We start from the raw sequence: 144179 nt of genomic DNA on the forward strand, positions 1-144179 counted from the left end.
GAATCAGTGGATGAAATCCACTAGTCAAAAGCCTCTCTAGGGGAAGCCATGAGTGTAGGAGGATGCTCGGGAAGATGAAAGAGGAGGCTATGGAATGCAAGGTTACTCAAGAGTGGGAAACTGAAAATGTGAAAACGACCTTAGAAGTGTACTTTATAAATGGACATTGCCCTTAAAAATGCTCTTAATTACAATATTTTTATATTTATTGTTTTTTCTTTGGAAACTCTCTCTCTCTCTCTCTCTCTCTCTCTCTCTCTCTCTCTCTCTCTCTCTCTCTCTCTCTCTCTCTCTCTCTTCTCTCTCTCTCCTTAGCTATCTCCCTCTCCTCTCTCTCACTCTCTCCCTCTCTCTCTCTCTCTCATTGACCCACAAGGTCTTCCGAGGATGTTAATATATCTTTCTTTCTTTCCCTTCCTTTGTGTCCCTCATTGCTCTCTCTCTCTCTCTCTCTCTCTCTCTCTCTCTCTCTCTCTCTCTCTTGCTCCCCTCCTCTCCCTTGCTCTCTCTCTATCTCTCTATCTCTTTCCCTCCCTTTGTGTCCCTATTTGCTCTCTCTCTCTCTCTCTGTCTCTCTCTCTGAGACACCCGATGATCATCTTGTTGCCATGTTGCCCTTAGCTATCTATGTCATGGACATTGATTTTACATATACACTTTTTGTCTTTTGTTAGCGGCTCCACCCTTTGGATTAGTTGTATATAGGTTTTGTTTCAATCTCATAGTCTCTCAAAGACCTTAATTAACTTTCTTATTTTTCTCTTTCTCAACTTAGAGGTGCAAATGAATAAATGCAATCTTAACTCTCTCTCTCTCTCTTTCCATTCTCTACCTCTCTCTCTCGCTATCCCACTCTCCATCTCTCTCTTTCTGTCCGCGTCTCCATTGTCATGGACATTGATTTCATGTATACACTTTTTGTATTTTGTTAGTGGATCCACCCTTTGGATCAGTTGTATCTGGGTTTTTTTTTCCAATCTCTTAGTCTCTCAAAGACCTTAATTAACTTTCGTATTTTTCCCTTTCTTAACTTAGAGATACAAATGAATAAATGCAATCTTAACTCTCTCTGTCTCTCTTTGTATCCCTCCCCCTCCCTCTGTCTCTTTCCCTCCCTTTGTGTCCCTGACGGCTCGCTCTCTCTCTCTCTCTCTCTCTCTCTCTCTCTCTATTCATACATCTAACTCTATCTCATGGCCAGGTGCATTATTTGTGTCACTTATTGTACTCTCAACTTCTCTCTCTCTCTCTCTCTCTCTCTCTCTCTCTCTCTCTCTCTCTCTCTCTCTCTCTCTTGCACGCTCTGATTGCCATCTATCTCGAGATCACACACTCTCTGTCTTGCACCATACAGATATACAAATATCCACACAAATTTAAAATTACAAATATTTATCGCTTTATCATTCATAGACCATAGAGAGCCATCAATCTAAAGGTGCATACTTAATTTAAAAAATCTTAACAATAAATGAAACAACACTTTGTATTATATATGATTTTTGTTCATACATGTAACAATGCCTCATTTTGCCAAGTGCATTGTTGAAGCACTAATGATCCAAGAAACTGGATATCATATGAAATACCTGCCATCATGTCTCTACTATCTCTAGAGTATGGGGGGTGCAACAATTCTTACAAAGGATACTTGTCTCATCCCTATATCTAACTTTGCGATTATCAAGTCTAAAATAATAGTCTCGGGGAGGGCTTGCTATTGCCAACTGCAATTCTTCCCTGATAAATCGCATGGTCCACTCCTCTTCCAATTCCAACATTAGATTAGGATGTCCTTGCCAATAAATTGATACCTCGACAATAGGACTGTGAGTCCCATCACACAAATCATCATCCATTGCTTCCCATTGAAGGTTCTTCCATCTAAACCTTCTATATGTGAAAGTCATGCAAATATTTTGCCTTCCAATGAAATACCTACAAAATTTGGGATCTATTAATACATAGTATCCTGATCATTTTGTATACAAACAAGAATTGTAAGATTTGCTCACCGAAATGTCACATCTGAAGTGTTCAATCAACATTGTACTAAATCTTCAGCATGACATGTTCTTGTTGTCCATCCATTGTCAAATAGCTCAAATAGCCAGTCCATTTCTAAGCTCTTGCAAGTGTAAGTAATCTTTGTTTTCCTTAATTGCCTACAACTTGCAAAGAAATCAACAAAGCATGGATAAGGAAGAAACCAACTCAACCTAGCATTTCTTCCACTAGTAGTTGGCTTCATAGCATTTCTCTCATCATTAAACATTCTATTTCTATATGATTCACTTATCTCCATGCTTGGAAGCAGCCATTCTGGACTATCAAAAGAGAGCAAGGGAAGGGATTCTAATCTACCATATTGTCCTTCTTCATCTGGCACAATGAAAATTGAGTCATAGAAGAAGATCCCATCCTTTTTTAATTCTGATGGTGTGCGACCTTCATACTGAAGACTCTCGATCTCAACATGGAGGACATGCAACACCCCAATTATGCATGTTACAGGCTCCCACTCTTTGTAAGTAGATGGATATAAGTCTGTAAAACAAATACAAGGCATAAGACAGTAGTGTCAACATCCCCAAATAAATGTAAATACTCTAAAAAGCAAATGAAGCACTAGTACACTTTGAAAAACTTACAATTGGGCCTACGATATGGAAGTCCTGCATTCGGATGCACATATATGTTTGCATGGGTAAAGACATGCTGAATATATACTTATGTCACTGTGTTACTACCAGGAGAAATTTCAAAATCTAAGATCCTTCCCTTCCAATGTTTGGAGATGTCCATTGCATCCTTCCGACCCACTTTGTAGCACCGACAATTAGTGGGTTGCATTATGATCCAAGAATATTTTCTGTAGAGCTGAGGAATCCATTCCCCATGCTCATCCTTAATATTCTTCAATACAACAGACTATAAACTTCTTCTGTATCTATCATTTTCTACTTCCATAGTTTCTGCCCCTGTACCATATGATTAAAATTAGCTCTTTCTACTTCCAAAGACCCTCCAAATTTATGTCTTCTATTTTCTCTTTCTCTATCCCTCTCTTTCTCTTTCTTTGCAAGTCTCTCTCTCTCTCTCTCTCTCTCTCTCTCTCTCTCTCTCTCTCTCTCTCTCTCTCTCTCTCTCTCTCTCTCTCTCTTTCTCTCTCTCCCTCCCCCTCCTTCCCTCTTTCCTTTACCTAAACCTCTCACAAAAACAAGCAAAATATTATTACAAAAAACATAGAATACTTCTCTCTCTCAGTCTGTCTTCCAAGGTACCCCTCACACAAACAAACATCAAATTTTTTTGAAATACTTAGTTACGATATGCTCTCTTCCGGCTCTGTTTCTCCACAAACAAAGAAAACATTATCGATATCATATCACTCTCTCTCTCCCTCCCAAAACTCTTTGATTAGGATCTCTTTTTCTTCCTTCTTTCTCAAATACTTCTAAAACCTAGCAGTTTGAAATAGAATCTCTGTCTCTCTCCCTCAATCATCCCCTCAACAAAAGAAAACATAGCACTTCAAAATATAATCTCTGTCTCTCTTTTCCCTTCCTTTATCTACCCCTCCTATACTAGCAAATAAGAAAACGACTATTTTCTATCTCTCTCCCTCACTCATCCCCTCAAACAGATATTTCCTATTTTTGAGATTGATGTTATTAAGATTATTGATCATTATACGGGTCCAAATCAGCAGATATAACATTCTAACACAGATCCGATTGCTATAGAATAGAACAAAGTCGAAAACCAGTCAGTTCAGGTTTTCACAAAAAAATATACAATAGAGCTACTAGTGCAAGAAAAGATGATGCACCAGAAGATGAGGCAATCATGGAAGAACAAATGCAATTTGAAGAACATATGCAAAAAAGTGCCAGGGTCAACAGGCAAGATGACTTGGAGGAGATGAACTTGGGAAACAGTGACAACCCACAACCAATTATGGTAAGCACAAATCTCTCTCCACCTTTTAAAATGGCACTCAAAGAATTATTGATGCAGTACAAATATATTTTTGCATAGCACTACACTGATATGAAGGGGGTAGATCCTAAATTTTGCCAACATAGAATCAATCTAAAAATTGATGCAATACCGATCATACAGAGCAGATATAGAATGAATCCAAATTATGCCAAGCTGGTCAAAGAGGAGATTGACAAGTTATTAAGAGTTGGTTTCATATATCCCTTGACACATGTCACATAGTTATCTCCTATTGTGATTGTTCCAAAGAAAAATGGGAAACTGAGAATCTGTGTAGACTATAGAAAATTAAATGTAGCCACTATCACTGATCCATTCCCTCTACCATTTTATGATTCATTGCTTGATGTTGTAACTGGACATGAAACTTACAGTTTTTTGGATGGCTTCAGTGGGTACAACCAAATCAGAATGGCTCCAGAAGACAAGGATAAAATTGCTTTTGTCATAGAATGGGGTGTGTTTGCATCCAATGTGATGACTTTTGGACTGAAGAATGCCCCACCTACTTTTCAAAAATATATACAAGAGGTATTTGCAGAGTACCTAACATCCTTCATGAAGGTATTTTTGGACAATTTCTCAGTTTTTGGAAAGATGGTGGAACACTTGAATCACTTAGCATTATGGTTTGCTAGATCAGATTTGCTGGTCTCAGTTTAAATCCAGCAAAGTGTGCTTTTGCATGGCACTACACTGATATGAAGGGGGTAGATCCTAAATTTTGCCAACATAGAATCAATCTAAAAACTAATGCAATACCGATCATACAAAGCAGATATAGAATGAATCCAAATTATGCCAAGCTGGTCAAAGAGGAGATTGACAAGTTATTAAGAGTTGGTTTCATATATCCCTTGACACATGTCACATAGTTATCTCCTATTATCATTGTTCCAAAGAAAAATGGGAAACTGAGAATCTGTGTAGACTATAGAAAATTAAATGTAGCCACTATCACTGATCCATTCCCACTACCATTTTATGATTCATTGCTTGATGCTGTAATTGGACATGAAATTTACAGTTTTTTGGATGGCTTCAGTGGTGGGTACAACCAAATCAGAATGGCTCAAGAAGACAGGGATAAAATTGCTTTTGTCATAGAATGGGGTGGTTTGCATCCAATGTGATGACTTTTGGACTGAAGAATGCCCCACCTACTTTTCAAAAATATATACAAGAGGTATTTGCAGAGTACCTAACATCCTTCATGCAAGTATTTTTGGATGATTTCTCAATTTTTGGAAAGATAGTGGAACACTTGAATCACTTAGCATTATGCTTTGCTACATGCAGATTTGCTGGTCTCAATTTAAATCCAGCAAAGTGTGCTTTTGCTACTGTTTTAGTAGGGGAATACTACTAGGACATATTATCTCCCAACAAGGTATGGAGATTGATCCTAACAAGGTTTAAGCAATTCAAAATGCAAAAGCCCCAAAAACCATCAAACAACTTCAAAGATTTATAAGCCAAATCAAATGGCATTGCAGATTTCTAAGATACCTTGCAGATATTTGTTATCCTCTCACAAAGCTGACTAGAGATACTGAACCATTCATCTGGGGAAATCCTCAAGAATATGCATTCAACATTTTAAAAAAGATGCTTATGGTGGCACCTATGCTACAATCCCCTCATTGGTCTCTTCCTTTTGAAGTATTTGTGGATGCTTCAGATTCAGTAATTGGTTCAATCCTAATGCAATAGAAAACACCAAAATGGTTTAGACCTATCACTATGCAAGCAGGATCTTAACCAAACATGAGAGAAACTATGTAGTCACAGAAAGAGAGGCACTTGGTATGATTTATGCATTGCATAAGTTTAGGCATTATTTACTGGCTAATAAGGTAAATTTTCATGTTGACTACCAAGCTTTGATTTGTTTAGTCAATAAACAGCAACTAACAGGAAGGCTTGCAAGATGGATGCTTTTGTTATAGGAGTTTGATTACACTGTGGTACATAGACCAGGAAAATAGCATGCCATAGCTGATTATTTGAGTAGACTACAGTCAGGAGAAGCTCCGACTAGCATCCCAGATGAACTCTCTGATGCAGGTATATTTATGGTAAGGATAGAAGAACAAACAAATTGGTATAACAAGATGTTATTTTTCCTTATTGATGGATTAATCCCAAAAACATTGAATAGGGATCAAAGAAAGAAGTTAGTATTGCAAAGTAGACCTTTCCTTATTATTGCTGGAGTGTTGTATAGAAGAGGCATTGACCAAGTCATCAGAAGGTGTGTCCAAGACCATGAGCAAAAAGCTGTGTTAGCAGAGGCACATGGAGGGCTAGCAGGAGGCTAATTCTCAGGTGATATCATGGGCAAGAAAATCTTGCAGGCTCGATTATGGTGGCCCACAGTATTAAAAGATACACAAAATTATGCCAAATCATGCTTGTCATGTCAAAGGGATGACAGACCAATGGATGGTGATAGAATGCCACATCAGCCTATTCTTCCATTGGGACCTTTTCAAAAGTGGGGATTGGATTTTATTGGACCAATCAAACCTGCAGCCAAATTCTCAGGTAATCAATATATTCTTGGTGCTACTGATTATTGCACTAAATGGGTTGAAGCTGTAGCATTGAAGACATGCAAAGCTAGAACAGTTGCACATCTTTTGTATCACAATATTGTAACCAAATTTGGTGTTCCCATTGTGTTAACATCCACAGAGTATAGCCGTTGAATGTAGGGTAATCTGTGAGTAAAGGTGACCAGGCCGAATGATCTACCTCAATGGACAAGCTCAAGGGAGTTTGACACCCAAATACACCAAGGTCAATGATTACAATCAATGTGCACATGGAAGGAGTGCCACACGGTTATCGATGTGACCGTCGTGCTCGGGGACCCACACCCACTTGTTTGAAGACCTAAATGCATAAAAAGGTCACTATGCATGCATCGATTTATCACAAATTAAAGCATAAATAACAAACTTTCTTCAAAGGTTCTATACTAAAGAGAGTGGCATTAGGATTGATGATTATAGATGGACATAATAAAATCGTTTGCCACTATTGCAAAAAATTGGCATCTTGTGTTGACACTTGTCAATGTATGGTTTACTATGTAATGCGACCTGATGAAACATTTACATGCATAATGGTGCATATTAGTGAGCTCATCATCGAGTCTAGCCTAGAACTTCAAAATCGATGATTGAGAAAACTAGGGAGTTGGTGTCCATGAAAAATGCACGGCCATGAAAAATACAAATCAGTGTGGCCAAGGAAATGCTAATGAATTCCATGATGTGTGGTAGCAAAAGGCCTCACAATGAAGGCCTTGTTGGGGATGCAAAACTGCACCTCCCCTTGGAAGAGCTAATTCCTCTTGTGGAGAATCAAAGATAATATGCTTGCCACCTTTGCAATTTTGTATTTTTCCTATTGGCTTTTCATTGCCATTGTTGTAGGTTTTGACACATTGTTTCTCAAGAGAAGAAGATGAGAATGCTGCTAGGAGAGTCTATGATAGTATCCTATTGTTGAAAAAAGATCAATGTACTTATTTCATAATAATAGATTTCTAGGGCAAGGACTACTAGATGATATGTGCTTCTTGTTCAAGATATCAACTAGTGGGCCATGTTCTTTGGTGGATCTTGTGAATCACATGAGGTTTAGTGGGAATGCTGACTTTGTCTATCATGGGTGCAATTTTATCACACCCATACAATCATTAGGTGGAGCACAATGTCATGCCATGTATATGATCCGAGGTGATGAGAGGTTTTGATATTATCCAATCATTTTAAATTTCTATGGTGGTGCTATTTCATTCATTCATATCGGTGTCCGGGAACTAATGACCATAGCCACTTGTGAGATGAAAGAGGAAGATTCAAAAATACAATTTCTTTTTTAGGAGTTGCTTAATGTAACAAAATGAAGTAGTTAGGGTTTCATGGGTAGATGAGGCTGATGCTAATTGGAATACAGAAAGGACAGTGTTCAATGGTGGCCTCAAACGTGTGATGTTGGGACAAGAATGCACTTGCCTTTTCCATTGGGAACAAAGTTTGCAAAAGCATATGTGAAAGTTTGTGAAGGAGGCTTTACGTACAGAGCGTGCATTGATGTGTCAAAGATAGAGGTCAATTCGAACAAAGCAAGAGGCACCTATACAAAGCATGACTATACAAAGATGATGGTGCAATGGAGCTGTCCAAGAGGAAGAGGTATTCCATCCATGGGCATTTGACTTAGTTGGTCGAAAGTGCGCATTGCACACTAGGGAAAATTTAATGGCTATGGTGAGATTGTTGTCCTCCATAAATAACAGAAACTTAACTGTTTTTAAGTGTTTTGTAAAACACATCTCACATCTTGTAGTTGTTTTCTTAGGTAATGAAGAGTCCTTCAGAGGAAGCACAAACTCCAAGAACAAACCTTGTAGAGAATGTGCATGGAAGCTAGTTATCTGTGGAAGGATACAAGTCAAAGATAACGTTATACGATGCTTGTGTATCTGACATGGCAAATGCATTACTTCAAAGTGCAAAGCAACATGTGTACATGCTTGGCAGGCACATAAGTGATGGGCCAAAGCCTGCTATAAAATTTGGTGGAGAGGTTGCCCAATAGACAAACTTCTTCACTGCCATAGGTTGCATGGATGGTACATGCAGTAGTAGCAGGTGCACCAATGTTTGAAGATACAGGGGTATTGCGTGGAGACAAGGAGATCGTCGAAAGGAAGAGAAGTAAGTCTTCAACCCATGTACCCAGATCTCATAAACTAGGGTACGTGATGGAGACTAGGGACCCTAAGAAAAGAGGGAGAGCACGCAAAATCCAATGTGGAGAAGAGGCTACAATAAATGAAGTGCATCTAGCATCAAATAATGCAAGGCCAAAGGTCTCAGAGACACCATTACAAAGAAAGAATAGAGAGGAGATTCATATAGCATTTGCCACACAATAGAGAGGAGGTGCTTAACATCATAGAGGAGGTGATGAATCGTTCTATGTGGACAATACGGAGAACTCCAATACATTCAAAGGTAAAGTGCTTTGGCCTCATTGGGATAAGGAGAATTGTGATCAATATATTGAACAAAGCACAAAGGGAGTAGTGGCTCCTTGTTTCTTCTTAGAAAGCACATAAAGACAAAGCCCTTGCGTACTTGCCCTGATTTCTAAAAAACAGAGGTGGCTAAAAAACCATACTTAGCTTGCAAATACTTGTATTACATGTTCCTTCATGTTCTAGGGTTACCTAATACTGATGATATGCTCATTCACCAGCCAACCATTTTGACCACACAAATAACATCATTGCTTAATGGACCTAGACCCAACACGGTATGAGGCAACAATATTTTTTCATAGAGGTTTTTTGGCATTTCGAGATAGCTAAACTAAGATGGAATCACCTTTAATCTCTACTAAGGTATTATCTTTTGGACTCTATGGATGAAAGGATTTATGGATCATGTGAAGACAAAATTTTATAACATCTTTTTGTGAAGCTCAGTTTTTCAATACAATATGTAACTTGGCACTCTGTAGTTGTGTCCACATTGCTTATGCTTGAAGTTCAGTTCCATAAGCATGCTGTAATTCACGAACAGTCTTTTTTTCCCCAAGAAAAGGGTCAAAATTATATTAACAAAGTAAAAAAAGATTACAAAAGAGAAATGACTAGCCCATGGCTAAGGCCAACACTCAATATTTTCCATGACTTCTGCCAAAAGCTGGACAGTCATGCTAATGTCAGTTAATAACTCTTGGATGGCTAAAACATCCAGCTGAAGCCTATGAAAAACTATCTTGTTCATAGAATCCCATATATGGCATATGGCCCAGAGCATAGATAAGCTACCAAAGTGCATATGATGCATCGTTGACCCTTTCTTTATACCCTTAAACTTCCATCTTCTATGACGGCTTAAAGGATACCTGGACACTGTCTAGCCAATATAAGACACTTCTCCATACCCTACACACTCCCAGTTTAAGACACTTCTCCTTTTATGGTTAAAAACATGTGATTTGACATACAATCAAGAAAAAGATGACAAACAATAACATAATACATAGTGCACATAGAATATAGACAAGTGTATATCGATAAACGCAGAGATCATCTCAAAAAGATAACAATGGACACCATAGGAGGAAATCCCATCTCCACTATATAGGGACCTAACAATTTAGTCTTTACATCAAATATCAAGGCATAAAGTCGGGTTGAGAACCCATCAAATGACTCGAGTGATGTTGTTAAGAGTTGAAAATGACTTGAACGATGCTGCTCCCGCATTGGATTCTACGGGGAGTAGCAGGTAGTTTGTAAGGGCTGATCGCATGTTAGACATCCAGTCCTACTATTGGAAGTGCAAGCAGAGGTGGAGCTATCGAGATAGGTCAACAAGGAGGTCCTACCGATATGGTCGTGCTCGATGTGGATATCCATGTGAGAGTTCCTTGGTCCTAGCTATAGTGACTCAGACCATCATCTCTGGATCGATCCTACTACTAATTGAGCAGGATCTTGCGAAGCCGAAGAATGTCGACGGGAAACTTAGGAGGCAACGAGCTAATCCTCAATGCTTACGTGATGCAGAGTCCTATCAACTAGGTTGGATGTTGAGGGTGCCTCCCTTTATGGTCCGTCGAAAATCATCATCCATCAACTACTTCTTCGCCCTCATCTTGGTTGGTGGCGTCAACACGGGAAATAGCAATAGACAAGATTTCTTTTGAATCCTCACTGCCCCAACAAGCAAGCGTCAGTAACCGCGTGTCACGAATGACTCTAACTCACATCTCCAAGATTGCTGGGAGTTGCACAGTCTAGTTACCATTTCCTGTGAGCTTCAACATCGCCTTCTTCTAAACGGCAATCGCCTTTCTTGCTCCATTTCCATCAACCACTATTAAGGGTGTGGCTGCATCCAATCCACCCCTCTAGGTAAAGCTATTGCTTCCTTGGTAGGACCTTTGCAACCATCGCACCCAGTTCTAAACCTCTTTGGACTCTCTCTCTCTCTCTCTCTCTCTCTCTCTCTCTCGTAGCCAGACGTTGAATCTCCATCAAGACAAGGGATGGAGAGTCCGGTAGCCAAAACATAGTGCTGGGACAAAAATAGATCGGCCAGTTGCCACCAAGGAGGGCAAGATGGTAATAAACAGAGCGAAAAAGGAGTGGGCACAAAGTCCAGCCAAAAACAAAGTTTTAGAATATGGCCATGCATCTAACTTACCGTAAAAGAATGAGTACTAGCAGCTATTGCAAAATCTCAGAGAAAGAGATTCGTATTTTTTATGCCAATCCTCCTCCTAATCACTTACCTCCTCCAAGAGATTCGTATTTCTACTGCTAATCCTCCTCATCATCATCACTGACCTCCTCTGTCAGCACCCCCTTGCCTTTGTCATCGTTGCTTGCACCTCTTCGTGCTAGACCAGTAGTGATCTCTCGCCTAAGGATAGATGTAGGGGGCTCTAATTTGTCTTATGTCCACATGGACAACCGGACCGCATGATCGGCATAAGCTTTGACCAAGACACATTGTGATGCAAATCCACCCTACTCTCCTGACAAGGCTTGATGGCCTCCCTGTGGATTTCAGTAGACGTCATGCATGGTGTGTTGACGTATCACCCATGTGCCAATAATAGCATGTTTGAGGGTGGGCTGCAACCTTCCTTCCATAAGGTTTGTAAACCCTAGACCCAATCTTTCATCTCACATATCCACCCCCCTCTCTTGTTTTTATTCGTCAGATCAATGGAACAACCAAATCCCAGACTATCATCATTCAACCCGTCCCTACTTCCCACATTCTAGCCATATGGCGCATGGACACTCTCATGCTCCATGTGGTGGAGAAACTTTTACATGATTCTGAGTGGATCACGAGTGCCTAGTTGGGATCCAACCAAAGAGGACTTAAAGTCGGCACAGTCCAACCTTAAGGACCTCAAGAAGCTTTGGAGAAACCAGGACATGCCGATTGTATCCAAGGAACTTCATGTGAAAGATATAATGGCTTGCATAGAAATATTCATGGATCATGGTTACATCATCCACAAAGAGTACGATTGGATACAAGAGGAGGTAGAAGATGAAGTTGCGAGTAATCTGGGTTGTGGCGATGATGACAATGGGAGTACGAGTGACAATAACGCAAAGCAGTAGTTTGGTTACTTCCACACATCATAATGACATCTTGGTCTTATGGATGCTGGTATCATTGTGGGAAGGCATGACTCATTGGTGGGAGACTGTTTAACTGAAATAGCCAAGTTGCTTTAAGCATTGTTACCCTTGGTTGTGATTTGTTGCATGTAGTGTGGGCCACAAGCTCTTCCCTTCTTTAGTTGGCCTCTTTTGTAACTAGTTTCTTTTTTTGTCTAACCCCCCATCTAATGCAAGCCAGCATATAGATTAATATTTTTGATACGTATTATTATCATGTCTGCAACTTTAATGCATATATCATTTCCTTTATTGCTCTTCCATTATTACTCTTGCAAATGGATACAATGTATTCAAGGTTGTAATGTTTACACTCATGTTGGATAAAATTATGTGAGATTAGGTTTAAGCTCCTATGTCGATGTTATTGATGCTTGTATGAACACCAAGGTAATTTATTTATCCTTAAGGTTAAACGGTGGCCACATCATTTGCATGTCATTAGGTTACAATTTATGTACTTATCAATTGCCGGTGATTCTTTGGTTGATTTTTACACTTAAGGTTTAGAGTTGTTATAAAGTCCACACATCGTAAGGTTAATGTTTAAACACATATCAAACACAAAGTTAATTCTATTACGCTTAAGGTTTAGAGTAATGGTAGCCGCCGCCTCAAAATATCAAAGAAAGAGATCCATGTTTCAGCTGGCAGTCCTCCTCCTCATCATTTACCTCCTCCAAGAGTATAGCAAGTATATCCCCTTGCAGTGGAGCGTAGCAAGTAACTCTCATTTTGATCCGCACATCCCCCAGGACTACGGCATTGTTTCGAGCACATGGCCTCAATATACCACTCCTTCTGTACATCTCCTTCCAGTGCAGCAAGTAACTCCTCCAACTATTGCATATTGATCTGCACATCCCTCGGGACTGCGGATCTATGGAGCATCATGCGGAGTCGCTTTGGAGCATTGTTCCCTACTGTCAAGAACTAGATGCAGGTGCGGATGGTGGGGACTATAGGAGCTTTCGAAGCAGTTGTAAATAGTTCTGCGGGGGTACACATAGCAGAGATTGGTTGAAAAAGCTCACCAAAATTGTTAGAATCCCCTAAAAGCTCACCAAAATATTTTCCCTATTCCTAAACTGATATCATCTTGCCCACTACTAGAAGTCTGCATCGGTGATTGAAAGTAAGCTGCATTAAGAGTAGCTTGTTAGAATTTGGACTTTCAACAATTTCCTTGGTGTTTATTTGAACCCTCTCTTGAAAGGCATCTACTGCAAACATAGCCATCCCTCGAGCTAAAGAATAATTGTATATCCTATGATGCAAACATGTAAGATGTAACTGTTCTTTCAAATTTTGATTTTCTTGACCTTTAAGCTCATACCAAAGTTCAAAACTTATGTTAGATGCAAATGAAATGATACCTTCTCAAAAATTGAAACAATAGTTATAAAAAGTAGATGAATAAAACCTTCTTAGATTACCAATTAATGTGATAAAGACCTATCTTCCTAAACACAACTCACATTGGCTATTGATGCATATGTACTGAAATTCGATGCATAGATGTTGTGTGCTTATAGGTTCCATATAGTTGGCACATAAGGCTAGTTTTATTCTCTCTATCTCTCTCTCTCTCTCTTAATGTTTACATAGAAGCCCATGCAATAAGGTGATTTCAACATACTATCATGTTAGCTAGATGCAATATATGATAACATCCATGCATTTGTACTTTAATCCATGCACACGTGTGCATTCATGTAAGTGCACACAAGTGTATGCATGTGTGTGTGAATGTGTGAAGGGGCATGTGTGTGTGTGTGTGTGTGTGAGAGAGAGAGAGAGAAAGAGAGAGAGAGAGAGAGAGAGAGAGAGAGAGAGAGAGAGAGAGAGAGAGATGTATTAACCTCTTCAAGAGTCCTCGTGGACCTATGAGACAAGGAACAAATAAGAAATGTAACTCATACAAGTTGTTATGGGTTGAGGCAAAGGGCGCATGAAGGCTCTAAGAAACTCAAAACTAGTACTCAAAACAAAAAAAACTCAATAATCCTGAGATGACAAAAGATGGGATCAGGTGTTGTCTATGATCTTGGTGCCATAGTAGCTCTCCTGTGGGATGCTAAAACATTGCATATCTCCCTTTGTAAGGTCATTTCATGCTGCATTGGGGGGCATGGTCGTCATGATCTTGGCATCTGGTAGTGTCATCTCGACATTGGCGGTCCACTCTCACATACTATAATGCACAAAAAGCTTAGCACATGATGGATGAATGACTATTCAACCAAAACAAGAAGGCATGAATGGTATGGTGTGCTTCCTTGCTTCTAGCTTATAATGTGTATAGAAGTATTTGTTTGACCAATAAGTTGAGATTTTAAAATACATAGTGCATACTTGATCATGTGTGGGTACTTTGAAAGTGAGAATCCTAATGTAGCTTGCACCAGAGCTAAAAAGTGGGTTTTCTCTATTCCTATGGCATAATAATCTTAAGGTAAAAGGACAAAGTTGACTATTCTCAAAGATTTATGACAAAACGGGTGCCAAGGTAGACTAATAATGTGATTTTATAGCAAAATCTAGAACTTTAAAAAATTTAGCATGTTTGGAGATTGCCCACATAGCGTATATTGTTATCCTATTCTCTTGAAATGTGTGTTTTTAAGTGTTTAGCTCCATAAAAACAAAACACATGTAGAAAAGAAGTAACTTTGCTAGGAGTTCATCTCAATAGTTTGAGCATTGTAGCTTTACCAATGGCTGTCTTAGGTTTCAATTCCTAAAGACAACCACCGTGATATGCATAACATTTGTACACATTTTTAAAAAAAAAACATTTGTACAAGTAGTCTAGCCCTTGCTGCTCCCTTCCTAAACAAAGGGGAATGTGTGGCTAAGGGGCAAGTCAACTGTGTGAATGGCAAGGAAAGAACTACAAATAATAAGTCTTGGAACTTTGTGTTGATAACTCATATCCTTTTTGGGCCCTACAAGGGTCCTAAGGGATGTCTTGGTTTTTAGGTCCATAGTTTTGAAGTTAGTTCATTTGGTCAATTTGACCATGCAAATTGTGGTTAGTATGAGCTTGAAGTATGTGTCAGTGGTAGTTTAAGATCTTCTAATGTGTTTAGGGTTTAAGGTTTTTGTTTGCTTGTGGAGGTCTTGCCTTTTGTTGTGGAGATCCTAAAGGGTTTTGTCTTTTGTTAGGTATTTCTCTCTAAATATAGAAGCTCTATTTGTCCCTTGTATGACACTACCTTTATATTACTCTTGCCAAAATAGGCACGTCCCCACTTTTATTTAATGGTCCATCCACCATACACCTCTTTCACCTCTTTTCTCTCCTCTCTTTCACTCATCAACCATTCCCCATCTTCCTTCACCTTCACTTGCTTTTTCTCTTTTCCTTTCCTTCCAATTTAGACCCATCGTTTCCCTTTACAAGTTATTGGAAATATTTATGGAGCTTTACACTTGGACTTATAATGTCACTCCAAAAGGCAGGGCCCTAGTGGGATTCCCACCTTGTTTAGGGGTTCAAAAATTTTGGGTATCAATTACAATTTAAAAAAAAACAATCAAACGACTAGATCAGGTAATTAACTAGTTCATTCTCTCTCTCTCTCTCTCTCACACACACACACACACACACACGACCAATTGAGCCCTACATATGCTAAGTAGGAAGAACTCCTAATGGTGAGTCCTGCTCAAAAGAGGATCTCTTTCCATGCAACATCTCTATGCTAAGTAAGAAGAGCTGTTATGGACATCTTAGGGAAGAGCTCCTCATCATAGTTAGTCATTCTCAAAACCCCATCGCCCGCGTCCCGCCCTGCCCCACCCCGCCCCGCCCCGCTTGTCCTCCCCTCGAGGGACAAATCCTATGCTCTCTGAGTAGGATTCGAATGAGGGCAAGCGCTTGGGGGCGTGAGTTGCCGCCGCGACTCCATGTGGAAACCCCATACAAGAGGACACAAAGAGCTTGACCATCCCACCCTCTCTTGTGACCACCACCCTTGATATAGATATCATCGAATGCGTGGTTTGACAACACGTTCCGATTACCCATCGTCCTGCTTGAGCTCAACGGTACTAAATTCCATCCTTCTCATTTCATCATCACTCCTTTTGCCTTTGCTTTCGTTTTTGCTGCTTGACAAGGTGATGCGGTCCTTTGGATTGCCTCGGATTAGTAGATGCTTCCTTTCTTGGAAATTCGAAGAACTTGCGTTTGACAATTACCTAAATACGAAACAGGTTTGCTCCAACTTTCGTCAGAGCTCCATCTAAAGCTGCCGTCTCAGTACTTGAGTGTCGACGGGAAATTGTCGCTATTTCGTCGACTGACAAAATTTGAAGAGCGGCCAAGACAAGGTCGGGCTTTATCCATGGTTGCTAACAGAATTTGGAAACACCAATAGAAATTGGTGATAGCCAGCCTTCTTCAATGTCGTTTGTTGTCCTCAATAAATAATGCTACATTGGTTTGTTCATTAACCATCTTGACTCGTGTTCCAAATGAAATTTCACGGCATTGGGTGCACAATTGACACCTGACTACTGGGAATACATTAGATCTGTTTCGAACCTTTTTCTTGAGGGTTGTTGCGGAAGCATCTCATCATCCGGGCTGAAGCGTTGCGAAAGTGTCCCAATCGCAATTGCAATTTCAATCGTTAGAATTTGTTAGAGCAGAAGCCAACTCCGTCCTGATTCCTAACAACAATAGTAGATATTGAATGATTTCCATACTTTGGGCTTTTCATCATCACGTCAAGTGTCAAACATGAGTTGGCTGCGTTACCCGACTTTTCTGATTCTGGCTTGGCTCCATTGCAGCCAACTTGAAAGCTCTGTTTACTTTTCTCTTTGACATTAAGCCCGCCATACTCGTCCAATCTCTTCTGCTGTGTAGTTTGACTTTGTTTATGTCTGAGGTTTGTTAAATTCTACATGCGCTTTTAACTCCTTAACCAAACTCTTGGACATGGTTAATTTCCAATTTCAGTGGTACGAAGTACACCTTATGAGAAAACAATTGATGTACATTACGTTTACATGAATAAACCTACCATGAGATCATTTCTATTCGCCTTTTCCAACACTTCATGAAGATGCGAAATAGCTCTGGATCCTTTGTGCACAAGTGGATGGGGTGTATGTCTACAGTAATGTACTTTGCTGATTCAAGAAGCCGTGAGGGTAAAGATGTTTTATTGGGGAAAGATGGGAAGGCGTTTCTAGCTTAAGGCAAAGGGAAAGGCAAGGTAATAATATAAAAATATACCTTTTTTGCTAAAAGAAAGGCAAGGGTGAGTCCGCCAAGAGCAAGCCCAAGCAGCATGAGGAATATGCAAAGGGGGAGAAGTCTTGAGACGGTGCTTACAAGAAGAGTGTTTCCATTGTGGCAAGCCATGATGATTTTGCAAAGGACAATTGAAAGAAGAAGGTGGATTAGAAGAAGAATGAAAACATCCGCAAGGACGAGACAGTCAGAATTGACCAGGCTTTTTGTAAATGAAGGACAATGGTTTATCAAAACACGTGTCCAACAAGGAGTGGTTCAGCTTAAAGAAATCGGTGAGCTCATGTTCCAAGGTGACCATGGATGAAAGGGGACTGTGATGTCAAAGGAATCTGCATCCAATTGGTCGTGGCCAGCCAAGGAGAAAAAAAGATGTTCTGTATTGTCCTCAATTTTAGAAGAACGTCCTATTAGTTACTGCCATTGCAATGCATAACATGAAGGTGGAGTTCCAAGTAGTTGTAAGGTGAAAGTTCACGGCAAGGCGGTGGCTAAGGGAGGCTTATACAAAATTATGTCTTTTGTCGTCCAGGGTATTTTTTGGAGGGCAAGCAACGATGAGATGAATTCTTAAGGAGGCTATTTTCAAGGTGTTGGCATTATTTTTCCCCACCACTGAGAATCCAGGAGGGTCCAATGGTCACTCACTACTCCGATGCTTGCTGCCTCCATTCAAGAGGGGTTGGCAAGACCAGAAAATTGAGGTCCCATTGGTACTTCATTGTACACCTTGCGAACGACACTGTTACTCAGGCATTTTTTACTGCGATCAAGAAAAGAGAAGAACAATCATTGATGTAGAGTCCACTTTGTGCACTAGCTTCGATTGATGTAGAGTCCACGCCGCGCTTGGTGGGACCTGCTTGGCTTGGAGAAGTTCAGAGGTGGTCGGGCCTTGCCTTGGAGTTCCTTCATGATCCGCTGTGACCTCGTTCTTTTGCTCTTGCCATTGGTTCTTGGTATCATGTCGAGGTTGGCTCAGCTGTTCATCTATGATGGGACCTTGGGAATGGGTTGCTACATTGGCATTTATTGGTGTGGGCTTGGATATCTAAGTTAGCATGAGTCAAAAGCCCACATCGAGGTCTACATCACGGTGCTCACTGTTATCATGTAGGAGCTTCATGTGCTGAATCCATGTAACTTAGCTGCCAAGGTATGCTTGGCTCACAGCAAGGTGTCAGTGCCCACTTCCTTGTGGCTGCGCTTCTCTTTCTTGGTTGATTTGGTCTTGAAGCTGAAGCTGCCCTTCTTGAGCTCAATAGCACAATTCCTATTCTCATAAGTTCTTGTGGAATTCACAATTTTCATTGATCAGAGGTTCAAATTCCATCCACTTAACAAGTAGGTGCACATGATTGGTGTTGTCCGGTTCCTTGTGAGTGGATTTTTGAGTGCCCTCATTTGGAGCACAAATTGTTGAACATATTTGTTCGTTTTCTGCTTTAGGTTGTTCAATAGTGGTCTGACACCTCCGGTTGGTCCCAACTTTTAAAATAGCTTTGGAGTAGTGATTAAACCATCGTTGGGCTTCCTTATGCAGGGTGCACGGGAAATAATTCATATAGTCTTCCTCGATGCTGCATCTACTTCGGTAAATATTCCGAAGGTGGCTGAAAGAATCTTAGTTTTCAAGTCTCTTGAAGTCTTGAAGTTCCACTTTGATCCTAGGGCATGAAGTTTTCTTGTGTCGTATTTCAACTGAGGGTTGGTTGTACTTGGGTGCAGAATTTTCCTCATTCTTGTTGAGCTCATCCTTATTGTCATCCTTTTTGTTTTGGTGCTCTTTTCTCCCTCGTGGATGAGTTTACTCACCTTCAGGTCTTTCTTACTTTCTTGGCATCCTTGTATGTAGACAATCTTGGGTGTTTTTATCTTGCTTCTTTTCTTCTTATAGGTCTGTCTTCTTGGCAGACGGTATTTTCTTACTTAATTTTACTTTTGAAATTTTGAACAAGTCTTCTTCAGCCTTGACTCATAGTGATGCCTTCCTTGTGGGTGGCTATTGCTGGACGTCTTCTCTCGTCTTTAAATGTGTTTTGTTGCCTTGTGAACGCTTGGGTTTTTTTGGAGTCTTCTATGCTTGTCCATGGGGCTTCTACGTCCCAAGCAAGCTCAAGTCAGCATGCTATGTCTTCATCTAGATCCTTCTCCCTAGGCCTTCTCTTGCCTTCTTTTAGAGAGGTCTATGCAATGTGTGAGTGTTTGGGTACTTCTTATCAAGTATGTAGCTCAATGTTGAAGCACATGAGGCGGCCATCCTTATAAAATAGAATGTGCTTGCTGATGCCATTTTCTGTGAGAATCTTTGGATGGGCATCTCGCTCACAAACTACTCCAGTAAAGGGCTTTAACCCAGGGTTTACCAAGGTTTTAACCCAAGGTTTACCAAGGCTAAGATCCTTCTAGAGTTAATTCATTCTATGCACGAGACAAATACAGGTCATCGTGAGAGTCATTGTATTCGCTCATTCTTAAAGACCACGAACTTGAGCATACTTGACGAAGATCACAAACCTTCAAAAATTTGAAGGAATAGAAACCCACCCGCTAGTGTTTGTACTCCACGATGACATAGGTGGACACTCCGAGTTGTGACATGAGAGATTTGGGCACATAAGCTTGAACACATTATTGGAGTTGCAAAAGACATCTTTTTTTGGCACTTCTCGAGTGTGCCAAGCTTGTGTAAGGACAAGCAACTCAAGAACGTATTTTTCAAAGCCAAGATCTTGCCATGGAGTTAAGTTTATCTGTCATTGTGCATCGCTCTTTTAAAAGGAATATAGTTATTGGATTTCAATATATTTATTGGCAACGCATTCACAAGCCTTTGAAAATTCAAAGGAATGTGTCTCGAGTCGAGAATGAGATATGAAAGGATTGGAAATCTTCAGTGCCATAGAAAGAATTTGGAATGGAGAGCAGACATGGAGGCAAATGTTGAGTCCATTCTAAAGAATCACACTTGGGATTTGGTTGATAGGCTGCCAAGATGGAAGGTTTGCTTGGCCAATTATAAGTTTGACGAGACCTCGGACAAGCACAAGGCACTGTTGGTTGCCAAGGGCTATATGCTCAAGCAGCAAGTCTTTTCTCTTATGTCTCATTTGCCCTTTTAGCTACTCGAAAGATTTTAAGTCATAGCATTGAACAAAAAGATGCAAAGTTTTAAGAATTGAAAGGTCAGCCATGCATTTTGATATTTGTTGGATGAAAGCTAAAAAGCAAGGCTTTTCACCTAGTTACTCTGCCCGACTCTAGATGCTGCTCACATATATTGATTTCATACCTCTTCTAGAGGACCACACAGCTTTGATCACTCACTCACTCCACGAGGCTGCGCTTCACGCCTTTCCCTACACTACTTGCTCCACTCGTCCACCACCTCTTGGGACTGTCCCCTGCAATAGTTGGTACGATGATTAGTATAAGGCTCTGCGTCGTCAACTCAGATTCGAGACCAAACATAACCTTCCGAATGAATCAGAGACAATGCGCGAGTACCACCGATTGGTCCTCTGGAAGAAGAAGGCTTTTGTGTGTTTGAATGAGGAGTTATTGAACGTCCTATTTAGTAACAACTCCAAAGATTTCTGGCAGAAATTGCTTGAGCAACAGTCCCCTTCACCTCTCACAAGTACTCAGGTTTGGCACGCTTATGCACGCACATTATACGACATCGCACATCAGCCCGCTCTTGACCTCTTACACTCACCTTGTCCCACCTCCTGCACTCTTTTCACTAAGGGTGCTATTAAGGACGCCGTATGAAGCTTTATATTGCATATGGGACTAACATCCTAGCTTCGATCCTAGTGAAGCTCTTTAATGAAGTTGTTTGCCTTGGCTTTCACGCATGTGGACCCTTCACCTATCGACAAGGTAGGGGATCCCATGAACCTGGAGAACTACAGGACCATCATGATTAGATATGTGTCTAAGATCTATGCATCAATACTTGATACCGAGGTCTGCCGTTTTGTAGAGATGCATGGGCTCACAACGGAGGAGCAGGTCGGGTTGTGACGTGGATTACATACTCACACTCAGGTGTATCATCAAGGAGACCAAGGCACGGAAGCAAAGGGTTTGTTGTTGCTTCGTGGATTTTTCCAAAGTCTTTGATACGGTACTGAGGGCCCGCCTCATTAGATGATTGCAGGAGTTGGGTTATGACCAGGAGATCAATTGGGCTGTCATGGCACTTTAAAAGAGAGTCTTAGGCAAAGTTTGGACAGGGGCTGGATGGACAGAGGAGATCATGAGTACAATTGGGGTCAAACAAGTGTGTCCTCTTTCGCCCACCCTGTTTGGCCTCTACATAGATGAGTTGGAGACTTTTATGCAGATGTTGGGAGGGGCCGGATGCTCTCTTGTTGGTACTTTGATTCAAATCTTGGAGTATTTATGCTCCTCTCTAGAGGGCCTTTAAAGACATTTAGATGCATTACAATCCTTTTGTAAGTCACATGATTTGAAGGTCAACCTTGGCAAAACTAAGGTTATGATCTTCAATACTTCTTGAGCAGCCATGCATAGAGAGCAGTTCACCTTTGATGGATCACCGGTTGAGATTGTTTCGTCTTACACATACCTAGGGGTTCTCTTTTTTGGCCCTATTTTTACAATGAGACCAGTGATGGACGTCTCAGTAGAGGGTATGCCTCATCAGCCAGGCTGGAGAGGGAGTGCTTTCACTCACACTTTTAGGACCCCCAGACCAAGGCCCTCTTATTTGACTCCTTGGTCCGACCAGTTGGGATATATGGCGGCCCTTGTTAGGGGCTGGACTCTCGGATGCAGAGGGACTCGGGTGGAGCGTCTCTAGGTTCTCATGTTATCACGTATGATTCATAGTAAGCCTCGTTTCCCCACCAGATCATTCAGGCCGAGTTTGGATCATCCCCACTATAGCTTGCTGTAGCATCCCAGTTTATCACCACATATCTATATCGTGTCAAAGGGAATGGGGACTGCACTTCAGGACGTTGCAGCTACCATGGCTAGCATTGTCCTCCTTTATAGCCCTAGCAATTGAGGGTGACCAGAGATGCTGGTACGCAGACACAGGCAGGTGGTTTGAGAGATTGGGGCTCCACATGGATAGACTTCTCCCCTTCCAGTATAGCATTGATGCGCCGTTTCTCCCACTTAGGTATCACGAGGTCAACCAGTTCATACGTGAGGACCTTTTGCAGTTACACACATTTGGACCTGGTTAGAACCAAGTGAGCTCCCAGTGAAGCTTGGCTTCTACAAAGATCACTATCTACATATTTCTGACGAGGGTTTTATTGATCCTCCTGAATATGCTCGGATTCACCTCCCCCATTCACTGAGGATCTCTATCAGGCAGTTTCGGGTTTCTTCACATCGACTCCGCATTGAGAGTGGAGGAGTTGAGGGAGTACCCAGGGAGAGACGCATTGTGTGAGCTACAGGAGATTGAGTCAAAGGAGCATTTCGTCTCAGTGTACTACGAGATTTGAGGCCACTTTTACTGTCTCTTCAAAGATAGCTTTGGGCTGCTCTCTCGCTTTCTCGCCTTCCTAGACCAAAGATGTTTGGCCACCTTATCCATGAGGTAGCTAGATATTGAGAGCGCTTACTTAGATCACAGAGACAGGGATGGGGCACATTGGCAGAATCTTCTCAGCGTATGATCACAGAATTTTTCCAACCGGAGTGCACACGTTATCACCTTGCGGGCCTTCGACACGGATGGCACTCGGAGCCAGCAGCACAACATATCCGACAGAGGACGGACAACACAGATTACACTTAGAGACATCCCTTCCATGTTCAGGGTTGGAGTGTGACTGACAGGGGTCACCGTAGCCCTAGTTTGACGCAGAGCCTCTGCTAGAAGAGCTTAGCGTGCAACGCCCATAGATAGTCGACAACACCTATCTCAGACTTTATACTACCACTGTCCCGTCGGTCACTGGGTCCTCCATGATATTGGGCCGGATTTTGCTTTGTATTTTGTACTTTGATGACAGTGATGGGGAGGGTATATTGATGTTATGTTATGGCTCTGTATTGATGTTCTTGTGGCTATGTAGCATATAGTATGGGTGTTGATGCTCGTTTAGTAGCTCCTCTCATTTTGTAGAATGTTAGAGCTCTTCTAATGCATGCTATGAAAGATTTTTTAGGATTTAAGGTAATTTTTAAGATCACATGAGTATATAGGAAACTACACTGTCACATGCATTTGTTGGAATGCAATTGATTCCCTTAGCATCCCAACAATGACTGTGGGACGAAATGCACTTTTAAAGATTTTGTCTCCCTCACCCTTCCTTGTTTGCGATAGCAGGTTTGGATTTCTCTCCCCAATCTCCTTCTTTCACCTCATCCCACTATCTTTTAGCCCCTTCTCCTCTTGCATGGACATGGAGGCTCAAACTTGAGTTCAAGCCTCTATATGGTTATTTGAGACATTGGCACGAATGGAATTGGCACGAATGGAGAGAGAGAGAGAGAGAGAGAGAGAGAGAGAGAGAGAGGATTACATTCGATCTTCTATTTTATACATGGCTAGAAGGGACCCCACCTATGCATAGGTGGAAGATTACTTCAACGTATTGTGTTGACAATATGCGGTGATTGAGGACCCTATACTAGAAAAATCACTAGACATGGCTGAAAGGGCCCTTATGAAAGCACACATTAGGGGCAGGTCAACGTTTGCTTTGGGTGTAGCCAGTCACAGAACTATTTTCGGGGCCATTTTTGATAGCGGAAGCGAGAGAGGGGGAGAGAGAGGAGTGCACATGATATAGCTACCTGTACACTAAGTGTATTGACAAGGAACATGAAGATATACATGTGAGCCCCTTAGGGTTTAGGGTTTGCCCCTATGCCCTATGTGGATAGTGCAATTCACACTATCTTTAACACCCCCTCTTAAATTGCATTGCATAAGTAGAGGGTGCATGTACAAGACCCGTTTGTGAGCTTGTTTGTATTAGGTTTCTCACAGTCTCATAGACCCATCGGTCTTCCAAAGACTTTAATAAACTCTCTCTCTCTCTCTCTCTCTCTCTGTCTCTCTTTGGGAAGACATTTCAACATTTAAAAGGCATCTAATCTGCAAGCCCAAAATGTACGAAACGTTTCTAAAACGTTTCGGTTTTGAAACTCATGTTTCAGGGGCCCCAGAAAAATCCCAAATGTTGGAAAGCCCCAAATTTGTTGTTTTTGGGGTTTCGTACCTTCACATATCGATTTTGGGGTCCGAACTTGCTCCATGTGTCAATTTGCCTTTTGCACGTACACCCGGCGTCTGTACACGTCGTACATGCTGTAGCAACCTGTTGGCTGTATATCCTGTATGGTAGATCCCGTACAGGCTCTTCAGCCCGTTTAGACTAAGGACTTTTTTTGTTACTTTCATGTTTTGAGTCTTGACTACGTTAGTACTTTCATATTTTGCTACGTACTCTTTTTTGATTAGCTTTGAAAATTGAACCTCTTGTGACTTGTCACGACTCGCGTGATACAATGACGTGAATCACGATCCATGATTCATCATTTTTGTATCTTTCTCAATTCTAAAGTATGAGCATGTCACCAGTGACTCTTGAATGTACAATGATGTGTTGTTAATTTTTAGAATTAGTAACATGTTTCAAGAATCAAATTTCAAGTTCTCACTTCTTAGTGACATATCAAATGTATGTGCACTATGTTTCATGAGTTTTTTTCAAGTATTGGAGCTCTAGTGGCAATAATCTAGAATGTTTTGAGTTTTTTGTAAAAAAAATATATTTAAATACCCTTTCATGCATGAAACGTTTTTACAGACGTTTCAGGTTTGCCCCGAAAGTTTCCGAAACTCGTTTCGAAACTTGCCTTTCGGAACTCCGCACCTACTATGGTAGATGGACAAGACCTAGGATCCCGAGAGGGAAGAACCAACAATATCTGCCCCACAAGGGAGGTAGGAAATGAACAGCATGTACTACTGAGATGTAGAGCCTACACGCACATGAGGGAAGGCTATGGGGATAGCAGAGATCTAAAAAATCTGTTAGAGCAGCCAGCCAAAAAGCTAGGAAGCTAGTTGAAAGAGATTTTGCAACATCGCAGCAAGTTATTGGGCACACAAGCTAACCCAACGAATACTCAATACATGACAAGTTTGTAATACTTGTAGGCTAGGGCAAGCAATGGAATCTCAAAAATGACGGAGAGAAGACAAAAAACGAGCTGTTGTAATTGCTGCAAAATTGAGTGGAGGCTCAAGAGAGTGCCCTAATTGGACTAAGTGTCCTAACTGTCCTAGTGGTACATGTACTAATTGTACCAACTGACCTAATGGATTGTAACTAGGCCTACAAGGCACATACCAAGGAATAAGTGGCATTTATGGATAGCCCATAGAATGGCCTAAAAACCCCCCTCCATGGTATGGGCTGAAGTATTGTAACCGGCCTTTGGAACCCTAAAGGGCGGTAAACAACAACTATCTCTGAACACACCGTCAATTACAACCACTTAGCTCCCAATTAATCACACCACATCAAATAGCATAAAAGAAAGTACAGGTGAGGCTAGAATGCCCCTGCTCAATGATCACACAGCGACACCGATTGGCCCCAAACACTTAGCTCCCCTTGCGGTATTTCTTTATTCTTCTTTAGTGAAAAGTAATAGCAAACTTACAACCAGGGCGCACCCTGAACTGTTCCCACTGGCTACCACTGTTCACCGGCCCACACTAGGCACACACTGCATCAAACTGGCAAACTGTGCATCCCAACTGCTAGAGCAAGGCATAGGCATAGGCATCCTCTGACCTCTCAATAACCTGGCCTCAACCTGGGTTCACCCTCTGTAATTGGGTGATTGCAACAGACCCAGGGAATCCCGTATAGAATCTCAAAATAGAGAATTAGAAATCAATCCCACCGTGAAAACAAAGAGAAACTAGGTTGGAAATCCGGGATTGTGCGCCCATAGCATGGGCTGCAACCAAAAACACCTGCTTCTCGCAAGAACAGGCCCCCGAGGTATCCAGAACCCCGCCAAAGACTTCAAAACAGAGTTTCACAGCCAGAAACCCTCATTCGCAGCAAGAGAAACCAGCCTCGGGCTGCATGCAAGCACCGGACGCCTGCAACAGGGTCAGTACAGGCTGTACGGCCTGTCCGTACAGTCAGTACACAGCCCTTGCAGCCTAGAGAAGGTTCGTACAATCTGTACGGACTGTTTGTCAGTCCATACAGCCTATTAAATGCGTCGTACAGCAGCAAAACAGCACCAGGAGGGGCTCTAGCATGTCGCAGAAGGTGCTCCTTGACTCAGGCTGCATGCAACAGGGCTGGATGCAAGGAATCAGAGAAAAACAGCAGCAAAACAGCGACCAGCAACCTTTGGAAGGTCTGGCGCAGCAGCAAGGAGCAGGAGAAGATGCAGAAGTGGGCGAATTCTAGAGCAGGCCCTTAATTTGGACGCAATCTGCCCTAAAAGAGGGGAAAAGATGCTAAAAGTGGGGAAAGATGCTAAAAGTGGAGCTGGTAGGTTGCATGCCTGACACGTGGCACATTAGTGCCCCTAAGCCCCTGTACCAAGGAAACATTGGTTTCCTAGGGGCAACTTTTAAAGGCTTTAACCCCACCAACCAATGACAAACATTGCTACTGTCTAGGGGCAACCTTTTAATCCTATTTAACCCCTCTTTCCAAGTGAAACTTGGGAATCTATCTGGGGGCAAACTTCCTAGCTCCGCCACACCCCTCCGCGAGGTCAAAGTGATGCCATGCCTTGATTCTAACACTTAGGTCTAGCCAATGTGTCCAGTTAGATGTTAACACTAGGGGCTTTCAGGAACTCACCGCTCCTCTAGGCCAGTCCCCCATGGCCAAATTGGTTACAAACTTAGTCATAGTTTATTTGCTTACAAAATTCACGTCCCCGTGACATACCCCTGTCACGGGGGCGTGAAATTTGTAAGCAAATAAGCTATGACTAAGTTTGTAACCAATTTGGCCATGGGGGACTGGCCTAGAGGACGTGAAATTCTAAGTACTTTCATGTACTACAAGACCGTGACAACTTTGGTTTTAAAAGTCCAAGCGTGGGCTAAAGTCCACGCGTGGGCTTAATAATGTGTAATGAAACGTGGCATGGTGCCTAGCACATAAACGTAATTAATCCCTAGGCCCAAAGGCATTCCAAGGAATTAAAAGAGTGGTTGTTGGGAAATGATGATGTGGCATTTTTAATGGGCCCCCTAGAGGGCCATGTACCTTCATTGGCCCCCCTAGAGTTCCAGGTGGCTCTAGTGCCTTCTACATGCTCCTTTGCCATTCCTGGACCTTCTTGGGCCTTCTAAACTTCACATGTGTGGTTTTCTCTCTCATCTTCTCCCTTTGTTGAGATTTTGGATTGGTTTTTCAGCCTCCTTCAGCTGAATTCCGTTTTTCTTCATAACTCCTCACCCGTTTGGATTCCTCGACTTCCGTTTGGCCCGATGGCTTCCCCTCTGCCTCCCCTTCGTAGTTATATGCTTTTCCCTCCGTGCGTTTGGTAGAATGGGCAGAGCTGAGCACTTCTTTTGCTGGTCGAATTTACAAAAGCGGCTTTTTCTGAACCTTTTTGCTTCTACCGCCTCCTGGGCCTCTCCTCTTGCAAAGCTACAGCTTTCTGTTGAATTTCGAGTGGTCCCACGCGCTGATTGACTGGTTTTTCTCAGTTTTGGAGGACTTTCCAGCGATGAAACTTCTCCAAAACCTTCTTAATGCATTCCTCTCTGAAGCTCGCTTCTTTTGAGCCCAAGAACTCCCATTTCTTCGCGACAGAAGTGCTTCTTTTCGCATTCTTCAGTGGAATTCTTGCTGGTCTGCTCTTGTAAATGCTCTTTCTTCACGCCTTTGCACTCCTCTTTGGCTGAGAATGCAATTGGGCATTGGCTACTATGTCCTCTTGGCGATTGAGGACTTGGTTCGAGTTTTCAGGGCTTGGTGAGTTGTGATTTTGCTGCTGCAATTTCTTTTTGCCATAAGCTATTGGTTGGCCTCGTGTGCCGCCTCTTTCTTGGCTCACAGGTGCCCAGGCAGTGCTACATGAGTCATTCTTTGGTTGGATACTTTGCTGCAATTTCTTTTTGCCATAAGCTATTGGTTGGCCTCGTGTGCCGCCTCTTTCTTGGCTCACAGGTGCCCAGGCAGTGCTACATGAGTCATTCTTTGGTTGGATACTTTGCTGATTTTATTTTGGAGCTTTGAAAAGCTTTGTGAATGCCATCTGGAAACCACTCAAAGAGAGTGCAGCTGGGGTGCAGTGTGATTGCATCTGGACAGCCAATGGCATTGCACTCGGAAAAGAGAATGCCTTTGGGTTGAGCCTATGGGTTGAGTGCACTTATGTGATGGTGTTCTATGCTTGAAAGCCTTGCGAAGGCTTAGTGAATTGGGGCTGCGTGCTCAGTTGCAGGGAAGGTCTCCCAGATGCAACTTGTAATCATTTCACTGTGAAATATAAAGAAATACTGAAAGGGGCGCCACGGTGTTTGGGGCTAATCGGGTGCACTTGTCTATATTTGTTGAGCAGGGGCATTCTAGCCTCCATCCCTTTTTCAATGGTTTTGTTTGTGAAAAAAAGGGTAAATGCCAAATGGTGATCATGCAATGGTTAATGGTTGTGATATATGCTTTGTGAGCTGTAAATAAGTGCTGAAGTGATTAAAGGTTTAGTTCCACTGCCCTCTGAGTGATTAGAGGCCGGTTTCATTGGTTCCATTGCCGGGATACCACACTCTTTCTCAAGAGGTGGGCCTTGGTAGTTTGGTGGAAGGATATCTTTGCTGCACTTTTTGACAGCTGAATATTACAACCATAAACATGGTGAGTACCCATGAGCAAGAGAGCTTCACAACTCCTCAAAGGAGAAGGTAGGAAAGCCTTAATGATCCAGCTAGTGTAGAGCTGCAGGGAGCACAACAAATGCCTTTTGAGCGGGCCACACATGAAGCTACAACTGAGCTCAACGGTGATACTAGTTCTAGCAGTGAGTCAGATGATGCTACTATGTTGAATGCACAGCTTGCAAGTGCAGTGACTGCTTTGACTCAGCTGGCTCAAAATTTGGCTCAGATTGTGCAAACAAATGCCAAGAAGAAGAAGAAATCAACAAAGCACAAGCACGGAAAGAGTGAGTACACACATGCATCAGCTTCTCATGGCAGACCGCACACTCATGCATCAGTTTCCCATGAGGGACAGCCATCAAAAATGACTCAGAAAGTGACTTCCAAGAGAGAGGGATCACCCAAAAGAGCACTTGAGAAAGAGGTACAAAAAGTACAGCCAGTGCAACAGTATGAGCAGCCAACACAAGGCCTTGGTTTGGGTACTTCTACTCCTCAAAATAATAATGTGTTGTCCATAAATGTGGCTCAACCACCTCAGCCATATTTGAGGCAGCAACCTGAATATTTTGGTACAGAGTCTATCTTTGATGCTATGTTGATTCCACCGCCAATTGGGCATAGAAAGCAAGCCATGTATGACAATGTGGGAATGCAGCCAGGAATGCAAGCCACAGCATATGCTCCCATGCCTAATGTTCAGCCAAGCATGGCTCTCCCTAGTGAAGGGAATGCTGCAAATATACAGCCATCTTTGGGACAGCCAATATCAAATGTATATAAAGAATTTAAGGATGGTGGTTGTCATGTCAAGTTTGATACATATAATGGAGTACAATACAGGTACAAAGCCCTCACATTCCTTCAACAGTTTGATGCTGCATTTCTTGGGGGTTTGTTTACAGAAGCATCCAAGATGAGGAAGGTCGCCACATTTTGGAAAGGCAATGCACTTAAGTGGTACACCAACCTTATGCTTCATGGAGATGCACCTGCTACTTGGCTGGAATTTAAGCAAGTGTTCTCTTCTACTTGGCTTACTCCAACTTTTGAAGTTGAAGTACTTTCACACTAGCATGACTTGTCATACAAACTTTGCAAGAATCTTGATGATTACACCCAGAGGTTTTGGGATGTTTTGCTGCCGTTGAGCTCTTACAGGCATGTTTCTTTGAAAGAGCAAATAGAGAGGTACTGTTGTGGATTGCCTAGTGAGCTACATGATTATTGCATCAAAACCAAGGTGGGTTCTATGACTCAATTAATTGAGAATGCAAGGACAGCATATGCATGGATGCAGGAGAAGAATTTGGGCTTTATGGACAGCAAGAAAGAAGACAACAAACGGGCTGCCAAAACACCAGGATAAGGACATCAAATCTGAAAATAAAAATTATGGCAAACGATCGTTTCAAAAGGGAGGAAAAGCCCAATTCAAAGTTGGTCAAAGGCGTGGACAGCCTAATAAACAGCCATGTACCAAGTTATCTGATGAAGAGAAAAAGTCACTCATAGAGCAAAACAAATGTTTTATATGCAAAGGAGAGGGACACCGCTCTTATGATTGCCCATTCAAGAAAAGAGACAGGTCAGATGATGATAAGAATGGTGATAAACAGGCTGATAAGGGCAAGAGGCCTAAACCTTCCGCAGGACTTCTTTCAGATGTGATTGGGAGTTTGCCACATGCACGTGATGAAGAAGAAACGAAAAAGACTGAGATGTGCAGAGCATGGGGAAAATTCAGAAATCAGAATTGTTTGTTTTTCTTTGATTCTGGGGACTCCTGATATGGCAGGAAGGCTTGGCATCAAGCCTGAGGAAATGGGGCCATCCAGCATGTGTGATATGGCGAACCCTGAACTCAACACACCTGTCACTCCTATCATTGGCAAGTTGAGGATGCATATATCAGGATGCAGAGGACTTCTACATTATGCCTTTGCCAAAGTGTGATGGTTTGCTTGGGATGCCTTGGATGTATAGGGTGGGGGCTGATGTGCAGATGAGAAACAAGACGATTTCTTTAACTCATAGAGGCAAAAATCATGTACTTGATGTAAAGTTGAAAGGGGAGTCCATCCCTGTAGTTTCAGCTTCTTGTATTTCCAATGTAATAAAGCGTCATATTTCAGCGTACTTGATTTTTGTCAAAGAGGACAGCCAACCAGCTCAGGAAGGCTCTACTCTTTCTGCTTTAGATAGAGAAAGGGCTGCTTTTATTTCAGATTTTCAGGATTGTTTCTCAGATGCACTTCCTCAAGAATTACCTCCCAAGAGGCCCGAGGATCATCAAATTGATATAATTCCAGGAAGCTCACCACCTAATATACCTCCCTATCATGTCAGTAAGGCACAACAGAAAGAGATAATGTCACAAGTGAAGGAACTCTTGGAAAAGGAATTAATACAGCCAAGTAATTCTCCTTACTGTTCCCCTATGTTGCTTGTGCAAAAGAAGGATGGCAGTTGGAGAATGTGTATTGATTATAGGGCTTTGAATAAAGTCACAATTAAGAACCGTTTTCCAATTCCACGCATTGATGATATATTGGATCGGTTGGAAGGTTTCTTAATTTTCAGTCGTATTGACCTTAAAAGTGGATACCATCAGATAAGGATACGGCCTGAAGATGTCTACAAGACTGCCTTCCGCACTTCATTTGGCTTATATGAGTTCCTTGTGATGCCTTTTGGTTTGACTAATGCACCTGCCACTTTCAATAGAATGATGGACAAAATTTTTAGAGCACACAGAAAGTTTGTGGGCACTTTCTTCGATGACATCATTGTGTTCTCTAAAAATGAGCATGAGCACATGAAACATCTCACTATTGTGTTTCAAGAGTTGAAAAGACACAAGCTATTAATAAACACCAAGAAAAGTGAGTTCTTTATGCATGAGATTCATTTTCTCGGTCATATAGTGTCGAAGGATGGAGTCAAGATGGATCTTGCAAAAGTTGAGGCCATAAGGAGTTGGCCAATTTTGAAAAATCTGCATGAAGTCAGAAGCTTTCTTGGGTTGTGTTCATACTATCGGAGGTTTATAAAGTACTTTGCAGAAATTGCTTCTCCCTTGCATGCTTTACAAAAGAAAGCTGTACCGTTTCGGTGGGGACCAAAGGAAAATGCAGCTTTTGAAGAGCTGAAACAAAAGTTGTGTTCTGAACCCGTTATTATCTTGCTAGATCTTGCAAAACCCTTTGCTGTAACTTGTGATGCATGTGGGAACAGCATAGGAGGCACTTTGATGCAGGATGGCAGAGTGGTTGCATATGAGAGTAGAGTTCTCAAAGATGCTGAATTGTACTTGCAGACATACGAAAAGGAAATGTTAGCAGTGATACATGCTTTGACCACATGGAAACATAACCTTCTTGGAGCTGATTTTTATGTGCAGACAGATCATCAGTCACTTAGATATTTTCTCATGCAGAGAAAATTATCTGAAAAGCACATGAGATGGGCTAACTTCCTCTCAATGTTTCATTTTCAAATTGTACATGTGCCGGGTAACAAAAATGTCGTGGCTGATGCACTTTCCAGGAAACCACAGCCTGAAGCAGTCTCCAAGAAACCCAATGTTTCAGCAGTGAGCATTGCTTACAACAATGTGTTAGATGTGATGAAAGATCAATATGTTAATGATGCTGATTTTTCAACTATTTATGTTCAGCTTTCTGATGGTCAAAGGCATGATCACTATATGTTGAAAGAGGGTTTCGTTTTGATGCATGGACGACTCTGTGTCATTGATCAGATGCGACAGAAAGTTATAATGGAAAGTCGTTCTCCTCCATATGCAGGACATAGGGGAATTACAGCAACAATTACAGCAGAGTGGGTATTTTTTAGGACAGGGAGTCGATTGGAGGAGCTCCCGCTTGCTACTGCCCACCATCGCCCGTCGCCATCACACAGCCCTTGGCCGCGCCCTGCACCTTGGCCGCGCCCTGCTGCCTTGGCCGCGCAGGGTCCCTGTCCCCCGCGCCCTGCTCCCTTGTGGCATCGCCCCTGCTGCCTTGGCCGCGCAGGGTCCCTTGGCAGCGCCCTCAGGTCGCCCACCCCTTCAGCTCGCGTTGCGTTCCCCTTCAGCCTGCTGCCGCACCTGGTTGCTGCTGGTCGTTCCTGGTGGTCGTGCCCCCCCTTCAGCCCGCTCGCGTTGTGACCCCCCCCCTACAGCCTGACTGGCTGTTGCTGGTCGCACCCTGCTGGTCCTGCTGGCTGCTGCTGGTCGCGCCCCTTCAGGCTACCATCTAGGTCGCCCTTTAGGCCGATAGTAGCTGTTGTCTGCCCCTCCCTTGCGCTTCAGGCTGGGCTGCTTCAGGGCCCTCTCCGGGGCTGTTCTGCTCATGTTCCAGGGAGCTGAGTTCCTGGGCTGCTCCCAGACATTGGCGGAGCTTTCTGCTTCAGCATTGAGCGGCCTGTTTTCATTCCAGGCAGGCTGAAGTTTGGGGCTTTCCTTAACCAGGGGTTTTTTGGGATTCTAGAGGTTGGTTGCGAGCTCTTGGTGCACTTGATGCGAAATGGATGAAGGAAGGTGAACTGGCAGATTCACCTGGGATATTGCAGCTTTACCTTGATGCTTTCCAATTAGAGCCGACTGCGGTCCGGGCTCCTACAGGTAGTTCAACAGAGCGAGCGTCTGGAGCATTACCTGGTGTTCGAGAGGGGGGTAGCACCTCCACTCCCTCAGTACAGATGGGCTCACCGTGATTTTATGAGGTCACTTGATGACATTGTATTTTTCATCCGAGATACTGAGCTGTCAGTATTTCTGCTGTGAGACTTAATGATATGGATGCATCTTGACTATTGATCGCCGAGGATCACATAGATTTTGAGCAGTGTATATGGATGGATGCATGCCTCTCCTAGATATTTTCAATGTCTCTGTATACTATAGCTGCGGCTTTCTTGTATACTCTTTTATGCTATATTTCATGCTCACTCCTATGTTTTGGGGCAGCAAATTGTGGTTTGCTATTTCAAGAGGGGTATGTCACGGGGGCGTGAAATTCTAAGTACTTTAATGTACTACAAGACCATGACAACTTTGGTTTTAAAAGTCCAAGCGTGGGCTTAATAATGTGTAATTAAGCGCGGCATGGTACCCAGCACATAAGCGTAATTAATCCCTAGGCCCAAAGGCATTCCAAGGAATTAAAAGAGTGGTTGTTGGGAAATGATGATGTGGCACTTTTAATGGGCCCCCTAGAGGGCCATGTACCTTCAGTGGCCCCCCTAGAGTTCGAGGTGGCTCTAGTGCCTTCTACATGCTCCTGTGCCCTTCCTGGGCCTTCTAAACTTCACATGTGTGGTTTTCTCTCTCATCTTCTCCCTTTGTCGAGATTTTGGACTGGTTTTTCAGCCTCCTTCAATTGAATTCCGTTTTTCTTCATAACTCCTCACCTGTTTGGATTCCTCGACTTCCATTTGGCCCGATGGCTTCCCCTCTGCTTCCCCTTCGTAGTGATATGCTTTTCCCTCCGTGCGTTTGGTAGAACGGGCAGAGCTGAGCACTTCTTTTGCTGGTCGAATTTACAAAAGTGGCTTTTTCTGGACCTTTTTGCTTCTACCGCCTCCTAGGCCTCTCCTCTTGCAAAGCTACAGCTTTCTGTTGAATTTCGAGTGGTCCCACGCGCTGGTTGACTGGTTTTTCTCAGTTTTGGAGGACTTTCCGGCGATGAAACTTCTCCAAAACCTTCTTAATGCATTCCTATCTGAAGCACGCTTCTTTTGAGCCCAAGAACTCCCATTTCTTCGCGACAGAAGTGCTTCTTTTCGCATTCTTCAGTGGAATTCTTGCTGGTCGGCTCTTGTAAATGCTCTTTCTTCACGCCTTTGCACTCCTCTTTGGCTGAGAATGCAATTGGGCATTGGCTACTAGGTCCTCTTGGCGATTGAGGACTTGGTTCGAGTTTTTAGGGCTTGGTGAGTTGTGATTTTGCTACTGCAATTTCTTTTTGCCATAAGCTATTGGTTGGCCTTGTGTGCCGCCTCCTCCTTGGCTCACAGGTGCCCAGGCAGTGCTACATGAGTCATTCTTTGGTTAGGTACTTTGCTGATTTTATTTTGGAGCTTTGAAAAGCTTTGTGAATGCCATCTGGAAACCACTCAAAGAGAGTGCAGCTGGGGTGCAGTGTGATTGCATCTAGACAGCCAATGGAATTGCACTCGGAAAAGAGAATGCCTTTGGGTTGAGCCTATGGGTTAAGTGCACTTATGTGATGGCGTTCCATGCTTGAAAGCGTTGCGAAGGCTTAGTGAATTGGGGCTGCATTTTTAGTTGCAGGGAAGGTCTCCCAGATGCAACTTGTAATCATTTCACTGTGAAATATAAAGAAATACCGAAAGGGGCGCCACGGTGTTTGGGGCCAATCGGGTGCACTTGTCTATGTTTGTTGAGCAGGGGCATTCTAGCCGCAATCCCTTTTTCAGTGGTTTTGTTTGTGAAAAAAATGGGTAAATGCCAAATGGTGATCATGCAATGGTTAATGGTTGTGATATATGTGAGCTGTGAATAAGTGGTGAAGTGATTAAAGGTTTAGTTCCACTGCCCTTTGAGTGATTAGAGGCCGGTTTAATACCCCCCTCTTGAAACAGCAAACATAATGGTTTGCTGCTCCAAATTACAGCAAATAACAATGAAAGAGAGAGGGCACGAATAACCCTTCCAATGATATACAACTGGCCATGAACATATAGTCTAGGAGAGCACGTGAATCCATCCATAAGTCTAGGCATAACCAACTGGAGTGACTAGTATAGTCATCATAAGGGTCTCATGGCAGAATTACTGTTAGCCAACAGCACCTCGAGTGAACATGAAGTATCACCAAGCGACCGGATGATATCTTGTGAGCTGTCCATCCTGAGGAGGTGGAGGCGTGACCCCCCTCTTGAGCACCACGTACTGCTCCAGACTAATGCTCGGCTGAACCTGTATGTCCCTTGACCGCAGTCGGCATAAGCTAGAATGCATCTAAATAGAGCTGCACTAGCTCAGGTGAATCTGCCAGGTCACCTTCCTCCAACCACTTTGCATCCAGCACTGAATAATTCTTAAACTTTACCAAGTAGCAACGCTGAGTGCGACTCCCTACTTTCCTGTCAGAGTGTGCCAAAATCTGCTCAGGAACAAGTACCTCATTAAGCTCTTCAACCTCGGGCTGATCCTCATGGAGCATATCATCTTGCACTTCACCTTGCAAAGGTTTCAACAAACTAACATGAAAGGTATTATGAATGGTCCAGTTATCCGGTAGCTTCAACTTGTAAGCTACATCATTTATCGGTGCCAAACTTGGAAAGGACCATAGTACCGCATCTTCAACTTAGTGTACACTTTATCCTTGCCTTTCATCTTCTTTAGTCGTGCTTTCTGAAAGCGCAGCAGCACCCAATCTCCTTCTTTTAGGATCATTTCACGGCGGTGCTTATCTGCTGCCCTTTTGTGCTTGTCCTTGCTTTTCTGGAGGGCTGATTTAACCTTCTGATAGGCAACATCCAGACTTTCCACAAACCTGTCCGCTTCAAAAATCTTCTCCTTCGTATGCAAGATGGGTGGAACCTTGTGTTCCCCTGCCACAATTTCGAAGGGTGCTTTTCCTGTGGAAGAATGCACCGTATTGTTGTATGCAAACTTAACAAGTGGCAAAAACTGCTCCCATTTTGATTGCTGATCTGAAACATAGCACTCGAGGAGATCCAGGGCTGTGGAATTCACCTCTTCAGACTGCCCATACTCTCGATGAAAAGAGGACGAAAAATTCAGAGACGTACGTACCAGTGTTTTCGAAAATACTTCTCTAGAAAAGACTAGTCATCTTGGGATCTCTGTCACTAACAATTGATTGAGGCATCCCATGATGTTTGAACACATGTGACATAAAAAGTCTTGCCATTTGATCTGCTGTAATATTTTTCTTCACTGGAATGAAATGGGCTTGTTTGCTGAATCTGCAAATTATAGTCCATATCCCATCATGTCCACTGGATGTACGAGGCAAATCAAATATGAAATCCATGGCAATACTCTGCCAGGGCCTATCTGGAATAGGCAAAGGATGCAACAGCCCTGTTGGCTTTTGCCTATCATATTTCACCTTCTGGGAAGTGATACATGTCTTGACAAGGCATCCACATCCTTTCTCAACGTAGGCCAATAAAAATAGTGTTCCACAGCCTTAATTGTAGCCTCAACACCTCTATGACCAGCGTATGGCGGAGCATGACTTTTTGTGAGAACCTTGTGCCTAAGCTGCTTGGTGACACAGAGTCTTCCATGCATCATCATAAAACCATTCTTGAGGGCATAATGGTCATGCTTCTGCCCAGCCACAAGCTGTTCATGTACCTGTGAAAAATCAGCATCATTTGCATATTGATCTACATGTCATCCAATTCATTGTGATATGAAATGGTCACTGCTGAAACTAGAGGCTTTTTAGACACTGCATTTGGATGTGGCTTCCTTGAAAGAGCATCTGCTACCTCATTTTTATTGTCTGGCACATGCACAATCTGAAAATGGAACATAGAAAGAAAATTGGCCCACCGCATGTGCTTCTCGGACAGCTTCCTCTGAGTGAGAAAGTACCTCAGGGACTGATGGTCTGTCTGCACATAAAAATCAGCACCCAAAAGTTAATGCTTCCAGGTGGTAAGTGCATGAATAACAGCCAACATCTCCTGTTCATAAACCTGCATGTGGTACTTTGTATCACTGAGAACCCTGCTCTCATATGTTTTGAGTGCCACTCTCATTATACTTTGACTATGCATAATCATAATTCCCTTGTCCTCTCCACTCCACTAAGGGCCTCTACAGAAATTATGCATACTCCTCAAGTTTGCAGCCACAACTCTTCCATCCTGCATAAGCACACCTCCAATTCTATGTCCACAAGCATCACAATGGACATCAAATGGTTTTGTAGGACTGGTAGAATAATCACGGGGTCTGAGCATAACTTCTCTTTGAGTTCCTCAAAGGCTGCAATTTCCTGATCCTTCCATCTGAAGGTGACCCCTTTCTTCTGTAAGGACCACAAACATGCTTTGAAGGCATATGCATTTTGGGAAGATCAACAACCATACCATCCTTATGTAGCTTCACCAAAGCCCCAAAGTTGAGGTGTCCAAACCTCTCATGCCACAAATGGGTATATGCCATGATAGAAGAATCAACAGTAAAGGCATCTGCATCTGCATCTGCATATGCAAGTCTAGCATCATTCAAGCATCTGTCATAGGCATCAAGTCTATACAGCCCTCTAGTCAATGTCCCAGTCAAGACCATGGTAAAGGCATGTGTAGTATCATACACTGCCATCAAAGAGAACCTGATAGCCACAAGTAGCTATGGCTGAAATAGAGATGAGGTTCTTGCGAATGCCAGGAGCATAAAGCACATTCTCTAGAGTGACTAGACCTCTAGAAACATAAGTAAGAGCAACTTGCCCAATGCCTTTCACTGTATATGATGCATTATTGGCACATGTGACTGTCCCCCCCTTAGATGCATGCTCAAGTGAGCCAAATAACTTCGTGTAGGAAGTAATGTGCTTGCTAGCACCACTATCAAAGAACAAGGCATTAGATACATCAGAAACTGCCATGCAGGCATCACAAACATCATGAACATCAGGATTATACCGACATGTAACAAGAAAAGCCTAATGCTAGTCTTGTGCAAAGTTAGTGGTTTCATGTCGATCATCTGGACTAGGAGAACTGGATACTGCAAGACCAGGCTCTTTCTTCTTCTTCTCAGATGCAATTTGCTTCCTGCATTCAGAAATGTCATGCCTAGGTTTCATAGTTGCATCTCTCTTTCTTCTTCTTATCTTTTATGCTAGGCAGCAAAGGCTTGATCACTAGCCATAGAAACATTGTGGTTCGCACGGCTTTGTTTCTTCTAAAGGGGCAACCGGCTGGTCAAATGGATAATGTTTGGCATTGCTACCTGCAACCAACCTCAATGTAGTAGCAAAGCCCTGATAAGAGTCAGGAAACCCATCAAGGGCATTAGAAACAAGCTGAGAATCAGGCACCACCTCATCAATGTTATGTTAGCGAATTGCTCTTTCAAATCCTTCACACTGGTAAGATAGGCATCCATATTACCACCCTCTTCAAGCTTCAAGTCTTCAACTGCTTGCGGAAATAGGCAACCCTCACCTCATTCCGCACCTGATATAAGAATTTGCTTTGCTGTCTTGCTAGACCGGATATGAGGGATAATGACCCTTTTAACTGAAAGAGCAATGAAGGCATGTGCTTTGGCATCACGGCCATCCCACTTAATCTGCTCCTAAGTAGGAGGCAAAATACATGCAGTAGAAGATACAACTGCTCCAGAAGTAGCATTAGACTCTCACCAAATGAGCCTGAAGCAATACCTGTAGGACCAGAGGTAGTAGCTGTAGCACTAGAAGCTGCATTACGAGTAGGCCTCACTGTAGCGCCTAAAACAATATTCCACAAATTCTTGGCAACCAAAACATGCCCCATCATGTATGCCCACATGGGGTAATTTGTGCCATCAAGCTTGTCCTCAGCCCCAAGCATCCCAAACAAATCATCCTTGCTGCTAGTCATGGTTCTAAAATTCAAGGCAAATGCACCAACCAATGATGTAGCCCGAAAATATAGCAAGGAAAAGGCTCCAAATGATTCACCCTTGAAGGAGAAGTGATGAGGACAACAAATGGCAATGAGAGATGCCAAGAGAGGGCTGGAAATGAGAGTTATAGCAAAAGAAAGTGCTCCCACGAGGAGGAGAACGCTTCGAGATGAGAGGAGAGGGATCCAATGGAGGGAAACTCGCAGCCCGAAGCAAGGGAAAGCCAAATGAGAAGGAATGGGCTCAAGGAGAGACCTTCGGATCACTACAACAAGCTTCAAAGTCTTCAACAACCGGCACGCAGCACTAGACAGCAAGAAAACACCTTTGAAACGTTGGCACGAACCTTGAGGCAGGCCTCACAGCATTAAATGTTGGTATAGCAGATCCATACATCCTCCGAACAAATCCGTTTTCATAAATGGCCTGTATGGAATCCTTACAACATTAATTGCGCTTGTTGCAGGTCCATACAGCTTTGTAAATACCCTGTACAGCTTTAATGAATGTTCTTTGTAGCTCATGGCATGCCATCCTTTGCACTTGAATCATGAGGCTAGAAAATCATTGCTCATTCGAATCCTGCGTTGAAGAGTGTCAGGGCTAGGTTGACTTTGAAATCTTGTTGAGTTGAGGTCCTTACCTTGTTGGAGGCTCCAATCCTTGGATGTGAGTACGCTTAACACCCACAAAGACGGATAGGACGAATAATTCTTCCAACATCTTTTAGTCCTCATCTCACCCATTGCAACAATGTAAGCATAAGTTTAAGCAATGCATTTATTTGCATGCAAGCTTAGCTCCTTAAGAAATCTTCTATCTTGTGTTCTATTGTAGGACTATGCCTCTTATCCCTCCTCCTCAGATTGAAACATGCTTGATCCCCATTTACTCAAAAGCCAACATCAAGGTGTAGTTGCTCTGCAATGATGTTACAGATGCTATGGTCCATCTAGGGGAGGGGACTAATTCTACTCATGGAGTGGCACACAAATACATATTCACTAGTTGCCTCCTATTTTCTACCATTATGTCAATAACTTTTGCTGCCATTGAACCAAGTTTTGAGTGTATATGGTGAGGTTTCTTTGAACTGCCCCTCTTGATACTTGCACTTGAAGTAGTGCACTATGGCATGCACAGTGCCATGTGCCCTTTATAAAAAACGATCATGGTTGTGGCAAAAGCACATTGTAACCTCCATGTGGCATGATTTTCTGATGAAACCAACAATAGCAAAGTCAAGGCTGATGGTGTTGGTGAAATTTGATTTTAGGCTGAAAATTGGGACCTGCCAATGTAATGCCACTAGTGACCTTTGATGTCATAAAAAACCAATGAGCGCATCATTGGTACAGGTCATCATGATCCCAATCCCAATTAGATAAGTGGTGTGCCTTTAAAATAGTTCACAAATAACTACACCCGATCAAGATTTGACCCACATTGATTTAGAGACTATTCTGATGCTTATACTGATGCTAATATGGATGTTAATGTTGAGAATTATGCAGGTAAGGTGGGTGATTTGTGTGCATGGGTAGAGTACCTTGTTAAGGATGAGAGTCCCTGTGAGGTGATGATTGTGATTGGATGATAGAATAGTGTGGACTAGGGTGGATGAGGATAAGGAATGATGTAGGGGATGAGGTAATGAGAGATGTGCGTAATGAGGTGTGCGTGAAGCCCATGAGGCTATAAGCATGTATTTGTTTCATCTAATGGTAGGAGAAGATTTGTGTATGAGACATTTTGTTGATTCTCTTCATCCTTGAAGCCATGCTTTCGTTTCAACCTCCTTGAGTCTCCTTGTTTTAAAAACACGGTATCAAGTCCAACCACCTCCCACCTCTTTCTTGCCTACACCACCAAGTCTTGCCTACATCGACTCTAAATCCCTACTTCTCCCGAATAGATCCCACATCAAATCATCATGCTTGCCATTTGTTTTACATTAGCCAGGGCCTTTCCTGGCCGCAGCAAGTGGTTTTGTAGTCGTCTAAGCTACTGGCAGTGCAAATAGAGACCGGAGCTTGCTTGCAAGTTGATGGCTGGGTGCTTCTGTATCGTGCTCTTGCAAGTGGCCAGCCTCTTGGATCAAGAAGCTGCAGAAATGAAGTGCTTGTGCTATTTAGTAGGGCTTTTTAGTGCTTATGAGGTTACAGAATCAGCTCCTGCAGCCTTGACGGTGTATTAGGGATCCCACTTGATTGCAAGAAGAAGACATTGTTTTACTTTCCTTCATCGTTAATTACAGTTTTTGTAGTTGATATTCGGTATAAGGATGCTAAGCAGACTCACAGATGGTGTGGATGGATCACTACATAGGGAGTGCCTTCTGTGGTATAATTGGCAATGGTCATTTATAGGACCTCCTACAAGGATTCTGGTTGTACAATAGCACAAGAAAGCATAAGTTGGTCTCCTAGTAAGATGAAGTTAGCCATTGCTTAAAATCTTTCCTTAATGCACGGTTAAAGTCCTCTCACTGGGCTGCATTTTAGGTGATTGTGAGAGGATTGAATGGCCTCAATGCACACAAAAAAGCAGAGTTAACTATCTACTCGGCAGTGTGAGATCTTAGATTATGTGCAAAAACGTCTTAGACAGCTATGACTGAAAAGATCCTTGGAGAGATTCTTCACATGAACTGGGATGAGATCACAGTGGAATTGCCAACGAATGTAATGCTTCAAAGGAGAAACGGATGCAGCATTGCATATGCATCCATGTATATGAGGAGCCCCAACAATTTACACAGGGATACGTGGTCACATACTCATGGATAGTTGGGATGGCATCTACATTAGTAGCACTCTTGGCTTTGTCTCGAACTTGGGTAATTAGGTCTCTATGTTCAATTTTGGATCTACTCAGTTACGGTGACATGTAATGACATAGAGGGATTTTCATTACTTAATGATTGAGGCTGCACATTTTGTCTGTCATACTGATGCCTATTATAATTCCACATACATTGGTGGATCCAGGAATTCAACCTTCTCTCTCTTTTGAATATTTGAAAGTCCCATATTTGCAATTTTGAAGTTTGGGGTTTGCTGGTCTGTTGCAACTTGTGGCTGTTGTGATGTAAATTTATGAAGTATTTACTGTTTCAAAGAATTTAGTGTTTTGAGAGTTCTGTGAGATTTTCTACTTTCCTGAAGTATTGTGGAACTCTTTCAGGTGATCCAATGTATCTTTTAAAATGCTTGTGTAAGTACCATTTATAGCTGAATTGACATAGATGACTGAAAGCATTTACAAAATCTGTGTTTAGAAATAGAGGCACTTTGATTGTGGCCTGTATGGAAGGTTATATGAAATTGGGTCCTACGTGGGTGCTTGTTCCTTTTTGCTAGTATTTACAATTCCAGGTGGTAGTAAATACACTATCGTAACCCTGAAACTTTTCTCTTCTCCTAATGTCTTTGATGCAGTTAGTCGTGTAATGATTTGGTTGTGCCCACTGCCCAAAAATCGAGAGGGATGAACAGTGTTTTCAACGTTCAAATCTTGGCTGACAAGCTTTCAAATCTCAACAACTCACGGCAGAGCATTGAGAGTATCTTTTGTTCTGATTTATTGCTTGCACAGATCGGTCAAAGGTTTCTTTTATTTTCATCTTATATTTTAATTTGGTCATATGCCTGATTTCGTTATCTGTCATATTTGCTATAGTTATTTTAGTTGGAGTGTGCTGTGCGGATATCTAACTTTATCAAAGTTTACTATTGCTTATTCATGTTTAATGTGAAATTTGCCCGCCTTTGGTGCATGGCTTTTAAGTGATTTTGTTGGGCCAATGGTTTTGCTTGACATTTTGAATAAATCTATAGGAGAGGACCTTGCATTTGTGAAACGCTCTTCGTGGATCAAAGCTTTTTATTGAAGTTGTAGTTGGTTCCTGAAAGAGTGTGTTAGTTTTATGGGTTCCGTGCCCCCCCCCCTTCCCAAATCCGCGGCCTCTTAGAGCTTGTTGCTGTAGTTTTTCTGGGGTTATGGTGTGATGTTATTCCTAACAACTTCAATTTATCCTACCTTGAATGATTTAGCTGCAAGGTTGACCTGTGAATGTTTCAGGTCTGTAATTTCATGTTGATGGTTGCAGTTTATATTCCTTTTCTTCTTCGAATATGATTATTAGTGATAATCATGTAAAATGGATTCAGAATATAGTGGGACTTGGAAGGTGTTCTGTCTTGACTAGTTGCAAAGTTGTTCTCACATTGATAGGGATGCACCAAGAAGTATTTTTGTGTTCTGCTCTTGATATCTTCTATTGATAAGTGTTTCCATAACGTTCCTTTGCAATTTTCAGCTTTGTCACACTGGTGCATTTTTCACCGGAATAAAGCATCACAGGTTGTTGAGACATGGAGCAAACAGTTTCATGAACTTCCCATGCAGCAGAGAGTACCGTTTCTGTATCTTGCTAATGATATTTTGCAGAACAGCAGACGCAAAGGCAATGAATTTGTGAATGAGTTTTGGAGAATCCTTCCAGGGGCTTTGCGAGATGCCATTGAGAATGGTGATGATGGTGGACGTAACATAGTGTGGCGCCTGGTAAGTTGCTACTGCATGGATTTTGGGTTTGCAATCAGATTTGGACAGGCGGTTTAAAAATACTTTTGAAAATGGTCTGCATACAAAATTTGGCTTGTTTTTCTGCAATCCTACTGTTAGCATCTGTTCTTTTTCTGAAAGTTTTAAGTTTCAAGTACAGACTATCCATGGCCTCAGATAATTTATGAGGGCTAGGTCTCTTCAGGCTTTGATGATTCAGCAGCATCTTGTAGAGCTTTCTCGTCTTGACACTGTTTCTGTCCTTTCAGTACAGAACTCTACTTGAGATTGTTGCTAGCATTACTGCCTGGCACATTTGGAGATGTAGATGTACAAAGGCTTTAGAGTCTAGACCGCCCCCTGCTCACACCTTGGCTAGCAATTGGACAAATATTATACACACCTTAGTGGCCGTCTCGTCTATGATGCAGGGGTCTTTGAGATCTGCTTCAGCCAAAAGACCACTTTGAGTGTGGAGAGGCATTCCTCACTAACTGGCATGGTGGGGCACTTTCAGCCACAATCTTGATTTCTTTCAGGCTTTGCATATCTTTAGGTATTTCCGCTTTGTACCATTTGTTTCTCATGCTTTGCATGATGTATCTATGCCTTGAGTTCTTGGCTCTTGGTTGTTTATTTCATACTTAATACAAGTCCCTTTCATGACAAGTAAATTTTTAAAGAAACATACTGTCCACTTTGAGAGCAGTTGAAACGATATATTAGATGCTTGTGTAAGTTCTTTTCAAGAAACTGGTTGATAGGTATTGGAGCAAAACCATTCATCGTTTCTTGCATATTTGTGCTTAAACATTATCTGATGGTAAAGTTCTATCCTATTCCTTCCACACTTTGTTCAGCTGCTTCTCTTAGGTGTGACAAACTATGGGACTTGCTCATCCATGTGGTCTTCCAGGACTCTAAGGAGCTGATTGGGCCACAGCTTCGCTGCGCCCAACTAACGTACTTGCGCCATGTGGGCTTCCAACCTATCTTCCTCTGAGTCCTGGACCTTGGTATGCCAAATTGAGGAGTGTCTTTCTATCTCCTCCCTACACAAATAGGATGGACAAGGAAAGACCTGTGCAAAGGTGCCTTTAGATCCTCATCAAGCTCCTAATCTTTGGTGGACTCTTTCCTGGTAAGGGGGCCTAAAAAATGATCAATACATGGGAAGGCTGTGAGGAGTCCATGCTGTGATAGAAGCTTCAGAGGCTTGTAGCTTGCAGTGAGCCAATGATCAAGAGCATGCCCAATAATTCTGTGCTTTTCACGATTGGAATCACAGGTGCCATCTTGCCCAGCTTATAGTAAGCTATGTACCAGCCACTGAAGCTACCCCATGCATCCTCTTTGAAAGCTCCGGCAAGATACAGTGTACCAAGCAGTTTCTTGTAAGGTCAACAAGTTGCTTGTCTAAGGCTTAAGCTCCCGTAGAACAGCTTATATCAAACGCTCTTGAGGGTTGGCACTTGCTTGATAGTCTCACAGATTAGCAGATTTTTCAAAATAGGTTAGTTCTAGCGAAATTTTTGCTAGGATTTTTCCTAACAACATTAGTCTCGTGGTTAAAGTCTTCCATCAACATCATTTTGAATTTATAAAAACTTTAGTTTTTGTTTAGAGAGGTGACAGCAAGACTAAGTATACAGTGCTCTGTTGGAGCAGATTGGGATGTCTCTGGCATGGTGAGCGAAGAAGAAATACTCCCTTCCCATACAAGTCACATCGTGAATGTGCCCACCTCACCTGCAGCTAGTCTCGAACTTGTCTTAGGCTGGAGCAAAGAGGGTCTCAAAAGAAATCCCATCAATGTATAGGTCTCCTAGAAGAGGTATCGGCAGCAGCTGTGGCATCTGATATGGAGAAAGAAAGAAAGGAAGTTTATTAAAGTCTTTGAAAGACTGAAGGGTCTATGAGACTGAAAAAATTAGATATAATTAGTTGAATGGGTGGAGCCACTAAACATGCATCCACACCCAAGACAAATACAAACACGAACTCTAATACTAAGTTCCTGATCCCATGGAGAGGATGGAAACTGCGGTTTGGTATATCACTGTGGCATTTTTCTGTATGCTGTCTGAGGAACCAAGTCCATAGGGTGGTTGAGAATGGATAAGAGGGTCTTTACAGAGAGAGGCTCTGATAGTGATCGGTGCTGCGACGCTGGCATGAAACTAGTGATAGAGTGCTGACGTCATTTATTGTGCAGGGTCTTCTAGCCATGGCTCTTCATCGAACGGGTGACAATGTCACCCCCATTGGCTATGTCCCCGGTGTGGCGAACATGGAGGAAAGATATCCAAGCCTCATTTGTGCACTGACATGCTGACGGCTCAGTCATGTCTCTTGCTCTGAGCCTTGACTATGCGTCTCCTTGGAGACTGCCTTTCCATGCTATTGACTGAAAAACTCGGTGATAATGCTCTTGGTGGAGTTTGGTTGAGCCCACTGATCACATCGATGTGTCCTGAGCAGCTAGTGTCTGTGTCATACGGCCTCATGAATGAAGATCGCCAAAGGTCTCTGATCCATGTGAACCAAGAGGCTGGAGAGGGGTCCAAACCCATCTGTGAAAAGATAGCGGTGACGACCCCGGATCTCATAGTACACAGGGAAAGTGCTCCTTTGACTCAATCTCCTATAGATCACATAGGGTGCATATGTGGAATCACCTGGAATTCAATCTCCAACACAATTCACTAACACAGATTGGCAACGTTTTACAATTCACTGGTGAAAGTGACGACTAGCGTCTTTGACGAATAACTTCTTGCTTGAAAATCAGACGACAAATTTTCCTCATTCTCTCTCTCTCTCTCTCTTAGGCCACCCCTCGGCTCTCACAGGCTAAGCAAAAGAGGGCATAAGCAAATGCTTAGGAGTGATATGATAGGGGAAGAAAGAAAGAAAGAAAGAAATTTTATTAGAGTCTTTAGAAGACTGATGGGTCTATGAGACTGAAAGAAAACTTGATACAAATCACAGTAAGGGTGGAGCTACTGAAATGAGCATCATCACCCGTGCTGAATCCTAAGTCTGATCATACATAATCAAATACATTTGGATGTAACAATGAAAAGAAAAGGACTGGAGCGGAGCGGAATCCTCCGTATGTCATGTCCCCCTGGCTGGTGCATAGCCGGTGATGGGACGCTGGTGCCCGTCAAGGGGTGCCGTGCGTCTGGTCTCCTGGACGAGGCTCGACGCAAGACCAGAGCCACCGTGACTCCCGTGGGATGTATTCCGGGTCTAAACAATGACGGGAGGTCCCCCAGAGTGATCTGTGTGTCCCCTCGATGTCTCGTGTGTCGTGCTGCGATCGTCGGGTCAGGGTCTCTGTCACGTCGGCGGCTAGAGATTGGACGATCAATGTCACTCGATGGGAAGAACTCTGTGAGTGAAATAGGGGAGAGGGAAAGCATATGATTTGCTATGCTTGTATGCATATGCATGAGCATATGAGTATATGCTCATGCATAAGCATAAGCATTTGCATATGCAAATGCATATGCTTATGAGTGTGAGAGGGTAGGGGAATTAGGGAAGAGGGCATAAGCAAATAAAAGGGATCCTACCACCACATCTTGAGCTTTCTCGGCATGTGTCCCATGCGACTGTTGTTGAAGAGCAAGACCAGTTGCCCCTTCTTAAAAAATTTATTCTTCGACGCTAGGTTTACTCGTCTCTTCCTTCAAACTTGAACTATTTGGGTCAAGTAATAGCTCTCCATTCTCTCTTCCTCCAACTACTCTAGAACATCGAGTCTGAATTCCAAGGAATCTTGCGGAAGTAGCCTATCTTCAACCGCAATGTAGAGGCTTGGACATATTCCACCGATGTAATGGCCTCCATCCCAAATGCCAATTTGAACGGTGTTAGGATGGTGGGGACTTTGAATGACGTGCGGGCCAAGGAGAGAAAATGTATGATGTCCACATTGCATGTCCAATCACACAGCAAATGAATGCCCCGTCCTAAGAGACATGATCAATGCCCGAGCCAATCCAATGCCAAGGTTGTGGTGCCACATCTGCGTAGTTGGTAAGCATGACAAAAATAGTTGCATCTTCAACATGCGCAACAACCTGCCTTGACCTCAACAATACCAACCGGCACCCATCCCAGTGTACTAGCAACCAACACTTGCACAAGCACCCGCAGCTCCTTACAGCCCACCAGGCTGTTCACAGCCCCCTTGCTACTGCTGTATGCTCTGTCATGGAGCTGGCGCTGTTGCGCCCCTGCATGGAGCTGCTGCAAGCTAGGTGGTAGCTCAGCAGCCCTCTTGGCTGCTAGGAGTAGCCCCTACAGGGCCCTTGGTAGGTACATTTCCTGCCCCGACAAACCTCTCCACCGAACTATCCCATCTCCCCCGCACGGGGGGCTGCTACAAGCCTCTCCAACTGATCGTACCTGCAAATATAGCTTACTTGACTTCACATATGAGAGAGACCCCCACATGATGCCGGAGTTAGATGCAGCAGAGATTCGGAGACATTCTGTACATACCTCACATGTGACAGCTTACGGTTCACGATCTCATCTTCTACAATGGCCTTCAGAGATGACCATCATCTAGGGGATGCACATGATGTTAGAATTATTGATAAATTCTAGGCAGCGACCAATGTAAAGTCAATAAGGTGGGTTAGGGGCACTTTTCCCTCATTTAGAGGTTTTTTCCTCTAACCACAGTTAGTTCACTAATTACGGTTAGTGAAGGATAAGGTTTGTCACTTAGACAAAACCTTATCCCCTCTTTGTATTGCTTTACTTCATTCTATTGCATATTCGACGTTCTGCACTCTCTCTCTTGCTTCCTGCTCTCTCTCCCATTTCTATCATTTGGTATCAAAGCCTGCCTTTGCTTCCGGACCTAGAGCCCATCGTCAAACTCCTACCTCTGCCCGTGGACTTCTATTCATCGCCTGCTCCACACGGGAATCCGTACAAAGCCTCGACATGCTCATCCGTACAATTGTACGGACAGTCGTACTGTTTGATGCCGTACATAACGTACAGGTCTTGTGCCACTCGTCCGTACTTCAGGCGCTACATTCCTTCCGTACAACAGGAGTTACCCGTTTGTACAATGTACGCTCAGTGCTCGTACATATCTGCAAGCGTTGTACTTCGTCCGTACAGTCGCCATTCCAACTTGCGTCGTACACTGTACAGTGCCCGTACATATCAGTCAGAGCTGTCCGTATAGTGCTGGTAATCTAGTGGTACGTTGCCATACACAGCCCGTACAATAGATTTGCTACTCTCTGTACATTCTCCGTACACCTACGTCGTACATCTCAGACCGTACCAGCGATAGCACTTTACTTATCCATACATCTGTACCTCTCCGTACATTCCGTACGATCTCTTTGTGCAAGTGCATTCAGGATTTCAGCTAAAGAATCAAGCAATTTTGGGGCAGATATTTGCTTTGCAGGACAAGTCAAGAAAAAATTTGGAGATTCTTGTGAATTAGCCCCAATTTCAGCTCAATTTCTCCCGTAAATTTGGGGCTTTTGTTACTACACTGCAATTTCTTGCATAATTGGGGCTTTTAGATACTTTGCCCTCTTTTGGATGCAATTTTCCTGAAGAAATTGGGGCTTTTGGCATTCACATGCAATTTGGCAGTGGAGATGAAGCAAGACCAAATATGACGACTACACTTGTCACTCGTACAGCTGGAGGCAAGGGTAGAGGTGCAAATGCAACACAAGTAGTTGGAGCAGCCGCTCCAGGAGCTCCCACAACGAAGTAGAAAAGATGGTACTCTAGAGATGCACAAGCTCTTTCAGTAATTTCTCTTTCTGTCAAGAGGTTCATTATACCTCATATTCGGTCATGCAAGACATCTATGGCAGATTGGGAGACACTGGAGAGTATGTTTGCAGCAAGAAATGATGCCAAGGTTTCCTTTCTGAAGCGAGAACTTTCCCATACACATATGGAGGAGGGAGATTCCATGAATTCTCACCTCACAAAGCTTCAAGACTTGAGCGAACAATTGCTGAATATTGATGAAGTCATTCCGAATTCAGAGATGATCACCACCACTCTAAACTCTCTTCCTGAGTCCTATCTCGGTTTCGACACCTCGCTGAATTTGTAATTGAGGGGGGGCAGCAATCCTCTCTCTTTTCACAAGTTGGTAGGACTTTTGTTGCAGGAGGAGCAGACTCGCAGAAATATGGCAACTTGGACTGGCGAGCATGCTATGCTCTCCAAGTTCAAGCCCAAGGGTAAAGGGCAGCAAAAGCCACAAGCCAATCAGCCCACAAATCAGCATAAAGCTGATTCAGGACAGCCCTCTTATAAGGCAAAGGGTGAAACAAATAAGCAGAAAAAGAAGGGCATCTGTCATTATTGCAAGAAGCCAGGTCATTATCAGTTAGCTCTTTCACTGCTGCAATGTAGAATGCAGAGTTATGGCATGCCACGTATGGGCACATAAGCTATGGCAGCTTAATGACACTTCAGAGGCATGATATGGTTGATGCATTGCCTCCTTTCTCCTCATGTATGTGAAGGTTGCATCCTTGGCAAGATGCATAGACTTGCCTTCAAGAAGGATGGTGCAATGAAAGCTACACGGAAATTACAGCTTATTCATAGTGATGTCTGTGGTCCCATAAGGACACCTGCTTTTGGGGGTTATCTCTATTTTGTTACATTCATAGATGACTTCACCAACTACACTTGGGTCTATGGTCTCAAGGCAAAATCAAAAGTGTTTATGCATTTCAAACACTTTGTGGCTATGGTTGAGAATGAGACAGGACTCAAGATGCAGACACTTCGCACAGATCGAGGGGGGGAGTATATGTCTCACGAATTTGAGACATTTTTAAAGGAGAAAGGCATCACACATCAGCTTACACTGAGGCTTACACCTCAACAGAATGGCAAAGCTGAGCGGAAGAATCGCACTGCCATGGAGATGGATAGATGCATGCTCACAAGTAAGAAGTTGCCTCACAGGTTTTGGCTTAAAGGCCTCATGTGTGCCAACTATATTTTGAATCGGGCTCCTACAAAGGCTATGAAGACAATCACTCCCTATGAGGCATGGCATGGGAGAAAGCCTTCAGTGGACCATTTCAGAGTTTTTGGTTGTGTTGCATATGCCCACGTGCCTGTGGAGTTTAGACACAAGTTGTCAGATAAGGCACTTAAATGCATTTTTGTGGGATATAGTTCACAAAGCAAAGGCTATCATCTCTACAATCCTTTTACACGCAATATTTTTTATTAGTAGAGATGCATTTCTTGGCTGAGCAAGAAGCAATCTACTGTGGCTACTTCCTCATGTGAAGTTGAGTACAGGGCAGCTTTCACAGCGACAGTTGAATGTGTTTGGCTGCGTCGTTTGCTTGCTGATCCTCATCTTTCATTGGAGGGTCCTTCTCTGATTCTCACTGATAGTTAAAGTTGCTATAGCAGTGGTAAAGAATCCTGTGTTTCATGTTCGTACGAAGCACATTGAGGTTCACTATCACTATGTCAGAGAGAAGTTGCATGCAGGAGAGATCAGTATGATCTATGTGTCAACACATGACAATGTTGTGGACATCTTCACCAAAGCACTTCCACGTGAGAAGTTTAAGGCATTTTGCAGTGCCTTGAACTTATCTCCTTTTGGTGATTGATCATTTCCTTGTTCATGAAATAGGCACTGCAAGGGGGTGTTAGAATTTTTGATAAATTCTAGGCAATGACCAATGTAAAGTCAATAAGTGGGTTAGGGGCACTTTTTCCTCATTTAGAGGTTTTTCCCCCTAACCACAGTTATTTCACTAACTACGGTTAGTGAAGGATAAGGTTTGTCACTTAGACAAAACCTTATCCCCTCTTTGTATTGCTTTACTTCATTCTATTGCATATTCGACGTTCTGCACTCTCTCTCTTGCTTCCTGCTCTCTCTCCCATTTCTATCATATGTTTCCCACATGGAGGTGGAACTAGCATAGTGAACTATCTACTGGGCCCATTGGCTTTTGTCTCACGGATACATGACCTCACTGTTCCCCTCCCCCCAACTCGAAGCCGACCACTCATATATGGCCTTCGGTGTTCTTGCTACTACTCCAGTCATAGGGAGAGTTCCTACCGCAGTCCGTACTCAGATCCACTTTGACCATGCCCTTGATCTAGTGTATGCGTGTCACTTAGCCAGAGAGCTTCCGGCCCTATTGGAGGGTGATTTAGACCTCACCCACCCTTCAGCCATCCTTGCCACAATCATACAGGATGCTGCCACCAAATCCTTTTCTACAACCCGATCTTCATGGGCACAAGATGGGAAGATGCTTCAAAACCCCTAGTTTGAAGAGAGATGCGAGCCCACCTCACACGGGAGTGAGCCTTGGGTTAGTTGACGTCACATGAGGCATTCCGGATCTTTCAACGGCTGACATGCCGCAAAAGACGAGCCTTTCTCACACACAGGATGGATGAGATCATCAGATCATTTGGCGGAGGAGACCTGACCATTGGATGGGGACTTCTTTCGGAGGGGAAGCCACCCATCCCCATCACTGATCCGGGAGTGTGGCACACTTATGCATGCTCCCTATACGATGTCTAGAGGCAAACACCGCCAAACATGTCCTCTATGCTCAGGCCCACTACCTGCCATCTATTCACTATGTAGAATGTGCGGGCTGCACTTCGCCGGCTCCACAACCGGAAAGCACAGGATCATGAGGGCCTCCAGATAGAGCATTTCGCACATGGGCAGGAGGTTCTAGCCCCGATTGTTGCACATATGTTTAACCTTGCAGTTTGTCACGGCTTCCCACCAGCATGGAGCACCAACTATCGTACTGGTACACAAAGCAGGAGACCTCATGGACACTGGGCACTATCGCATCCTTATGATTGGCCACACATTGTCCAAGATATATGGATCGGTACTAGAGAAGGAGATCAGCAATCATACCGAGGCACGGGGGCAGCGAGCACTAGGGCAGGCAAGATTCAGGAGGCAACACTCTACTCTAGACCACATTTTCACTCTGAGGGCTGTTATTGAGGCGGCGAGGTTCAGACATCAGAAAGTCTACACATGTTTCGTAGACTTTCGAAAGGCTTTCGACAGTGTCCCACGATCCCGTATGATTAGGAGACTACAGGAGATGCAGATTCGAGAGACGTTGATCTAGGGTGTGATGAGCTTATATGAGTCAGTCGGAGGTAGGGTCCGTGCTCTAGGCGGTCTATCGGATTGGGTCGAGAGCACAATTGGAGTGAAGCAGGTCTGCCCTCTCTCACCGACTCTCTTTGGACTCTACGTCGATGAGATCACATCTTTCATAGATTGCCTAGGGAGCGAGGGTTCATTACTAGGTGATCTCCTCATATAGATATTGTTATACGCTGATGATATAGTCCTTATATCCTCTTCGGCGGGGGGGCTGCAGAGAGATTTGGAGGCATTAGATGTGTTCTGTAGAGAGAGAGACCTGACGGTCAACCTTGGGAAAACTGAGGTTGTGATCTTCAACACCTCACGAGCAGTGATTCGCTGACTTAGTTTCACCTATCGTGGTGAGCCAATGGAGATAGTGCAGTCGTACACATATTTGGGAGCAGTCTTCAGATCAATAGACAATGAACCAGCCAGATATTGAAACCTCAGTTGCTAATGTCATGGATGTGGATCAGACTAGCCATAGTGGCGTGCCTCGACCTGAGGTCGAGGAACCAAAATCCCTAACTCAGTGGAGGTCTGTGATCAATTGGAATGCTGTGTCAAGTTGGAGTGGGGTGCCTTGGAACTCAACCGAAGTGATCTAGTGTGGAACTGACGGCTTATTGCAGATCATCCGTGCCAATAAGAGAACTTGGAGCCCTGAGCCCAATCCACCTTTCATAGATCAGGCCCCTAGCATGGATTGCCATACATGGTCGTTGGGCGGAGCAAAGAATCATAGAGAAGAGACTTGGTCTGGAGATCCCGAAAGTGAGAGTAGTGAAAGCATTGCTCAAACCTAGTAAGTGCAATGTACCCTTGCTTAGTCAAGCCTGCATCGTTGGTCTCATCATGAAAATTGGGCGAGAAAAAAGAACTTCCAAATATGTGTAGGATGCGATTATTTCCACCTATAATCCGTCAAGGGTGAACTAGTCTCTGTGCATGACTGCCCTGGATGTGTAGAAGATCATAACCTTGGTTTTACCAAGTTTGATCTTAGATCATGTGTCTCGTAGAAAGTATGGAGTGCATCCAAGTGTCACGGGTGGTCTTCAGTGTTGAAGACGAGAGTAAGACCGCATCGTTTGCATAGAGAAGAATATGAATCAAGGAGGCGGCGAGAGATGGGCCTACCCCTCCTAGTGTCCCCGATGAAGGTCTCAAATTGGTCGATGTAGAGCCAAACAGAGTTGGTGATAATGAACAGAGTTGACCTCGCCAGTGCTTTCTAAAGCTGTTAGAACCTTGCTTGGACTGAATGTGATGTAGAGCCAAGCATAGTTGACCTCGATAGTACTTTCTAAAGCTGGTAGAACCTTGCTTGAGAGCCTCTCATAAAGTGCCACGTTTGCCCTAACGATCTCCTAACTGTACCCTGTAGCCATCCGATCTTTGCTTGAGACCACTCTCATAAAGTGCCACGATTGCCCAAATGATCTCCTAACTGTACCCCAGATCGTGACAACAATAGATCCTCTGACTCCATGCTCTGGCCTTGACACCTTGAAAGTGTAAGGATGTGATCTAGAGTTGCATGATGAGCACGGGTGCCTGTCTATCCATTAGCCCTTACTCCCTGGAGCTTTGTAAAGCGGCTAACTTGTGTATTGAGCATTGAGGCATATATCTTGGACATGACATGCCCAATCATAACGTCTTGCTATTTTTTTGGGGTTCATGGGGTCTCCTGCCTTGTGAATGGGAGTGACGCTGTTAAGTGTCCAGGTGTGGGAGAACCGGTACACACTTCAGATTGCTTCGTTGAAAAGCTTTTCCAAGATCGAGGCCATAGTATTTAGTCTTTTTTTTTTAATTATATATATATATATATATGTATGTATATATATATATATGTATGTATATATATATATATGTATGTATATATATATATATGTATATATATATATATATATATGTATATATATTTCAAGAAAGTTACTTCATTAAGTATGTCTGAAAACCGCGAGAGCAAGCTCAAATGCGGAAGTACATCATGCTATGCATGAGGAAAAAAACAGCTCAAAAGGAGCTAATAAAAAAACCAAGACGGAGGCTGAAAATGCCACCTCAACCCTGAGGGAAACTTAGAGAAGAAAGGAGATCCTCTCCAAACTCTGAAAAAAGTAACTCTCTTGGCAGTGGCTGCTCTGGAGGATCCCTGCATGCTCGCCCATATGGCCATCAGAGTGTGTACTGTGTTGGTCCAGATGTTGGCCATAGCTTGGGAAGGGTGAACCTGGATACCCTCCATCACCTCTGTACACCTAGCTCTCCAAATATGCCAAGTTGCAATGCTAGCCAGAATCTTCCAAGACAGGTTTACAGAGGCATGAGCAGCTCTGAAAGGAGTGAAGGGAACATCTTGGAGGGAACAAGACTCTACTGAGTGTCGCCGCACAATGAGAGCTGGATCTGGATCATGTCCCTCGAAAAACACCTAAGGGCTTGTAAGTGATAACCAAGCTACTAAACCCCAGGTCATATAGAAAGGTGCTGTAATATATTCAATACGCAGTCCCTCGCAATCTTTGGCTTGGCCGTTATGTAGCTCCAAAGTAGCATGTGTGACATCATCAGGGGGTGAACAGTGCACAAGAGGTGGGACGTGGTAGCTATAAGAGGTTAGGTGGTAGCTAATGTGGAATTTCCTATAATGCATGTGCATAAGAGTGCCAGAGTTTGGTGTTGGTGAGAGGAGAGGGCCCTAGTCCCTTGAGAAACTCCTGCTAGAAGTCCTTGCAGTTGTTACCAAACAAGATATTTAGGAACTCCTAATTCTAGCGGATGAAGGCCAACATCTTCCGGTGGATCAGGCGTCGATACTCGTGTATTGTCTTGATCTTGCTCGGAAGGTGATGCTTAGTCTCGAATTTGAGTTGACAATTTAATGTCTTACACTCATCATTGTACTAGCATTGTGGGGGACTCAACCCAGAGGCAGTGGGAAAGGGGAATGGGTGAAGTGTATGAGAGTGTGTAGGGATTGCTACTAAACAACATATTTCGTTTTGGCGAACGAAAGAAGGTAGATTAGATGAGGATACTTGCGTATCGTCTCCATCACACTTAGAAGATGATGCACAGATTAATCTGAGTTGACTATTTAATGCCTTACACTCATCATTGTTCTAGCTATCGTAGGGGGGGTGTGTGCGCGATAGTGTTCAAGGCGGCCTCATGAAGGGAGAGGGTGATCACAGTGGCTTGATCTTCTAGGAGTGGAATCTCCTCAAGATCATTGAGGGGGGGGGGAAGATGTGCGGATTCCTCAAGAAATAGGCTATGGTCGAAGCATATGTCATGATATGTGGTGTCATGGGGACGTGATTTTTGTAACCGTGACTACTTTAGCTTTGGGATCACAGTGGCTTGATCTTCTAGGAGTGGAATCTCCTCAAGATCATTGAGGGGGGGGGGGGGAAAGATGTGCAAATTCCTCAAGAAATAGGCTATGGTCGAAGCAGATGTCATGATATGTGGTGTCATGGGGATGTGATTTTTGTAACCGTGACTACTTTGGCTTTGGGAGACAAGCAAAGGGGAAGTGCAAACTCCCAAAAGTCCCTAGGAATGGGTTCAATCCCTAGGTGCATCCACTAGGCCCAAGTGCTAGGCTAAGGCAAGGAAAAGACGGGTCTAAATTTTGGGCCCAAGGAAGGCTAAAGTGTGTCATTGGTGAGTGGGTTAGGGCATTTAAGTGTGTCATTGTTGTAGTGGGTTGTCCTCCCTACACTCAAATCGAGATCTTATTCTATTGTATGGCTGATTTGTGAGCCTTCTTCTCCTCTCCCTTCACGTATTTTGAGGTCAAAGCTGCTCTTGCTCCCTTGAACGCATCCCAAGGCGCCTCATTTGCTGGCTGTACCCAACGCGAGGCCCTTAGCTGCTGCTGCACACATTTCGTAGCAGATTCGCTGCTGGTACAGCTCTATTGTACGCATCTCGAGGTTCATCTACTATTGTGCGGTCCTGCTGCACACAAATTGAGGTCCTTTGCTGCTGCTGCATGCATTTCAAGGGCCTTTGCTGGCTGTTCGGCTCCTCTCTCTTGCTCCATGAGCATTTTCTACGCTGAATCCTGCCTTGGTGCTGGATATGGAGGTCAGTTGCTATGCAAAGATGCAGGGACTTAGAGCAGATGGATAGGCATGCTTTCGACTTGACCACGGGACCATGGATCATATTCTGACACTCAAGATTGTCATAGAGGAGGCCAGGACACAGAGACAGAGGGTATATTGCTGCTCTGTGGATTTCCGCATAGCCTTTGATACAATACCTTGAGCACGCCTCATCAGGTGGTTATAGGAGCTGGGGTATGGGCCAGAGATAGTTTGGGCTGTTATGGCACTTTATGAGAGGGTTTTTGGCAGGGTTCGGAGGGGGGGACGGACGGACAAATGAGATCCTTAGCACCATTGGGGTCAAACAAGGTTGTCCACTCTCACCGACATTGTTTGGCCTCTATAGAGACGAGCCTGAGTCTTCTATGAGGACACTAGGAGGTGCTGGTTGTTCTCTTGTTGGTTACTTGCTCCAGATTCTTTTGTACGCTGATGATGTGGTGCTCTTATCCTCGTCCGTTGAGGGGCTCCAGAGACATCTAGATGCACTACTAGCTTTTTGCGAGTCTCATGACTTGAAGGTCAATCTGGGTAAAACCAAGGTTATGATCTTGAACACCTCCAGAGCAGCCGCACACAAAGAGTATTTTACTTTTAACAGGGCTTACTCTTCCCTGGCCCAACTGGAGAGACAATGCTTCCACTCGCACTTTTAGGACTCGCGGACCAAGGTTCTCCTTTTCGACTCCTCGGTCTGACCTACGGGCATGTATGGTAGCACTGACTTGTTGGGGACCAGACCTCGCTGACACAAAGTGGACTCGAGTGGAGAGATTACAGGCTCTCCTACTCTCACGGATGATACACAGCAAGCCATCTGTCCCTCATCAGATCATTCAGGCTGAGTTCGGGGCATCCCCATTGCAATTAGATGCGGCATTTGAGACTATCACTTATCTGTACTGTGTGCACGTACGGTTCATGTACCACAAGGCGACATAGGCTACCTTGGTTGGCACTAGCATCTTCTATGGCATTAGCAGCTCAAGGTGATCAGAGATGTGGGTACGCACGCACATGCGGGTGGTTTGAGAGATTGGGTTTTCATATAGACAGGCTGCCACCCTTCTAGTACAACATTGACGCTCCATTTGTCCCGTTCCAGGGCAACGAATTCAACCCAATCAACCGCAGAGGATCTTCTATAGCTACACACATTCAGGACCTGGCTAGCACAGGTAGAGCTCCTTGTGAAGCTCAGTTTCTATCAGGACCACTACTTGCACATTTCAGCGGAGGGTTTCATTATCCCACCAGGGTACACCCAAATCCACCTACCACATTCACTGAGAACTGCCCTTGGACAGTTACGCGTGTCATTGCATCGACTCCGTACAGAGAGCAGACGTGCGGAAGGGATACCCAGGATCTGCACATTGTGTGAGCGCCATGAGGTGGAGTCAGAGGAGCACTTTTTTTTCCATTGCCTAGTATACTATGAGATTCGTGGACGATACCATTGCCTTTTCAGAGATGGATTCTAGGGCCTCTCCAGACTCCTATACCCAGACCAGAGATGCCTGACAGATTTTATTCACGAGGCAGTCCGACATAGAGATTGTCTTATCAGATCGAGGAGACAGGAGCAAGGGAACATGCCTAGCCTATCCCAGAGTACGATCACAGAGTTCTTTGAGGTAGAGCAAGTTGCTATCCCAGCCACGGTTAGTAGGAGAGGCAAAGACCTTGAGACCAAGACGCGACACACTCAGCAAAGGACAACGGCACAGATTACACTCACTGACATCTCCTCTATTTTCAAACTGGGGTGTAGCTGACCGGGGTTACAATGGCGCTCGTCTGACATTGGGTAGCAGCCAGGAGGGCACGATAAGTTACTCATCTAGATAGCAAACAACGATCCATTACGGGCTTCTTGCCTACATTGCCTAGTCCACCGTTGGTTGTATCGTGATGTTCTATATGCCTATTGTATTGTATTGGATCAGACTGTCTTTCCACATGAGGATGATGATGCCAGGATGGTTGCATAGGTTTATGGTGGACATGTACTATGATATCACTGACTATGTCTACACAGTTTTCTAGCACGGGTTAGGATGCTCGCTTAGTACCTTTTGCTCATTGTATTAGGTTTTTCTTCAGTCTCATAGACCCATCGGTCTTTAGCAGACTTTAATAAACTTTCTGTCTTTCTCCCTCCCTCTAAGCTTGCCGATTTCTCGTGCTGGCCACTTGCATTGTGAATCAGCTGCCTCCCGGAGGTGTTCCAGCTTGGAACAGAGCACTTGGGAGCGGGTTCTGTACAAAGGTGAAGGCCTTCAGCCTGTCCTGCATTTCGTTGAAAGTATGTAGCATATGCTGGTGATAACTTCATATTCATAAAAAATCAGAAAGGCGGACAAAGGCAATACGCTTCAGTGGTGGACCAACTTGCTTTTACAGTGTAGAGCTCCTACCACATGGGTGGAGTTCAAGCAAGTGTTTTCAACCGCTTGGCTCACCACCACCTTTGAGGTGGATATTATGACAGCCTGACACAAGCTAGATGCAAGCAAATTGCAAGAACCTGGAAGAATACAATAAGAAGTTTTGGGAAGCATTGCTGCCCGTGAGTTCTTACAGGCGTGTGGAGCTGTCAGAACAGATTGAGAAGTATTATTGTGGGCTGCCAAAGGAAATCCGGGACTATTGCACCAAAACAAAAGTTTCCAACATGTCTCAGCTTATTGAAAATGCCACTACAATATACTCTCTCTTGCAAGGAAACACTTCAGGGTTCAAGGGCAGCAACCAGGAAGCTCCAAAGTTTAAGGGCTGCAAGCAAGCAGCTCCTAAAAAGTTCAGGAGGTTTGAACAGTCCACTAAGGTTTGGTTTGTTGCAAGGACAGAGGCGAGTGCCGCCTCGGCCGAAGATGACAACTGAAGAGAAGCAAGCCCCAATAAGTGTTACATATGCAAGGAAGAGGTCCACAGAGCATTTGATTGCCCGAACAAAAAGAGAAAGTTCCCCTCGTCGGACCATGGTGAGAAAAGGGAAGAAAAGAAGGATGACCAGAAGGGTAAGAAGCCCAAGCCCATTGCTGGTCTTATGCCGAATGTAATTGGAGCCACACAGGATGTGGATGCCACAGAGCTATGCAGAGCATGGGGCAAAATCGGTGACCAGACAGCTTTGTTCTTCTTTGATCCAGAGGCCCGTGCCAATTTCATTTCTCCAGATTTGGCTGGAAAATTGGGCATTCAATGTGTGCATTCTATTATACTCATCACCACATCATTTAAGGTTTGAAATGAACCCAAGGGCCACTTTGTGATGCAGATATGGCTTGTCTTGGTCACAGTGAGGCAGTATCTCCGATCATTGGCAAGCTATGCATGCATATTCAGAGTTATGTGGACACTGAAGAGTTTTATATTATGCCTTTGAATGGATGTGATGTTCTGCTGGGTATACCTTGGCAATACAGGAGGCTCTTTTGGATGCCAGAAATAAAACGCTGACCTTGACTCACCAAGGGAAAACCATGTATTGGATGCAGAACTTTAAAGGGGAGTCTATTCCGGTTGTATCGGCCTTGGCCGTTTCTAATGTAATGAAAAAGCTTATTTAATTTTCGCATAGGAAAAATAGTCTTCCTGAAGAAGACTCTAATTTTTCTAAGCTGAAAAAAGAGCGGGCATATTTCCTTTTTCAATTGAAAGATTGCTTTTTTGACTCCCTACCCCAGGAATTACCTCCATAACAACCTGACCCGAGGATTATGCCGTCGATGTAATCCGATGAAGCAGCCCACTAAACAAGCCTCTTGGAGAAGGGGCAACTCTTCCCCCTATTGTTCACCCGTGTTGCTTGTTGCGTGATGAGGGGCACCGAGAGAAGAGCATCTCCTTCTTTCGTTATACAGTCAAACATGCCCGGAGATTTCAGCTCAGCGGGATAGTTTTTAGATTTCCGTAGTTGTGCGGAAGAACTTTTGGCGTAGGCTCTAGAAATCCCTCAGGAATAGAAAGACCACTCTTTTCTTTTGGCTTTTTATTCATGGAGGGATTGCAGTAAACCTGTGGAGATCCAGGTTCGGGGCTGACCTTGTTTGTTCTCGTTGCCACATTGTAGTTGAGTCAATACAACATTGCCTTTGGGAGTGTAGACAGGCGAGGACGATTTGGAAAGGTGTTGCTAGGATTTTCAATATCTTTCATACAACACCTTTCTATATGACCCGGGGTTCAGTAGCATGTTATCTCTTACATGGCCCTCAGGTGTTTTTCGAGGGACATGATCCAGATTCCCAGCTCTCATTGTTCGGCGAGACTCAGTGGAGTCTTGTTCCCTCCAAGATGTTCCCTTCACTCCTTTCAAAGCTGCTCATGCCTCAGTAGACACATCATGGGAGATTCTGGCTAGCTTTGTAGCTTGGCATAGTTGGAGAGCCAGGTGTACATAGGCAATGGAGGGTACCCAGGTTCACCCTTCCCAGGCTATGGCCAGTATTTGGACCGACATAGTACACACTCTGATGGCCATCTGGGCTAGCATGCAGGGATCCTCCAGAGCAGCCACTGCTAGGAGAGTTACTTTTTTCAGAGTTTGGAGAGGATCTCCTTTCTTCTCTGAGTCTCCCTCAGGGTTGAGGTGGCATTTTCAGCCTTTGCCTTGGTTTTTTATTAGCTCCTTTTGAGCTGTTTTTTTCCTCATGCATAGCATGATGTATTCCCGCATTTGAGCTTGCTCTTGCAGTTTTCTTTTCACACTTAATGAAGTAAGTTTCTTGAAAAAATAAGAAAGAAAGATGGATCTTGGAGGATGTGCATAGATTACAGAGCTCTGAATAAGATCACAATTAAGAATAGATTTTCTATACCCAGGATTGATGATATCTTTGATAGTTTAGAGGGGTGTGCTATGTTCAACTGGATAGATTTGAAGAGTGGCCACTGGCTACCACCAGATCAGGGTATGGCTTGAAGATGTGCATAAGACAGTTTTTAGAACCACATTTGGCTTGTACCAATTCCTTGTGATGCCATTTGGGTTGGCAAATGTACCTGCCACCTTCAATAGAATAATGGACGGAATCTTCAGAGAGCATAGATCCTTTGTCGGTTCTTTGTTTGACGACATCATAGTGTTCTCTAAGAGCGAATCTAAGCATAAGGAGCACTTGGCAGTTGTCTTTGCAGAGCTTAGGAAGCATAAATTGCTTATCCATGCCAAGAAGAGTGAGTTCTTCATGCACGAGATCCACTTTTTGGGGCACTTTATATCCAAATATGTAGTCAGGATGGACCCTGCCAAAGCGTAAGGCATAAGGAGTTGGCCACCATTGAAGAATATCCCTGAAGTACGCAGCTTTCTTGGTTTATGCTCATACTATAGGCGGCTCATCCGCTATTTTGCAGAGATAGCTTCACCCCTTCATGCTCTATATAAGAAAGGAGTGTCTTTCAGGTGGGGTACCAAGGAAATTGCAGCCTTTGAAGAGCTTAAGGAAATGCTATGCTCGGATCTCGTCATTATCTTGCTAGATCTACACAAGCCTTTGCTGTCCAATGTGATGCCTGTGGGAAGAGCATAGGAGTGCTTATGCAAGACGGAAGAGTTGTTGCATATGGGAGCAGGGTGCTCAGAGATGCTGAAATGAATTTCAGGATCTATGAGAAAGAGATGGCGGCTGTCATACAACCTGGAAACATTACCTTTTAGGTGCTGATTTTTATGTGCAGACAAATCATCAATCCTTGATGTGCTTTCTCACTTAGAGAAGGCTGTCAGAAACACACATGTGGTGGGCAAACTTCCTTTCAATGTTTCATTTTCAGATTGTGCATGTCCCTGGCAAGAAAAATGTTGTGTTGCAGTTGCACTTCCGAGGAATTTGCAGATTCAGAAAACAGGTCCATTTTGCACAGAAAAGAAAAGATCTTTGAAGCAGATCAGTAAAGTTTGGATGCAGCCTATAAGAAGGTGCAGGAAGCCCTCCAGAAAAGCGAGGAAAAGCAGAAGCGAGCAATCGATCGTCACCGGCGTGAGTTGGTTTTGAAAGAAGGTGATTGGGTGCTGCTGCATTTTCAGAAAGCAATACTTAAGCGTATGAAAATGTGGTACTGTGGACTGTTTCATGTCTTGTAGATGTAGCTTACAGGCTGAAGCTACCACAACATTGGACAATTTACAACGCCTTTAATGTGAGTTTGTTGAAAGCTTTTCATGGAGATGTGCCTAAAGAGATGCTTGATGAGAAATAGCTTGAAGTGGAGGAACTGGATGAGATCTTAGTTCTAGAACAGATCTTGGCACATCTAAAAGGAAAGTCAGAGGGTAGAGTTTCCCGACGGTATGTGGTGAAGTTTCAAAACTATTATGCACTGGATGCCAAGTGGTTGGAGGAAGCTGAACTGGCAGATTCACCTAAGATATTGCAGCTCTAATGGAAGCATTCTAGCTTGACCCGACTGCGGTTGAGGCTCTTTCAAGCTAATCAGAGCACCAATCTAGGGACTTTAATGAAAGGGGGGCAATTGTGCCACGTGGCAGAAGCCCACTAGATTTAGATTTAGATGCTCGTTGGGGAGAGACTAAAATGAAAATGTTTAGACTTGACAAGCAGTTGTAGCTTGAATGAAGAGATTTGGACTACCTTTTGATTAGCCTTCTCCTTTAGTGCTAGCCTTCGTCATGGCTGAGTCTGCCCTCACCCCCGTAGTGCCGACAGAAACTCAATACCAAGACTTTGTATAAATGGATGCTCCAGTATATATGGATTTGTATGTGTGAGAGCATATTTTTATACTATGATCTACACCCACTGTTGGGCGCTGATGACGTCAATGGGGATGTCATAGTAGCTAGTCCGTACTATGCATGATGGAGTTTATGGTTCTCAACCTTGTGAGTGACTATCATGAGATTGAAACTGCACTATGTTGTGTTTTTAGAGGATGAGTTTGGGAATATTCCTGGATTCATCTAGCTATATGCTTTTGCCGTATTAGCGGACATGCGAATTTCATCTTGTGAAGTTTTCGTCCAAGTTGCGGCTTGCTGCTATTGTGATAATTCTTTCTATCTTAAATGGTGCGTTGCCTTGTCAGCTAGATTTAGATGTAGATGCTCGTTGGGGAGAGACTAAAATGAAAATCCAGCCTTATTCTCCTTTTCCTTCACACATTTCAAGGTCAAGCTCTTCCTCCCTTGCACGCATCCCAAGGCGCCTCATTTGCTGGCTGTACAGCCCTGCTGCACCCAACTCAAGGCCCTTAGCTGTTGCTGCACACATTTTGATGCAGATTCGCTGCTGGTACGGATCTGTTGCATGCATATCGAGGCTCATTTGCTACTGTACGGCCTTGCTGCACACAAATCGAGGCCCTTTGCTGGCTGTTCAGCTCCTCTCCTACTCCATGAGCATTTTGTATGCTGAATTCTGCCTCTTTCTCCCTCTAAGCTGCCCAATCTCCCGCTGGCTACTTGCATTGTGAATCAACTGCCTTTTGGAGGTGTTCCAACTTGAAACAGAGCACCTGGGAGCTCGTTGTAGCCATCTGGAGCTGGTTCGAGCTCATTAACAGCTGTTTTTTGACTCCATTGCAACTGAAGGTCTTCTATACACTGTTGGGGGCTTGGACAGAGGATAGGTGTTAGGGTAGAGCTTGCCCCTCTTCCATGGATTGCGGGTATGGTTGTTTCAACCACCTTTTTTACTTCATTTGTCATTTTTGAGCTTGTTTTTGCTATTTTGGTTGTTCAAAGTTCTTTTCTGGCCACTCAGGCTTGATAGACACCCAGTCACAGAGGGTGTGCCTAGACTGGTGCCATAGGGGCCGTGTTATGATTTCATTCTCGCATTGTGGTCACTTGACCATTTCTGGGATCTGTGGAATGCATTGCTACTCATAGTTGGACACAGACAGTGATGAAGGCCTCAGCCTTGCCTTGGTAGTTGGGTCCTAGTGAGTGCTGGGATCGGATGCATCTTGAAGCCAGGAATTGGCTTGGACAGTGGACTGTTAGAGCTCGTCCGAGTATGCTATCTCTCATGTGTATCAGAGACTACAACCAAAGGGCGCTCTGGGTTCTGATGAGTCGCTCTATAGAAAACCATATCTCGTCTTGTGTATGACACGAAGAAATTCCCCACATCTGACCATAAGATACAATTATAGGTCCAAATGGTGCACATGGCAGGGTCTTGGTGCTCTAATCTCATAGACTACTCTTCTGTAGGGGGACCACAAGTGCTTGTCGGGGACCTATCAAAGCTACCCATCTTGAGCCACTGCCCACTTTCCCTCTTTGCAGGTGATGTACTGCTGCCGTAGGAGGGTGTGCCTATCCTTTACCTATAAGGGTGTGGGGTCATCATCTAGAAGAAGCTGGGGGTGGCCCTGTAGTACTTTCCACCTGCGTAATTCTACGAGGTGACCATGAGTGTCTCTAAAGCAGATGATGAGGCTGCTTCCAAGTCACGCCCTATGCGCCGTGTGTCCTCAATCCCATGCTCCTAAACACCCAAGGTGGAAGCCACGAAGCTGGTCACATCATATAAATGGGAGTAGTGGAGGTACGAGGAATCCCCTTGACATTGACGTTGAATGTTGACGTTGATCATGAGGCTGGTTTCGAGTGGAGTCACGCCCTATGCGCCATGTGCCCTTAATCCCGTGCTCCTAAACACCCGGGGTGGAAGCCACGAAGTTGTTCGCATCATATCAATGGCAGTAGTGGAGGTATAGGTCATATCATATCAATGATAGTAGTGGAGGTACGAGGAATCCTGAAGTTGATGTGGACACTTTACTGATTCTGATGCTTCTCAAGAATGGTGGCCAAAACGGCCTTCGCAAGCATTCGTTTTGCCAGCTCCACCCATATGGTCTCCTTAATTGCCGACTGTATGGTGGCTATCTACGCCTCCACTCTTGGTCCACTTCTCGGTGCTGTCGCCTCTTAATGGCATATGTCCCTCTAGAGTTGTAACACCTTCTGACTGAGGCTATGGATATATCCAGCTCAGCTCCCATGCACGAAGGCAGTGAACCTCCTTGACACCCAGGCCTCCATGGGGGATGGAATCTCTTGTGGCTGATGTGGAAAGATGATGGCTGGTGGGAGGATGGGAACCCGTCAGTGGGTAGGGAGGGCATGAAGGGGGGCTGATCAAGTGGGATAGGGTTTGAGGGGTGGAGGTGATAGAAGACTAAGAGGGGTAGGGAGACATTTGGGAGATGGCTGCGGTGAGCTTAGTGGTAGATGGAAAGGGTGGTTGGCTGAGGGGTAGAGGTGAGAGAAAATTAGAAAACTCTAAGGGTGCGAAGGGGGTAAGGTGGTGCTCGGACTGGAAGGCTTGTTGAGGCCAATGTTGATTTGCCAATGCTGAATCTGCCAATGCTGAAGCAGCTTATGCTGATGCTGATGCTAAGGGTAGGGCTGACTATAGGCTTTTGCATGGCGGTACTATCCGTTTAAGCCCGCTGCACGTTTTCTGGTTGTTGGTGTCATCCACAATCTCTTGTTGTCCTTTTTGTTTAGACTGCTGGTTTCTTTGCTTCTCTTTTTTGTCTCTCTCTCCTTTTGCCATGTTGTCCGAAGCTCACACTTTCTGGTTTTGCTGCTGTTTTTTTGGCTTTGCTGCAGATTCTTTCCTGAGTCTCACGGTGGGGAGATTGTGCCCTTCCTATCCTCCATACTTGCAGGCCAAGAAGGAGCAGCAGTGTATGGGTGCAGGGAGGGAAGACTATAGGGAGTGCGAGGAGCTGTTGGAGAGGGAAAGCAAAGGGGAGAGAGAGAACCCAAATAAGGAACAAATAGGGGTAGCCCTTGGTCATCTACCAACCGGCCAGCTATCCATGCGAGTGGCTGGGCCTATGTATGTTGTTTGTGGGACCAACACCACGGGACGACTGAGGAGAGACAAGAGGAGCTCGTCTGCTTGTGGCTCTTGATCCGGTGAGGGTTGGCGTCAAGGGAGAGAGAGAACCCAAATAAGGAACAAATAGGGGTACCCCTTGGTCATCTACCAATCGGTCAGCTATCCATCTAAGTGGCTGGACCTATGTATGTTGTTTGTGGGACCAACACCACCGGACCACTAAGGAGAGACAAGAGGAGCTCGTCTGACAGTGGCTCTTGATCTGTGAAGGTTGGCGTCAAGGGAGAAAATCAGCGATGGATCACAATTGATGCTTGGCCTGCCCATGTCCCTCCCTCCTTTGTAGTCTCCGTGAGGTGACAGCTACCGTATCACACTAGTGCTTTGTCTCCCCTCTTTGCCACGCTGGTCCCTTAGTGTCCCTAGCTCAGGGCAATGGAAAAAAATTGTGAACTTGCTCTGGATGGGCTTTGCCGGTCCCTCCTGTGCTCTCCTCTGTGCTCATAGCTTTGATCTCTATGTCTCTGGGCCTCAAGAAGGAAAGTGGCCACATGCTGCTGATCAGGATATGCCAAGAACTCTTTGAGTGGGCTAAAACCGTTACTAACTAGACAATGATGTCATTCACCGATCTCATAGTAGCATAGGGCATCAAAATGCAAAGTGCTCCTCCGTCTCTGTCTCATGCATGTCACTTGAAATGTAAATCCGTCTCTCATGTGGAATGCCCGTCCTATCTCTCAACCTGATGCATCGGTAAGTCGAAGAAAGGTGGAGAGTCTGTCAAGGGTTCCAAGGTTGCAGGTCAGCGACGCAAGTTCAATAAGACCAAGTACAAGAGATTAACTTTTGAGAAGAAGGGAGAACTAATGAAACAAAATAGGTGCTTTTACTGTAGAGAGGAAGGCCACTCAGTAGCTGATTGTCCAAACAAGAAACGCAAGGAGCCCAATGATGATGAGGAACAACAGAAGAGTGACGAAAGGGGAAGAAGCCTAAACTGAGTACAGGATTGATGCTTGATGTTACTGGTGAGGAACATAATGATGAGAAGTCGGAGCTATGTCGAGCTTGGGGAAAGGTTCGAGACTAGACCTGTTTGATTTTCTTTGACCTAGGCGCTCGTGCCAACTTCATCTTACCCGAGCTAGCAGGTAAGCTAGGTATTCGTTCCAAGGAGATGGGGCCACTTTGTGAAGCAAATATGGCTAGCCTTGAGTTCATGTCTACTATTACTCCGGTCATTGGGAAGCTTCGCTTGCAGATTCAGAACTACACGGACTCTGAGGAATTTTATATCATGCCTTGTCTGGGTGCGACGTTTTTTTTGGGTATGAGATCCGAGGGCGTTTCTACTGCCTCTTCAAAGATAGCCATGGGATTTTGGCCCATTTCCTCTCCTGCCCAGACCGCGATGTTTGGCAGGTTTCATTCATGAGACACTTAGACACCGCGAGAGGATACTACGAGCACAGAGCCAAGATCAGACTTCTTCCTTGGCTGATCCCTCTTATAGCTCTATCATGGAGTTCTTTTAGCTAGACCACATAGACCCCCGCGGGATGAGGCGTCGACATGACCGTGACCCGGAGCCGATGACCCGACAGCTCAGACAGAGGATTTACACACAGATCACATTGGGGGACATCTCCTCCTTGTTTAGAGTCGGAGCCCAACTGATGGGGGTCACAGTGGCCCTAGTTAGACGCAGAGCTAGACCAGGAGATGTGCCAAGGCTGCACCTTTGAGGGGGCAACAACACTCTATTACTGACCTCATGTCTCCACTGCCTCATCCATCCTGATGTCTTGCGGTTGATGATGATGATGATGTTGATGATGATGCTTAGAGTGATATATAGTTGACTACCGACATGACTATGTTGTACTTAGGACTTAGTACTACCATTTTGGATTTTGCATTGGTATGGATGCTCGTTAGTAGCTCCACTACCATAGCTCATTGTATCAGGTTTTTCACGGTCTCATAGACCCATCGGTCTTCCGAAGACTTTAATAAACTTTCTTTCTTTCTTTCTTTCTCTCTAGTCGCAACCTTGGACATGACTACCGACATGACTATGTTGTACTTAGGACTTAGTACTGCCATTTTGCATTTTTTGCATTTTGCATTGGTGTGGATGCTCGTCACCACAGCTCATTGTATCAGGTTTTTTACAGTCTCATAGACCCATCGGTCTTCCGAAGACTTTAATAAACTTTCTTTCTTTCTTTCTTTCTCTCTAGTGGCAATCTTGGACAGCTCTCTTCATCTTTGTCGCCAGCTTTCATCATCTTCTCTCCCAGACGCATGCTTCTACTCCCTTTCTGCTATCCTTTCCCCAATTGCTTACTCTTATCCTGACCTGGGAGACTGTCTGGAGAGGATCGTGGAGTTTTCAAACTGCCAGTATCTGAATCGTTGCTGTTTGGAGCTATCTGGAGGTGCCAGTCTTCAGTTCGTTGCATCAGAGAGCTTCAGTTTGCAACCGCACTTGTCAGGAGCAGTTTGCCACTATTTCACATCAGTTTGGGACTGTTTTGCTGAGGGTTTCAACATCCTGTTACTAGCGCCAGGGGTAGTAGACAGTGTTCTCCTTGATCAGAAGAGCCAACCTTTGCAATCGCAATTTTCAGCCAGGCGATGTTCTTGCAGTTTTTCAGTTATTGCTTTGTCGAGAGATCTTGCCCGATCCCCATGGACAGTTAGAGTTTTCTGTCCTTCAGTTCGCAGTTTATCTAGGCAGTTGTCAGTGGTTGTTTTTTATGTCCTTCATCTGTTTGAGCTTGCCCTGAGGTCCTACCCTGGATTGCTAGGATTTTGAACAAGGTTTTTGTTATTAGTATTCAGTGATTGATCTATCAGATATTGGCTAGGCTATGGTCTGTTGTAAAATTGATCTCTCTGATAATATTAAAGAAATACCGCAAGGGGCGCCAAGTTTTGGGGCCAATACAATGTCAGGTGTGACCCCGGGGCAATCTAGCTTTGGGATCGTTGTTCAAAGTTTCTTTCTTGCAAATCTGAATTTTCTAAGTGGCTGTAACTTCTGTTAATTGCTCATTATTTGTATCCACCACCCTTTGGGGATTCCAAAGGCTAGTGACAGTCCCATCTCTTCTGCATGGATTCCCAACTTTCCTGCTAACTCAAGAGAAATAAAATTTGCGCGAGCCCTTGGGTCTAAGAAGATGAAAGACATCCGATCTCTCATCTTGCCCCATGCTTTGCATAATTCTATAGTATCCCGATTTGGTTGCTCGCTAATAGCACCATGCATCAATCCTGCAGTGGGCTTATGCTTCTTGCGTTTCTGTTCATCCCTATCATCACCTTTCCCCTTTAATTTGCTCTTTGGGCATTCTTGGGCTACATGTTACTCTTCTTTGTAATGAAAGCAGTTGTTGGCATCCATTAAGGCCTTCCTTTCTTCACGTGACAGCCCATTAGAGCCTGGCCTATCATGCTTCTTGCCTCTATTGAAAGGAGCCTTGGAGAGTTTCCCTCGCTTTCCTACTTTCTTAAAATTTCCATTCTCACTCTTGTAACCACTAAGCAACAATGAATCACTGTAATAGCATTTTCAACCAATTGTGACATGTTGGTTACTCTAGTCTTAGTGCAGTACTTCTTTGACTTCTTTGGGCATCCCACAACAATACTTCTCACATGCCGATAAGAGCTAACGGGCAGCAAAGCCTCCCAATAATTTCTTGTTATACTCTTCCAAGTTATGGTGATTGGCTGCATCCAACTTATGCCAGGCTGTCATTACATCCGCCTCAAATGCCGTAGTCAGCCAAGTGGCTGAGAATATCTGATTAAATTGAACCCGACTAGACAATGCTTTGCTCTGAAGTAACAGATTAGTCCACCACTGCAGTGCATTCCCTTTCAGAAAGGTGGCTGCCTTGCGCATCTTAGAAGACTCAGTGAAGTTACCTCTTGAAAAGGCTGCATCAAACTGTTGAACAAAAGTCAAAGATTTCAGCCTATCTTGTGCCCCATTCAAGGTCTTAAACTTCGTTAAAGTCTTTTGCCTTTCCTTTAGGTGTTAGATTATCATAAACACGTGGCAGCAAAAATGGTGCTTGCACCAAACATGCCTGCGGGAGATCCCATAGTGCCATGCATTCCACTCTGCATTCCTGGCTGCATGCCAAATACATTATGCATTCCAAGCTGCATACCCCCAAGCATAGTCCAAAATCAATAGGGTAGTTTCCAGGCATTCTAAAATTATCCACAGCTTGACCAGCCATGTCCTGGAACATTGAACCACCCCCAAAATATCCTGGATGCATTGAGGGTTGGGGAATAGCTTGCTGAGTCTGGTTTGCATACTGAAAATTATCACCTTGGCCATGCAATTCAACACCTATTAGAATATGATGTGGGACCAATGGCTTGAACCAGATCATCTGAGCAAGGAGAAGAACTTGTAGTCTCTCTATACGGGACCAATTTTTCTCTAATAAATTTGTCCCCCGAAAGGGCTACCATAGATCCTTGTTGATATTCCATGTCACCAAAAGCATATGATTATTGATGAGGCAAGTCCCTTTTTGGACATCACTCTATGAATGTACTCCTATGAATGATGGTTTGTCTTTCATCTTGCAAATTGTAATGATTCCAGCTCCAGTTCATGTGTTCATGAGGATGATCACTTCTTGATGTATTGGTGTGGAGTGGAAAATGCTCTAAATCTTGGAAGAGGCACACTTATCAGGGCCAATGGTGATTCTGCCTCATTGGCAAGGCCATTTGTAGTAATTTTACATGCATGTGTAGTGGTGTTGGAGCAGATTGGTATTAAAGCAGTGGTATGTCAAGAGAACCGTGCAACGGGGTATTTTATACATGTCCAATGGATACTAAGATGAATTTGGATGTAATGGGAGGTGCTTCTTGAAGGTGTACATGCATCAAGGTTTTGTAATATTATATACTTGGAGCGAGCTTAATTGTCAAGATGGATTGTCAACGTGTGCAATGGAGGTCTAAACCTTTTTAGCTTTTCCGAGCGTGGAATTCAGTTGTGTGAGCCCTCTATCTCATAACACACTTAAGTGCTCCCAAATTCTTGTTGCAGTCTTTTGTTGTCTATCACACATTTCGTAACGATTTGCATTAAGGGGACACACACGACTATGTGTATGTCAAGCGTGAACCTAAATAGGCATATGGTCTCCCTTGGAGATGTGTCTTCAGTTCCATATCCACATTCCTTCTTTTATCATGTTCTGAGAAATATGTATTATTTGGCTCTTATTACATATAAAATTGGGTGTGGCTAGGAAAAATATTGTCAGGGAGCTTTGTGCCCAAAGAAAAAAGAATGGTTTATGACAACTTATACAAGCTAGAAAGATAAGAAAGTTCTCACTTGTGCTGACATGAAATGGCTGGTTGGATGCATGTGTGTTAATAAGCTGTGATATGAGTGTAGCGTCAGAAATTGTATTGTGAATCATTTGAGCAATAGTGCTAAAAAGGGTTCGAAGTTCTTTTTTTTCATACATGCTCCTTCATCAGCCCTTGTTTACTTTCCTGATGTGGGAGCCATAGTATTGATAGAAAAAATTGCAGTGCTTTCTAATTTAACTCTAGCTGTGGAGGAAGAGAATGATTTATGTTGTAGGTTGGAACAGGTGGATATTTGGGAGGAGAGGAAAGTTTTTGGTTCAAGGGGACGCAGCTTAAAAGAAGAGCTTCTTGGGAAAGATCCACCCTTCGAATTGGGCAAATTTAATGTCAAGACAAATGACACAGTCAAAATTGTAAGAGTCTCCTCTTAAAACAACAAGTGAATACGTTTTTCCTGCTTCTATAGCAAGCTTAAAAATGTGCTGTTTTTGTCCACATGGATAACTCAAAGTCTGCTGGACCTTTGCAGAAGGTTCCTGCTGGTGGTATTCAAGAGAAACTAATATCAGCTTATCAGTCAGTGCATGATGTTGTCGCTATTGAAGATGCAATGGTGGGTAGATGCAATGCTGCAGTTGTTTGCATCAAAGGGCTAGAGAAAGAAGCAAGCTGTGTACAAATCTCAGGTAATTTCATTGAGAGCATCTTTTGAATTCCTGGACATCATTAGTGATTAGAAAGTGCACATAGCTGTTTTTTCTTTATTTCATCACATGTTTATTCCCATGTGACTACAGGACCCGGCTCCTTATTATTCCGAGTGATTTTACCTATCTGTATTGAACAGTGTCTAAAACTCTAAAGCTAAAACTACCTTTGACTGGCTCACTTCTCAAAAGGCGGAGGTCTAATTCTTCATTGAATCATGAATGAATTGATTCTTTTAGCTTGTTAACCTCGATAGTAAGTCAGACGGTGCAAGTCATTTAGATATTTCTATTTTCATAGTAGCAATCATGGATATAGCAAGCAATATGTAATACTTAGCACATTGCAAGTAGTAGTCACCAAGTAATCCACTGTGCCAGAGTGAAATTGCATTTTTAGAAAGTCATGTGGTTTCAGTGTATTGCCCAATCAATATTCAATATATCCACTTAGAATTTATTATTCAGTCACTCACAATTATTACAAAATTTGCGACAACAAATTAGTTTGTCTCACAATCCTAGAAATAAATCCACATATTCATCCCACACATGGTTTGGGATATGAACAGAAAATAGAGACCAACAACAAACTGGGTGCGAATGATATCAAAGGTAAAATCTGTGTGCTCTGAAGATCTTTAATCCATGAAAGCTAAAATATTAGTTAGATCGGCTAGACAGAAGCCAGATAGTATCTATGCTCGAGAGTCTTGTTTGACCCAAATGGCGTGAAGATGTAACAAACACTTCTTCTCCATGTATGGGACTGAGATATAAGAGGAAGGGTGTCTAGCAGCTAACGGGATTGTTGTAACGTCTTCAAATAGACCTCTTGGTAGTTATATAGATCGCGATAGACTTCTACTTCTCTCTATACTCAGTCGAGCCTACCATCCCAACCAAACGTAGAGTTGAGTGCCGAGTTTGGGAGCACATGCCTAATCGAAGGTAAAGGCACCCTTGGATTCCTTTTTCAAGACACAGGACATTAATTCTCACTTTGGCTTTCTTAAGTCACTGGGATTCCTTTGGAGCTACCATCAATTCAGCCCCCTAGGAGATGTGGGATCCCAACTAGACGTAGAGCTGAGTGCTGAGTTTGGGAGCACATGCATAATCGAAGGTAAAGGCGCCCTTGGATTCCCCTTTCAAGACACAGGAGCTGAGGATGGTAATTCTTGCCTTGTCGAAAGGCAAGTGTCCAATGATGATGGCATCACTTTGGCTTTCTTCATTCACTGGGATTCCTTTGGAGCTACCATCAATTCAACCGCCTAGGAGATGTGGGATAGCAGTATCATGCCTCTCTACTTCTTAAAGGAGTCATTCATCTCAGCCCCAATGGGGGGTAGTATTGGAGAAATCATAGCCAAAGAGTGTGTGTTGGTGTGTTGTACTAGGAGTTCTAGTAGTGGTTCATGTGTGATTGCCACTTGTCATCTTGGGAGTTATCCCATATGCAATTGGTACTAGAGTGTGTGTGTGTCTTGTCTATAAAGGCTTGTACTTCACTTGTCACATCATATTGGATGAATGAATGAAAGCTTTTGTATTATGTCTTCTCTCTCTCTCTCTCTCTCTCTCTCTCTCTCTCTCTCTCTCTTGCTCGCTCGCTCTCTCACCATGTTTCCTTCATGGTATTAGAGCAGGTCAGCCCTGCCCTAATCAGTCTTGTCATGTCATCTCCCTCTTCAGCCCTCTGCTCAAATTTGTCTTCTCCTAGCCGGTTCATTTAGCCTCTAGCTATCTCCTTCTTTCAGCCATTTGCATTTGCTTAGAGCCTCTCCACAGCCTACCGCCTTCATTTGGGCCATCTCGGAGCCCTAGGTGCCCTTGGCGGCTTGTTAACTTAATTAACAGCACACTGTTCTAGACACACCTGCACATGTGGTCTCTGGAGATCGTTGTGGAGCATCCCATCGCCAAAAACAGAGTGTTATGTGATGGTGCTGCATAGCCACCTCCGAGTTGTTTCTAGCCCTCTAGCACACCTGTATGAGCCGACTTTCAGTTTGGGGACCTGCATTCGCATTTGGAGCACCTACACACATCAACCAGTTGCTGCAAACGCCTGCAGGAGCACTTCATTACCCGCCTTGTACTCGTTTTTGTGGTGAAGACAAACCAGCGCAAGTCATAGCTTGGGATGAGAAGAATGACAAGGCACTGGCGCATACTGGTTTGAGGCTGGCCGACAATCTACTTCATCAACTTGACCTCAATAGTTCAGTCAAGGAGACATGGGACAAGCTGTAGAATCTTTTCACCACATGTAGTGGACTTGAGGAGCAAGCTTTATCTGCTACATTGGATGATCTATCCCTCTCTGAGATGGTGGATGATGTTTACTGCTATTTTATTCCCTATCCATTCAAAACTCACGCACCTTGAAAAAGGTCATGAGGTCCAGTCAACATTCACTCGTGGCTTGATAGTTACGGTAGATTTCTGGGTAGAGGAGGGAGAAGCCTCACCCTCCTGCTTGGATGCTTTAGCTTTCCCTTTGACTAAATTTGTCTTGGCAATTTTAGCGAAGAGAATGACATTTATGCCATGCATGCCATGGCTTATCTTTCTTAAATCCAAAACATTTGCCTTTCTTAATCAGCCCCTTCTTTTCTTCATCAGTCATGGCCCCCATCCAGGATGCGATTGGTTGTTTACATTTTGTATGAGAGCCTTTCTCTTTCCCTTACTGAAGGGTTTACAAGGATTCAACGTTCGTTCAGCTATTTCTGTCAGTTTAGTGAGGTCTCTAAGAGTGTTCGGGTTGAACATTTCAATCTCATACCTCACATTAGGGTTTAGGGCTGCTAAATATCTATCATCTTCACTCTTTTCTGGTAACTCTAAAGAGAGTTTCCAAAACCCGGCTGTAAATTTAGCACTATTTTCATTGTCAAATTGCCTAACCCTTTCCCAACAGCAGGTCAAGTTCTCTTTATGCCGCCTTGGTGGCATGAAAGTGGCTTTCAACTATTGCATTACCCATTCAAGGATAAGTTCTCTTCCCGTTTGTAACAATAATCACCACGTGAAAGCATCCTTTTGCTACATGCAATGTAGCAAGAGCAAGCTTCTCTTGACCGGTCTTGCAAAACAGTTTTAGGTCTAAGTACTTATATTTGTTGGATGAAAGGCAAAGCCACTCTCAGTCAGCCTCCCTGCTCCATCATGTTTAGGAATTCAATTCTCTCTTGTGGTTGGAACTTCACTCTTTTCGAAGAGTACTCAAATCTTCATCCCCAAATTCTATAATCTCTTAGTCCCTAGTTTTGTCATTATGGATTGCTCAATCATATTGCTTACTAAGAAACCAGCTTATCAACGGGGATTCTTCCTCTCCAATGCTCGCATTTGGATTTTAATTCATGTGCGCGGGATTGTGAGATATGTAGGCCATCTCATGGGCTATCCATAGATGCCACTTATGCCTTGGTATGTGCCTTGTAGGCCTAGTTATAGTCAGTTAGGACTATTGGTACAGTTAGTTTATGTACCATCTAGCTCAGTTAGGACACTTAGTCGAGTTAGGGCAGTTAGCCCTAGGGTTTTGTTATGTTGGCTCACCCTTGAGCCTCCACACTTCAGTTTCGCAGCAATGTATTATAGCATCTCGTTTTTCTCCTTCTTGCTTCCATTTTTGAGCTTCTACCGCTTGTCATAGCCAACAGTGGTATCAGAGCAGGTCAGGGTTCCACCCCTCAGCCATTTCCAGCCACCCCGGTGCTATTGAAGGCCTGTTCTCTTGGATTTTGGCTTGTCTTCTTACTGGTCGGCCCACCCCTCAAGGCTCTGCTGCTGCTTGAGACGTTTTCAAGCCATTTGATTGCCGGAAAACTTCTCTTTGGTGCTTCTCTAGCAAAGACGCCTCAAGTGCTGCTGTTTTTCGGCGATTCCTCAGCATTTTCCACCTGTTCCAGCCTGCAGCAGCTCCGTACAATGCATTTATCACACTTTTCTTCACACGTGTGACCGTACAACTGTACATAACATTTAATGCGCATTTGAGGTGGTACAAAACTGTGCGGACTCAATTTGGAGTTGTTTACAGGGTTTGCTGCAGTCGCCTTTCATACCTGTGGTCCGTACAGCAGTACGGACTGCTGTACGGTGCATTAACTGCTTGTACGGAAGCCTTTGCAGCATGTTCGGTGCTCATTTCTTCAATTCGGAGCTGTTCGGTGCTGCCTTGAGTTGTGTGCCGGCTGTTGGAGCCTTTTGGAGCAGTTTTCTTGCTGCCTTGAGCTGCGTGCCGGCTACTGGAGCTTTTTGGAGCATGTTGAAGTGATCTGGAGTTCACTCCTTGAGCCCATTCTTTTATTTGGCATGCCTTTGCCTCGGGCGGATCTCTTTCTCTCCATTTCTAAGTGCTCTGCTCCTCGTGGGAGCACTTTCTTTTGCTGTAATTCTCATTTCCATCCCTTTTTTGCTCGCATTCAGAGCCTTACACTGCTGTCCTTTCAGGCTACATGATTGTGTAAGCCGTTGTTGCATTGGCTCTTTCCAATTTCTGCTTCATTTACATTTTGGAAAGGCCTCGTGTTGCCTTGGAAGGCCTCGTATTGCCTTAGGGGATTTTTCTTGCAAGAGGTACACCTTGGGACAACAGAGTCTCTTGCAGGCATAAGCTTTGAAGCTTGGGCAGATTTTTGTTACTTGATTCTGAGAGGTTGCCTTTCTCTCATTTGCTTTGCCAGTTGGTGCATTTGTCTTGTATTTCAGCTTCATTTGCATTTTGGAAAGGCCTCGTGTTGCCTTAGGGGATTTTTCTTGCAACATGTACACCTTGGGACAACAGAGTCTCTTGCAGGCATAAGCTTTGAAGCTTGGGTAGATTTTTGTTACTTGATTTTGAGAGGTTGCCTTTCTCTCATTTGCTTTGCTAGTTGGTGCATTTGTCTTGTATTTCAGCACCTTGTTTGGTGACAAAGATGATTTGTTTGGGATGATTGCGGCTGATGACAAGCTTGATGGCACCAATTATCCCATGTGGTTATACATGATGGGACATGTTTTGGTTGCCAAGAATCTATGGCATATTGTTTCAGGTTCTGAGGTCAGGCCTACACGCACTGTTACTTCTGGTGCTACACCTACAGCCTCTGCTTCTTCAGGTGATGGTTCTAATGCTACTGTAGGACACCTGCACCTCCTGCTCCAGGTGCTTTGCCTCCTTCGCAAGAGCAAATTCCAGGGGGATGGTCGTGATGCCAAAGCACATGCTTTGATTGCTCTTTCAGTGAAACATGTTATTATCCTTCATGTCCGGTCTTGCAAGACAGCTAAGCAAGCATGGGATCAGCTTGCATCTTTGTATCAGGTGCGGAATGAGGTGAGGGTTGCCTATCTCCGCAAGCAGTTGAAAGATTTGAAGCTTGACGAAGGTGGTAACATGGATGCCTATCTCAGTTGGCCAACATTGATGAGATTATGCCTGATTCTTAGCTTTTTTCTAAGGCTTTGCTACTACATTGAGGTTGGTTGCAGGGGGTGATACATAATGTATACTACAACATCAAAGAATTGAAGAATATGCCAATGTACCAAGCTCTATTCCTTCAGAGATGGATGATTCCAATGCACTCAACTATAGCACTGACGTCTTATCAGAAGTCGATGAGTTCATTGGTACCGAGAAAGAAAAATATTTCACAAGTGATGCCTTATCTGGGGTGGATGAGTACATGCACATTGAGAACTTGGGCAAAGATGTCAAAAGTATTATATCTTCAAGCATGGATGGCTTCATGGATACTGATAAAGTTCTTGGAGTCAAAGCAGGTAACTATGGAATTATGGAAATCATGCACGATAGTATAATGAGTGATGTTCTCTCTGGAGTAGAGGAGTTTCAAGACTATGGAGTTATGAAATCCATAGAAAGTGCATCAATGAGCGATGTTCTCTCAGGAATAGATGAGTTTGAAGATCATTCTGGACACTCTATCACCACTGACTATGGAGTTATGAAATCCATAGAAAGTGCATCAATGAGTGATGTTCTCTCAGGAATAGATGAGTTTGAAGATCATTCGAGACACTCTAATGCCATTGTGACAAGTGGTTCTACGATTGTATCAAAAGTAGGGATGAGATCAACAAAGGACTATTCAGTGTTTGACTTTGATTGTGAACTTGTAAATGTTACAAATGGTTTGACGAATGTATCAAAAGCAAGGATGACATCAACAAAGGAATATTCAGTATTTGACTGTCAGAGTGATAAGATCAAGGATGCAACATCTCATGAAAACAACATGACAAATAAATCTTACAAGGAGAACTACACAAATCCAAATAAGAATGTACAGAAGGTCCCAAAACGGACATACAGATGCATGAAAAGACAACGAGTGCAGGCAGATCCAGAAAATCATACTTGACAAAGGGACTTGTTTGGAAGCTGGAAACTCTGAGCAGCAAGCAGGGAACTCAATGATGAGGCTGGGAATCAAATCGCAATAGAGACAGAAAGTGGGAGAATGAGTGAGAATACAGCACTACGGGCCATAATAAGGGCTGCCCCCCCCTTCACCCCTCCCTTCTTTGCCCTTTGGGAGTCTAGTTCCTAGTCCCCTTGTGGGCGTCCCCACATCCAATGCAACACAAATGAAAATGAAACTTGTTCTAGTTAACTGAAGTCAACTATCTTTGACCGAAATCAGCATAAATTTATTGGGAGAAGCACGAATGGGTGACATCTTCTGCCTTCTTGGAAGAAGTAAGAGAAGCCTCTAGAAATTAGTTCCTTCTCAAGAATGACTTCATCGATATTTAGGAGCTACTCGTGAAGATGTTGGATCTTTTACTTGTGTTGTCAGCTTCATGCATCTCCAAATTCTCGAGGTCCTTCTTGAGAAAAGCAACCCATGATTCATTCTTGGTCGGATACACGGTCTCAAGAATTTTCCATGCACATTGCGAAGTCTTCTGCGAACGGATGCGAGGAATAATGGATCTCTTGACTAACATGGAGACCACAACTAGGGCGTGAGCATCACGTGAATCCCACCATCTTTGATCTTGTTTGGGAGCTGAAGGTCTTGCAGTTTGCTATCCCCTCTGTTAGGTGTGGCAGGTGTAGTCTCACATGATGAAGCTCATCCCCATTAACTTATTTCCATAAAATTTTTGCAATCAATAGGTTTTTTACCATAAAACTCTACAAGAATTAGTTGGCCCCATCCAACTTGTCCTCCTATACCAACACACCAAGCATCTCCTCCTTGGTGACCAATTATTTTGCAAACAAAAATTTAAAAATGCTTGTAATCTACCTCTAAAGTCTACCTCACACTAAGTCTAAATATCTGAAAAAAAGGCCTTGAGTGTACACTAGACTTAGAAGATGCAATTGTAGTTTAAGCTCCAAAATGTTTGAAATTGACAAATGCCCCAAATTTCATACTTATCTGCAAATGTGCTCATAATCTGCAAAATCCCTAAAATCTACAATGCCAACAAGACACAATATTGCACATGCTTTAATCTATTATTTGAATCTGCATGCAAGTATGAAAGAGACAACAGCCACATACAAAGAGTAGGCTATAGAATGGAGTAGTTGTATGATCAGGTTGCACGGCGGCTGTATGTGAAAAGGTCGCACTGAAACAGATCATGCACAATATTGAGGCGGTTGTTGATTGTTAGGCGAACAGAGGGACATAAAGCAGGTGTTGCATAATATTGAATCTAAGACACCACGGGTTGCAAGGACAAAACATGACGATAGCTCAGGTCACGAGAGCAAAATAGCCACATACTGAGACGACGGGGCATGGGTTGCGAGGATGGAACATACGGTGGTAGTTTGCGAGGAGATTGGTTGTGCGGTGCGACGGCGTATGACTCCCAGCAGACGAAAATAGATTGTGGAGCATACGGGCTGCGGCGGATGGCAGCTTTGAGAACATGTTTTTTTCTCTAGAATCCGGACGAATGATTTGAGCTATGGGGTGTGCTTATGGTGTACTTAGCATATCTTGTCAAGGTGACTACTTCTAGACAACTTAGCATATGTTGTACTTAACATATCTAATGGATGTGACTGAGCACTATCTTATGGATGTGACTACTTCTAGTCATTTCACTTAATTCAAGCATTCATCCACCTTGTGCTTCTTGCTCTCCCGCATCTGTGTGTCCTTGCATTCCAACGCTTTTCATGTGCTGGGCACGAATGGACAGTTGTCAGCAGACACATTGGTACAAACTACACTTGCCGAATATATTTGGTAAAGCTTTTTGTGGAACAACAGTCAAAGATTGATTTTTGTTAATCATCTTTGAATGTACAATCACTTTCAGTTGACTTGGGTCAATTTTTGATAGCATTTTTGTGGAGATTCTCCTGGTACTCTTTTTGGCACATTTACTTCTTGGAAATTTGGAGGTTTTTCTCTTTGTGCATTTGGAAAGGGCCTTTGTGCCTTGGGGTTTGCTTTTTAGGTACAATTAGTGCTTTGGGTCAGACATTTGGTTAGATTTGTGGTGCAATCACTCTATGGAGACGTAGTGTTGAGGCTGGTTTAGCTGGCTTTGAGCAGAGAATCATTGAGGGATTTTTGCATTATTGCGTCATTGCAAATAGTAGCAAACTATGTATAGAAAATGCTTGCACTAGAGGATAAACTTGATGGGACCCAATTACCCTTTGTGATCTTATGTGATGCATCACATATTGGTTGCAAAAGGTGTTTAGAGTGTGGTTAGTGGAGTAGAAGTCAGCCCAGCTTCACTTGCTCATACCACCATCAGGATCATCAGGATCTCTTACATTGGGAGGATCTACAGACATAGCTATTTCTTATTGCTCCACTTATAGCAGATCGGGATAGATGGGATGATAAAGTGCCAATGCACATGCCTTGATGGCATTGTCTATGAGACGGTCCATCATTCCACATATCCGTTCATGCAAGACAGCCAAGGCGGCTTGGGATACACTTGCCAAATTGTATCCAGTGCGCAATGATTGTGCATTGCGTTTTTTTTTTTTTTTGGGGCAAAAAGAGACTTCTATTAAGTATTAAAGAAAAACCGTTAGAGCAAGCTCCATACGGGATACATCATGCAATGCACGAAAAGCATGTAATGGGAAGTGCCCAATGGTCTGGCATGCTCGTAAAAAATACTATCATTCCAAATGATCGGCTGCCTATCAATCTCTTCGACGGTAGAAGGTGGAATCCTTCGAAGAGTGTTCCTGAAGCTCCCCCAAGCTTTGAGGATGGCAGTCATGAGAGGAGAGGCAGGAGATCTGAGAGGGGCGGAAGTGAAAATCCAGCGAGGGCTGTCCACCCAATCATCTCCCAAGGTTGGTGTGCAAGCCTGAATGCGTCCAAAAAAGAAATCCTTCCAAGGTTCCTACCCAGGCATGAGTCCCCTCACCACCACCCTACAAAGCAATGCCTTGCACTGCAAGTCCAGGTCATTGACATTAAGGCCCCCTTCACATGTAGGGAGAATAATGGTCTCCCAAGCCACCCTTGCTGCAACATCTGCTGTGCCATCAAGTCCACTCCATAAAAAATTCCTGACTGGTCTGATGAGCTGAGTGATGCAATCCCTAGACCGAATCCCTAGACCGGCACCAGCAAGAACACACAAACCAGGAGGTGGCCAAGAGAACCTGGTTCACTACCACAACTCTAGATGCAAGGTGGAGTTTGGCAGAGCTCCAGAAAAGGAGCTTTTTCCTTATACTTTCTAGTACTGGGGCAAACTGCTGTGCTGGAGAGATGTCTAATCCTACCTGGCATCCCAAATACCTGATAGGAACACCCCTCTGAATCCAGAAAAAACCAATGTCAACTCCCCAGCCTGGAGTGTCCTCATCACTGATTCAAAAGCTAAAGGATTTATGCCAGTTAATGTGTGCCCCTGCAACTGAGCAAAAAATATCCAAGGCTGTCCGGAAAGAATCATGTAACTACGAAGAGGCCTCAATAAAAATAGCAGTGTCATCAGCCAACTCACAGTCAAGAAGCTCCTGCTCCTGTCTCAAGGGCAATCTCAGCCCAAAAAGCTCAGCCTGAGATCTAAGGAAGATACTCATAGCTTCTGCCACAAAAAGAAAGAGGAAGGGGGCTAAAGGGCATCCCTGACGAACTGATCTGGAAATCTGAAACCTGTCACCCCTTACCCCTCCAATCAAAACCTGGCTGTGGGCTGATCTGTAAAGGGAGGCCACCCCTCTAATCCAAGCATTTGAAAATCCAAACCGTAGAAGAGTGCCCTCAAGAAAACCCCAATCTACTCTGTCATAGGCTTTCTCGAAGTCTAGGAGTAGAACTGCTAGCCTCTGCCCACTCTGCATAGCCCACTGTGTGGCTTCCCAAAAGGAAAAGATATTATAAAAAATGCTCCTGCCATGCACAAAGCCTGTCTAAGTATCATGGATGAGGTCTGGAAGAAGGGACTGTAATCGGATGCTGATCGCCTTGGCAAGGATTTTGTAAAGAGTGCCCAAAAGAGTGATGGGTCTCCAATGGGATGCAAAATTCATGTTGCCACCTTTCGGGATAAGGTGAATGAGTCCCTCGGTCAGTGAGTCAGGCATCTCACCGGAGTCCCAAATGCCCTACAGGGCTGAAGTAATATGATAATCTATCATATCTCAAAAGGCTATAAAAAAAGGAGTAAGACCATCGGAACCAGGGCATTTGCCCTTATGAAGGGTAGAGAGAGCAGTCTTGAATTATGTGTTGGTAAAGCGTGCATCAAGTGAGCATAACATCTATGGGGTGACCAACACAGGTAAACTCTGCCAAACTTCATCTCTAGCCACCTCTCTGGCATGTGAGTTCGGGTCTGCAGAAAGTAGGGAGGCATAGAAAGCTGTCGCTAAGTGCATGACGGTTTCCGGATGGGACTGCAAAACGCCGTTAGAGTCAATAAGCTGCCTGACACTCTCTCTTCTATGTCTGGGACAAAGTGTAGAGAAAAAGTGTTTATTGACTCTCCCTCCCATTTGTATCCAAAAGGACTCCCGTGCATGGAAGGCATACTCTGCTCTCCGATCAAGCAAGGTCTGCAAGTGAGCCCTTGCCGCAGCAAGGCGCTCCTGTATCCAAGCATCTGATGGTCGTTTCTACTCCTCCCTATGTAGGGCTGCCAACTGCCGGCGGATACCGATCTCTCGCCTGAGTATCTCACCTCGCCGAGCACTAGCAACAGAGTGATAAAAGTCGCTGATACTAGCAAGTGCTGTGGCCACATGTGAAGGACCGGCCACCCCCCCTGCATATGAGAAACCCAGATCTCCAACATTGCCTCTGTGAGAGTCTCATCCGTGTATAAGGCGTCGGGGATCGTGGTGCTGTGAGACCGTCCTCTCAGATGAGGCTCTGAGATGGACAAAATTACCGGAAAATGGTTTGAAGTGGAAACACCGGGCTCTTGATAGAGGGAGGACAGTTTGCATTGCACCCAGTCACCCACATAGAATCTGTCAATCCGAGCATGGATAGGCATCTGCACCCTATGGTTCGACCATGAAAACAAAAGTGACTGAGACTGAACAAGAAATGCATCATCTGACCAAACAATCTTTGCCACTAAACCTGAACAAGATGGCATCCCAGGCTGCTCTCTCAAGGGAGTGGATACCACCTTCTCTGCCCCCTTTCTTATCAGAATGTGCCTCAACCATGTTAAAGTCACCTCCAATAATCCACGAATCCGCAATGTGAGCCCACGAGAGCAACTCTTTCCAAAACAAAACACGGTCCCCTCTGTTGTTCGGAGCATAGAGGTTGAGGAAACCAACCTTACGTCCATCAATCAGAAGTAAAACCCACTGGGCCCTGGAGGGGGTTATGGTACCGTGTCCAATGACCAGAGGGAGAATAGAATCTGAAACTGAAATGCATGTACCTCCCTTGGATCCCAAGGCAGGAAGCCAAAAAGTCCGGCCTGAGAGCAGCTTACTTGACTTGGAGCAATCTCTGACATCGAGTTTGTGTTCCTGAAGAAAAAGAATGTCTAGGAAACCACCTGAAACACCTGGATGGAGTGATTCCTTATCAACTGTCTGCGACGGCGATGAGGGATGCTGCCCAATCCCTGTATATTCCAACTGGCTATCCTCATCGGCAAGAGGAAGTGGGTTGGAATACCTTACCCAACCTGGTGGCGAAAAAAGAAATCTCTACCAGAGCATACCTCCTACCATACACACGAGGTCCAAGGGGAGGAAAGTCCATAGGTGAGAGAGAGAAGGATCTCTCAAGAGGGATGCCGATAACTGGCTCTCCAAAAGTAGAGGGTACAAAATCATCATCTGGGAGGCTAGAGAGGTCCTCCAAAGCGAAAAATGAGTTCCGCTGAGCCAATCCTGGGGAGGGGGTACGAAGGATTCCTACCAAAGCAGGAAGAGAATGTAAAACCCCCTTCCCTCTATCCAAAGAGGGAGGCACCTGTACTGGATCCTGATCAAAAAGTGGTGTGGACGAGGTGCCAACAACCTGCGCTGCTGAGGAAGGTACAGCCTGATCCAAGGGTGGAGTCGAGCAAGGCTCCTGAACACTAGTCTCCTCCCGAGGCTCTAAGGGGATAGCCTCCGAAGAGGTGGAGGAGTGAACTAAAGTAGAGGGCCTAACCACGACCGGAACCCACCGTGGGCTAGAGGTGGTGCGGGGTGCCGAAGGGACTCGAGTAGCCCTAGGAGGGGAGGGAGCCCGTATCTGAGGCCGTGTCTGTGGAGCGGTAGGTCCTGTTCTAGCTCTCTGTCGTAAGCTAGTACGAGCTGGTTGCTTTTTGGGCCTCTTTTTCTTCTTTGGGCAATCTCTGGCGAAGTGCCCCGAGGATCTGCAAATCCTGCACTGGTCGTGCCGACCTGCAACCTCAAATCTCTGGCGGAAGAAAGACCCATCGGGTCGCTGTAGCATGATGTGGTCATCTGAAATATTGGGGTCCTGGACAATGACCCTAACCCTGGGTACCCCGTCCATCCTGACCGCCTCAGCAGCCGAAGAGGGCTCACCAGGGAGAGGAGGGATCTCTGCTACCACACCAAACCTCTCGCCAATAACTGAAAGAAGCCGGTGATAAACTGAGGGAAGATCAGGGAACCTGATGAAAACATAAACTTTGTATGAGTCACTCACTCTCCTCGTGACCTCAAATCTCACAAATAGTCTTGGGTCAGTTTTATATCTCTTACAGAAGTGAAATAGGAAACAAAAAAATCCTCCTGTAGCCTAGAAGTAGAAACCCGGCCTGTAGCAGGTCTCTCGTGACGTCCGGGGAATCTAGGCACACCTGAAAGAAACCCCATCCCAACAAACGAACAAACATCCTTGAGGTGGGGGGCGAGGTTCTGAGGAATCGCCGCCAGCATCCAATCTCTAGCTTGTGACTTGGAGGGGTGTGAGCCATGAATGTGTGCAAAGAGAGTCGTGGGGAACACTCACGCTCCAAATTCTTTTGCAACTGCTGCAGCTTGTCTTTTCAAAAAGTGACAGTTCTCGCGGCCGGTGTGAGCGGAGACGGATTGACTGATTGGGAACCCATTCGTCAATCGAGGTGTGTTGGCCGATTCAAACACAAAAAATAAAAAACTCCGTCCGCTTTCTTGAAACCCAGGAGACCCCTATAAGAGAATAGGGGTACTTCAGATGAAGGAGTGGGTGAAGGAAGAAGGGAGAGAGAAGAAGAAGCCAAGGAGGAGTCAGCGGCAACAAGGAGGATAGAGGAGAGGAGGAGTGGAGGAGAGGGGGAGGAGAGGAGTAGAGGAGAGGGGAAGGAGAGAGGAGGAGAGGAGAGGGGAGGAGAGGGGGCCTGGAGCGGGGGGGGAAGCAAGGAAGAGCAGGGGGGGAGAGGAGGGGATAGGCTGCAGGGGGGGGGGGGGGGGGGGGGGGAGCAGACTGCAGCGCAGGGGGGGGAGGCTGCAGCAGGTAGGAGGGAGGGGCAGCACGCAGGGGAGAGGGCAGCGCAGGTAGGAGGGGGCAGCGAGGAGGGAAGGGAGGTGGCAGCGAGGAGGGAAGGGAGGGGGCAGCGAGGAGGGAGCAGGAGGAGCAGCAGGAGGAGCGGGGAGAGAAACAGCAGGAGGAGCGGGGAGAGGAGCAGCAGCAGGGAGGAGGAGCAGCAGGAGGGAAGGGAGGGGGCAGCGAGGAGGGGAGCAGCAGGAGGAGCGGGGAGAGGAGAGCAGCAGTCGAGCAGGGAGAGGAGGGGAGCAGGAGGAGCGGGGAGCAGCAACAGCAGCAGGAAACTGATTTTCCTGCATTGCGTTTTTGAGAAGGCAACGTGAGGATCTTAAATGCAATAGGGAGACAGTGGATGAGTTCTTGATGATTGAGGTGAAAGACCTTAAAGAACATTTAGCCTAGTCTAGATGAGTGTGTTGCAGATGCTTCGTTGGTGCTCATGATATTGAATGCCATGCCGAATTCATACAAAAGTTTTGCCACGACTACATGTATGTTTATGGCTAGAAGCCAGGATGCATTTACATTTGACAAGCTTGTTAGCCTAGTGTGGATGAGTATGTTGCAGATGCTTTGTTGGTGCCCATGATCTTGAATGCCATGCCGGATTTATACTAAAGTTTTGCCAGGGCTACAGGTATGTTTATGGCTAGAAACCAGGATGCATTTAATTTACTCTTGCACGAGTAGTAGTGTAGGCAAAACTGTAATGTTTTGATGGCTATAGATTCAGCTTTTGCTGCAGGCCATAGGGGCAAAAGGAAACCCCATGGGGGTAATAGAAGCAAGCCTACTTCCACCAGTACTTCTTGCGAGGGTGTCGAGAAGAGGATGCGAAAAAGGACAAGTGCAATTATTGCAGGAAGCCTGGACATTACATCCATGAGTGTAGGAAGCAGATTGAGAACGAAAAGAAGAAGAATGCAGGTATGGCAGTGATTGAAACTCCTGCATCTAGTGGGGAGACGAAGGAGTCAGCAAATCTTACACACACTCATGCATATGATGATAATTGGGCATTTTCAATAGTGTGTAGCTACACTCCTCTTAATGAGACATGCATTTCAGTATCAGATGCCAATGATTGGTATTTTGACAGTGGTGCTAGCAAGCACATTACTTTGCAGTGTAATATGCTTACCTTCTTGAGAATGCATCTCATGGAGGTATAGTCACATGTGCAAACAACTCCTAATACCTAGTGAAAGGAGCTGGAAAAGTGTTGCTCACCGCTCTCTAATATTTTATGGGTACCTGGAAATAAGGAGAACCTACTGTCAGTTGCCAGGACTTGTTTAGTCATTATGTTTAATGGGGACATCATTATTGCCTATATCACTTGTGGAGACAAGTATGAGATTTAGTCTTGAAGATGTAGGAGATCCATTTGATTAGACTTTATACCAGCAGGCTGTGCACTGTTCGGTTTATTTATGCAACACGAGGCTGGGCATACAGTTTGGGGCGTCACAGTAGAGTAGATTTTTGCATAGCCTAGGGAGCAAGCACTGCCAGGTTGTGAGGCGGATGTTATGCTATTTGGATGGTACTCAACACCTTGGTTTGCTCTACCCCAGGGGGGGTAATCCTCAGCTGCAGGCTTCTTGTGACTCAGATTGGGCTGGATTCTTTGACACACGTGTCCACTTTTGGTTTGGGTAGTTTATGCATTTTATGGTTAAGAAAAAAGGAACCTTTCAGTAGCCACTTCTAGTTGTGAGGCTGAGTACATGGCAGCATTCACAACTAACATTGAGTGTGTGTGGCTTAGATGGTTATATGCTGATTTGGGTACGGGACAGCCGCCCACTACCTCTTTCTTCATTGACATTGAGAGTGCTTTGGCAGCTGCAAAGAATTCTTTCTTCCATACTCACACAAAGCACATTGAGGTACACTATCATTATGTCAGAGAGGGATTTTTTATTGGAGAGATCCTCTTGATCTATGTGCTGACACATGATACTGTGGCATATATATTCACCATGGCATTCCCTCACAAAAAGTTTGAAGGCTTTCGCAATCTTTTAAACTGAAAGCCTTTTCATGATTGATGTCAGTGGTCACATCTCCGTTGTACTTATCACCACATCTCGTATTACGGGAGTGCTGGGTGATCATATAGGTGTAGAACTGAGGCACTTTTTACTTCATCTACTGAAGGTTTTCCCCCCGCCCGTGCACACCATTGCTTAGTAGGCACAATTCCATTGCTTGTGTTGGACTCAGCATATCTTATGGATGTCACTACTTCTAGTCACTTAGCTCAATCCAAGCATTGTCCACTTTAAGCTTCTCGCTCTCCCGAATCTCTATATTATTACACTCCAACTCCGACAAGCATCCTTTTCACGGGTTCCACCTCAGGCTTAGGATGAGAGGGACAAGCAAGCCATTGTATGGAATGGTTTTTTTGTTGATGACCTAGGATGTCCACTAATGGGCTACTCTGGATACATGCAGTGGTCTAGATGGGAAATGGGACATGCCTCCAATGTTGGTGCTTAAAGAGTCGTCAAGGACCTATCCTCACCCTAGTATCACACTATCACTCAGGATTTGCAAGTACATATGAAGATGTACCTTGTAGATTGATGTAACTACACCCCTTGACTAGCTTAGGGGACTGATCATTCTAAGGAATCCATTCTCGTGACTCTTGTGAATTGAACTGCACTTCAAGAGGGGATTCTTGTGCTTTCTTAGATCTTAGACTTTCTCAATCTTCCGTAGGATTAGAGGTTGATATATATAATAAACGTGAACAACCTGAATATAGTGGTTTGCACATTATAAAAATGCCTCACATTGACTCAAACATTTCTGATTTGGCAAAATATGGAGTCATTTCTTCCCAATTACATAGATTTTCCTGCCTTTGTACAACTAAGGAGGCTTTCATCACTCAATGTAGTAATTTGATCACTTTACTAATACACAAGAGGTATAATCTAAGAAAAATAATGAAAAAAGTACGCACAATCTTAGATATGAAGTCTTTTATCCATGGTGTTTCGGCCTGAGGCACGTTTAGAATGATTGAACATAAGCTGAAAACAAAAAGCGGGGAGCTGAGTAGCCCATTTTTCTTCTTTACTTGTTGTTTTCTTTCTCTTTTGTTTATTTGACGTATTTTAGTAAGCACTGGGTTTGCCCAAGAGACTCCGTGGGTCTTTAGAAACCCAGTATAGCTGCTTATGCTTGGGCACTGATGATGACATATTTGTTGCTTTGCTTGCTAAGTATGTCTTCCTTTTGTTTTTCAAAAAGTTTTTGTTACCTCTTTTTCCTTCTCTTTCGTTTTCTCTTTTATTTTCTGTGTAGAATTTGGACTTTAGAACATAAAAAAACTCTAAATTTGTATGATTGGATATATTCTAGTCTTCCAAAGGTATATATATATATATATAAGGGTATAGGGGATTAACCAAGCAAGGCTCATCCCACAACCGCAGTGAGGAACTAATTGAATGGTGTAAAAACCAAACCTTATTTGGTGTAAAACTTTGCAGATGTGTGAAGCATTTTGTTCTCGTACTTCATGCTGCTAATCTAAGATGAAGCGGATGACGATTCAGTAAAATTAAACAAGTACTATGGGCCAAAATAATTCCATTCACTGTGGAATCCACCTCATGCACTAGCTTCGAACATCTGTCACCTAATTTGACGGGCTGAGCACTGAGTTGTGGCTACCCTCGCCAAAGGTGCCACTGCCCCTAGCTTCCAACATCCGTCAGCTGATCTGACAAGCTGACCACTGTGCGTACCCTCGCAAAAGGTGCCACCACCGTATTTGGATGGTGTAGTCTCATGGTGAAAACCATGGAAATATCTTTTCTAACTGATGAAAAGCAACACATTGAAGCTGCTGGTGGGTGTGTAAAGGCCTATACAAGAACTCACATGAAAACTCTTATGTGATCCTTAAGCATATGCACAATAATAAATAAATGAACAAATGGAAAGTTCTATAACGGTGGAAATAAAGGTCTGTTACTAGTAAAGAGGTTGTGCAAGAAATATATAATTAATTAGTATGATCTGGTCGTAAGACAAACTACTGTCTTTGTGAGACTATCTTCTCCATTGATCTCCTCTTTTTTTATTCTTCAACCTAAATCTTCTTTTGCATTGTGGAGAGAAGATACGGCATGAGTGTTAGCATTGAATGCACAGTGTTTTCTGCACAATATAGTTGTGCATTTTAAAAAACTGTTCTGCAAGGTGGATGTTTAAAGACAACTAATACTATGTGTATAGTATAAAATTCTTTGAAAGTACTGGTCTTTCGGCCCCCCCCCCCTGCCAAAGAAATACAAGAACAGGGTAAAGCTGCTGCTATCACCCGCTGTTTGATGAAATTCTCTTGGATGGGTGCAGATACATCTCTGGCTCAGGAATTGCAAGAGCAGCAGAGCATCTTGGTTCAATGTGCTGAGCAGCTTGAAGTCAGTGAAATGGCTCGATCAGCCTTGATCGCATACTTAAAGGATGCACTGCGAGAACAGGTACGCAATTTTCTAGTGAAGACCATGCTACCTGTTAATTTATGTTATGGTCATTAATATGAGTATACAAAAAATTTACAAGACGAAGGACTAAGGAAGCATGCAGAGTTATGAGAATTTAGTTGTCTTACATGCTTGAATAACTAACCTTGCTTGAATGTGCAGGAAACTAAACTGGAACTTGTACGGACACAGCTGCAGGTATGCCTCTCTCTCTCTCTCTCTCTCTCTCTCTCTGTGTGTGTGTCTGTGTCTCTCTCCTCCCCCCCTACTTCCACGTCTCTTTTTCTCTTTTTGGGGCTGTCATACTTTTTGAATTTGTTTTGATTCGTTGCTATTATAATTCTTCTGGAATGCACAATTCTGAAATTAGGAATAATGTCTATCCGATAATTTTTGTATCCTCTTGCAAGCAACTGGCATTATAATCCTGCTCCTTGTGATGAAACTTATATATCGTCATTAAGATAAATGCATGAAGGTAAGTTTGAAGCTGTGCTGAAAGGAGCAGGAGTGCATAGCAAAAGTGTGTATCAATGATTTACTAGGATGTATCATGAAAGGGGTAAAATGTTTTGCTTGCTCTTTTGGTTCCTTACTAGTATCAATACTGAATAATCGAGAGTTTGATGCTTGCCAAAGTAGAAAATAACTAATATCCCACCCATGCATCTGATGATGTTAAACCTAAGGGTATTTTGTGTCCAGCTATGTTGGCACAAAAGAAAGACCACTGGAGGCTCTCACAGACCACCTCACACAAAGAGAGGTAAACGGATACCTCATTTTCAATTGAGAATAGAAGATACCCTCATTTCGAGAAAACTCCTGCAAACCTTGGGAGGATAGAATAACTATGGATCCCTTAGCAGATACATGACCTCTTGTATGCATGTTGCTTCAGATGTGTTCATATAAGAAGTTTCTTAATGCGGAGAGAATAGTTAAGATTAGATACAAGGATGTAAATATAGATCATATTTGGGATCTATTATGGAAGTTGTTTTTTAAATGTGCATGACATACCCCTTAAACTTGAGTGCACTCCCTCTGAGATCCCTCAATTTCACCTTTTTAAGATCATGGAAATAATGATTATTTTCCAGTGAACTTCACACCACCCTGTTGATAACTTTTTTCTTCTTTAACTTCTCATAATATGCCATTAATAATGGAACATTAGCTGCAGCATCCCACAACATATTGATACGATAAGCTATATGAATCGCAACCAAAATTAGTATGCAAGGGCTGGGGATGATATGCCAAGAAGGGCTATGTAAGCAAAGCGGTGGTGGCATAGGTAGGGTAGATTTTGGTTAGAAAGAAAGAAAGAAAGATGTATTAATATCTTCGGGAGGCCTTAGGAGCCTATGAGAACAATTACAATATCAGAGTGACACATGATTATACAAGTCACAATGGGCTGGGGCAAAAGGTCCACTAAGGGCCTTTGCTGAGAAATAAACTAAACTAAACTCAAAAATCCAAAACGCAAACTCAAATTCCAGAGCTAGGGACAAATAGCTAAATTAGATTGAGAGTTGGAGTCAGAAGACATAGCCAGGTGCCACAGTAGCTCTCGTATGAGCAGCAAAGATGTCTTGTATCTGTGTCTGTGTGATCGTCTCATGCTGTGGCGGGGGGCCCGGTCTCCGTGATCTTTGTATCCTGTGGGCCATTTTGATAGTGACGCCTCTAGTTGGGCGGTCTCCACATTGAGTAGGGTTGTGGTGGGCTGAACCTCCATCGCGTGTGCTCTGGTCCGCCTTTGCATCATGTGTGGCTCCTGCATCTATGGCTGCATATTGCGTCCTTGTCTATCTCCCGCAAGGTGCAGAATCTGCAAATCGGCTGCTCCCTGGGCGTACCTGTGGCTCACCCTGTCTCAACTCTCAGCTGATGGGATGAGACCCACATCCGCCCAATGGCAATCCTGAGGGCATGTGAAATGCGTATGTCCTCTAGGCACACTGGGGTCTCCATCCTCCAATACTCTCAAGACATGGTGGTTTTGGTAGAAATAGTCACAATAGAACCGAGTTTTGGTGGGGAACTCCTGGCGGTTTTCAAGTACATGCAGATGGGCACGCTCTCTTGGGGAATAAATCAGCAAACCCTAGTTTTGAATGAGGTATAGCAGAGGTTGAGAGAAAGTGCCAGTGGGGCAGATACCAGATCGTGGAAGAAATCTGGAAATGAGCCAGTAGGCTAACATGGAGTGGAGTGAATACAAAGATAGGTGCAGAGAATGGCAGGTCAAGGTTTACAAAACTGGAAAGGTGGCAACAAACAGGGCATGATAGGTCTTGCAAGGTTGGTGCACACGGCAACTGGAGAAGGAGAAATGGGGGATTTGGTGGACAGCAAGCATGAACTGTGGGAGGTGAGGCTTCTATATTATCCCTGCAAAGCTGGAGATGCATCCAGTTAAAGATAGTTCTTTAGTTGTCCGAAAGTAAATGTGTAAAAGCAAGCGGTGACTATCATGAGATTATATGTGCATTGTTCCATTTGCTTTTACAGCATGTTTTTTAGTTGATCTAGATATGTGTTCATGCCACATTACGAGGCATGCAAAATTTGCCTCGTGATCTTGTCTATTTTTCCGACTGTCATAGTTTATGTGCAGCGATGCTTTGCCCTCTCTGCTACATTCTCTAGCTTCAGTAGCTTAGAAGTATTTATTTGGGAGAGAATGAAATGAGATTGTCTTATCTTGGCAAGCAATCATAGCTCAGATTAAAAATATGGTTTTTAATTATGATCTTTCTTTTGTATGTTAGCCTTTGTCATAGCTGAGTTGGGTCTTCATGTTCAGAATGCTGACATGGAACTGCTCATGTGTGGATGTGGAGCTCCGAGCATACATGTATGTAATGATCTATACGCACTCTGACCATAGGAGCACTATACTTTCAATATGAACCATGTACATAGAGGCCATAGCATTAGCAAAATAGCTGCAAGGGGAGTATTCCCTCCACTCAAGTAGGGTCATCTAGGTATCAAAATGCAAGCATAATGAGACGAGGCTTCCAGGTCATGGGGCGTAGCTCAGTAAAGACAGCTTAATGACTGAGCAACACCTTAGCTGATGGAGTCAAAGGAGGAGTCAGGTGCAAGCTCATTCAGGCAATGATGAGGAGGCTAGGGTCCTGGTTCAGGGATGAGGTGTAGGAGCGTTCTGGGCTCTATCAAGATACAAATTTCTAGGGGAGGATGGACTAACCTCTCTCGATTCTGCAATTTCAAGGACATAAAGAAGAGGGCTGGGGCATAGTGTAGACATTTGGTAATGGTGGCCCCCATCACATTCTTGGATACAGCCTACAAAATATTAAGCAAGGTCTCGAGTCTCGGGCTCTGAGCCCTTCTTCCAGACTTGATCCATAACGTGGCAGGGTACTAGAGCGGCATATCACTTGATTACTTTCTGAGCTGTGCATTGCTAGGCCATCAGTTTGTCGAGGAAGTACTCAAGATAGTACTAAAGTTTTTGCAGAAAGTTGCTAAAGCTATTAGTAAACGCATTGTTTTTGTTCAATAGCTGTTGATCTAGGAAATCCTGGTTCCTTCACTTGCTTGCAGCAATGATAAATTGGGCTTGCATGTTGAGCTGATCAACTACTGCCCATATCAGGTCATGTACTTGGTGAATCTTAGGATTTCGATTTCTTAGTATTTTGTGATGTTGTCCCATAGCTTTCTTGGTGTTGGGAAGGCCTTGTAGCCTGATCTAAAGAGCAGTGGCATCAGCCATACAGCTTGTCATACAGATGCGGATAATGGAAAGTGGTTTCTTTCACCCATTAGGAATTGCTGATACTTGCTTATGTACAATTCAGGGCAAAAGATACAAGGAAAAACTCACCCAGTCAATGCATATGGATGCATCTGGATAGTTCATACACCAGCTCTTTGTAGTTCTGTATTGCATTCACTTCCATAGTCAATGAGAGCATTTTGAGTGGATTTGGAGCCTGACATGTGACTTAAGCGAATAACAATCATTTTAGATCTGTATTTCCTATGGTTTTTGCTGACATGAACTCAGATTTTGGATCTGTTGGTGACTTCATGCTTCACAAGGCCACTATTTGTTTCAGCTTTCACCAAATAATGGTGTCCATTCTGCATATTACAACAAATTTGGAATTTTGGGTCATTTAAAGTGTTTATTGGAGTTAAACTAGATTGGCACATACTTGAAGGCACTTGAAAGTGCATGCACTGTTTCAATATACGGGACTGGCTCTGAATGCAGTCGGGCAGTTTTAGCATTGACAAAAAACCCATCGCAAGGGGTTTTCAAATATTGCCAGTTTTTGAAGAAATACGTGTAAACTCTCCATAACGATTTCTAACCAAGAAAGGGTCGAGTTCAAAATGAGATGGACATTTTTGAACAGCTAGTACATGCCTTCTCTGCTGGTTGCTTTTTGCCAGCACACACACACACACACACTCTCTCTCTCTCTCTCTCATAGTTTTGTTCAATATATATGGAGGATAATTGTATGCTCTTCTATGCTGCTGGAGAAATTGTGGTTGGCATGGTAGAGGGACATTGTGTAGGTGATGAACAAGGCTTGCTGACACATCTTCTGCCAGTAAGGCAACTAGTGGGGTCTTTATCACATTCTTGGCACCCTCCGCCCGCCAGCCCCCTAAAAAGAAGAAAAAAATCCTGCCTTATGATATTCAAAACAAGTTTGATAGGCTGAATGCCCAAGCTATGTCTCATATTGCATCATCAGTGAAGAGGGATACCAGGAAGAATATTAAAAGGTGGAAGGATTCTAAGGATGCCTAGGATATTTTGGCACACATATGTAACCATGAATGTGCTATGCGATCAGTTAAATGGGTTGAAAATAACCATGACGGAGCATCTCTCCAAAATGTCAGATGGAAGTCTGTTAGTCAATATCATGAGATATTAAAGACGAGAAATTGGTCTCAATTGGAGTAGCTCAGCTCCATCATATGTTGTATGTGTTACAACCCTTAGCATTTCTCTCAAGGGGTCTTCCATCATCTTGAGCTAGTAAGTTTATTGTTGGCGGAGCAAATAGTCTCCAAACTTTCCACAGCCTCTAGTGCTAGTAGCAGGCTTTGTAGCAATTTAAGGTATAGAAAAAGCACAATTTTTTTGTAATGGGGGTAAGTCAAGGTTGAGAAAGATAGATGTTTGTATTGCCATCAGTTTGGCAGCGATATTGAAAAATGTTGCAAAAGGACTGCTAATGGAAGAAAAAGAAAGGAACCTGCAGTATTAAATTTCTCATTGATGTGGATCACTCGTAGGAGGTGGATGAAAAGCTGCTGAGGGTATGTCTTTGCAATGACTGAGGTACCTTGTCTTGAGGCATAGGACTTACTTGAGAGAATGGTTTCAGAACATCAATTTCTTAGGAAGTGGTTTTCGAACATACACTTTCACATTAAAATATACCACTGAAGATATACCCCATTAATTGTATCATTTCTATCTGTTATGAAGAGTTATGGGAGGTGTAAATCAGTGGTGCAACAAGAAAGAACTTGATACAATGAGCTGAATGGGTGGAGCCTCTCATCGGGCATCCACATCCAAGACAAATACAACACTAATGCATAAATTGTCTAAGCCCATGGAGAGGTAGAAACTGTGGTGTGGCATCATTTTAACAAGGCTCTCAAGAATATAGTGACAGTTTACATCTTATGCTCCAAACCTTGCTTTAGAAATCTTAGAGTATATGCTGAAAGATTTGTCCTTGGTTGAATCTTACTGAGCTGTCTAGGCACTGCAGCGAACCGGCTGCTACATGGGCAGCATGAAGCAGAGAATAAAAGGCTGGATGGAAGGCAGCATGAATGGCTGGAGCATGAAGAGGATGTGCAACAGGACAGGGCAAGTGGCAAAGGGAGTCCATGGCTGGGGCAAGTGGAGATCCCAGCAAAGGTGCCAAAGGCAGAGTGAAATGGGATTGCTTATTGAACCCAGGCCCAAGTTTGCCAGATTTAGAGTTCAGTGGGCCCACGTAAGGTCAGCTCTGGTCAGCAGTCTGGTTGGCCATTTGGGGCCTATAAAAGGGGGTCCTAGCTCTTGCCTCATTGGACTTGCAAGCAGTTGATATGCATTGAGACATGTAAGTCTCAGGCATTTTGGTTAACCTCTGAAGCCATGGAAGCTCATCAGGGAGCAACACAGCAGATAGAGGGAGGGAGATAGATCTCAGAGCAGCATACATGCTCACCACAGGACCCAGACACTGCAGCAGGTGTATGATCATGTGAGGGATAATCTCTTTGTACTAGTTTGACCTCTTTTTGGTGCAATATATATTGAGATATTTGGCTGTTTGTTATGCTGTTCATATCCCTCCAAAGCTGAGTGTCTCTTTGAATTAATTACTTGTGCACCTGTGCACCCATCTTCAAGAGTGAGTGCTGAAAGTGTAGCTTTAGTCTGGCAAGTCTTCCGCTTAGTATTTAGGCTGTGAGAAAGCTAGATCTTGGGGATCCTAACATAGTATATGAGCCCAGTTCTGTATATGCTTAGTTTCTCCAACATGGTTTCAGAGGCAGCGTGGTAAAAGCCGTGGTCAATTAGCCCAGATAAAGTCTGCATCTCAGCTGTACTACTTTGACATCTGAAGGACAAGACCTTTGCGAGCAGAAAGGCACTCCCATGAAGACAGATGAGACAAGAGGTTAATGTATTGAAGTTCATTAAATCTCTTTGAAGCATTTCTCATATGCAGCAATGACATCTCACATGAATTGTGGCGGCCTAGCTATTCAATCTAGAAGATAAAGATTCAGAACCCACCTAGATGCACGTGTGATATGGGAGATTAGTGAAAGTGGAGTCCAAGCCCCTAATTTAGGTGGACTCTTATGGACAAGGATGTGAAAAATTGGGTGCTTAGAGATTCTAAGGCTATCTCTAATCGTGGGGACAACTGGAGATTCAGTTCTTGTGTCCATTTAATTGGAAGGGCTGCATCAGAGGGCTAAACAATCTTGTGTGATCTATGCGAGACCAATAATGTGGTATGAGTTGTCAGTGTTTAGAATTGGCTGTTAATGTTCAGGGTGGAAGCCACTTGGTAAAAGGTGAAGATTCTGCAAAATCGATTGGCGGCAGTTGGTCCAAAGGCAGATAATAATCAGTTGGCCATTCTCAGGGTCAGTAAATGGCAAGGGCTACATCAACAGCAAATGTGATAAAAGATGAGTTGGTCCATTGCTTTGTGTGTCAATACTATGGTAGTGGTGCTCCAAGTGGATGGGGCGGGAAGCCATGGCGTACGACATGATTTAACATTTGTGCTAGGATTGGGGCCAAGGCCTCGTGCCCATGTGCAAAGTGCTTCATCTATAGGTCTTGGGCTCTTCTATTATGGGGTCTGCATAGTGCAGCCCACACATTTCATGTGATAGACATGATGGATGTGGTGGGCCTCGGCAAGAATAACATTTGGGTGGCACTTGACCTACAACATCATAGAGTGACGTGGCGTATTTGTGTCAGCTCATCGAGTTCATGATTTGGATGGGTGGCTTCCCCTCGAATAGAAGCCCCCATGCAATTGTAGGTCCCCCTTCCAAAAAGAGAGAATCACCTCATCAAGTATGTGTGAGAGGAAAGCTCGCCTTTTACGGCATGTAAGGTGGTGTGAGATCCATTGTGCCTTGGATGTCGTCAAATGTCTCGGACATGCGCATGTGTGAGGTGGGATCTCATCTCCTAACTCTCACAATCAAACCATGAGCTTTGGGGCATCGTCCTGGCTAGAGGGCATGCTATAGATCAAGTCAAGCATGAGAATTATTTGCAGGCAGCATCCTGAACCACTAATAGTAGGGTGTTTGACGCATGGGCGAGATTTGCATCATCTCCAAGGAAGGTCGATAGCTCATGAGACAGGTAGCTCTGGTAGACCGTGTTGAGAGCATGGTCAAAGTATACATGGACTCATCACTCTCTCTCTCTCTCTATATATATATACATGTGGGTGTGTGTGTGTGTGTGTGTGTGTACACACTTTTTTACACGGTGGTTCATGTCTGTCCACAAAGTCCAAAGTGCCCATTATTGAACCCATGTGAAAAGTAGATGAAATTCTGGTCTCCGTGGGTGAATGCCAAAGATCCCAAAAAGTTTGCCAAAGCAAGCAGTGGAAAGTGTGCGTGGAGGTGCTGCTGAAGAAATAACATGAAGTCACGGGTGACAGGGCTATTCCAAAAAAGATGAAGCATGGATTCCCTGGGAGCCAAACATCTGTGACATAGAGAAGAAGCAATATGTCTACGTGCCAAGAGTTGACCAAAAGAAATAACACCAAGCATCACTGAACACATACACACACACACACACAAATATGTGTGTGTGTATGTGTGGATAGCTCTCTTGTAATATAAAGCACTCAAAGTTTTCACTTTAATTTAAAAAAAAGTGTGTGTGTGTATTGCCTTATTTTCGAGCTTCTTGGTTTGGGTCTCTTCAGGATGCTCATTTCGTTGGGGACCTTCCTTCGGCCCCGTCAGAAGTTTTTTATTACTGTTTCTAGTTTGTGTAGTAGCTGCTTCACTTTGAACAGCTATGAATGTACATGGTTTGTTGGTCTTCTTAACTGTTCCTAGTTCTGATTTGTAGCTGGTCCATCTTGGGTCAGCCATGGATACACATGTTTCATAATGGAAAGTTCTTTTTACCCCCCCCCCCCCCCCCGCACACCAAAAAAAAAGTGTGTGTGTGTGTGTGTACAGACACACACACGCACGCATACATACATGTGTGTGTGTGTTGGCAAGGGGATCGGGGCCTGTGTCAATTGTAGTGGTTGAGATGACGAATGCTAGATACGAATGGTTGGCGCCGAGCCAGCGGGGGGGGGGGGGGGGGGGCTGTAAAAGTCATATTCACATGATACAAAGGCTGGGCACCCCATCAAGCAGTCGGCTGTACGTGTCTCCCCGCCATGTGGGAAACCAGTAAGGCCTCTAGATGACAACCATCGTTGAACGCCCTTATAGATGATCAAGTCATGTACCGCCCCCCATCTTCAAGAGGTATGCACATACCCATCACCTATGGTGCGTCATCTGAGTGCCTTACTATCCCAAGAGTCCACCTCTGGTACTTTGAGGGGATCAGGTCCAAAGTCTAGTCATAGGCCCGTGTCTCTGCTCTCCATATGTGCATTGAAGTTCCATAGGAGGTCTCCCCTTGCTTGAAGAACTCTAGGATGTCATCTTGTATCGTCTCATATGGGCTGTAGCTCTCCACGGTGACCTCATGCACATAGAACGTAGCATTTGGAGGAAGTAACACACTGCAATGAAGATCAGGCATGCGGTTGCATCAGATATCTGAACTCCTATCCATTCCACCTTCCGCACCATAGAAATGAACGGTCTTAGGTGTGATTTGAATGAAGTGCTACACCCCTAGAACCTTGTACCCCATTCTCTCTCTCCTCATCTCCTTCCTATGTGTAGACTCCTAGATGTATCTGGTCACTATGGGTAGCCCTCTCTTAGGGACCTTGTATGTCTCAGTATAAAAGATAACATCTCTGAGAACCCCCTTGGAATAGGCCATAGGTACCATTGCAGCTCCACACAAATATGTCCTATACCCTTGTCCCATAGGCCTGACACTGTCATGTGCTGGTTTTATCCTTTCTTCTCTGTCTTTCTTTTCCTGGATGATCACGTTCCCGTCTGTGTGTGCGGCCCATATCCCTTCCTATCTTGTTGCCATTACTTGCATCATTCCTTCCCTTCTGTGCTCTTGATGTCGCAAGAGTGTGAGGGCATCATCTAGGTATGTCACAGTCCCCTTTAGTACTGCCCTAATTTCCATCCAAGTTGATCTGTGCCTTGCGTTTCTGAATTTGATCAGCCTTGCCTACTCTCCAAGCCTGAGGGTGCTTAAAAATTAGATTTATGCCCATTTTGTTAACCAAAGCTTTAGTATCCCCCAGTAGGGGTAATAATTTCAACTTATTTGGTCCTTCCATGTAAAATTGCAAGAGTTGTAAATTCTCTGGTGTCAACAAACACTTTGCAAGAGGCTATAACAATTAATGGTGGTAAAATCTCTAAGACTTAATTTGGTGTCAAGAGACACCTTGCAAAATTTCAATAAAAGCTCTTCAATTGTAGCCAGCACTGGTCCAAGTATCTATGTTTGGTGATCTCTAATACAAAGGGGGGCAGGCTAGTGCTGGTCTATGTAATCGGTGATTCGACTCGTGTGTAGAAATCTTGGTCAAACAAGCAGTAATATTGACTTTGATCTCATCGTACTTGGGACATGTCATCAGTACATCCTTTTTCTCCACCTCATGGATGGCACATAGAGTGCATAGCGTCAATGTGACCTCAGCCTCTCATCTTGCCTCAATCTAGAATCTGTCGAATGACGTCTCGAGCTGGCCCATGGCTATCATGCATGTGAGGTAGATCTGTAAGTACACGTGCCTTAATACGCACGACACCACCACCTATTTTTACAATGCCAAGTTGATGCAGCTGAGACATCCTCTCAAGGAGTTCTGCACCACCCTTTGCACTTGACAAGAATGCCCTAAATGAATCCCCTGCCTGAACCCCAACTTCCACAACTATTGAGAAATTGTGGCTATGCTTGCTAAGGATAGAGACTCTTGATATGAAACCTGAAGCCAAGAGCATGCTATGATGCATGATGGGGTAGAGACCTGGAGTATTTTAGCTCCAGGTGATGCGTTGGTTTGAGCCCCATATAATTCCTTGAGCTCACCAAATAAAGGATCAACTGTTTTTTCTTCACTGGAGAGAAGATCACACTGAGTCGATGACGCAGGACACGAAATTCAACCCCAATCTCCAGACATATAGGAGATTGTGTGTTGGACCAGCGAGCTCCCACCTCATTAGAGGTTTCTTCATTGCAGCCTCACAACCTTAGGCCACCTCATGATGCCCACGAGTTTGTCATACAGAGTGAGGTAGAGCATAATAGCAATAGGGCTTTCACATGTTCCAAAGACATCGGCAAGGAATTACAATATGTTAGTTAGGTACTATATATATGGCACATGTAACCGTACGTGCACCTTATGGAAAAAATTTAAGGTACAGCTTGTCAGATCCCTTTGTAAATTATTATCAAGTGTGGTACATGTGTGCAAGAATTATTATCCCAGTACAGAGGTACATAGTTATTATGGTTGTGCAAGCATTAATAAATCCTTATTTTCTCTCTTTAATGTGTTTATCACACACTAGTGCACACAAAAACTTAACATAGTGTGCGTGCAACAAGCTGGTCAATTTGATGCGACTTTGGTATAGGTGGTAATGGAAAGTTATGGGATATTTGTCAGCCTGCGCAAACGTTTTTCTTGCAATTTAGAAATAGTCTCATGAATCCAAAAAGTTTTTACAAGAATGACTATCTCGACTGCAGATAGTTGATTTCTATTTGGAAGATGTATACGTTTGTAGTGAGAAGTATCTCCTAACATTACTAGAGGACCTATATGTTGGTATCGAGAAATAATTTCTACATTGTTATGAATGTGTATTGTGAGGCGCTTAGGCCATAAGGAGGCAGATGCTGACAAACATTATGAGAGGACCTATATGTTGGTATCGAGAAATAATTTCTACATTGTTATGAATGTGTATTGTGAGAGGCGCTTAGGCAATAAGGAGGCAGATGCCAACAAACTACTTGCTGGTCATGTGACCCTTTGTTTGACAATACTAGACATCGATGTCATGTTGGTGGAAATATGGTGGCTGGCTCACCAGATCATTATTGATTGACGTGTTATAGAATGGGAAATCATGACCAGAGAATGAATCAATTGTGGAATGCTGTACCTGTCATGTCGACTTCAATAGTAGGCTCCGCTTCGCCATGTGGCACATTCCACTAGTTGAGAGTTAAAAAGGATGTGTGGATGTTTTCAAGAGGACAGGCCTTGTGAGGGGGTCTGGCATGCTTCATCCCTATTCAACTAAGTATTGTTAATCACATCTTTGGTGTGACAGCCCAGAATTATTGGGAGAATTTTTCCTACATGGGCTTGTATGTACTCTTGTTTCTACGTCCAATCTGAATTTTTATAAAGTCTTAACAAGACTCCACAGATCCACAGGATCTCTAATTTTTCAGTAGGAGAGGGAGGGGAATGGGATGGATATGTAGGTGGACTCCATAAAAAACTAAATTTCGATAGTCTTAGACCAGAAATAAGTGGTTAGTAGGATATGTCTTTCATATGGATGTGCAATATACACTGTTGGACTTTGGTTACTAATCTTACCTGAGTGCCGAATGCTTTACGCTGGATTTTGCAGATCGCTCAAGCACAGTCTGGGCATGCATGCATTCTGAGGCAACAAGTCCTAAAAAGTAGTCCAAGCTTGGGTGAAATCATTGAGCGGGGACCTAGTGAGAATGCTTCGAATATTTTAAAGGATACTTCTGTAAACCCACATCTAAACAAGAAATCCACAGATGATAAAGCGTTCCATTCAATCGAGAGTATGGATCCTATGGTAACTAACTCCCAAAAACCCAAGAGTGCAGCAGCTATTGCTGCAGAAGTTGCAGCAAAGCTGGCAGCCTCCACCTCTTCAGCTCAGATGCTTACTTCTGCATTATCATCACTTGCTGCTCAAGAGTCCTCTGCCTTGAGGACTGTGCCAATGCTCTTGGATTCTCCTATGCCTCAGGAGAAGCGTCAGAAACTAAATGCACAACATGACAAGATGCTAGAAAGTGGCCTGATCCTTTCTCTTTCCACAGCAATCCAGAATGACACTGCATGTCTACAATCCTTTACATCCTCTATGCAACAGCAACTTCCTTTACCTCCACTGCCACCTCAATCACAGTATATGCCTAGTTCATTTGGTGCCATGAATATGCCAGCATTTGGGTTTGATGGGAGTGCAGCTCCTCTGCCTCAACCATGGTCTCCGCCACCACCTCCCCCTCCCCCTCCCCCTCCACCTCCCCCCCTACCTCCCGCACCCCCTCCTCCACCTCCCCCACCTCCACAACCATTGCAGCCTTACCCGTTGCTTAGTGTTCATCACCCAGTAATGCAAAATGAAACCATGGCATCTAGGGCTCAGAAGTCAATTCGACCAACTAGGATGGGATTCTACAACCCATTGCCATTGCGGTCACCCTCAATGCACCAATCTTGACTTTTAGGTCAGATACTGTTACAATTCTCAAGTGGGTGCAGATGTTGCTAATCCTTGATTGCAATGGTACATCACTTCTTAGCTAGAGAGTCTCCTGCGTCCTCAGAAAGGCATTTAGGAGTGTACAATATTAGAGATGTAGTCACAAGCTAAGGCCCATTCTAAGGTCGTAATGTGGACAGTGTTTTGAAATGATGAAAAAGGAGGTATCCTTGAGATCGTTTCATGCATTTTTATGCTCTTTCAAGGTGGAATAATGTATCCAGCTTGTATTTCTGTAGAACCTTAGAGTAAACATGAGGGAGCCATCTTGAATTGGGAAGGCACTCGGCATGGGACCACAAAGTCCTTACATCTAAAATTTCAAGCAGGTTTTACTGGTTGTAAAGTGAACCACAGAGAAGTTGAAGTGTTATCATATTTTAAGTGTAGAGAATGTATTATGTCTTTGCTTCTCAACAAGGGATGGGTTGGATGCATTTCAGTAATATGGTTGAGCACAGAGATTGTTTTGCAAGAGCAGTCTTGCAAGTTAAAACTCTCCAGGTTTGGGCAGGAAATGGATGCAATACACAAGAAGATAAAATTGTAAGAAATTTTTGTGTGGTCTTTGGTTTTCAATTTTTTATCATCGTAAGCTGAATGTCCTCAGATGTATCTGCAAGGTATTCCTAGACAATTGTGCATTGCTCGTGCCGTGTATGTTTGTCAATGGGTAATGTTTGAAATCATGCATTTAAATCCTTTCATTTCTGCTTCGTAAATGAAACGTGGGGTTGTCCTTGTAGTGGTCACATGGGGGTATATTAAAGGTTTTTGCGTTCCACTCTTTTGTTCTTGTAGGTTAGTTTTTTTGTTTCAAGGCTAATGTCTGTTAAAGTCAATGTATATTTTACTTGTAAGTCAGATATTAGAGGGTGGTGGTCATGGTAAGGAAAACTCGTCGCATGTGTTATTAAAGATTTAAAAAAAAGGCTCTTGTGTGGCTAAGGGCAAGGAGTTGTCTAGTCTATCTTATGAGAGCTTATTTTGTACTCGTAGGAGTGTGAGGGGAGTTCTGGTGCAATATCATCTTTTATTTTTGTCTGTAATATCATGTACTGTATCTGTTTTGTTCTTGTACATTTTTGGCTGCTAGTTTGACATGCTCTCAAAGCAAGGCCTCTCTACCCCTGGCTAATTTCTAGATGAGCTGGCTTTGGTGAGCCCTAAGATGGTTCATTGTTTGGTGACCTATATGAAGAGAGATCCTCTTCATGGCTGCTATGTGAGACCTTGATTTTGGATCTTGGAGAGCTTTGAGAGAGGTTTGTAGTGTTGTCTACACAGTAGAAGCTGATGGAGGCTGAGGGTACATGGTCACTTGTAAAGTTTGGGATGAGAAGAATTTCAACATCAAAGCGTGGTGCCATTTTTTGAGCAGTGGGCCGAGGCTGGCAATTGAATGCTACACTTGGTTATTCATAAGAGCAGGGCCATCATTGGGCCGGCCTTCCAAAAATTGTGATTGGGTGGCTTACTGTACCACGAGAGTTGTCATGTGCATGGATCGTATCTGCTGACGTGTGTTTAGGCACATAGGATTAGCTCAGATAGCCTGGGGAGGCTGGGGCTAGGCAGGTGATTCTCAGGTTGGATTACAAGGGCAATGGACGAGTTAGGGTTCCTGCTATTTTTAGCAGCCGCTTGAGCCTATATAAGGAGCCCAAGGGTTCAGGTTTTAGGTGTGCAAGTCAGAGCAAGATTTGCTCCTTGTTGCTGGTATGGATCTTGGACCGTGTTGCGGACGCGCACCTGCTTTCTAGCGTAGTATGGATCCTTAGTGCAATCATGAGGCCGTATGGGTGCCTCTTGGTGGTATGGGACACCAAGGTGTATGTGGACTGGTTGGATGCAGATGTTTGTGCCAGCACTCGATGCTCGGATCTTACGGGTGTTGGACTCGTGAGCCTCATTGGGTGGTGAGCTTGCCTGCTTCTTTCTTTGTGGTTCTATTATTGGTTGTTTGTGCTTATGTGGAGGTCCGGATCTCCAAGAGTGATCGTGGTTGTGTCAGTTGGTATTAGAGCCAACTCTTGGAGGGGGATTTTGCTGTAGGAGAAGGCGAATTTGCTTGGCCCTTCCAGGTATTTGCAAAATTCGTTTTGGAGTGCTTTTGGATTCCTGAATTCGTCAGTTAGACAGGGATGGCAGATGTCTGAAAGAGAAGTCGATATGGACAACTGTGATCTTTATGAAGATCTAGTTACCAAAGATGCCTTCAATCAATCATAGTTACCAGGGAACGAAAACATTCCGGTAATTCGGGTGCCAGAATGCGAACGTTTCGGGAAGGGGGAATGGGAACCGGAACGCCACATCATACACGACACGCCATCATATGACATAAAACTATGCTAGAAAATGAAAGAAACTGACATTTTACAGATTTAAACTTTCTATATAAGCTCTAAAATACCCATTTGAAACTTTCAAAGAGCCACTAAAAAAGAAGGATGTTCCGGGGCCATTCTGGTTCTGCCTTGCTTCCCGGAATGGTGTTCCAGACGTTCCGGATGTTGGAATGCCGTTCCCTGGTAACTATGCAATCAATTCCTGATAGGTTTGGAGGAAAAATTTGAGGTATTGACTTCGAATCTTGAGCAGATGTTTCAGCAGATCATTGCGATGCAGACTCATCTTTAGGCCTTGACTAAATGGATGCGCTGGCTTCGGTTCTTGGACCGAATATAGCTCCATCTCAGTTTTCTGGGGAATAGAAAGATTGAAGAAGGAAATGGTCAATACTTGGCTCCATAAATGGCAAGTACACTTCAACTTCCGTCCCTATTCTCAGGATAAAAGAATTCAATTAGCAGTTGGATACCTAGCAGGAAAGGCTCTTCTCTGGTGGAAGGAATTGACGCCTCAAGCAACCACTTGGGACGGAGTTTGAGCAAGCTTTTAGAACTGGATTTCTCAAGAAGGAAGACGATTATGATATTATGGCTAAGTTCAAAGCTCTCGATATGATGAAACAGAATCTAACTTTCGAGACATATCTATAAAAATTTCGGGATCTACAGACTCGGGCTACATAGATGGATCTTATTACCCTCTTGCGTTTCTTTGTAGCTAGATTACTTGATTAATACAGGTTAGAGGTAAAGAATAACAAAAGCTCTACCCTAATATGATAATACAATGGCCTCTATTAAGAAGACAGCTATACCCGAGATGCAAGGAAAGAACAAAAGAAAGTTCTTTCATCTAGCTTCTAGCACGGGAGAAGTGAGGTCTTCGGATGTACCTTCTCAGAAAAAGCAAAACCCGAGTTAAGGCACTAAGGAGCGCTTCCTTCGATGGCTTCGGCTTCGAAAGGAAGGTTAATGTTTTTTTTTGTGAGGAGCATGGGCACACTCAGACTGACTGCTCAAAGAAGCAAGGAACGTCACAAGGACCTCTTCCAAAGATCAAATCGGGACCACCTCTAAACTCAAAGATAGCCTCTCAGACTACTTTGACATGTATTTTTGTTAATGTCCTCACACGCCCTCATTCTTGTGATCGTTCTTTTAATAATTCATTGTTTGGCTTTCACAATCTCTACCGAGCTTATGGAGAGATCAAAGGGACACGGATTCATATTCTCTTTGACCAGGGTAGTTCTCACAATTTGGTTAACCACAAACTTGTGCAGAAACTATAGTTGACTATGATATCTAGTGGTCACATCTATGAGATGTAGCTTCCTATTGGGAATCAGTTTTTGGATCGCAAGGTGGAGCGACTTCCAACCAAGATTCAAGCCTACGATGATATTTTGGAGTGCTATGTTGTGCACTTAGATCATGTGGACTTGTTATTGGGCATAGAATGGCTTAAAAACCATGATGTCCAATTTGGTTGGAAATCACATGCTCTTTCTCTTTTGCACGGGAACACCTGTCTTACCATACAGTGTGATGATATACATCCCTCCGAGGGACCACTGGTAAATGTGATTCAAGTTTGGAATATATGAAAAACTTCTTTAGATGTGTTTCAATGTGTTTTGATTCCCTTTTCTTCATTTGTTGTATTTGTGTCTAATACCAATGATTTAAGTGTGGTTGAACATATTGAAATAAAGAACTGGTTAAACGATTTTAATGATGTATTTCTCGAACAGCAGTCGGAAGAGTTACCTTAAAAAAGGACAGTGGATCATCGCATAGATTTAGTCCAAGGTGCTTAGCCGATAAGTATACCACCTTATAGGATGAGCCAAGTAGAGTAAAGATTAAATAAAGTAACAATTAAGAATAAGTATCCTCTTCCTCACGGTGATGACTTAATTGACAGATTGGCTGGAGTGAGGTATTTCACCAAGATTATTTACGTACTGGATACCGCTAAATCCATATTTACGTGAAGTATATTGAAAGAATAGCCTTTCAGACTAGGTATGGTCATTGCGAGTTTCTCGTATTACCTTTTGGATCGACCAATGCTTCAACAACCTTCCAGTCGATGATGAATGACTTGTTCCTAGAGTACTTGGGCAAGTTTGTTGTTGTGTTCTCGGATAATATCTTAGTTTACAACAAGACTTTAGAGGACTTCTTGTATTACCTTTTGGATCGACCAATGCTTCACCAATCCTCTAGTAGATGATGAATGACTTGTTCCGAGAGTACTTGGGCAAGTTTGTTGTTGTGTATAGGAATGATATCTTAGTTTACAACAAGACTTTAAAGGACCATATTGGTCATCTTAACATTGGGTTGATGGGAGTGATTATGCCATTGGGATAGCATTATTCCAAGATGGTAGACTTGTAGCTTTTGAGAGTAAAAAGCTAGATGATACTCAATATCGATGGCCTACTATAAAAAATGAGCTTTATGCAGTGGTATATCCAGATTTGTCCGATTGACTGATCATCTGTCAATCGGATATGTGTGTGAAGGAGATGATTTGAGGGGCAAGAAGGCTAGGTGGACGGAATTAATGCAGGACTTTGATTTTGAGATTCGGTATAGGAAGGGTTCTTTCAATTGTGTTATTGTTGCCTTAAGTCGGATTAAGATGGTAAATGCTTTGTCATTTACCGAGATATCCTCTGACTTATTTCAATCCTTGAGAGGGCTTTGCGCGACTGAGTCATTTCAGTCAATATTGGCAAAAGGTCCAAGGCAGGAGCTTAGTGACTGACCAAGAATCAAGGATTATGCCACCTACTCTTTAGGCAATAGGAGGTTAGTGGATGATTCAAAATGGCTTGATGTTCCGATATGATAAATTTTGTGTATCGGATGTGTCGGATCTTCAATCCAACATTCTTCAAGAGTGTCACGATGCACCTAGTGCGGGACATCTTGTAGTGCAGGATTGTGTCTCTTGTGAAACATAGTTTTTACAGGCCCAAGATGAGAGAATTTGTTCAAAACTGGTCAATTGACCAAGGCAGAACGCCTTCGAAGCACGGGGTTCCTACATCCCTTGGAAATCCATGGCAATAAAATGGGAAAGTATTTTCATGGATTTTATCACACATGAACGTGCATGATCATGATTCCATATGGGTTGTCATGGACCGCTTGACAAAGATGGCTAGATTTCTACCCACTAGATCAACCGTTATAGCAAGTGAATCGGCTCAACAATTCGTTGGTCCTAAGCCTACAGAAAATTGCCACCTTGTTTGGGATTAGACAAAGTCTAGTTGTGTTTGGGAAACCGTATGCTTAGATGTGACTTTGTCAATGGTAAGTTGTTCTTTTAGATTGTCTCATAGGTTGTGGGACTTTTTCATAAGGCAGTGCACCATGGATGGTATAATATAAACTTTTACGAAGTGTGTAGGAATTAAGCGTGCGTGTGTGTTGAATAGTTGTAGACCCTTACAACGCTTGTGACTATTTTTAGGCATGTGTGTAAACCTAGCCTTTATGGTGATATGTTGTGGGATATTAGCATTTACATTGGCTCTCTAGAATGAAAGGACTAGAGTAAATGACCACTTCTATAGCCATAAACCTTTAGCATTTTCTCATCTTCTTTAGGCTACTACAATTGTTGTTTTTCCACCTATGGGTTTCAAGATTTGTTGCTACAAGTCTTCATCATCCTCAGAGTGTTCACTTTTGGGTGACAGAGGTTGGGAAGCATCCTCTTCCTCTTTCTCCTCTTCATCTATCCCAAAGTTTGGTTGCATTTTTAAGACATCACTTTCCCTCTCTCTAAGGATTGCATCCTTGCTAATGATGATGATGTTGGATTCGAGGTGGTACAACCTATATAGTTTGCTTTACCGAAAATCCCCAAAAATGCCTTGTCTTTGAACATGGACTTAGCAGTAGGCAGTGGTAAATTGTTGCTTGATGCTATTCTTCTTGAAAGTCTTTTTTGAACTCATTGCTTTTATACCTAGCTCCTCTATTAGATCTCAAAATTCTAATCTTCATGTCACTTACTTGATTTCAAGAAATTGAGAAAATGTCTTTGATTTCTTGCTCAAGAAATATGCCAAGATTTTTGGAAGTCATTAGGATATTTTTCGGCCAGAAGTTTTAGGTTGATAGATCCAACCAAGTTTGTGCACATAAGATCAAGAGGGGTTATTGCCCTTTTTTGCTTGTATCTTTTGAACGACAACTTGTGCATCTTGCCATAAAGAATGCTCACAAAAAGAAATGCTATTGTACTAGACCCTAGCTTTTGTGATTGATGTGAGCCTTATTCATCCCTACTGTGTAGTCACTCTTGGTCATCCATTCTTTAGCTGATCATGATATCCCACACATTTCTGGCAAATGTCAATAGTGAGCTATTTGGATGTAGAACATGCATGTCTCGGCTTCATCACTTTGCCATTAAATGCATAAAGTTTTTATATCTGCTACTTGTGCCAACAACGCTGGAAAATGAATCCTTTATTATGAATTTCGGCTTTGTTGAATGAACATCATTCCCATCATTATAGAAGGTTGAAATTATTTTTGAGCCTTGGTACATATCTGATACTTCACACATATTTCATGTGAAGCCATACACTGAAATTATGCCATGCCTTTAATGTTCAACTTGTTGGCATTTGTAAGCTCCACAATGCCAATCTATCAACCACACGGAGATCATGTGTTTGAGGGTAGGCAACTCTTATGTGTTAGTATGAGATGCTCATGTAGGCATGTTCATTCAAAGCATTGAGGATGGCATCTCCATGATCGTTAAATATTTGCATTAGTGGACAAATTTTCACCCTCAAGAGCATTAGATGGATGTACCATTCATCCATCCAAAATATCACATGGATGTGGATTAAGTGGCCACATAAAACACTCGTTTGATAGACACGTTAGTGAAAATGCAAATTTCTAGTTAATTACTTCGCAAACTTAGAATTTCAAATGGCCATTAGACAGGAATCAATAATTACACCTATATCATTCAAAAATTCTCACAAGAGATAGAGAAACTAAGAAACACTAGCACCCGATGAGGTGTGAATCAGTCGAAGCGAGTCCTTAGTATATTTATTTAATTTCAATGATGTAAGGATTTAATTACAATAATAACATAGATCCTTAGAGAGAACCCAAATATGAACTCAAATATTCAAAGAAAAATAGCCACTGGCAATTCGTGGAGATATCTACGTTAAGACACGTCCAAAATCTCTTCAAGTAGCGTCCAATCTAAACAAAATACCAAGATTGACATATATGAGTTCACCATGTGTGCACATACGTGTTCTTTGGACTCTAAAACACAAAACTCACTTTAGAAACAGTTAGTTCTAAGAATTCGAGTTAGAAAATTTTCAAAGCTGACTTGTCCAAATTCTTAAAACTTAGATATCATAGTTTAGAAATCGATAAAAGTACCTTCTCGATAAAAGTTAATTCAAGAATTGTTGAAGCTGTAAATTGTAATTATCTGTTTGGTTGTGCAAAGATTGGAAATATGTAGGATTGAAGTGAGAGATTTTAGTGAATTGCGAGGCAAGAGCAAACATAGATAAGAATTGGTGGCCCACAATGTCAGCGATGAGGAGCACGATAAAAATTTAATTGCAATTCCTCAAGAAGGTGTTTTGTTGCATAAATTTTTGCTAAGAAAACACTTTTCTAGGGCTCTAGCAAGCTTAAAGCTACTTAAGGCCGCTCTAGAGAAATTCACAATCTAGATAGAAGCCTTTTGGATCATAAGCACGGGGAATAGAGAATACAAGAGCATTGCACTGGAATAGAGGGAGCGAAGCAAGAGAGCAGCGCTGGAAGAAGTTGAAAAATGATTGCAAGAAGCTCCACAAAAACAAGAAGGCCAATCGTAGTTCACTTGTTTTCTCAGAAAGCTCCAAAAGCTAGGAAAAGCCACTAAACTAGGTCAGAAAAGATGTAGAAAGGAGAAAATATATTTCTAGGTTATTAAAAAGATATTAGAAAGGGAAAAAATATATTTTCTAATTTATCAGATCCTATCTTCAATATTTAGCGAAGGATCAAGGAATGTGATCTACGTTGTTGGCAATCGTCCAAATACAATTCAAGATAAAGCATTAGTTCCTATCAATTTCTAGTCTTACAAAGGTATATATATATTACTTCCTATCAATAATATTTAGAAAAAGAAGGCTACATCAATGATGTTCTAACTATTCTCAAACACAACAAGAGGTTGTCATTGTTATAATTTCACAGTAATGTTTGGTGGGGATTGGCGTGAGAGTCAAAGAAGGAAAGTTATTCAAACAAATAGTACGAGAACCTAATGCATATGTAATGTCAATAGGACACCAACCAATGCCTCCTTCAAAATCATGGCATAAAAGGCATGACTGTGTCAAGTTAAAAAGTTTGACGTCATCCAAAAATGACAACATTGTCATTCATTTACTTTAACTGAGCTTTTTAGGCGGAATTTATAAAGTATGTGCTTAGAAAAACGTGACATTAGTATCTACTATTGAACAAATTGCTGTCATGGCATGATACCATATGAGACATTCTTTGAATACAAACAAAAGTTAAGGCTTCTTCGAATGTTTGGGAGCATAGCATATGCTCATATCAATCATGATCATATAAGAAACTAGATGCCAAATCAAGGAAATCCATTTGATACATGATGGTGAGCATAGTAAAGCCAAAATGATGCATCATCCAACCAATAAGAAAATGAGTCTTTAAATAGACAATGATGCACAACATAGTATCTTAGTAGGTGGTCTGAAAGTCGTGTGTAATTACTCAAAGGACCAAATCATAGGTTGAGTTGAAAGGCCAAGAACAACAATAAGAAATTGCACAAGAATTGAAACAAATAAGATGAGTCAAAAGGGAGGAAAAAAAAGATTGACATATGTTTAAACTAGTAAATCAATTCAAGTAAAAATCTCTAAGCTTGTTGTAATGGCAACAATCTTGAAGCTAGAAGAATCGGCCTATTCACTAGATTGGCAAATGGTAGTCAATGAAGCAATGAATGCGGGATGCAAAAACTATGCTTGAAAATTATGTGATTTGCTAGGCAAAATAAGGATAATACTGAGAAATGAAGTGAAGTATTATCTAAATGGAAGTTTGAAAGATATAAAGATTGGCTTGTTGCAAAAAGATTCGCAGCACTACGTGGAGGAGATATTAAGACATGTATGCATGATTGCAAAAACAAACTTCATATAAGTTTTTGGGTTTCATTGGAAACCACTAGTATGTATCAACAAATGTGAAGAATGGATTCATGATTGTTAACTAGCTGAAGAGGTGAGCAGCATCAAACATACTTATATAACAGCAAAGAATGAAGAAAAACTCATATAATTCGACTCAAGGACCTAGAGATTGTAGAAAAACTTCTAAGGTTTGGAACAAGACCTAGAGCTAATATGGGATACATAGATTTTTGGCAGAGAATACTTTGAACTACAAAACTAAAGGGGAAGAAGTTGATATTTCAAGATTTATGTAAATAGTTCAATAGTGCTTATAAGTAATGAAACCTCCATCACCAAGTTAAAGATCAATTTGTTATTCGACTTAAAGGATCTAGGACTCTAGAATTATTGTGAAGTCGTTGCTTTATCAAGTCGTCATGTTATCAAGTTGTTGTGTTAGCATTAATGCAACGACCTCTTGGAGATAAGTGAATTTTAGCACTTTAAAATTAGCACCGTGAGCTCCATGAAAGGATGAAATCGGCATACAGATTTCATTGAATTAGATGGATTGCCACCCCTTGACCTTGCCGGAACCAACTTAGAATTGGGGTCTCGACTGTGTTGACCACATGTGCACTTGATTGTGTTGACCAACACGTGCACTTGAGATTAGGAAGAGTCCTAGGAGCTAACCATGAGCTTGACGATAGTGCCTCAAATACCGTCTTGTCGATCTGCACACTTATATCTACATCCTTAGAATCAACACGATCGAAAGTCGGTTATTACGCCTTACATGAACCACCACAAGGTGGCGTATCTAGCTCAAAAGAGTTCGTGAGCCTTGACGAAGACATGGGAGAATCCGCCAATGTTAGAGCCTCATTGGCTCTAAGCACCAGCTTTAATAATCCCCAGTCTCCTACCCCTTCTACCGTAGCTAGGTTAAGGTAAACCTTCTCCAACATGATGGGGAGGCTTGGATTAACCGAACAAACAAACGTGCCAAACCCATATGCCAAGCAAAATGGATTGCCACCATATTCATCCTTTGATGAAAGGCCTGTCATATAAAGGTGAGGTTGTCCCCAAATCCCTTAAGAGTTTTAAATGCCGAAAAATAGTGGACAAAGTAGTAATCTAGAAGCTTCACAACTAAGACCCCTCGGCATCCGAAGTTTCGTCGTTTCCTACTTATCCAGAGAACATTATAGGTATGCCACCGACCCTTACAGGCCTATGCCTGGGGTGAGCATGCCACTCCCTAGAAGACCTCCAGCCTAGCTTGCTGGGCCCAATCGAATGTAAATGCCTAATGGGTCAGAGTCCCCAAATCATACATTTGTACAGCAACCAAATACATGGAACCCTCCACCAAGACCACTAATGTATAGTGTAGGGTCACCATATTCCCAGGTATCGCCTACTCCATAAACGGTACTTACCAATGAGGCAATGAGGAAGGCTAGTGCAAGCGCTAGAAAGGGGCACACTTCCAACATTTACAGGCAACAGAGACTAAAACCCTTCCAGAATCAAATCGGTCACGATCTCCAAGCTAATCACTAAATTCTTAGGTGACAGAGATCCAGTATTCCATGTTGAGAGATTTGAATAGATTTGTAAAATGTTTGGGGATATTGGAGACTTGGATAAATGCAGCACCTTCGGGTGTGAGCCTGGATGGCAAGGCTGGATAGTGGTTCAAGGCTCTGAAACTAGATCAAACCGTGTCTGTCTCTCAAAATGCAAGAGATATGAACACCTTGACAAGGAGACCACCGATTCGATGCTACACATGTCAAGGTCCTCATACGACTAATGAGTGTCCATACAACGGAGTGACTAATCCATCAGTCTCGTGCTTTAAATGTCAAGGATCTCATTCCTTGAAAGATTGTCCCCATAGGGACACCCCATCCGCACCAACAGCAGCCCTTCAAACAGTCAAGTACCATTGTGCACTGGGTGTGGAGTTCACCACTCTATAAAGATTGATCAATACAGAGACAAGCAACACCGTCTATTGCACCTAAGATTGCAACTCTTAATCTTCTCAGCATTGAGAGAGGGCAAGTGTCCTCTGTATCCTTAAATGTAATTACAAGGCCCCAGGCTAAGGCAATCAACAAGGAACTTTGTAAGCAGGCCAAAAGAGATAAGGCTAGTACATCCCAGCCTAGAGAGGTAAACAACAAGGGTGCAGTTAGGTGGAAACAGGTTCTAACAAGGTGATTATCCAAAATGGATTCAATGAGGACACAACCACCTCATCCTCTTCTAGTCATACTTCCTCAGCCGATAACAATTTAATCAACCACTAAAAAGAGGGGATGGCACTTGGGGAGCATTAAGTCATAGGAAACGTATGACCCCCAAAGGTTAGAGCGAATACCCAAACCATGTCATTGAGAAACAACGCCTGATTGAGGCACAACAACTGGTGCGCGACTACCAAACAAAATTTAAGCTACGGCTCAAGGCCAACAAGGAATCCATCCTAACTACCAGACCCTTAGTAGAGCCTTTAAAGCCTCTCCCATACTTGAAAGAGTAGACGAGGAACAATCACAGGGTTCATCGGCAGGACGTTCACTTCTAAGGCATAAGATGTTTGAGGAGGACCCTGCATGGCACCAAGTAAGAGAAGAGGACAATATGTCCTTTTACGGGTTTAAAGAGAGACAGTTGGTTGGCGGTGAACCAATCACACAACCTCGAGATGTAGCCGGACTAGCTGCAATCCTGTCCCCACTAAGATCAAGATGCCCATTGCGACACTATCACGGGGTAATCCCACGCTATGGAGAGACCTCTTGGATTGGATGAATGGGCAAATAATAGCTCTTGAGTCCACTGATCCTGAGAAAGTCGAACCAACACTTTTTCCAAGGAACTTGTCAACAAATTGGGCCAATACTTTGAAATTGACGACACCAACGCAATACTTCCCATCTCCTACCAAGGTAAGAGTGTGACTGCAATCTTGGATGGTGGAGCTGGTGTAAGCATAGTTAATGAGCAGTGCTGGGCCAAGTGGGGACGACCTAAGATGGATAGCACAAATCTCATAGCCAAATTGGCGGATGTAGCAACAACACAACCGGTAGGAGTTCTAAGAGACATCACGATTAAGACCTTTGGTTTGACCTACTAAGTGTGTTTGTTGTAATGGAATTTCCCAACCAATCGGATGGCTATGACATCATCTTCGGTAGACCTTTCATGCCAACAGTAGGATTAGTCAATGATTGGAGCTTAAATATTATATATTTACGTAAGGATGAGTAAGTCATGAGGGTGGATCTCCAAACTTGGAAGGCTATGTCGAGGAATCTATTCACAAGTGAATTTGACACTACCAATAGGTTAACATCGGTAAATATATTCAACGCTTATAAGGAAGAGGACAAAAAGAGTCTTGAAGACTTTGGGTGTGCTCCTTTACGAGAGTTAGAAGACTCAACAAATTGGATACATACACTAGCTGCATTAGATCCGCCAATTGCTAAAGGAACTCAATTTATGCACCTCAACCTACCACCATTATACCTTTTTACACCATAAGAGTGGTACTCAATGAAATTGAACTTTCAATTAATAATTCCAATCATACTAGGGAGGTGGTATCACTCCATCTCAACTTTGGTAGAGCTAACCTAAGTAGGTGCAACATGCCGAATACAGGCCGTGGCAGATGGTTGAGCAAGCAACAACCTCATCTCCTTGAAACATTAAAACATCTCAGCCAGGTACTCCTTCAAGCCTATGATTCGAAAATGCAATCCATAGGAGGTACCTCAATTAAGGTTGTTTGTTTTTTAATGCTGAAAATTTCCATGAACAATCACATTGTGCCTTGCAAGGTTTTGGTAACTCCTACAGGTATCTCAACAGAAGCTGCTATTTGGTTAAAGTTGGATCCATGACACTTATAAAGGATTATTTCGTGATTCAAGAGACGTTGTAACTCTTGCAGGTACCTTAACGGAAGCTGCTATTCTTGATAAAAGTTGGATCCAAGACACAAAGGAAATTCAATTCATAGAAGGTACCTCAATTAAGGTTGTTGGTTCCTTAATACCGAATGTTTCCATGGACAATCAGGTTATTCTTGTAAGTTTTTTGTAACTCCTGCAGATACCTTAACAGAAGCCGCTATTCTTTGTAAAGTTGGATCCAAGACACTTATAAAGGGTTACTTGGTAATGAATTAACCTAGCTAGATGCTACCAAATGGACCAATATTCAAGCATCGGGATCAACGTCTATGTCCACCTCTCAACCTGTACAAGAGCCTCACTAGCAAGCAATAAAGAAGAAGAGCAACTTAGCAAATGTGGGTCCAAAAGGATCTACTAGACTCCCAAGGGTACTTTGAAGGTGAATTATATATTTGGGTTTCGACGAGACCTTGACATCAAAAGCCGCCACATCATGTAAACAACAAACCTTGACATCAAATAACGAAGCGACACCATCCAACAAGGAAGATACAATACCATTGGGTTCCCACAAGACTACTAGAGGAGACCCAGGGATATTACCTTGGAAACATTTATGTTTGGGTATCCAAGATACTTTGTGTAACATGATCACCTCCATCATCTTCAAGTAGTGATGACAATGTGCTCAATAAGAGTAGAAGAAAGAATGGAGGCCAAAGAAATCATCATTATCAATAAATGAGAGGCAACCATCCATCAAATTCAAGCCTCTAAAATCATCATTATCAAGAAATGAGAGGCAACCATCAAATTCAAGCCTACCAATTATGAACAATCATTCGAGAGCAGAACCAAAAGAGTCTGCCTTTAAGGAAGTAGAACCACAAGAACCATCTCCTATCGAGTAGTTACATAAGAACCTGTCTCAAAAAGAGAGACAGTAACACAAGAAACTACTCAATCACACTAGTATATCGAAGCGTGGTTAAATTCATTTTGCATCATCTTTAAGGCAAACGACAGTTACATAAAAAATTGTTTTTTAAAAAAGGATAGTACACAAGAACCTACCAAGGAAAGAATAGAAACTACTTTGAGAGCTACACAAGAACCTTTCTTAGTAAGAAATTTGGCATCAAGCTTTATGGCAACTACATGAGAACCTGTGACACCAATCACGCCAGACATGGTGGAAGTCACACAAGAACCTTTCAATGAGAAAGATGAATTATTTTCACTAGCAACTTTCTCATAAACAACTTGGGCTCAGCAAAAATTGAAGATCTTCGAGACTTTGCGGTCCTACTCACATTTGCTACAGATAACATGTATCATTTTATTATGGTGATAGAATAATTTGGAACATGTGAGAGGATGTAATTGACATAGGCACAAGAAGTTGGGATCGAGAATAAACTACTGCAAGCTCAAGGATATTATGATGGCAACAATCAAGTGTGGGTCTCTAGCCTCATCAACACAGTAACCCACCTTTTCTTTTTTTTCTCAAAGGCAACTTCATCCCTCTAAAGCCACAATAGTTAGAGTTGAGACCCTAAAAGTTTGAGCGAACAACATCGACAACAAAAATATACTGGCAGTAGTTACACAAGAACCTACTCCTAAAAATGGAGTGGTAACACAAGAACCGACTACAAGGTCCACAAAGGAAAAGGCAATAATATTTCGAGGCCTTGATGGATTTTTGAATGAGGAATACAAAAACCACTCCTTCAGTGTGACATTCCATCAATTTTTGTAGCAATAGACCCATAAGAACCTACTCCTAAAAATGGAGTAGATCCACAAGAACTTGCTACGATGAAAGACACTGGAGACCTTAACACCATGGAAAAGAAGCTCCTCACCCACAACGGATATACAACAGTATTTATTTCATCAAGGTCTAGGAAGTCAAGATTTATGAACCCTCGGTGTCCTAAGGCACTCCTCTACTACGGAATGGCACTCCTCCATAGTTACAAGTGGTTCTACGCCAACAACTCCAAAGGATGAGTTTGATTGTAGGGTGAATCTGACATCGAAATGGGACTAGATGAGTTTCTTGTGATTCTCAAAGATTTATTTTCACTTTCATTTACTAGCTCCACCCTTCATTAGCTAACTATGTATTGAATTCATTGCAATCCATTGCATATGGAACACATACTATAGTCCTGATCTTAGCAAATATTTGTAATGAGATGGTTTGCACCAGCCTTCCTCACACTTGGACCCTTAAACACTATCACTCCCATTCACATGGCACGAAATCCCATGACCTTATGAAACTACTAGACCATTATGATTGGACATGTCATGTGTAAGATCTATGCACTAGTGTTTGGACACATAGATTAGCTAGTTCACAAAGCTCCATGGACTTAGGACCTAGGGATAGGCAGGCTTTTGGGCCGATCACGTGACTCTAGATCACATACTCACACTGGGAGGGGTAATTGAGGACACCAAAGCGCATAGATAGAGATGCTTTGTGGATTTTCACAAAGTTTTTGACACAGTGCTAAGAGCTTATCTCATCCGACATTTGTAAGAGCTGGGGTATGATAAAGAGATCATCTAGACTACCTTGGCACTCTATGAGAGGTTCTCAGGTTGGGTTTGCGAGACTAACAATGCAGGCACGACTGAGCAAGGGATACATTGCACTTGATAGACTTGAGCGGCAGTTCTTTCACTCTCACAAAGACTCTTCTCTTTGACTTCTTGGTCCACCCTACAAGTATGTATGATAGTACTTATTAAGGTCAGAGGAGGATTGGCTCAAGTGGAGAGGCATCAAGGTCTCTTGCTGTCACCACAAATGATCTATAATAAGCCTTTAGTCCCACATCAAATAGTTATGGTTGAGTTCGGAGCATTGTTACTATATCTTGACACAACGTTTTACATTATCACGTACCTCTATCGAGTGAGAGATGATGGCTTTCATACCATAAATGGTCTATCTTCATCCATAACCCTTTTGGCGGCATTTGAGGGCGATCAGATGTGATGGTACTCATGTACATGCAGATGCTTTGAGAGTTTGAGGCTCCATATCGATAGATTTACCCCCTTTTAGTATAGCATTAGTTTAAGGGTTTGGGGCATGAATGCACATAACTTTGCTAGAGCATGGTGCATGTAAGAGAGTGTATTGGCTATTTTGTGTGTGGACACATGTTATTTGCTAAGGTGTGGACATTGCATACTTATGTGCTTGGGGGTGCATGTGCACTCGATTTGATATGTGCTTTTGCAAATGAAGAAATATTTAATCGAGGGATACCTTTTAAGATGGGCACCTAGATAAACAGAGGTGTGGATATTGTACATGTTTATATGCTTGGAGGTGCATGTGCACTCGCTTTGATATTTGCTTTTACAAAATGAAGAAAGATTTAATCGAGTGATGCCCCTTAAGATGGGCACATAGATAAATAGACTGGCAGATAGATAGATAGACTGATGGTATATATGTGTGTGTGTGTGTGTGTGTGTAGATAGATAGATAGATAGAGAGAGAGAGAGAGAGAGACACAGAGAGAGAGAGAGAGAGAGAGAGAGAGAGAGAGAGAGAGAGAGGCTTATTTCAAATGATAAAACGAATTGTTGAAAACAAATCCACGTGAGTATTTTTTTAATTAAACTTTAAAACATTACCTCCATGCAAATAATTGTGGATACGGTTCAATGGAAAAACATCTCTTATGACAAAACGTGGGTTCAAGTCCCACTATCCATATCATAAATTTTTTTGGTACTAGTCAGTATGTATGTGTTCCTTTCTTAGATTGTAGAGCAAAAACCACATGATTGTTTTTTTTTTGTAATGGCAATGGACCTCTCTCTCTCTCTCTCTCTCTCTCTCTCTCTCTCTCTCTCTCTCTCTCCATATACGACTAATAGAGAGTGGGACTAATACATGGTATGCACGTGTATCCACATGGTTTGCTAGTCATAGTATCCATATGGACCGGCTACCCCCCTTTCTGTACAACATGGATGCTGCACCCATGTCTTGATCCCTCCAGATGAGATTAACTGTATCATACAATTAGATCTCCTCCATCTTCATACATCTTGGGTTTTGGGGAGGGGACCAGGAGCTTCCCACCAAGATCCATTTCTATCGTGATTATTTCTTGAGAGTAAGGATGGACTCATGATCAGACCCCAATACCTTGAGGACAGAGGAGTCTCACATGCCTTGAGTATTGCTATTGAAGATAGATGCGGCTCTCATCACATTAGTGAGTTGCATCATCACTATAAAGATGCAACTCGATGCTGTTATCGAGTTGTGTCATAAATCTCTTGTTTTCTGGGGGAGAAGTTTTATTGGATTTTTTTTTTTTGGAGAGAAAAAGTGTTCCTTTTTTTTTTAACTTAGCAAGTTATGTCATATGTTTATGATAAAATGATGAGAGGATTTGCAATTTTCAAAAGTTTGAGTAGGCTCATCGGACGACACAACACTTTGCTATGCCATAATGAGCCTATGCATCTCCAAAAGTTGTTGGTAAATAGTTTGGTAGATGGAGACCTACTGATGCAAAGTCTCTAACTGCTCATTAGTCATCACCAAATCACGCATGATCAAGTTGGTAGAAGGTTGCTGCGCAACTAGTTGATCAAGTGCATATGAGTGAAGCATTGGGCAAGGCAATGAAGGAAGCAGTTATCATCGTTGTGTTATCGACTTGTCATATATTTTTTCATTTAAATATCTATTATGTTGATCAAGTGCATACGAGTGAAGCATTGGGCCAGGCAATGAAGGAAGTGGTTATCATCATGGCATTATCAACTTGTCATATTTTTTTCCACTAAAATATCTATTATGTTAATTTGATTTGAAATAAATTTCTATACCATCCATGATGGTGGAATGCTAGTCTATTTTTATGGTGTAAAATATCCTCGAAAAAGGAAATTTTGGTATGTGTTTTGAAGACAACAGTCGTGTAGTTAAATATCAAAACCTAACTATCTATATTCAAACCACTTTGAATAGTTGCACTAAATAAATTTATAGCATGAATTATTTTTGAAGATAGACCTGTGAAGAAATATTTTCTATACCATCAACAATGATGGAATCTTAGGGTAATTTTGGGGATGTAAAATATTTCTTACAATCCAAAAAGGAAAATCATAACATGTTTTAAAGATGACATCCATGAGTAGCAAAGCATAAAAACTAAGCTATGTGTATTAATTCCACTTTGAAAAGTTGCATTACGTAATTCTGTGCTTTTTTGTAGAATTGATTGTTTTTTAAGGGTAGACTTGTGAAAAAATAGGCTACTTTTAAAAAGAGGGCAATAATCTTAATATTTTATATTAAATCTCTTTTTGAGAACCCACACAATGTTTTCACGTCATCCGTAATAGTATTCTATGCATTTGAGTCAGCTCTAGGCCACAAAGAGGTTGAGGAGTAGTTAGCAGACATGTGAGCAGCATTGATCAATGGAGAGATACGACAAGCTACTATTGAGTGAGGGATGTAGTGCCCGCGCATGACATGCAAAGAAGCTAGAGCATGCAGAATTGAGGTCCAATCCATCTTCATCCTCCTTAGAGGTCATCAATCGAGATGAGGCATCACCCTTGATATAGCCCATCGAATACTAAGATTGAGGAGACCACAACCTTGCCACTGCATGAGACAGCTCGAAAGATATAGATCCGAGATATCTTTGTAGCCAACCGAAGAGACACCACAATGCCAAGTTTTGGCTTATTGAGTCTCATATTTTTAGCTCCAGCATTTTGTTTGAAATTTTGAGCTGTGCAGCTTAGCTTAGCATAGCAAGAGTGCGCCCTTTACTTCAGCCCTTTGAGCCTTGTATGAGTTTCATTATATTTGATGTACTTTGTCTCATGAGGCCTCCCACGGATGTTAATCTCTCTCTCTCTCTCTCTCTCTCTCTCTCTCTCTCTCTCTCTCTCTCTCTCTCTCTCTCTCTCTCTCTCTCCTCTCTTACTTAAGACATATATGATATAATCATATGCCTTAAGCAGGAAATTCCACAAGTTAAATGGGATGTGAATGATATATGCAATGCAAAATGGTACACAAGCACAGGTCTACTTTAGAGGGAGGGTGGAAAAAGTTAATATCCTCATACAAACACATAAAATGAAGGGTGTAAAGATGTGGATATCTGAGGAGCTCACCCTATCCAACTTAAACAAAGCAATAGTGAATTCACTAAAGAAAAGAAAGCATGAAAAGCACAAAAATGGGTAGTTTATCGAGATGGGCAAGTATTGATTAGACTAATCCTATAAAGGCCACTTTACAGTAGGTACTGTATCAAAATGTTGCTATGCCCTAGAATGACTCAAAAAGACTTCACTTTGTGCACTCCCTTGACTCTCTGGTTATCCAGATGTAATAAGTCACTATTTGGTTGGTTGTACTTTGTGAATCTCTCTTTCTCTCTCTCTCTCTCTCTCTCTCTCTCTCTCTCTCTCTCTCTCTCTCACACACACACACACACACACACACACGCACACATGCACTACGCGCGTGCATGCACACACACACACACAAACGCACGCATGCATGTGTGCGTGCACACACACACACATACAGAGAAACATGCACAGATGTACACATGCAACTTCCCAATCAACCCCTACCATAGGCCCTTGGTTCTATCAATTATACCCTCAGCATTCCTAGAGTAAAGGAAGTAGTAAAAAGGCTTACAATTGTAAATCTGAGGATCAAGAGCCTCTAATTAGAATTTTTGACCCATGGATGGGAGTATTCGCCCTAATAATAGCCAAGTGTTAATAAAGCCTTTTTTAAGGCTTTCCTATAGCTTGCACCATTTTTTATCGACACAACAGGAGATTCTATAGACATTGGTAATTAAGAAACTATCATGGTAGGCCATTTAACAAGGGATATGGCTCAACACTCGAGATACTCATCATTGAGTTAGCCATTTTAGACCACTTTGCTTTATACCATATTATCACTCTCATAGCCCTTATCTAAGAGGTCAAATACCAAAATCAGAAGGTTTATTATCTATTTATTGTTGTCTTGTGAGACCTCCTTATCTCACATCTCTAAACACTTGAGATTGTTGTCATGGCAATATACGAGTCACAAAGGGCACATTGAAGAGGGTATCATAGAGGAAGTAAGTAGCACATTGTTGTTGTGAAGTCAAGACGTCCCCTACCCCTCACACTCTCCGGTGTGTAAGTTCATGATTTGTCTTGTTTTGTGGATGCAGTTAGTAAGTGAGGATCAACACTTGTAGAGACACTTATTATTCTGCTTTATGTGGACAATTTATCTTGTTTTAAAACACACTACTAAGTTACACAACCACTTAATAGCTTTACAATTCTTTTGGGACAGTTGGGATGTGAAGGCCCAACAACCATGAACATGAATTTTAGCATTAGTGATGCTAAACTCTAGGGCGAATCATTCAATTTCATAGGGGCATAGGTTGACATTGTTAGATCTTGTATATACATGGGGTGCATCTTACAAGACCCCAATTTAGTGGATTTTGACCAGGTTATCTTAGAATAATGGCTAGGAGTATACCCTAAAATACATATTGACCTCATAGAAGTGTCCAAACAACAAGTCCCGTATCATGCAACCAAATCCACTAAGTTGTCAAAAGGTAACTTTGGAGGATGGATAATCAAGAGATACGATGAGGGTAAATGAGAGATTAAGGGAAGACATAAAAGGAGACCTAGGAAGCCTACAATTAGTAAGGCTCAAGGTAAGAATATGTTATCATCAACATGGGAGAATTGGCACCACATAAGTTGAGACAATCATGCTTCCTTGACTATATAAAATACTATTATACAAGGGTGTCCTATGCTATGTCATGAGGGAAAGAAAGGCGCAACAAGACAACCTTGGTATTTGTACCAATGTGGAGTGTTAGGACATATTGTCCTTGAAACATATCATTAGTTCGAACATCACATAGACCCTAAGGTGGTGCGAGTAAGTGTAAGTGAGGATAAGAAAGAATAAGAGTCCTGTGAGGTCCATTATGAGTTCAATAGAGCCCATTTTAATTCACATCATTGATTCTAATAGAGATGCTTCATTACAATTCTCCACATCCATAAGGGGTGCGTCAATTTTATGAGCAAAAACCTATGAGCAGGTTTATCCGAGCATGTTTTTCAAGGGATTTAAAAAATTGTATTTCTTTAGGAAACATGGTTATTAACATTTTTATTTTTACTAGAACTAGATCCCTGTAACATAAAAATATGTAGATTATTCACTCATTCATTTTTACATAACATAAATTTTCTTATCATAGACATCCCTTTGTACCCCTATTATTACCTAAAAAAGGTGTTGAAAAATCATTCTTTTAAGAAACATCCCTCATAATCACTCTCAATGTAATAATATTATACATATATAATTACTTATTAAATGCATTTATATCATATGACAAGAGCTTTCTAGTGTTTTTATAACATAAATAACAAGATATTTATGGATATGTTTCTTAAGAAGTTTAAATTACTATAAATTAGTATTAACTTGGGCTTCTATATCACTCTCATAAAGTACATGTAATATTTCATGCTATGTATGCAAGATTTTTCAAAATATAACCCCACAGATGTGCACAAATGGGGTTTTTTGATCAATTTGAGTGGTTGAATGACTATATTTGGACATTGGATGTGAAAGTTATGCCACTTTTAAAAGTGCTGTCCAAGTCACTTTTAAAAGTGACTATATTTGGACATTGGATGTGAAAGTTATGCCACTTTTAAAAGTGTTGTCCACTGAAACTACCTTAGAAGACCTACTTCAAAGGGGTTTTGCTATAGCGAAACTACCTTGATGGCTTGCTTCAATGAGGTTTCTCTGGAGAAACCCTTTTATGAAGATAGGTTGAGAGAGGGTTTCAATGTCACCCCCTATTAAGTAATAGTTGTAAGAAGGATCATAAGAGAATTTTCATAGAGAAGTCTACTTACATGTGGGTTTCTTCAAAAGTAGTGGATGTTACTACTCATTTGTTCAAGCAACCTCCAAGAGAGATTGTAAACCAAGGACCAAAATTGGAGTGAGATCATGTTGGAGCTAGGGTGTCCAAATGAGTCTACTGCCAATGCAACTTAGAGTGAGTCTAGGTCGGGATCATGTGTGTTGCCATCAGAGGTGGGCAAGCCATGAAGTTTCCCATAGACTACTACTAGGAGGGGTCAAGGTCATCAATTTGTGGAGGGGTGTTAGAACAAATTGATGAAGGAATACCTATGGTTGTGTGTGTGTGCTTGTGTGTCCATGTGTGTGACCACTTGTGTGGTGAGTGTGCCTGTAGTAGGTGTGATTGATGATGTGTCAGTCAGTAGGTGTGAGTGTGGAAGGTTCTAGTGGATGATTGAGAGATTTATGGAGAGATCAGTGGAGTGATTTGTGGATCTGGGATGCTCTCTCTTGATCTCACATACAATGTATCATTGGCCTATATATTGGTTCTTCCTCTCCTGAATAAAATACACTTTCTCCTTCATTGTTCATCTCATCATGTCTTCCTTTGAGTTACTTCATTACTAACGTACGTTATTCGACATGCGTGGCCATGCATGAATGTTATTACTCTACGTGGTGGTCAAAAAACATTACTATATTCAATTTCTAAAAGATGACCATATGTGTGGACTTTCAACTCATGCTATCTTATCAATGCTTACAACCACAAAAAGTGTAGTGGATTAACATGCTAACACATTTAATTATGGCTTGTGCACACATATGTAGTACCAAGGATTGGAATTGAGTGTAAGAATTTATGAGATCATATTGGGTTTATATTGTTTAATAGAATCAGTTTTAGTACATTCATGGGTGTTGAAGCGATGATGCTTTAATCCACAAAGGTTTATTTTTGCTAATATGGTCATGCAATGTCTTATGGATGGGGACGACTATTTTCTAAGCGAAATCTTCCAAGCATCTGAGTGAAGGAAAAGAAAAAGCTTCCAACTATGCAAAATAATGGTAAAAATGGATCAGAATAAAACATAGTTTCACTAAAAAATATGCAAAGTATAATAGCAATGCCTATTTTATACACAAATGTTTACATGAATCTTTGGGAATGGTGAGTAGCATAATGGGATGGCTTTTGAAGAAACCCACATGTAAGTACACTTGTCTATGAAAATGAGTTTACTGCCAATGCAACTTAGAGTGAGTCTAGGTCAGGATCATGTGTATTGCCACCAAAGGTGGGCAAGCCATGAAGTTTCCCATAGACTACTGCTATGGGTCAAGGTCATCAATTTGTGGGGGGGTGTTAGAACAAATTGATGAAGGTATACCTATGGTTGTGTGTGTGTGCTTGTGTCTCCATGTGTGTGACCACCTGTGTGGTGAGTGTGCCTGTAGTAGGTGTGATTGATGATGTGTTAGTCAGTAGGTGTGAGTGTGGAAGGTTCTAGTGGATGATTGAGAGATTCATGGAGAAATCAATGGAGTGATTTGTGGATCTAGGATGCTCTCTCTTGAGCTCACATACAATGTATCACTGGCCTATATATTGGTTCTTCCTCTCATGAATAAAATACACTTTCTCCTTCATTGTTGATCTCATCATGTCTTCCTTTGAGTTACTTCATTACTAACGTAAGTTATTCGACATGCGTGGCCATGCATGAATTGTATCACTCTACATGGTGGTCAAAAAACATTACTATATTCAATTTCAAAAAGATGACCATATGTGTGGACTTTCAACTCATGCTATCCTATCAATGCTTACAACCACAAAAAGTGTAGTGGATCAACATGCTAACACATTTAATTATGGCTTGTGCGCACATATGTAGTACCAAGGATTGGAATTGAGTGTAAGAATTTGTGAGATCATATTGGGTTTATATTGTTTAATAGAATTAGTTTTAGTACATTCATGGGTGTTGAAGCAATGATGCTTTAATCCACAAAGGTTTATTTTTGCTAATATGGTCATGCAATGTCTTATGGATGGGGATGACCATTTTCTGAGCAAAATCTTCTGAGCATCCAAGTGAAGGGAAAAAAAAGGCTTCCAACTATGCAAAATAATGGTAAAAATGAATCGGAAGTAAACATAGTTTCGCTTAGAAATATGCAAAGTATTATAGCAATGCCTATTTTATACACAAATGTTTACATGAATCTTTGGGAATGGTGAGTAGCATAATGGGATGGCTTTTGAAGAAACCCACATGTAAGTAGACTTCTCTACTATGAAAATGAGTCTACTGCCAATGCAGCTTAGAGTGAGTCTAGGTCATGATCATGTGTGTTGCCACCAGAGGTGGGCAAGCCATGAAGATTCCCATAGACTACTGCTACGAGTCAAGGTCATCAATTTGTGGGGGGGTGTTAGAACAAATTGATGAAGGTAGACCTATGGTTGTGTGTGTGTGCTTGTGTGTCCATGTGTGTGACCACCTGTGTGGTGAGTGTGCTTGTAGTAGGTGTGATTGATGATGTGTCAGTCAGTAGGTGTGAGTGTGAAAGGTTCTAGTGAATGATTGAGAGATTCATGGAGAGATCAATGGAGTGATTTGTGGATCTGGGATGCTCTCTCTTGAGCTCACATACAATGTATCATTGGCCTATATATTGGTTCTTCCTCTCATGAATAAAATACACTTTCTCCTTCATTGTTCATCTCATCATGTCTTCCTTTGAGTTACTTCATTACTAACGTACGTTATTCGACATGCGTGGCCATGCATGAATGTTATTACTCTACGTGGTGGTCAAAAAACATTACTATATTCAATTTCTAAAAGATGACCATATGTGTGGACTTTCAACTCATGCTATCCTATCAATGCTTACAACCACAAAAAATGTAGTGGATTAAGACGCTTACACATTTAATTATGGCTTGTGCACACATATGTAGTACCAAGGATTGGAATTGAGTGTAAGAATTTGTGAGATCATGTTGGGTTTATATTGTTTAATAGAATTAGTTTTAATACATTCATGGGTGTTGAAGCAATGATGCTTAATCCACAAAGGTTTATTTTTTGCTAATATGGTCATGCAATGTCTTATGGATGGGGACGACCATTTTTTGAGTGAAATCTTCTGAGCATCCAAGTGAAGGGGAAAAAAAAGCTTCCAACTATGCAAAATAATGGTAAAAATGGATCGAAAGAAAACATAGTTTCGCTTAGAAATATGCAAAGTATAATAGCAATGCCTATTTTATACACAAATGTTTACATGAATCTTTGGGAATGGTGAGTAGCATAATGGGATGGCTTTTGAAGAAACCCACATGTAAGTACACTTGTCTATGAAAATGAGTCTACTGCCAATGCAACTTAGAGTGAGTCTAGGTCATGATCATGTGTGTTGCCACCAGGGGTGGGCAAGCCATGAAGTTTCCCATAGACTACTGCTACGGGTCAAGGTCATCAATTTGTGGGGGGGTGTTAGAACAAATTGATGAAGGTATACCTTTGGTCGTGTGTGTGTGCTTGTGTGTCCATGTGTGTGACCACCTGTGTGGTGAGTGTGCCTGTAGTAGGTGTGATTGATGATGTGTCAGTCAGTAGGTGTGAGTGTGGAAGGTTCTAGTGGATAATTGAGAGATTCATGGAGAGATTAGTGGAGTGATTTGTGGATCTGGGATGCTCTCTCTTGAGCTCACATACAATGTATCACTGGCCTATATATTGGTTCTTCCTCTCATGAATGAAATACACTCAGCTCCTTCATTATTGATCTCATCATGTCTTCCTTTGAGTTACTTCATTACTAACGTATGTTATTCGGACATGCGTGGCCATGCATGAATGTTATTACTTTTAGTGGTGGTCAAAAAACATTACTATATTCAATTTCTAAAAGATGACCATATGTGTGGACTTTCAACTCATGCTATCCTATCAATGCTTACAACCACAAAAAGTGCTTACAACCACAAAAAGTGTAGTGGATTAACATGCTAACACATTTAATTATGGCTTGTGCACACATATGTAGTACCAAGGATTGGAATTGAGTGTAAGAATTTATGAGATCATATTGAACTTATATTGTTTAATAGAATTAGTTTTAGTACATTTATGGGTGTTGAAGCGATGATGCTTTAATCCACAAAGGTTTATTTTTTGCTAATATGGACATGCAATGTCTTATGGATGGGGACAACCATTTTCTAAGCAAAATCTTCCGAGCATCCGAGTGAAGGGAAAAAAAAAGGTTCCAACTATGCAAAATAATGGGTAAAAATGGATCTGAAGAAAACATAGTTTCACTTAGAAATATGCAAAGTATCATAGCAATGCCTATTTTATACACAAGTGTTTACATGAATCTTTGGGAATGGTGAGTAGCATGTGGGTTTCTTCATGGCTTGCCCACCTCTGGTGGCATTACACATGATCCCGACCTAGACTCACTGTAAGTTGCATTAGCATTAGACTCATTTGGACACGCTAGCTCCAACATGATCTCACTCCAATTTTGGTCCCTGGTTTACAATCTCTCTTGGAGGTTTCTTGACAAAATGACTAGTAACCCTTGTAAACCACTTCAAAATGAAAAATAGCATGATACTTCCACGGTCCATATTGAAGTCAATACTCAGTCAATTCAAGATCTATCACTTCAAAAGCAACTGAAACACATATAGAAGAAAATTTTTGAAATGACAAACTTATGAAAAAGTCAAGCTTTGACCAAGATTTCTAAGTTATCCCCAAATTGAGCAAACAAAAACTGGAGGATCCAATTTGACCTGTCGTGAGCAGCACAACAAAGGGGCTCATCAATTTGTTCTAACAAAAGTAAGTTCTTCTATGTCTATCTTTGCCCCTCTACAAACATCTCTCTATCTCAATTATTCTAGTCTATGCAACCCAATGGAAAGGTCCAAAAAGTGGAGCACACAAAGTAGTGGACGTTGCTCCTAAAGGCGTTCCATGCAGAATACAACTTGAGCTTGGAAGGATCTGATCCTTAATTCTTTAAGGAGTCAGATATTCAAAGTGCTTGGTGTATTCAAAACATCAATGGATCCCTTAGAGTATAGAATCAACTTTAGTAGCTGATTTAAATGAAATCTGTTGAGGATGGTGTAAATTGCACCATAACTCTAGGGCATAGGGGAAAAACCTGACCCTAATCCTAAGGGGTTCACATGTGTATATTCATATTTATGTTCAATACAACATAGTGTACATGTAGCTATATCCTCTCTCTCTCTCTCTCTCTCTCTCTCTCTCTCTCTCTCTTCCTCTATCATGGTATCAGAGCACCAGGTGCTCCCAAGCCCTTGCATCTTGTCAAGGCACCAAGCCCTCCTTGAGTGAGGCATCCTCCTTATTCGAGATTGGGATTCGTGAGGCTCATATTCGAGATTGGGATTCGTGAGGCTCATTCTGTGTGAGAGAGCTTTTGTTTAAAGAAAGTGTAATTCCTTGTTCAGCTATGGCATAAGCCCTTCGTCTGAGGCATCTTCATTCCATCTTTAGCTCCTCCTATAGAGCTCTTCTCCATCTCAGATTTGCTTCAGAAAGCTCACTGAGTGTTGGTAAAGTGAAGGATCAAGGTTTTGTAAGGCTTTGACTCTTTGAGTTATTTGGAGAGAGAGTTTTCATTCCCTCTATTTTGGTTCATGTCCATTGTAATATCCTTATAGAGAAACAACGTTGAAAGCAAAGGCTCGAAGAGTGCAACAATGGTGAAGCCCACACGCTTGTCTTCTTCTTCCACCTCTAGTGCAACTCTAGCTTCATCCACACACGACTCGGTTGCATGCTCCTCAGCTCCAGATCCTCCTTCAACGAGCAGATCTAAAAACTATAGCATTGACAAACTTGACTCTTAGCTAGCCCGGCTGCACACCCGAGTCCTAAACAACGGCCAGCAAGCGACTCCTGCTCTTGGGCTCCCATGCCCCGCACTGCAATGTGGCTTCTACACCACAACAACGGCTCCAGCCTGGCCTCTTTCTAGCAAGTGAGGCAGTGCCGCCTTGCAAGTCGCACAACGGGCTCTAGCAATGCCTGCTCAGCCCACACACAGCTACCCTCCACACAGCGGAGTAAGTGCCTCTACAACATCGATTACCACCATCGACTACTCTAGCTCTCAAAGTGGCTTCAACGCCTCAATGCAATGACACAGTGCACTGCCTCAACTGCAAACAGTTCAGCCATCAACAGTAACTACAAGGCTCTAGCAAAGGCCTCTCCATGGCTCCAGCAATCCGCTTCAACCAACGAGCGATGCCGTTCTCATGCGACGTCTCCAACGACTCGTAGCTCAAGCGACCCTCACACTACAACGTTCACGGCTCCCCTACAACTCCTCTACCATACGAGCAAGCTCCTATGCCTTGAACAACGTCCGACCTCAAGGGCTCCACAAATCAGAAGAACCGACAGCTCTGCAACATTGATAAAGCAGCACACTCGTAGACACCCTCCATGCTCTAACGATAGAAATGACATGGATGACACATTTTTGTCATCAACGGTCAGAATCTTTTCAGAGATTTCGGCGGGATCTTAAAGATTTTGGTGAAGATTGACCAAACACGTGGCACGACCCACAACGTCTTATCCTCCATGTGGCAACCTATCATGCCACATCAGCCCTAAGCATCACATCATGAATCCATTGGGCCACATCAGCAACCCCACTGACACATCAGCAGTCACTCCATAGGGCCACATCATCACCATGACTCCGTTGCCATGTAGGCATGCCACATAAGCAAGCACAGTGCCACATGTCACATGACACCTCATCACTAGCCACCTCAACAATCTGCTAGTTCAACTGCCTTGTCAGCCTACATAGTCAGCAGTGCCATGTGGCACACCCTCTGGCTAGGCACCCTAGCCTTTTCACAAGAACACAATGCATTAGCATGTGCCCACAGGGCCACAAGGCCACCTCATCAAAGTCCACCATCATCATTTTTCCCTCTCTTGTGATCAAAATCTTGCTATCCTTCCAGGGCCGTATCTTTTGATCCAGAGGGAATTTTGCAGCACTCCAAAAAGCAAAAATGCTCGCCAGATCATGCTCTACGTGTTGAGAACCTCAGATATACCATATGACATTTCCAAAGGTCATCATCATCAAATCCTCTTCGTCGAAACCACCTCCCGATCCATTGCAACGCATCCAACACATAAAATGAACGAACTAGAACTCATTTTGCTACATTTGATGCTTCGACATGTAGTCTAAATGTACACTAGCATAGCCATAGAGGAGATCCAACTCCACCAAGCCAAGTCAACCATTGTCACATTACCCAATTAGTTCTTAGCGGTGTCAGTCCCTTCGGTTTTATCATCGGTATACACATTCATACATCTGACACCAACTCAGCCCCTTGGCATTCGACAGTTCATTATGCTTTGTGACACTTGGCAGTGATCTCTCTTGGATTCACGATTGTTGCATTTTTCTTACACACACACATGCCATCCATGTAAAGCCACACCTTGTTGACTATTTTCTAGCATTGGTTCCTGCGCACATACATCAGCCTTGTACAGCCTCTTGGCTATGCCCATCACTCACTTGTCATCTTCATTTTATAGGCTTGATCCTTGGCACACAACAGTTCTTGCATGACTTGGTTTTGACTGTTTAGCATAAGCCCCTCACCAGCGAGACGACAGCTCGAGCATAAGCCCCCCAGTGGTGGCAGCTCTTTATAGTGTTCTCATGGGTAAACACTCTCATCGGTACATGGGTAAGCCTCTTGCACATAGTGCTAGACTACCTCCAATATGGAGTTATCCACATCACGCAGTTGATGATACACCAGTCATGACTCTGAACAAGATATGTGAGTGGAAAGAGAATCTTCTTTGAGCATTTATTGTTGCCACAGGGTATGTACCAGTGTATGATGCCAACTTGAGTCTCATTGGTCTTGAGAGATCAGACACACATTTTCCACATGTTAGCATGGATCATCCCATAGTTTTTTATCATGCGCATTCGACGGCGGTAAGCCCTCAGCATGAGGCACATTTGGCAGTAAGCCTTCACCATGAGGCACATTTCTTGGTAAGCCCTCAGCATGAGCACAGTTGACAATAAGTCCTCATGAAGCAGTCCCGTCTACATCAGCACAGTCTGATCCTAGTGATGTACATCCATCACACTCATGCATGGATTTGACTCATGCAAATACACAACTGGAGTTCATCATTTATGATCATACAATTATTCACCAGGTAAGTCCTCAGTATGAGGCACTCACATCTTCATCCACATGCAGAGATATATGCCATAGTGCATTCATCTCTTCAGGTGATTTCGTTCCATCATCCATCATCAATGCCTTCACGTGTGACACAGAGCATACCTTCGACATAGTTTCCTTCACCAGTTCAGATTGACAGATCAGTCTTCAGGACATTCCAGCATCGGCTTAGTCGTGCCACATTGCACCGCCCTTGGATCTAGTTATCATCACCACCTCAGGTCAGCAAAGCATTCCTCAGCACAAGGATACTTATGCATCAGTGAGGTCCTTCCCCATTGCAATAAACATCATTAGGTTCAGGCATAGCACAACCTAGGGAGACTCAGTGTTTCATCATGCATGTATGGCTATCGTATATAGTCCATACTTGATGCATATTAGTGGTTGGATCTCAAATTATAAATCAGTCCTTACATCAGCATTCGGCACCTCGTATGCCTTGGGGACATCTTATGCATTTTTAGTTATATTCCAAACTTCTAGGCCTTTGTACTATCAACTCCTTCTCAACAAGCCTATGACATATGCTACATCCCATGTCAATGGATGTTTAGCCATGCACACATCAGATGACCTTTAGCTCATGACAGTTGAGCATACAGGTTGCCATGCCTTGTCAGCTTTATGGGCGAGAGAGAGAGAGAGAGAGAGACAGAGATAGAGAGAGAGAGAGAGAGAGAGAGAGAGATCATATATAGCTAAATAGATGCTATAGATTATATATGTCAAACTTTAAATAATTGTTATGTATAACACTTTGAATTTACATATGCTTTAGGAAATTCTACATTTTATAAACACATTAAAAAATATCCGTTTGAAATATAATTTCTAGACTTTAAAAACAATTATAATCATTATCAAAATTTTAGATAATATGTATTTGATAAAAATCTATTTATAAAATGCATTTGTAAAGTAAATTTTTATTATTTTCTTATGCTTCTTTCTAGATTATAAGTTTTACATGATGTTGAAGACAATCAATAAGTCACATTTTCATAATGAAAGGAGACCTTTGTCAAAATTGCAACGATCATCGATATTGATTATACAAAATATTAACGAATATTTCCTCTGAGCATATGGACTTAGAGAAATCAAGGAAGATATTACATTTTGTAACTCTATAAGTCTATACATAACATTAGATTTAAAGTTAGAAGAGAAGATCTATTATCATGTACATAATTATGGAAAACGATATGATTTACATGTTAAATCTTTTGGGAAGAAAAGAAATAAAACATTGGTGTAACACATGTTACAAATTTCTATAAAAAATAGAAATTTCAAATTGATTATCATCTTTAAATATGTCTCCTCTGAGTCATAGGACTTTATTGATGAATTGTCAAAAAAAATATCAAAAGAAAGAGGACAACATCCACTGCCAAAATAAAAGAACAAGTTCAAAATCTACATATTGAAGCAGTTATGTATTCAACAACATGCTACAATCTTCATCAACAAGGAAAAAAAATAAGGAAGAAATGAAGAAGTTCAAGCAACATCTCATTGACTTCAAGAACCTAACTTCATATTTCAACTTTCGAATCAATGACTGTGAAACTCAAATTGATGAAATTTTGTGTAAATAAAAAAAAAGAAAATCACTAACAAATATAGTTAGGAAATATATTATGCATAAAGGCATTTAATTTTTAAAATTCTAAGAAAGGAATATAACATAAACTATGCACATTGAATACATTTTAGTCAACAAGACATAATCATTGAAATTTATATCGATATTGATATTGGTTGATGAACATAGTGCTTATACTTAAGATAATTGAATTAAAGTAAGTTTATTTTTACACAATATATCATAAATGTCAATAAAATGAAATCATTGTCATACTACTAGATTATTAATAAAACATGAACATTTGGAAGGGGGGGGGAGAGAGAGAGAGAGAGAGAGAGAGAGAGAGAGAGTTATATTCTTCCCAAGTAGACATCATTTTTATTTGAAAAATCAGGAAGAATGACCAAAAGATATTCAAAAATAGCAAACAGGTCAGCCTATTTAGGTATCTCAGTAGTTCAATATCAAATGAGACAGGAAAAATTATGGATCTGCAAGACAAGGTTGATGAGCTTGAGAATCAAGGTCATTTTATAAGCTATGTTAGTTCAAGAATTAAATTAATTATATGAAGCAAGTCAATGCTTATTATATGACGACGACGAGGTGATCAAAGAACAAAATGTTAAACTAAATGATATTAAGAATAGGACTGATGAGTTGACAAAATGAAACAATGGTTTTATGTTTCATTTATTTTAAAAAAACAAAAATATCATTTACTTGGGAGGAATTTGTTATTTCCTTATTGAATGTATTTAAAATAACATATCTAATTGTTTTTATTTATTTTTGAAAAAAGATTTGATTATCAATTCTTTTATATTATGTGGCTATATCTCAAATGTTTTGATGATAAAATGATCCACCCTATCTTTAATATATTATGGCCTTAAAAAATTTTAAAAAATTAGCAAAAATGATAAGGAAAAGAGGATTACCAAGTTAAAGTCCTAGGAAGGGAATGAAAATTTTTGATTTGATGTTGAAGAATGAATTTTAACTTCTTTTGTAAAAGAACAGTTTAAAAAATTTACACAAAACTCCAAGGCAATAGAATACTGCAACTCAATAGCCAAAGGCACTTTAAATTTCTATTGTTTTTTTATTATTTGAGTGCCGTGAGAGAAAAAATTCAATCCTATTTATTAAAAAATAACCATTCTCAAATCAAATAAAATTTTCAATAATAATTTTGAAATTAATTGCTATCTTAATATTTTATAAATTTGGATAAATTAATACTTTAAGGTTAGTGGCTATTTCAAATAATAAATAGGAAATATTTACTCCGTGGCTTGTCACAGGTTTCCCAATAGTTTAAAACAAAGCAAGAGAGTCTCAGGATGAGTAGGTATTCATTTCTTTGCTCCCTCTCCTTTGCCACACTTATTCTCTACACCCTTTGATGTCATATAAGTTAATGGAGCATATACATCTATGCTTATAACATGTAAGTCACATTGCTTTTAGCATAACATCTTTGTTCATTACTCTTACTCTCTTTGGTTGATTTTTTGGATCTGCCTGGAGTCACTTCCTCTTCATGCATCTGTATGTCCATTTTCATTTCTTTTGTACATCCTTATCTGTATTCGTGCATTTCTCCCCATTAGATTTGTTTGTCACTTTGTTTTCATGGGATGTTGCATCCTTGATCTTATCACAATCAAAATGAAATATGGAATAGTCTTTCGTTAATCTCATCCTTGCGTTTGATACAACTGTATGATAATTTGCATTAACTATGGCCATGGAGTGTCGAGAGCCTTGAAATTCCTCTACTCTTGAGAGAATGTCACTCATCGATGCACCTTCCATGGATTTCACAACTCCATATCTTAAACATTTGAAGTAAATACACTCTGAGAGTGTCGAGATCCTTGAATTCTCCTCTACTCCTAAGAGGAGATCAGTCTCATGAATGCACCTTCCATGGATTTCATAACTCCACAGCTTGGACCATTTGAAGTAAATGTACTTTGAGAGTGTCAAGATTCTAAAAACTCCTCTGCTCCTAAGAGATCACTCATCAATGCACCTTCCATGTATTTCATAACTCCATAGCTTGGACCATTTGAAGTAAATGTACTTTGAGAGTGTCGAGAGCCTTCAAACTCCTCTACTCCTGAGAGAACATCACTCATTGATGCATCTTCCATAGATTTCATAACTGTACTCTGAGAGTGTCAAGAGCCTTGAAACTCCTCTTCTCCCAAAAGACCATCACTCATTGACACGTCTTGCATGATTTTCGTATCTCCACAACTTTGTTTGACACCAACTCTATCAGTATCCATGAACTCATCCATGTTTGAATGGACAAAGCTTGGCACATTAGCATATTCTTTAAGTCCACTGATATTATCGTACACCTAATTCTTTAAAAATTGTATGCTCCATCTCAAATCCATACCTACCTCATAGTAGGGACCATCCAGTCAGGTAGTGTCATCATCGACACCATCATCAGTAACTTTGAGAATCCTCATCCATGCAAATGACCACTATTCCACTTATTCAAATCTCAATACTTGGCCTTCTGTTACGTTCTTATTTGCAAATGATATCATTTGCAAAATATCTCCCACTTTGAAATCCAAAGATATGCACTTTGTATTCTTGATGACATGCGTTGGAAGAGTCTCATCTTTGTCCCATGCAATAAATGATTTGTTGGAAGTATTATAGGTCATAACATCTCCAAGTATTTCCATATCTCCACATTTGTGCTTTAGCTCAACATGTGCATTAAGAACCTTTGATACAATGACTGACACCTTATTTTTGCCAAGTTTTTAAAAGGGACCAATAGAATTTGGATCACTGTCATGGATTGTAGCAAATGCAACTACTTCTCTTTTGCAACGTAGGATCACCTCCATCCCACTAATAAAATTTTTACCCATCTCCTTTGTGATCTTCCTTTGCAAGCAATCTATCAAAACAAATTTAAAAAAAATTAGTCTTTTTTCAATGATATACTTATTAATTATAATTTTTTATTAAATTACTTTATTTTAGATTGAATTGCACGTTAATATAAATTTATAAGGCTCTTGGTTTTAAATATGGGTTTCCAAGAAAGGGTTTAGGTTTAGCGAATGAGATTTATAAATTGAATACAAGGATTTAGGTTTTAGGGTAATACATGATGGTACAAAGAAAAGCACAAGAAAAGAGGAAAATAGAAAGGCAATGGCAAGTTTTCAATAATTTTCTTATTAATTATGACTTTTATTTGAATTGCATGGTGATATAAATTTATGAAGCTCTAGCCCTATGTCACTCTTGGGTCCATCGACACCGATCTCTTAGTCTTTGGTGTCGATCCTGCCCCTAGATCTCCTTGCTCCATGATGACCATATTATGTATATGTTGGAGTGAAACATGAGAGTATAAAAGGAGTGTGTATGTTTAGAGAGACTCTGGGAGAAGAAATGTTTATATTTAGAGAGGGGTATGTGACACTTAAAGTGCTCGGCTAGCATCCTTGTGAGAAATTTTAATCAGGGCCCCTAAATGGAATAATTATACCAGACTCTTTGCTTTGTGCAACCCTGAGCCTTACTAGACCAAGTGAATCCATATTTGGAGAGTGCTTTGGTATGCCTTTGAACAAGTCAAAAGTCAAATAGGCTTTTTTGATAAAGGGGATTTCATGGGCACTGATTCTATTTGGGTCTCAGTATTTTTCAAGCAATCCTCCCTCAATGATGCAGAGATTGTCAAAGCTGGGTATCTCTTTAAAAAAGGGCTAGAGACATGGAAACAACTCTAGCACAAGTAGGATTCTAGGTGGAAAAACTAAAGATATAGTGGTGACACAAGAATGTGCAATGCACATGGCACTTGTTGTTGCTTTGAGGTCTGTTACTTTGAGAACTAGGTACAATCAAAGGATCATTTGTTGTTGCTTTGAGGCCTATTGCTTTTTAGAATTAGGACAAACAACAAAGGATCATGTGGAAAGACATCTCTCCTATCTGCCCGATTTGTAGTGTAGAGGTGGAGAGCCATTTCCATTTATTTTGGGCTTGCAAGGTTGTCAAGGTTCTTTGGCAACAGCTTCATCAATGGTTGGTGAGGGAAATTTTATTCGTTCTTTTTAAGTTGGAAAATAGCACTCCTCAGAGATAAGGGTGCGTTCAATGTAGGGTGTGGAGCATTTTTAGGGCAATCGCCTTTGGAGAATAAGGAGCATGATAGTATTCGAGCAGTTGAAATTGTCAAGAGACATTTTTAAAGAATATCGACACAACATTTTGATTGTTGTTTTTGGGTACTTGAAAGATCTTGTGACACTTAAGGCACTACAGAGTCCCTCATAGATTTAGCTGCAATTTGTAACTTTTTATTTTCTCATTTAATTTCTTTGTTGCGTGTCGTGAAAAAAGATCTTCGAATTAGAGAGAGAGAGAGAGAGAGAGAGAGAGAGAGAGAAAGAGCCCTTTTGTAGATAGTAGCCTCTTGTTAATACTGAGAGTGGAGGCTTCATCATTCACTCAGAGTTGTATGTTCCCAATTTGAGGATTCTTTCCAAGGAAGGGATAAATCAGAGCAATTTTGCGAACCTAGAAAGGTCTAGTTTGTCGCTTGTAAGATCCCGCATTTTCTATTTGACTTTCTTTAATTTATCCTTCACATTTGTGCAAGTTCCCATGACCTAGGTTGCTTAGACTATGGATGCACTTTAGCCCTTCATTGAAGCTAGATAGCTTTTTTGCATGTTCTAGGGTTGTTTGAATAGAGATGAGGAGGAGAAAATGTTCATCAAATTTTTGAGAATGTTAGATCGTGGTGTAGGAAGAAAAATGTATGTCCAGGAAATCATTGTTTTTTTTTTGTCAAGAAGTGTTCTGAGCATGGTCTAGGGTTGATTAACTAGTGCTCCATTGCTCCAAGAGCTATAGCTCATCATTGCTGCCATCAACCAATAGCGCAGTCATGTTTTTAAGGCCCATCTCATTCAAATCTCTAAAGAAGAAGAATCCATTATGCCATGGAAAACTAGCACAGAGGAGCATGGTAAGTGTCCAAAAATATGCAAGTTAGTGTAACTTTTTCTAAGCTGATGTAAATAGCTCCATACTATCATCATTGACTTCTTTGCTTGGTAGATCAAGGAATCCACTGAGCAACCTAAGGAACTGCAAACCTTAGCTACCATACCTATGATTGATACACCAGTTGTGGATGAAGAAGTTCCAGTCATCACTATTAAGTTTAAGAAGCAGACTATACTAGGTGTAATAGTGGATGGAGGATCAGGAGTGAACATCATTTTTGAAGAAATTTCCCAAAGACTAAAGTTCAAGTCATATAAACCATCACCATTCCAAGTGCGTATGGTGGATCAATCACCAACTGATCTCAAGGGTATGCTACAAGATGTGGTCATCTCGATACATGGCATCTATTATACAATTAGTTTTATTGTGTTCATGATTTAAGCAGCATGCCTACCCAATTTTATTGGGGAGACCTTGGCCAAAAAGTGCAAAAGTACTCCATGATTGGGGTACAAGGGAGATGACCATTAAGACAGAAGACCAAGATGTGTGTATACCGACCAATCATCAAAAGGTTCCAAGTTGTTGTCATCAAGAATATAGAAGTTAAAGATCCATTTCAATCTTGGTTAATGGAATTACATATCCTGCCGATGGGTGAGATAGACATTTTTCAAGTAGGTGCTAACATCAAGCAAAAATTGTGTGATGAATATATTGCTAAATAGAAGGATATTTTTTTTCATCAATTTTACAAAGGACATTGCAGGAGAAAGAGAGATTGAACTAGCAACAATTATGTGTCTTGAAAGTGAACCGTTAGTTCCAAAACCTTCACAAGAGTTGAATCTGGGAACACAAGGGCACCTAGCAATGGTAGTGGTAAGTGCCACCTTGTCTACTGAGCAACTCGGACTGACAAGGGATCTATTTTTCTGGTATAAGGATGTGTTTTCATGGAGTTACAGAGAGTCCTGAGAGTTCCTCCTGAACTATGTCAGCACAAAATACCATTACTCCTAGATTCTAAGCCAATCTGGCAAGAAAGGTAAAGGATGAAACCCAACTATGCCAAGCAAGTCAAGGTCAAGTTGGATCAACTCTTACAAGCTGGATTTATATATGCCATAGACCGAAGTGATTGGATTTTTCCTAATGTAGTTGTACCTAAGAGAAATGCAAATTCTGAGTCTATGTGGACTGTCAGAAATTAAATGTTCGGA

General features: G+C 42.5%; 1 protein-coding gene across 6 annotated transcripts; it reads left to right on the plus strand.

Moving 5' to 3' along the window:
- The first annotated feature begins 16195 nt into the window (after positions 1 to 16195).
- Positions 16196 to 119451, plus strand: LOC147885075 (uncharacterized). Of its 6 annotated transcripts, none has more exons than XM_087397704.1 (9): positions 16204 to 16294; positions 16463 to 16579; positions 43465 to 43589; positions 44346 to 44593; positions 73410 to 73538; positions 73655 to 73811; positions 92153 to 92280; positions 92446 to 92481; positions 119094 to 119451. In XM_087397704.1, exons 3-9 carry the CDS (start codon positions 43514 to 43516, stop codon positions 119100 to 119102), a joined length of 783 nt encoding a protein of 260 aa, XP_087253830.1. In that variant the 5' UTR covers positions 16204 to 16294; positions 16463 to 16579; positions 43465 to 43513; the 3' UTR covers positions 119103 to 119451. The 6 variants fall into 6 exon arrangements, with proteins under 6 accessions (XP_087253829.1, XP_087253830.1, XP_087253826.1 ...); XM_087397700.1 differs by lacking the exon at positions 119094 to 119451 and adding an exon at positions 104632 to 106151; XM_087397705.1 differs by lacking the exon at positions 119094 to 119451 and adding an exon at positions 105975 to 106151.
- Positions 119452 to 144179: the final 24728 nt, after the last annotated feature.

This window comes from Dipteris shenzhenensis, chromosome 26, assembly GCF_047967505.1.
Source record: "Dipteris shenzhenensis isolate YYH24624 ecotype China chromosome 26, Dip_SZ_1.0, whole genome shotgun sequence".
Lineage (NCBI taxonomy): Eukaryota > Viridiplantae > Streptophyta > Polypodiopsida > Gleicheniales > Dipteridaceae > Dipteris > Dipteris shenzhenensis.

Coding starts and splice junctions, on each gene's coding strand:
- LOC147885075 (XM_087397703.1), top strand. CDS start 43,514: ATGAACAGTGTTTTCAACGTTCAAATCTTGGCTGACAAGCTTTCAAAT. Junction 43,590..44,345: donor CTCACGGCAGAGCATTGAGA/GTATCTTTTGTT, acceptor TGCAATTTTCAG/CTTTGTCACACTGGTGCATT. Junction 73,812..92,152: donor AAGCTGTGTACAAATCTCAG/GTAATTTCATTG, acceptor GGATGGGTGCAG/ATACATCTCTGGCTCAGGAA.